The sequence below is a fragment of the Cervus elaphus genome, chromosome 11, assembly GCF_910594005.1.
Source record: "Cervus elaphus chromosome 11, mCerEla1.1, whole genome shotgun sequence".
Classification (NCBI taxonomy): Eukaryota; Metazoa; Chordata; class Mammalia; order Artiodactyla; family Cervidae; genus Cervus; species Cervus elaphus.
This window is the reverse complement of record NC_057825.1, coordinates 4,022,560-4,133,291: the sequence shown is the minus strand read 5'-3', so window position 1 is coordinate 4,133,291 and position 110,732 is coordinate 4,022,560. Positions and strand designations below refer to the sequence as shown.

The window sequence follows — 110,732 nt, the reverse complement described above, 5'->3', positions numbered from 1 at the left end:
AAACCACGCCGCACACAGGGCTCTTCACCTCCGCTCCTTCCCCAGTCAGGCCAGGGTGCAGCTAACAGCCGTCTAAAGGTAGTGTAGACCACCTTCCTCCAAAGGCCTCGTGGGGAGGGCAGGTCGTGGACGCGGGCTGCCCTTTCTCCTCGGCACACTCGCGAGACACATTCGGCAAGGCTCGACAACTTCAGTGTCATTTGGGCTCAACTGTAAGGACTGTATTCAACCCCGTGTGCCAGCCAACCGCTGGGCAGGCAGGCACACACCAAAGCCGGTGCGCTAAAGAGGCCCGCGGTCACTGTTCCCGCACCACCACCACCCTCTGGGGGAGGGCACGAATCTGAGACAGACACGGGTAAAATCTGCGGCTCTGCCGCAACAGAAGGTCTTCCAGGGACTAAAGTCCGATTCCACCCGTCAGCACCCTTCCAGCACCTGGGGTACATAACCAAGCAGTCCAGACCCAGGGCCGGTTCCCACTCAGCCTGGAAGCCCCTCAGAGGCCGGCATGAGCCACTTCAGGTCAACACAGCAGAGTAGTGCAAAACAATAAATTTTTATTTGTTCACAGTTAAACACAAGCAACTGCCTTGACATTTTTGAACATTCTAAGAAGGACAGCAAACCCTTTTGATTCAGATTCCCATTCACTACGATTGTACCATTTTTCTCTTGCAGTTCACATGTTTGGCATCTGATGTGGATTGTCTGACATGCTTTTAAGATCGAGATGGGAAGGTGGAAACCTTTTGACAAAAAATGACTTTCTTAAATTTAGCTAAAAGCAGTCAGCCAAAAAAAAAAAAAAAATCTGTTTTTCACTGATGGAACCCCCTTTAAACTGCAAGGTAGCCACGTGTGGTTGATCCATGATTGAGTTACAAAACTAGATTATGTCTTAGCAAAATCTGTTCCTCCGTAATATATTTATGGTCCATAGAAGTCTTCTGAAAAGTGACCACTGATTCTTCCTAGTGCAAAATGCCTGGCTGCCTCTTCAATAAGCCAAAGCCTGTGCTGCCGAGAACAGCGCCGTACCCTCCTGTACAAACACTGTATGGAGGTGGGGAAACAGGGAGGAGTTGGTCTGGAAAGCGGGCGGGGGGGCGTTTCCTCTAAAAGGTCTATTCCAAGTTCAACTAGTCTACTTATCCCCAAGGGTGGACAGTTTGGTGGCACTGGGATGGGAAGGGGGAGAGAAAGCTCCTCTGCCTTCGTGAACTCGTTTCAAGGCCAAAAGCCATCGCGGGCACAGACGCTCAACTATCCCCAGCAGGCTCCCCTCGTAGCCGCTAGAGCCATTCATTCTCCTCTCAGGTCGGCGCGTACGGACTGCAGGACTGCATGGAGAAGACGGAAACGCGGCTCCTCCCGCCCCCCCCCCCCGGGGAACGAGCTGCGTGGGGGCTGGGTGTCACAGCAGCAGCCTAGGGACCAGGCTAGAGAACAGCTTAATCAAGTGCCACCAAATCCTCTGCTGCCGTCTGGGGGAGGGGGCGGGTGGGGGCACGTGTCAGAGAACTCTGGACGTAAACAGATACACACACACCTTTCCATGCTCACTGCTGGTCAGTTTTAAAGCACGCACGCACCTCCAAGAGGGAAATTGCCCAGAGTGAGACGTGCTGATTCGGGTCATTTCACATGAGACACACACTTCTGGGTGGGCACGGGCTGCTCCCAGGGGCCACAGAGGACAGGGCTGGCCTCTGGGAGAGCACCCGCACAAGGCGGGCCACGCCCCACAGCAGCCCTGGACTGTTTTCAAAGCCCTCCTTAGACCCATCCACACTTTCTACCACGTCTTATTGCTATTGGTCAGAAAAACCGCATCTTCATGTAGTATTTTTTTTCACTTGTTCCTCAGTTATTTCTTTCTGGCTTCAAGTGGTATATTCTAGCATTTGGTGAGAATTCACACTGGCTCGTCACAGCACTTTTATCATGTTCTTTACACAGAAACACTTAGTTTTTTTTAATTAACTGTTGAGTGTGAACCTCTGTGGTCTCCAGAGACCCCCTCTCATCCTCATGATCATTTATCCTCTTCTGCAAAACTACTAAGAGTTTTATCTTTCTCAACCAAAACACTGGAAACTACACGCCACATGCTGTTGCAAATAGGGATGGCGCAGCTCTGGACTTCTGTTTCCCACTGTCCTGGTTTTGCCCTGCGGGGGTGCCGACCTCTGTAACTGTCATTGGCTTCTGGGACCTCTTTTAACAGTTTTATCTTTCAAGAATAAGAGTCTGGACTATCTCCCTCGAAATACAGTACACATATTCTGGCTCACAAAGTAGCTTATCTGTCTGTTCCTCTCCACTCAGAAGAGCCTAGGAAGAACCTTCCGCAGCAGCGTATTCCTAAAAGTTAGGCAGTTTCCCCTCCTGAAAAGCCGCTGACAAACCTAGGGAGGTCATGTCTTCCTACCCACCTCATACAGAGTCCCTGCGCTCATCTCCAAGGAAACCTCTGTCCCAAGAAATGATCTCCATCTCCTAACTTCGGATTTCAGTTACTTTTTTGGTATTTCTTCCAACTCCACAGTAACAAATCTCACAGACTTGTGGCATAATCTTGCCACAAGGTTATTTTTGTTTTAATTCATGAAAGTTCTGTCTGATAGAGACCCATGTGCTTCTTTACCTGTAATAGGTTCAGGAGCTCCGTTTCTCTACAGAGACCATGCTATCACGTTCCTCCCTCTCCCCACTCCCTCACCCTCCCACCCCCGTGATTCTGTAGTGCTCTGTTCTAAAACGTTTCATGCTCCCAAGAAGCAGACCCCAGTCTTCTCAGGGTCTATGCTGACCCTGGTTAGCACCAGGTGGACATCAGGTTACAGACGCCGGCCAAACAACTCTGAGGCAGGCAGGCAGGCCTGCTCCGGGCCACTGCGGTCGAGGTTAACCCTGATGCCTGTGAACACCTCACTGCTTCATCAGTCTCGGGACAGGCTCAGCCTGGCAGCCAGTTCCCCGGCCTTTGCCCGGGCAGGCCCTGGGCCTAATTCTCTCTTGGGAGTTCCACTACCACTGGCCCCTTCCACCCTCACACACACTCACTGCAGCCTAATCGACCAACCTGCTGACTCTCAGCAGGTCTATGATTTTGAAAATCAAACTTTCTTGTAGTCTCAGGTCTTTTGGAAGATGAAAGCCTACGTTTTCAGGCTGGGTAACTTCCTCATGACCCCAGGCCTCCGTCCCCAACCTTGGCTGCATACAACCCACGGCCTCTGAGAGCCCAGAGGAAGTCAAGTGCAGCTGCTCAGTGTCAGCCATTCTTGGAAAGCCGAGCACAGAGACACCCCGGCTGGAGGAGTGGGCCAAGGGCCTCCTGTCTGGGCCCCGGTCCACTGCACCACACAGCCTCCTCCTTCCCTGTATTTTTATAATCTGCCCACTAAAAAAAAAAAAAAAAAAATTTTCTTTTCTTTACACTGGCCTCCTTCATTTTGCCAGTGAGGATAAAGGCTGCAAGCGCCTGGTGTCTTTGTTCTGTGGCAGGGATCCCCTGGGCTTGGGGAGGGGATGAGCGTTTAGAACCAGGTTTAACAGTTAATCTTGTAACATTTTTTTCTTTCCTGAATTTGTTCACACCTTTCTTTCCTAAATAAAGCGGGACTAGGAAACCAGGACGCGTGCGTTTCTAAGCTCTCCTCTGCAAACAGCTGAGTTAAGACGCGAGGCATAGTTAGTAATCCAGTCGGCATCCGGCAGCAGCTGCGGCCCCAGCTGGGCCGGGCTGAGCGCGCTCGGGCACGTCAGTCAGTCAAGACCAAAAACTCCATCCCGAGGTCTGCTGCCTGCACAGCCACGGGGACAAGGAGGCTGGCTCTCCAGCTCCCTTTGGTTAGGATGCTAAGAACACTTTTGCCATGCTTTAAAAAAAGAGATCGTCACCCTCATGTGCCGGAAGCGTCCACACGCACTGAAGTTCCGTACCATTACAGCGTGGTTTCCCTCTTCATGGATGAACCGTTCTACACTTTGAACTGAAAGAAGAGAGAGACGCCACGGTTGTTGGCTCTTTCCTACTAGCCTCTCCCTGCCCAGGTCTCAGCTGGAACCACAGGCAACAATCCTTATTAGGCTTCTATCGTTTATTTCAGGAGCACTTGCTGGGTTCAGCTTCTCTGCCAGCCCCCGTTATGCTGACTGCTATCACCTCTCCCAAGCACGTGCACCCAGGCCCTGTGGGTCCAGGACGTCAGCCTTTGTCAACCCTCTCCAGGACTCTGCTTTAATGCTCTGCCGTGACCAACTCATGCGGGGGGTGGGGGAGCAGCAACCAGCTCCCTGCAGGGTCAGCCCCTGAAGGTAGGAACTGGAGTGAAAAGCTGTCACCTGTAGAAATCTACTACAGTGAGGCAACGTTCACAGCCTGAGAAATGATGGTCAGAAAACTCGGGAGAAACTCTTTGGACCTTCAGAGGCTTCCTGCGGCAGGAGGCCAGCACCGCTCCACCTGCAGGGGCGTGTCCACACGCACAGCACTTTCCTGTTTAGGGAGCTGCGTAAGTTACTGCCCTCTCTCTTGCAGAGCTCAGGTCTGACCGCCCCCACCCCAGCCTGTGCGCAGAACAGTACCAGCTTTCAAGCAAACGCCACGTAAACAAGAGGTAGTGGGGCAGGGGGACAGTGTGCCCCCACGGGGAGCACAGTCTCCACAGGGCCAGCTCCAGACTGTTCGAACAGACCTTTGTTCACACAGAACTTTCTAGGAAGCTTATCAGAACCGCCAAAAGAACTTGAGAGAATGAACCATTGTTTTTTGAGCTCTGTGGCTTTAGATGCTGGACTTTAAAACCAAAAGCAGTGACAACATCTCATGTAAAAGCTCTCACGTCAAGATGCTCAGCTTTGCACGCCATGTCCTCCTGGAAAGGGACAGGACCGGACTTACCTGTGACACCACCAGTGACCTAGGCTCACAGGGAGCCTGCCCAGTGAACTGAGCTTCAGGAAAGGAGTGGGTGGTGTGTCAGACTCCAGGGTTCAATTTGGCCTCATATTGCACAGGTTCAAAGGACGCAACCATTTGGGGGGGGCGGGTGGGAAAGGAAGGAAATAAAGCTAGTGAGGAACGCACCCTGGCCCTCGGGTTAGTACACACTGCCAGGTAAATGGAAGAGAAGGTTTGGGGTGGCCGAAGGGAAAGTGAAGAGGCACTGCAATGCCAGATCCGAAAACCGTTCTGCATTCAGTCAACTGTCGAAGGACCCCATCCCATCTCCTCTGCGGGAGCTCGCCCCCAAGCCCTGGCAACAGGAAAGCTCTGAATCGGGCACTCACACCTCCTGTCTAGGCCAGCGACACGCAAGTTAACACTGACGGCCAGCGTCCCTAGCTGTGCTCAAGTTGGGCCTCGTTGTAGTCCATGATGCGGAGCTGGCCCACGCTGTCCGGCTTTGGGGCAGGCGGCAGCGGGCCATCGAGGGTCGGGGGAGGCCTGGCTTCCACACCCGAGTCTTTGCCCAGCTCTGTCTTTAGGGCCTCGGAAAGGCTGCCGACAGTCAGGCCGTCCTCGTCGCACTGGCTCTCGCTCTTGTTACGAAACAGCTCTCGCGCCTTCATGCCCAGAAAGCTCTCTGAACTGGGAAGCGAGCCCACGGTCGCGGGGGTGCCGGAAGCGGGCTCGCCCACCGCCGTCTCCCACCGACTGCTGAACGGGCCCGCCCTGGGGTTGGGGGGTTTCTCTGGGGTAGAGAGCTCACTGCTGCTGCTGCCGCCGCCTCTGCCACCACCACCGCCCCGGGCGCCGCTGGGCCTGGGGGGCTTGGTCTCACCGTTATGGCCAGGGGCCTCTTCGTTGTGCCCTGTCATCGAATCCGAGCAGCCGTCCTGACAGCAGTCAAGCCTGTGAGAAATCGAGGGGGAGGAAGAGGGTTGGTGGCTGCGGCGTCCAACCACTCCAACCCCACCAGGGAGGCGCGGGGTTACACTGCCACGTGCTCACGCCGACGGGGAGCTCCGCCGGCCGGCTCTGTGTCCTAGGACAGAGGACGCAAGCACGAGAGCGCGTGCACATCAGACGGCGATCTTAAATAGAAATGCTCCCTGGGACCATCACTGAGTGACTCGGGGCCCAGGCAAGGAGCAGAGGACAGCCAGGCCCTCAGGGACGCAGCTCAGAGCTCGTAGGCTGGGACCTCCCGACACGGCCACGGCTGCCGACTCGGTTCCTACCTTTCCTCCGCTGCTTCCGCTGCTTCCGGTTTCTGTTCTTCAAGTTTTCTCAGGAGGCCATCCTTCTCCAACTTGCCGTATAAATCTAAGATCTCCAATTCGAACACCTGGGTGATCCTCTTCTGGGCCTCATACCTGCTCTCTGCAGCCTGCAGCTGTCCTCTGAAAGACAAGGACCGCCCCTCAGAGTGTAGGAGGTTCTACTCAGTATATCACAGCAAAAACCTCTCCCCGCCAAAGTTACCTTGCCTGGAGTTTGACATCCTCTAGATACTTTTTCTGTTCTAAAAGAAGGTGGTCTTTCTTAGCCAGATGAGATTCCAGTTCCAAAATCCGTTTCTGACAGGTATCAAGCCTCTGATTCTGCTGGAGGACGTGGCTTCTGTTTTTTTCTAGCTCTTTCCGATATGCAGCCTTCATCATTTCTACTTCCTTAAAAAAAAAGGGAACTGGAGTTAGTACTTTTAGAAAACGAACAAGCCATATCTACTTTGAAAAATCTATGTAACAAGCACTGAGAACATTGGTATACTGCTAGTGGAAACAGAAACTAGTACAACTTTCTGGAAAGTAAGTGGGCAGGAAGTATTAACCAACTAATCCTTCCCTGAAATCTAACCCTACGGAGATTATCTGAAACAGGAATAGATATTTTGGCACAAAAATAACCATCACAGGATATTTAGAAGAAAAAAAGACTAGAAACACTGTGAAGTCTAATGGTAAGGAAACAGTTACGTAAATTAAAATACATCTTCAACAAATTTTTTAAATGATATATATCAATAAAAGACTATAAAAGCCATGTGTATGGTATGGTCAATTATATAAATATACACATTCTGACAACACACCAATATTCAGTTACGATCTCAACATGGTGGTGGTACTGAGAGAGTCAATTCCTAGGCAGATTGATAAGAAGTCCAGGGTCCCCGAGGAGAAGAAAGGGGTCTGGGGTTCTTGAGGAGAGAGGGGTCTGGAATTCTCAAAGAGGAGGAAAGGACAAACTTTTTTTTTCCTCTACATTCCTTAGTCTTAGTCCATAAAACGTTTTTTTCTTTAAGCCTCAAACTGATGATTACACAACAAACAACTCAGTTGAAACACTGTACTAGGGATTAAATAACAACAATGTATCCTGCTTGAGGACAGTTTCTCCTTCCTGAAAACCTTCTGACTAATCCTGGTATTTTAGAATGTATATTATGAGAGTACATCTGGTAGGATCTTTCTGTTTTTAAATTCTAATCCTGTTATTCTAAAATGTAAAATGTGGGAGTGGGTCTGGTAAAATGTTTACAACCTTGAGACATTCCTTTGATTTAATTTTAATAACCAAATAAAAAAGTATGTAACTCGCTTGCTAAGACTAGCGAGGGGTGTGCTCTCCATCCCGCTTCTGATGTCTATGTCAGAGGCTTTCTTAGTCCCTCTTCATACTTTAATAAAACTCTGCTACACAAAAGCTCTTGAGTGATCAAGCCTGGTCCCTGGTCCCAAAGCTAACGGAGATCATGAATCCAACACCGATCACCGTAAGCTATCACCATGCTGTGGGTTGTTCTTTCCTGCTCCCCGCTCTCTCCTAACACCGGCTGAGATCAAGCTAGCGACGCAAGGTGAATGACCAGATTTGCTCGGGCAAGGCAGCATCTGCAGACCAAACACGCACGTGAGGCCTGTCAATCGTGCCAGGAAGAGAGCCTGCCTACTGACTGATGGCAATAGCAAGGGTACACTGGCACGCGGAAAAAGAGGTGGAAAGGACACTTCTCTAACAAGCATGTGCTGCATTTATGTGGTGTGTTGTTTTTTTTAAATTGTGGTAAGATAAGCTTAACATGAAATTTACATTGGTTTTTTTTTAAAGGAGCAAGGAGATGAGCATCCGAGAAGGCACTTTTGCCTTGAAGATGACCAGCAAGTTTAACGCCTCCTCGGTCAGAAGGGGATGGAGTTAAGCTCAGGACTGGGACTGGATACTGTGGCCATTCCAGTTACGGTCAAACGGCTCCAGACTTCAGCGCAGGGTAGTGAGCAAACTAGCTCAGCAGTAAAGAACCTGCCTGCCTATGCAGGAGACGCAGGTTTGATCCCTCAATGGGTGGGGAAGATCCCCTGGAGAAGGAAATGGCAACCCACTCCAGTATTCTTGCCTGGGAAATTTCATGGACAGAGGAGCCTGGCAGGCTACAGTCCATGGGGTCACAAAGAGTTGGACACGACTGGGCAACTAAACAGCAAGTGAACAAACTGAACCTGTCAAAAAAGACAGCAGTTACTTATGGAACCTCAGAGGAGTGAACTTGAAACACCCATGCATCAGCACTAACCCTCACAGCCATGTAAGAGGGGCTACAACCAATACTTACCAGCATTCCCCACCTGAGGCTAGATACCCACTCCTCCTCCTCAACTTGACTAAACAAAGGAGGCCCATCTCCAGGCCAAGAGGTGAGTTCAAGGCAGTAGCTGACTAGGGATGCACGCACAACATCCAGTTCAGTTCAGTCGCTCAGTCATGTCTGACTCTGTGACCCCATGGACTGCAGCACGCCAGGCCTCCCTGTCCATCACCAACTCCCGGAGTTTACCCAGACTCATGTCCATCAGGTCAGTGATGCCATCCAACCTTCTCATCCTCTGTCATCCCCTTCTCCTCCTGCCTTCAGTCTTTCCCAGCATCAGGGTCTTTTTCAATGAGTCAGTTCTTCACATCAGGTGACCAAAGTATTGGAACTTCAGCTCCAGCATCAGCCCTTCCAATGAACATTAAGGACTGATTTCCTTTAGGACTGACCTGTTTAATCTCCTTGCTGTCTAAGGGACTCTCAAGAATCTTCTCCAACACCGCAGTTCAAAAGCATCAACTCTTCATCACTCAGCTTTATGGTCCAACTCTCACATCCATATGTGAGTACTGGAAAATCCATAGCTTTGACTACACGGACCTTTGTCAGCCAAGTAATGTCTCTGCTTTTTAATATGCCATGTTTGTCATAGCTTTTCTTCCAGGGAGCAAGTGTCTTTTAATTTCATGGCTGCAGTCATCATCTGCAGTGATTTAGAGCCCAAGAAATAAAGTCTGTCACTGTTTCTCCATCTATTTGCCATGAAGTGATGGGATGGGATGCGATGATCTTAAGTTTTTTGAATGTAAATTTTAAGCCAGCTTTTTCACTCTCCTCTTTCACCTTCATCAAGAGGCTCTTTAATTCCTCTTCGCTTTCAGCCAGAAGGGTGGAGTCATCTGCATATCTGAGGTTACTGATATCTCTCCCTGTTATCTTGATTCCAGCTTGTGCTTCATCCAGTCCGCTATTCTGCCTGACACACTCAGCCTTGACGTACTCCCTTTCTCAATTTGGAACCAGTCCGTTGTTCCATGTCTGGTTCTAACTGTTGCTTCTTGACCTGCATACAGATTTCTCAGGAGGCAGCTAAGGTAGTCTGGTATTCCCATCTAAGAATTTTGCAGTTTGTTGTGATCCACACAGTCAAAGGCTTCAGCGTAGTCAATGTAGCAGATGTCTTTTGGAATTCTCTTGCTTTTTTTATGATCCAACAAATGTTGGCAATTTGATCTCTGGATTTTCTGCCATTTCTAAATCCAGCTTGAACATCTGGAAGTTTTCAGTTCACATACTATTGAAGCCCGGCTTGGTGAATTTTGAGCATTACTGGACACAGAACATGACCTTGGCCAGTAAGAAGGGTGGGAGGTTGGGTGGGACCGGTTTCCTGGATGAGAGACCTGCAGGCAGTGATGTTCTCCTCTTCCTTGGGACATCATGACATCTACCTGTGACAGTATTAACTGGGGCACACACCTTGCAACCAGGAGCACAGGTCGACAGGATAAGGTTGCGTGGTGCAAAAGAGCAGAAAGAACCGGGCTCCTTGATGCTGTCCCTCAACAACTGACCCTATCAACCTGGAACTCACCTGCTTCGGACTTCTTGTCAAGCTAAACAATGACACTCTTTACAGTTAAGCCAGTGAAGTCTTTTTTGTTACAACTCAGTGTCACCATGCCCCTTTTATGAACTGAGGTCAGGGGGCCTACTCGAGGTCCCAAGAGTTTAAGTGTTCCAATTGGAAGACAGCACCGCAGAGGCCAACCCAGCCACACTTCCCTCAGGAGATATTAGTGCATTTAAGTCAGCTTTATCAGATGTCCTCTAGTCCCTCAGGCCTGTTTCCCCTTCTTTCTTCCTCCAAGGCCCTTATACTTTCAAAATAAGTGAGAGCTGGTTTCTAGAGACACTTACACATTTAACATTTAAGCGAGTCTGAATCTGAGTTGAGAGAAGCTGAGAAATAAGGAGTAACTCCTACGAAAATTACATCTCTCTGGTTTCTAAGACTACTCCCTTTATTTGGCAAAAAAAAAAAAAAGTTTACAAAGCACAAGCCCAAGAAACCCCAGAGAATGCCTCTGTGTGATGGAGAAGTTACTGACAGAAAGCATCTAAGCATTCAATCCTGAAATTCCATCCCAACTCACTCACTGATGTTACTCTAGGCTACCTATAAAGTGACATCAAACTTCTGCCTCGACACCACTTGGTGAGGCCCGAATTAATGGGAGATCATCCCGATGCTGGCCTGGTTGCCAGGACTGAACCACCATCTGCTGAAATTAAATTCAGCATCATGAAGGAGAGAAAAGTAAGTATAGCAGTATAAACCCACATCCCTGAGAGCGCTACACTAAACAGAATTGGCTTCCCCAAGCTATTTCATTGTCTGTTTCAAGAGAGCACAGGTAAAAGAAGGAACATAGTTTCATCACCTACTCTGTCCCAATTATCATCAGGTGCTTTTACCTGTGCCTGACTGAATTTTGAAGCAGCCCACTAGGGGAAACAAGCTCATGTGACAGCTGAAAGGAGCCTGTGTTGCCAGGCCAGGGAGAGGTGGAACCAACCCTAGGGCTGCCAGACACTTTGTAGGAAATTGCTCATAAGCCGTTCTCTAGCCTGCACCACAGACACATGGCCTGGGTGGTAAGAGCATCCCAGGCAGGGTGTGGCTCCCGAACCCACTTACCTTGGTGGTGTCTGAATGCTTGTTCTGCAGCTGTTCCAAATACAGCTCGTTGACTTCCCCAAGAACCAACAGTTGCCTGTTCAAGAACTCCATCTGCTGTTGGACCGACTCACTATTTGAGAGCTAACCAAAACAAAGAAACAAGCAAAGGGAAAGAGCTGAGGACACAAAGTCAGCAAAGGGGCAGGAAGCAGGGAAGCAGCTGGCTATTCAGGGCTGGCGCACTGTATACAGCACAGTGGCCAGTGGGGATGGCCAAGGGCAACAAAGATGGACAGAAATGCACTTCAAAACTGTCCGTCTGCAAAGGGGAAGAAGTGCAAATGCTCCATGTCAAAACTGGCCACCTACAGGACACCTGCAGGAGATGGGTACGTATACAACCCCACAGCAGGGATGTTAGGCTCAGGGGAATAAAGTCTCAGGGAAAACCCATCAGTTCTTTTTCTAACTTATTTTTATTTTTTGGCCACAATGCCCAGCATTCAGGATCTTAGTTCCCTGACCAGGGGTTGAACCCCTGCCCCCTGCAGTGGAAGCGCAGAGTCTTAACCAGTGGACCGGAAGGAAGTCCCCCCCACTGGTTCCTGAATAAGCAATTTATAGAGAGTGCGATGACTCCCAGAGAGGAAAAGATCGTGGATCAAAAAGCTGAATGAACTCTTCCCGTTTATGTGAACAAGTATTGAGAAGGAGTTCCTGGAGCTCAGGCTGGGCGGCTCCCTGCTGCAGGGCTGTCCGTACACCGTCTGACATTTAGGGGTACCCTGCCTGCCCGCTCCATGTCAGCAGCATCAGAGATGTCAACCACAAATGTCTGCAGACACTGCCTACGCCCTCTGGGGGCGGAGCGACCCTCACCTTCTGGGACACCTGGCTGAGCAGCAGCTCGGTGTGGCACACCCTGCTGTTGGCCTTCTTCAGCTCCACGCGCAGCTCCGCGATCATGTTCCTGCAGTCCTCAAGCTTCGTCTGCCAGAGACACGGGCCAGGGGGTCACGCGGAGCGGTGGCAGGTCGGGCCACGGGGCGCCCGGCCCTCAGCCCACAGTCCTCGGAGAGCTGGGAAAGCCTCAGGCCTTACTGCTCTACTATTCCTGGGCCATCACACTTAAACCTAACTTCTTAGTTTTAAAAGAGGCAGTTACAGTTTCTGAGTGATTAACAAAAGGAAAAAAAACAAAAACAAAACCACCTTAAGTCTGCAGTTCCCAAACTGTGCGCCGAAGAGCCCCAGGGCTACACAGTAGGCTCACAGGGGCGCTGCGGGGCTAGTTGTAAATTTTGAGGGAGACACAGCGACATCTGTTGGTAATGATGTGAACTACTAGCTGGAGGCAGCTCGGGGCCTGAGTGCCAGCTCTTGTGTGTGCTTTTAGGTGGTTGCTGATAAACATCACCGTGAGGAAAGCAACGAGAAACAGGAATGGAGGGCGTCAGTGTCTCATGATTCCAAGGTCTGAGACTCTCCGCAGCGCAGAGAGTACACTCAGCATTCGGAAGTAGCTGTGGTTATTCAAAAACAAAATTGAAAACTGAAAAAAAAATGCATGTGTATTATTTTCAATTTTTTTTTCCTTCAAATTGCTAGGACCCCAAGCCCAAATTGTTTGGATCTCCTTAAGAAGCAGAACTTTCAGGTGTTTGTTTCAGCTGTGGAGCACCAGGAAAAAATTACTGAAATGCTAAAAGAACTGTGACCTCAGAAAGCCAGGGACCCTCTGCCCTTAAAGAGCACCCGACACAAAATCCAGCTGCTGTGACTTCAGAGATGAGCCGGGGCTTTCACGCCCTCTTGGGCCGCCTCTGTAGTTCGTACCTGTAGCTCCTGGCTCTGGTTGTAGAACTCCTCCCGGTCGTGCTGAAGCTGTCTGATCTGGCTATGCAGCTGGGTGACCACCGTGTCTCGCTGCTCCTGAAGCTGACTGTACCTGGCTTGTTCTTTCTGCAGACTAATCTTCCATATCTGGATGTCTTTCTCTTGCAACTTCAACTGGTCTTTCTAGCAGACACCAAAGATGCCATCATTTTAGCCGCCTTCCAGCCGGGGCAGTGATGCTCAAGTTCAACGCACACTGCAGACGTTTCATCTGAACAGTCACGAGCTAACCTGAGGCTGTAACCGCAGACCAGGAACCTGCCAGCTCACTGCTGTCTAACTTGGCTTTTGGTCAAGAGTTTCCAAATTGCACATTAGCAAGTGGATCAGAAGTGGCTTAAAGAACTTTTCTCAGCCATCAGCCTGCTCCCAATACTTTGAGAAGTCCTAACCGCCAGCACTGGACTTCTCAGGTGGCACCAGTACTGAAGAACCCACCTGCCAAAGCAGGAGATGTAAGACGCAGGTTTGATCCCTGGTTTGGGAAGATGCCCTGGAGGAGGGCATGGCAGCCCACTCCTGTGGACAGAGGACCTGCTGGGCTACAGTCCCTAGGGTTGCAAGGAGTCAGACACCACTGAAGCAACTCAGCACACAGCCACCAGTGCTGAGGTGAGCAGCGGTGCTGGCCAAGGTCACTAAGGCGACAGACACTGGATTCCCACCCTGCCCTGCACTGGGCCGGTGTTCTCTGCATCCCCAGTTAAGGCGGAGATGTCGCTATCACTACTCTCATTTTCCCTAATGGGTGACAGGGGCCTCCAGAGGCTCCAGTACTTTCCTAAGGTAACTGGGCGGGGAGCCAAGGTCATGTCCAGCTCTGCCTGGCTTCACAACGCTTCCCCCCACCCCCCACGAGTTTTTGTCATGAGAGTTGCGTCCGGAGAGCTAGTTTTACATCTGAAGAAACAAAATCACCTTTCGCCTATACTATCATTACCGCTGATTACAGACCAACAAACACCAAAAATCACTTGTCCCCACCGGTGCCAAGAGCTGCAAGGGAATGCGGGGATGCAACCCTTCACGGGCTGACCCCCAGACGCCGGTGGGCGGGGCCAGATGGAGAGCCCGCCCCCCGCCCCGCCCCACGGGGCTCACCATGGCAGCGTTGTGCTCCTCCAGAGCCGCGGCCCGGATCACCTTGCGCAGGAGCCGCCTGTTGCGCAGCGCGTGCTGCTGCCGCTTGAAACGCTCGTAGAGTAACTGGTTGTGCAGTAAAAGCAACTGGTTACGGAGGGTGCGGATCTCATCTGAGGGAGGAGAGCCTGATTTTAAAGCAGAGGGAGGATGGCAGAGATGCCTTTTACATGTTGTTCAATCGAGGCCCCGCCCAGAGCTTAACGCAATTCTTGAAGGAAGAAGTCACTCGCTTTGCCAATGACCACCTGGCTCCCAGTCAGTCGCTGGGGGCTGCGGGGGCTGGGGGTGGGCAGTGCTTACTACCTATCTCCCTCTGAAAGGAACACAGAGGGAGGGGCGTGAGGCAGGATGCCTGAGAGCCCTGTGTATCTCCCTACCTATCTGGAATATGATTATATGTGTGTCTACTCAAGACTCTTTTCCATGCTTCACGGGTATATTCCTACTACCCCACCCTTCACCTGGATCTTTTCTAGGGAGAAGCCTGGCGTGAGGACTGCCTTCCTGCGCTTCTGCTCTCAAGCACTGGGCTCCTTGCCACTTTTCAAAAATAGGAAATGCTGACTTTGCAACACGTGAGCTACTATGTAGCCAAGCAGATAACCCAGCTGGAGCCGAGGGGAAGGAGCACCTCCTTCAAGGACAGAAAGGGCCACCAGCAGGCAGGATCCCTGCCCTCTGGATTTGGAGCTGAAGTAACAACTTTACCTCCGAAGTGGGTCCAGTCGACAGACTTGCTGGGTAAAGACAACCTAGGAAGAAAGTTGCCAAGTAACAAAGTTACCGATCTCAGCTGGAAAAACTAGGCAGATCACTTCTCTGTGGTCACAAGCCAGAGGCATGAGACAGTTTCAAACTTGAAGTCCACCCGAGACAGAGGGGGTCAGAGCCTCAATAAGCATGACCACATCTCCAGAATGGAAAGACCCCTAACTCAGAGTGTTCCTCACACTGCACCCTGTGTATGCTGGGCGGCTCTTCACGGTAATGAGAGATCAAACACACTGGGTGCTGTTTTCAACCCTCCCTGCTGCCATACACAGGCTCTCTGCTGAGAAGCTACTGTCCTCCAGGTTAAGGACACAGCAGATGATTTACCTGAGTCTACTACACTAGACTTCATTCAAGCAAGACCTTAAACAGGACAGTTATCTGTCAAATTCCACTTGGGTTAATCAGCAGAAGAAAAATGAAAGCCCTCACCCCCTAAGAGCCTGTTTAGGAACGACATTACTGTGGATAGTGACTCTCTTATCCTTTCCTAGGTCACCTTTGAAAACCATAGTAAAAGAAGGGCTGAAAACAGCTGTTCAGAAGGGTTCTTAACCCATGTGTGTGAGCAGGAAGTGGGGACAGGCCACTTTGACCTTGCACTGAAATGTTGATTTTATTTTCCATCTAATGGGCTACGGTACCAAAACAGAACAACAAATCTGTAGCTGGAGAAGGTGACTTTGTGACCAGTATTTCTGTATTATTTGAATATCATAGGCTTATCCTCAAATGTCGGAGAGCAGACATGAAAGCATTTACGCTTGCTCACAGCACAGGAGGGTCTATGCAGGGAAGACTCATTTCTCACTGGCCCGTTATCTAAACGAATAACCTGAGGGTAACATGCACAGAGGACACGCACATTCGTAGGTATAAAAAGGCAACAAGCTAGAAGGACGCCCGACAAAACGGAGAACCAGCTGCCTCTGGTGAGCACACGAAGAGGAACTCCTGCCTCCAACCACCCGCTTCCTGCAGTTCCTAACCGAGTGGCAAGTGCAAAGACCAAGCCCGCGCCCGGGCCTCACCTGCTGAGCTCCTTGCTGTGCACGTCGGCCCCCTGCTGTACCAGCCTGTCCAGCACCTCCACGGGGGAGGCGGAGGGCGGGACGTCCTCTTCTGCGCCTCCCTTTGCCTTCTTCAGCAGCTCCTCCGTCTTCTTGCTGACAAAATGATGGGCAGTCTTTGGCAATGCCACCTCAAAAAGATGATCGTACGGGGGAGGCTGCCCACTGCCAAACCCCACTCCCCTCTGAGGTGGAATTTTACAGGGGCTGGGGGTGAGGATGCTGGCCTCCAGGGAGGCCTGGCGCTCCCTGTTCCCGGCAGGGCTCTCCCCGGTGCCTCCGCAGGGCAGGTCTATGGGCGTGAAGGCTTGCTTTGGTGTGTCAGGCCCCGGCTTGTCCAGGGAGGAGTTTAAAGGCTCAGGGTTTGCACTGGTGCCCTGAGTGCTGGAGGAGGCTGAGAGGGTCTTCCGCGGGCAGCCTGGCAGACTGTCCCGGTAGAAGGGCGAGTCGAAGCCTCCTCGAGGAACCAGGGGCTCGGCATCGGCCGTCGTGATCTCAGACAGCTCTTTAGATATGGCCGCTGCAAGGAGGGAGGAGGGAAGAGACGGCGCATCCGGGTCAGGCCGGGCAGTGTGGGGCTGTGTGCTGCCCTGTGCCACCCAGAGGGCCCAGGCCAGGGCTCAGAACAAAACTCCCATCTCCCTCCCCCAAAGGAAGAAAAAGCAGGCACTCTTGTGCATGTTGACACTAAGTCCCAGTTTTCAGGCAGAATGAGGGTTTTATCAACGTGCAGCATCTCACACAAGCCCAGAACCCTGCACACATTACCTTCTTCTTTATCCTTCTCAATACTGTCTTCTTCAGAAGCCAGGTCTCCTAAAAACCCTGGAAGGTCACTGAGAGTGACAGATCCCTTGCCTCCGTGCAGCTCGTCTAAAGAGAAAACAGGACAGTCAAACAGGCTGGAGACCCCCCGCCGTGAGAACTGCGCACACCGTGCCAGAGCAGGCCCACCCTGACTCTCCCGCTGAAGACGGCGGCGAGACGGCTCTCTTCTGGAGCTCCCAGAGCCAGAAGGTTACAGTGACCCAACTCAAAGTACCACAGGAGACAAAACTCTCCGTTCTTTCTTAACATTGCAGAGAACAGCTAAAGCCATGGTTTGATCAGCTCAAGACACAAATACTTAGCAGCTTTTACGGGATGCTATTATGAGGTTGGCTTTTAGAATTAATTACATGTTTCATTATCTCTGTGTTTCGTGGTGCTCTGGAATTTCCCTGTTTCCACACTATAACCCAACCCATCAAGAGTCAAGCAAGGTCCAGAGGCCTTACCTAATCCTCTGTCATTCGGAAGATGGGGTTGTCTGTGTAGACAGGGCCTTACAGAGTCTGTTCTCTCTTCCTGAAAAGACAGGTCCCATTTATTTATCACAAGGCAGAAAATTGTGTGCATGGTCTCTAATGCTAGAGAAATATCCTAAACTCCTCAAATTTTAGTATATTATAAAGGAGTTTAAAGTTTAGCCCAGTAGTTCTCAAACTGGTGTCAGGACACCCTTCTGTTCTTAAAAATGACTAAGAATCTCAAGGATTTTGTTTATGTGGCTAAATCTATTGAAAATTACCACGCTAGAAACTAAAACAGAATTTTAAAAACATTAATTCACTTAACAAACCCAGCATTCCCTGGGGGTTCATCGTGAGGACTCTGTGCTTTCACTGCTGAGGAGATGGGTTCAATCCCTGGTCGGGGAACTAGGATCCCACAAGCTGTGCAGCATAGCCAGAAAAATACCCAACCCAACACATGTAAACATAAATGACATATTTTTACGAAAACATAACCATATTTCCCAAAACAAAGATAAGTTCAGTGAGAAGGGTCTAGTGGTTTCACATTTCTGCAATCTCTTTCATATCTAGCTTAATGGAAGGAGGCTGGGTTCTTATGGCTGCCTCTGCCCTGCTGCGTTACATGTTATTCTGGCTAAAGCGTAGGAAGAAAACTCTAGGCCCCCACAGATAAGCAGTTATAAAAAACAGAAAGATATTTTAGATAATTGCAGAAAACCATCTTTGATATTACTCCAAAACTTGACAACAGTATTTCGTCTTCAAGGTTAGTCATGGAGCAGAACCTGAAGCCATGGCAATTCACTCTTCACACTGTGTTAAGTAAGATTCACTGGTCTCCCTTGGCCCCCAAAGGTTATTACCTACATGTGGGTCTTTAACATCGCACACAAGGCAGGCAGAACCCTGGCTCACCAAGCTGTGCATATCTTCTAAGTGTTGAAACATTTCATTACATGATATCAAAAACTCAAAACTATCAACCAAGTTTCCCAAGACTTTTCAATCTCGTCATGAAAGACTCAGGGGCACTATCAAGCACTTGGTGGCAGATACCAGTTTTTTAATATTCTAATTGCACCTTTTTATCATGGGCAACAAAGACCGTCAGATGTTTATCTTCAAGTGACAGACCCCGTTTGTCATCTAAGAAGCTAACTGCCTGCCAAATACTCAAGTCTGAGTAACCGTGGTTTGTCGCCAGATATTCTTTCAAATAAGACTGCTGCTCCATAAGAGAGCAACTAGTTCAGCTCTCAACTCCAATAATGTCACAAGCGCTCATGGAAACCACCGCATGTTGGTATGCACTCAAACTGCTTTTTGTCGACTTCCTGTTTTATCACAAACAATATTAAACACGTGGGTTCTTTCTACAGAATACTCAATGTTGGCACTTTTTTTTTGGGAGGGGGTTGTTGCTTCTTTTCTTCTGCTAAACTGAAAGAACACATCAAGGAAGAAGAATGCAATGCCACTAGAAGAGTTCAATTTTGTGCCAAGCGGCCAGCCATCTTACCCATCACTGTTTCTATGCCATGAGTATAAATGCCAATGCAGAAAAAAGGGGCGAATAACCACATGAGTAACTGTGAAAGTAGATTTGCCCTGGCAGAGTCTCTTAGAAGGTCTGGGGACCCTCAGGGTCAGCAGACCACATTCTATGAGAGCTGCTGATTGGTCTATTTTCAGTTGATCTGATTCAAACCCATTACATTTTAGGTCAGACTTCTAACTGGCATAAAAGGTTTCCCAAAGTGAGGCTAGAAGTCAGTCTGTGTGCGTGGGCGAGGGGACAGCAGACGAGCCCAGCAAACCTTCTTGGGGGCCGTGGCCTGCGGGAGTGAAAGGTGCACGTAGTCGTCCGAATGGCAGGGTGGGGCTGGAGGAGGAGAGGTTGCAGGGGTTCCCAGAGGAGTTCCTTTCCCACCTGCCCCAAGACAAGAGCAGAACACACACACAAACACACTGTCAGTTTAAAGACTAGGAAAACTGCCACTTTTTTTCTTTCCCAGTCTAACTAGTACTGCAAAGAAAGCTGCTACACTTCACTTTCTGGAGAATCTATATCAGTCTTTTTTTTTTTCCTTAGGCTCACTTTTAACTTCTGAAACTTCCAGGCATTTGTATTAAGCACCAAAACTAGGTTTCCTACTGCAAGAGGCTCTCAAACTCTTAGACCTTAGAGGAGACTGTTCCTTATCATAACAGGCAGGCCCAAACCAATCAGCCAAACCTCACCTAAGCCATACATGCCAGCTGTACCAAAGACTCTGCTGTAGGGGTGTGACAGATCAGGCGGGACGTTTCCAGGAGAGGTTGGAGGAGTGCTCATCCCACAGACCGCAGATGGGCTCCAAAGAGTAGCCTAGGAAGTTAACAGGCAGGTCAGCAACGAGGAACCACCACCACCGCCTCCCGAGGTACAGGCCCGTGACCGACGATCATTTTAAATTTAGCCTTTCAACTGGGAAAAGGAATCTTACTAAAGCTTTATCAAGAGACATGTTGCATTTTCTAAGTCTAGACGCCAAAAGAAACCCAAGTGGCAACAGTTAACTTTCTCTGCAAACATGAGGCATCCTTAAAACTAACTCCTGAAACAAGCAGTGAGGGATTTTCCCAACCGCAGGCTGAGCCCTGACCCCGGAGGCCAGCTTCAGCAGCGAGCAGAGAAGAAAGCAGGCACACTAGATGCAGCGTACTTGAGGCGGCTCAGCTAACAGCCGTGTCGACGGGGAACTCAGAGTCTGAGGTAGCTGCCCTGGCGCGTTTAACGTCAGCCGAGAAGTAGAGTAGGGAGTGGAAGTAGCATTCCCTACAAGGGAAGGGAAAGAACACACGGGGTCAGTGTGGGGCTCCAGTCATTCTGACACAGAACTATGGTCCTCGAGACCATTTGATAGCATTTAGTTCCCTGCATTTAAAAAGGCTGAGGGGACTCCTAATGCCCAAGGGTATAAAGTAGCATTTAAAAGGCTCTTTATAAGACCCTTTTGGAGAAGGAAATGGCAACCCACTCCAGTATTCTTGCATGGAAAATCCCAAGGACAGAGGAGCTTGGCAGGCTATAGTCCATGGGGTCGCAAAGAGTCAGACATGACTGAGTGACTAACACTTTATAATACTCTTTAGCAATAAAGTTCACTAAGGTTTGATGTCTCATTAAGCTTCAGAATAGCTTGAAAAAGCATAACTTGTATGACAATTTCAGCCGATGCTACCTGTGGATAAGCCTAGACTTTTATTGACTCCAATTGTCCAGATTCATTCAAAACCATGTCAGTGTGACAGCCCAGGGGGCCTCACTGAAGGCATCTGAAAAAGGAGACACTTTCTTTATAAGCAGGAGCCTACAAGTCATACCCTTCCAACCATTTTCTTTGCTAAGTGTTGAGGACACATCTCAAGTCTGCTGACATACTATCAAGGTGAGATCAAGGTCCTAAGATTGTGAATTAAACTTAGGGGAGAACTTAATCAGGAGAAAACGGAGACAAATCCAAATTTTAAGTATTTGGGAAAACAGTTCCTAGGAGCTCAACTAAGCCTTATTGTAGGAAAAGAAACTAAAGTTAACAATGAACAATGCTTTCCAGAGACAAAGTTGTAAAGAGATAAGTACCAAAGTCACTTTTTACCATAGCTATTCTGTGTGTCAACATAAGAGCTGGCGGAGACATCGGCTGAACGATGAGGAAAACGGGCTGAGATTTGGTGAGACACAGAATAGCCATCTTCATATGAGGCTTCTGTAGGGTCCAGAGAGATTTTGGCACATTCTATGACAACATCATGTGTTTCTAATCTCTTCCACCTGTAGAAGACAATCAAATCAAGAAATGCAAGTTATAATCCATTTAATCAAACCATCAAATACTTCAGAGTGCAGACTCAATGCCAGTCACTGAACTATGACCAGCAAAGAACAAGGCAGAACCACCCCAGCCCCAGTACAAATTAGCACTACGATAAAAGGAATTAGCCATTCATTTTACAAACCTATAGTGGTGGTGATTTAGTCACTAAGTTATGTCCAGGTCTTGTGACCCCTTGGACTATAACCCACCAAGCTCCTCTGTCCATGCGACTTCTCAGGCAAGACTGGAGTGGGCTGCCATTTCCTTCTCTAGAGAATCTTTCCAACCCAGAGACTGAACCCCAGTCTCCTGCATTGCAGGAGGTCTCCAGTACTGCAGGTGGAGTGAGCCACCAGGGAAGCCTTACAAACCTATACCCTATTTAAAATGATTACATCAAATTATCAGAAAGTAAACTGAGACCAAAGTTTCAGCAACAAAAGACCAGGCATAGCCTCAAAACAGAACACAGACTATGCAGAGCAGTCAGCAGGGGACTCTCCTTTGGAACAAAAATCATCACAGAACAGGGGGGGCCTGGAAACTGCCAGGCAGCTGAGGCTGACTTAAGGTCTCCCATCAAAGCCTCAGGATTCTAATCCATCCCCAGACCAGAAATACAGATCAGCAAGTCTCAAACCCAGAGAAAGCCCATGAGGATATTTAAAGAACTGTCTCAAAGTCCTGCTGTCTGATCCAGAGTTCCTTGTCTAAAGAATCAGCCTGTGGAAACAGACACATATCAAGATGGACAATAACAGTCTGCACAGCTTGTCACAGAAGAAGAAAAGAAACAACCTAAGGTCCAACCATAGAGTCTACAGAAAATTACCCCACCATGAAAAAGCATGCTTTCGGCAGATCCATGATTGCCAGGAGTGGGAGAAGACACTGACCACCGAGAGTATGAAGGAACTTTCTGGGCTTTAGCTTCCAGCTAAACTGTAACCCTACCTCCATACTTCTAGACATCAAATTTCTGATGTCTGAATTTCTAGACATCAACTATTAACGTCCTTATGGTAAGTGAGCTTTTAGGTCACTTCCACAGATCCCTTTCCCTCCTCCCCAGTGCTCTCAAAATAACAGATCGCTGTTTTGTTGTTTCTAAACTGATTTTGAACAATTCATTATAATGACTAGATCAGTACCACTCACAGCTGAGCCAAACAGTATTCTGTAATATTTCCCTTTCTGTTCAATTCAGTTTCTCCTAGAGTTAAAATTTTTCTGTTTCTTTGCCTCAGTCTTCCATGTATCTAATACTAATCCTTCCTAAACTTGCTGTAACAGCTGGGGGAAAACGCTTAATATAATTTTTACGTAACAAAATGCAAACCGTCTACTGAGACTGTTCACCTTCTCCTAAAGAGCTGCCTGCCAGAGCCCTCCCTCTCCTACTGGTTGTTCTCAGCACCACTACAGAAGTTATACCAAGACTTCCCTTGCCGAAGACCCTAAGTCAGATCCCCCATTTCCTGGACTCTGTCTTCCTTGATTTTACTCTCATTTTGGTGAAGGACACGCTTCAATGGTTCACTAAAGAAGGGTACATAGGAGGTGAATTTGAGTCTCTGCATATCTGAAACTGTCTCATACTTGACAGGCAATCGGGCTGGGAATAAAATTCTAAGTTGAAAACCTTTTTCCTCTCCATTTTGAAGGTGTTTCAGAAACTAACCTCATTTTGATTTCTGATCCTTACTGTTTTTTCCCCTAAAATTTCACAATATTGAGGCTGGTAACATTCTTTTCCACTGACTGTGCTGGGAACTACATAAACCTCTTCAACCTGGAAACTGACGTCTTTCAATTCTATTGTTATATTTTCTTGTATCATCTGTACTTGTATTGGAAATTTTCTTCTATTATTTCTTTCACAATTTCTTCCCCCACCAAAGTTTTCTCCTCCCCTTTTTATTGGATGTTAGACTTTCTGGACTGATTAAATTTCTTTCATCTAACTCATCTCTATCCTTTGATTCTGCTCTCCAAGATATCCTCAAATATACCCCCCAATTCTCTTATCAAAATGTTTATTTTAGCTATAGTTTTAAATTTCCAACACTGCTTTCTTTAGTCTCTTGTGTAGCATCCCAAACTTTATATATGCACTAACATCTCGTCTCTATTGCAGATGTTCTCTTTTGCTCTCTGCATCATCATTGTTTCTTTCTAGCTCCTCTATCTCCTCTTTACACTGGTCTCTTGTCTCTGGCGCTAGAACCTTTCTTCAAAGGCCAGATGACCTGCCTATACAAGGTGAGTGAGGCTCTGTAAGTTGAACCAGGAGATTTCCTAATTAACGCAACAGACTGGACGTGTGCATCCAACTGCACAATACCCGCACACCCCACCAACATAAACCTACAAGAAAGACAAGGATGAGAAAACAGAGAACAGCACCACATGTGTTTGGAACCAGAAAGCCAAAAGCCAAGTAGTGACTGAGTGAGTGAATCCCAGAAAGCAGAATCCTAAGCTGCCAATGTTTCAAAGCCAAAATCAACCGGACTTATACTGGAGAATCCTTGAAAGGCAAAAGAACTTGTTTACGTCAAGTATTCCTGAAACTGGAGATGAATGACAGGTCAACGAGGGCAGCTAAAATCAGAAAGACGGGGTAAATGCTGCCTGAGCCCTGAGATCCCACTTGGCTCTCCGAAATCTGGACTCATTTCTGAAGAGGTTCAACAGAGTCTAGGGACTGAGGCACTCCAAAGAGAGGAGGGCCTCTTTGAGGGCATGAGGGCTATCCAAACAAGAGGAGTTAAGTGAGCATGTACATTCTGAAGGCCAAGACCACTCCTCTCTTCCACCAAGCAGTCTCTACTCTCCAGAAGTAGCCCAACTCTTGTAGACCAGAGATCAGAAGACCCTTTTCTGAAAAAGTCTGACCAACTCAAAAGGAAACCAATATTGCTATCAGTATCTCCTACAGATGCTCAGAACAATCTACGAGAAACCAGAGAGTCAACAAGCCCCATCCTTGTGAACAGAGTTTTTTAGTCTCCTCATCCAAATACAAGTAGATCACCAAACACAAGTAGATCCAAATACAAGCAGAAAGCCTCAAAATTTTAAAAAGAACAACAGCAGAGCAGTTTAGAGAAAACAGACTATATAGGAAAAAGAAAACCTTAAAAAAAAAAAAACTCCCACTAATCCCATCAAAAACGTGAGACTGCATCCATGTATGGCAAAAACCACTACAATACTGTAAAGTAATTAGCCTCCAACTAATATAAATAAATGAAAAAAAAAAAAAAAAAAAGGCTACAATTTTTAAAAATGGGAGCATCCAGAGAACTAAAAAGAGCTCTTCAGTACTGGAAATGTGGCAGAAATGAATACAGAGGATTAGGAGCTAAAGACAATGAAATCTTTAGGAAGTAGGACACGAGAGCAGAGAGAAAAAACAGGAGAGCAAAAACAAGCAGAGAACCACTCCAGGAAGTCTCAATCAGAACATTAAGAGTTCTAGAAAGAAAGACGGAGATAGCTGAGGAAAAGAAATCAAGCACAATATAACTGCAGAAAATTTCCTAGCATTTAAAGATAAAAGCTTCCAGACTGAAAAATGAGAACAGATTCACGGCAAGAGACATCACTAGGAAGTTTCAGAGTATTCTGAGAGCAAAGAGAAGACAGTAAACACGGATGATCAGAAATGAGAATGTCTCTGGGTTTCAACAGCAGCATTGGCGGCAAAGGGGCAATGAAATGATGCCTTCAAACTGCTGAATGACTCCCAACCCAGACATCTATACCCACACAGAAAACATCATCCTTTCTCTAAAATCCCATGAAAACAGGAGTGAACCCAAAAAGAAGGCATGAGACAGAGGAAATGGGAGAACGTGCACAGGTGAGAGGCACAGAGAAGCCATGAGAGAGTCACATGGCGGCCATGCATGAGGCACAGAAGATGACTGCTGAGATCAGAACGCACGCAGAGAGACAGGCGTGTGCAGGCCTCACTGAGGTTTCTGCTGCCACCGAACCACCTTTCCAACAGAGGGACAGAGCGTCTAGGTGACCCTGGCCTAGGTCACTTGTTGGTACTTAGCTTGTCGTGAATGAGTACACTAATGAAGTCCCTGCTCTCCCTGGATTAGCCGAGGACACTCATCTCATCCCACAGGACTCTGCTCTGAGCGGCACTGGGAAGCTGCCACAGGTGCACTCGCAGCAGTCTCCTCCCTCTGCCGTATTTCAGCAGCACGTTCAGTACCTGGCCCTCGCTACTGGTCAAACCAGACGCCCTGACTAGGGTAAGCCGTGTGTTCTTCTCTGTTGGTTCTTCCTCTTACCTCCTGGGAACCTTCATCTCATGGTGACAAGACTGCCTTTTCCAAGGCCAGACTTTGCCTCCTTTCAAAATGAAACAACACATGTGGTCAAACCATAAAAGAGAGGACTTCCCTGGTGGTACAGTGGTTAAGAATTCGCCTGCCAATGCAGGGGACATGGGTTCAATCTCTGATCTGGGAAGATTCCACATGCCATGGAGCAACTAAGCCTACGAGCCACAACTACTGAGCCCTTGTGCCCTAGAGCCCGTGCTCTACAACAAGAGAAGCCTCCACAATGAGAAGCCCACGCACCACAACAAAGAGTAGCCCCACTCGCTGCAACTAGAGAACGCCTGTGCACAGCAACAAAGACCCACTGCAACCAAAAAATAAAGTAAGTAAAAAGAATTCTTTTTTTTAATGTAAGAGAATAATTAAAATGAAAGCAAGAACAGCAGTTGTCTCTGAGGTGAGACAGGGAACAGGGACAAAGATGACTGCAACTGGAGAGGGCACTGTCCCATTTTTTTTAAAGAGGTGTCTACACAAGCATCCACACATTACTACAAGCTTTTCTTACACATTTTCTAAGCTCCTCTACCTGTATCTCACAGCAAGTTGCTCACATAAAAGGTCTGCGAGCAGAGGGAGGGCTTGTGGAGATCTGAGATTTGCTGAGGAGATCAGGCAGTGAGTCATCTTTCTCAGGGGGAGATCCTCAAACATCAATATCCAAGGACCACTTTTCCTCCAAAAGGCATCAACTCCCTGCCTGGGGAGCAGCCAGAGAGCAGCAGGGGAAAAGCTGAGCCTCTCACAGCTTGGGGTGTAGGGTTTCACCTCACTCCCTTCTTTCCTGTCATGATTCAGCTCCACCTTCCACCATGCTTGACATTCTCAACCGAGGAGGCTGGCAGGTTCCACTTCTCCAGAGGTAAAACTGGGCACTTCCACCAGGCCCCATGGAGGACAGCAGCCACCTGGCTAAGCAGGATGGAGAAAGCGACCAGGGGAATCCGACCACTCAACATCCAGGCTGCCTGCTTCCAACCACACCCATCACCGCCCGCCTTGCACGACCACAGACCACTGAGCCCCCAGCCCTCTGGGGTTCTCCGGGACAGGCACCTGCAATGCAACCTCTTCCTCTGTCAGTGAGGGGTATGTCTTAGACTCATGCACGCAAAATGCTTCACCGTGCAAGTCCTTTAAAATAAAATAAACAGGAAAACCTGTCTTCTCCAATAACACCTCAAAAGGGACATCTCTGAGATCACATGTTCAATTTCTCAAATGAGTCTACGAAATTCTGTCACTAGTTCAGTTTCTATACCTTCGAGGGTCCAGTTCATGGTCCTTGGATCCAGTCACTAATTCCGGGTGAATTCGCACATGCTCCATCATTGGCTAAAAGAGTTTGGGTTGACAAGTTATAAAAGGCTTAAATTCTGTTGTATTTCTACACAATAAAATGTTATCTGACAATACAAAGGAATGAAGTACTGACACAGACCACAACATGGATGAATCTTAAAACATTACATTAAGTGAAAGAAGCCATTAACAAAAAACCACATATTATATGACTCCATAAGCATGAAATATTCAGGACAGGCAAGTCCTATAAAGGCAAAAAATAGATTTGTAGTTACCAGGGCTGAGGGCAGTGGGCAAGACGGGGAGAAGGCTGAATTTCTTTTTTTTTTTTTTTTTTTGAATTTCTTTTCAAAATGTCCCTAACGTTTAATACAAAACTTACAAAGAGTAAGTCGATCTCCATAGTACACTAAGCGGCAAATAAATGGGTGCTCCTTTACCTTGACCACGTCTTCAAAGGTCTCCAGGTTTTCCTTCATACTGTAGTGAGAACGCAGAAAGGAGACAAAGTTGCAAGGGTACATCCCATACAGGCGATGGAAGAGAGCGTAAACGCTGGCGTGGAGGTGGACGAGATAGACTTCTGTCACGTGGCCTAAAAAAGAGATCCATTGAGGGGGCTCCTAGGTGGACATGGGACATGTGTGTGCAAACAGACAGGAGCACAGGCTGCCAATGGGACTTTGTGCACATGTGTGCTCCCGCCTTGCTCCAAAGACAGTAAGTAAAGAGCAGTTTTCCAAAACCCAAATCTGAACACACCGGACACCAGTCTGAAATCCATGGGTGGCTCCTGTGGCCTCTGAATAAACTCCCATCTACTTGGAGTGACCCACAGAGGCTTGCACTGATCCAATCCTTGCCCTCCTTTCTAGGAACCCCTTAACAAGGACCTCAGGACTGTAATACTGAAGCACCTTTACAGGAATATCCCCGGCAAGCTGTCCACATGTTGTCTCCACAGCCTGATTCAGTACACACCTCAAGAACAGCACCAGCTCACTCACCTCTGCACCTTGAGTGCTCTCACTGGGCTTGCTGCATAACAGGCATTCATATATTTGTGGAATGAACGTGTGAGAACCTTTTAAAATCAGTTCGTAGTCTTAGCTATGCAGATTTGTAACTACAGAGTGAAAAGCTACTACCTGAAATTAGCTTAAAGAGCTAAGAGTGGGAGAAATGGAAAATTTAATTCATCTAGCCTTACCCAGACCCTATGGAAAATCCCAATGGTATGCATAAAGCTCCTCTAATACAAAGGACAGGCCACTCCTTCCTCCCCAAGAAGAGCCTACTAGACAAGCCGGCATCATCCAGGCCTCAGGCTTGTTACTCAATGCGGTAGGAGAAGCCACAGTGTTCCACTTCCCAGGGCTTACACATTTCATTCTTTTGATGTGAACATCTCATGCTGGGAGGTCCAAAAGATCCCAAAGTTCACATGTTTACAGCTTCTGAATCATTCTGATAGAGCTGTACTACCTGCTGATGTAGAAACAAAATCCCCCTGTACTAAAAACTAGAACACTAATCAGGACCAGCCGTGTCTTCTCTCCTCCTTTCACACTTACGACGGACGAGTTCTCTGAACCAGAAGCTTGTGCTCTGTCACTACAGACCAAGAGGAGGACAAGCATGTCCCACAAGCATAGTCCCATACTGCTGCAACACAGATTTAAGCTGTTTTTCAGTTTACGGAAAATCAGGAAGTTGTACCCACCACTCAGTTTCTCTGACAACTAATCCTCTTAAGCCAACAAAGTAAGAATAGTATCTCAACAGTCATGCTTTTTTTTTTTTAATTTCTTGGCATGTGAGATCTAAGTTTCATGACCAGGGATTGAACCCACACCCCTGGTGCTGGAAGCTTGGAGTCTTAGCCACTGAAGCACCAGGGAAGTCTCTGTCTTGCTTCTTATTTGTGCCCCTGGTGGAAAATACCTGAGGTATTCCCTCCCTGGCTGGTGAGAACCAACCATTTCAGCTACAGGACTCTACACGCCCTTCTCTTCCAGCACATGGCCTGTCCATCACTCACACAAGCACTCACCTGGTGCAGCATGACAGGTGTAAGGGGGGATCGTTACCTGGTTTCTTCAGGCACCACGACGAAAGACGGCCAAAAATGTCAAAGAAGTCGTGCAGGTGCTGCTTCCCCGACTGAGGAATCATCGGGAGCATGGTTATCAGCACCAGGACCCCCGTAGTGAGGACGACGACATCGGTGTCCATCTGCCGGAGGTGGGGGTGCAGGCAGGAAGAGAGGGCTGTCAGGCGTGAGGCAGGAGGTCCGCACTCGGAGGCTCTCAAGCGAGAACCCCGGCACGGGCGTACCCTCCCCTCGGGTGCTGGGGGCACGGCACCAAAGCACACTCAGCCGCCAGCCGCCAAGGACCAGCTCGACCAGGCCGCGTCTGGGGGCCGCACTCAGGCACCACACGCATCCCGGGCAGGGCGGGAACGCGGCTGAGGAGACCCCAGGCCCAGACACTGCCGACGCGCTATAAACAGCCCTTGGCGGGAAGCACAAACTGCTTTTGAAAAGAACAAAGGAATGTTGCTATTCTTGTTCATTCAACCAAATTATGAAGTACTTACTCTTTAAAAGTCAGCTAAAAAGACCCATATACATGGACAAGTCATTCTCTATTTCTAAAGGATCATAACAGAAGTATAACTTAACAAGAAATTAGTATAGCACTAACAAACCTTCTTAATGGCTCACCTTCACAGCAGTATTTAGAGACCAGAAAATAAAAGATACGGTGACCTCTGACCACGTCTACAGTTTAAACATCAAGTCATATAAATTTAGATTAACTGAACTTAATAACCAACGAATAATAAATCACCTCGGACTAGCTATAGCGGCTCACCTGACCCATAATTGAATTATGAATGTCTGCCAAGTAACTGGAATTCAGATTGAAGCAACAAGACATTAAACAAAAGACTTCCATGCACGTTAGAACATTCATTATTCCTCAAAAAAAGGACCTTTGAGTCTGGAAATAAACTTTGGTTGTTTTTTTTTTTTTAATAAATATGAATTTATTCATTTGGTAGTACCGGGTCTCAATTGCAGCATGTGCAGTCTTTAGCTGCAGCATGCAGGGTTTTTAGCTGTGGCATGAGAACTCTTAGCTGTGGCATGTGGGATCTAGTCCCCCAACCAGGGTCTGGACCTGGGCCCCCCGCATTGGGAGCATGGAGTCCCAGCCAGTGGACCACCAGCAAAGAACCTGGAAATAAAGTTTTAAATAGATTTAGTTTTTACATCAAGCACCAAGCCATATGTTATGGCAGATATCTAATAGGAAAGACATAAAATACTGATAGGAGAATCAAGAATCTGTAATGAATTCTGACTTAAAAAAAAAAAAAAAAAACACTAACAAAACATCCTAACTGAAAGTTTGGGTTAACAGCTTGTAAGTAATTTTCAAGGCTTATTCTTTTGGAAAAGGTTAAGTATTCTTTAATCTGAACTAAACAGTGTGCCTCAAAATCAGATTATATTCTCATCAATCCATTCATTTAAAAAAATTAAGCTGCTGAAGTGGCTCCTGCTTTTCCTTAACATTAAACGCACATCTTCATGACACCCTGCCACCGTGACTCCCTGAGATCCACCTCTGGGGAGGATAAACAGCTGGCACAGACAAAAATCAACTTGCACGGTGCTGTGTCAGATGCCTCCAAAGGCGTGGCCATCCTGGAACAAACACTACTGGACATCCTCATGTCTCTGGGAGGTACGTGCAGCTCACATTACCCACCTTTCCCTATTTTATAGGTAGTAAACAAGTCCAGGAACTATAACAGGTTAAACAAACGCCCTAAGTATTTCAATAAGCCATGGTCAAAACTAAAACCATAGGGTTCTACTTAGGTTTTGACTCTGCAGAAAAGTGCACTAAGCTGAGTGTGAAAAAGCAGAACACAATCTGGTAGGCTTCTACCAAAAAAACCTCAGTTATAGCTGCAACCAGAACCTGCTCCTAAATAGTTACAAGTCTTAGCCATTTTGCTTTTAGCCAAAAGAGAACGCAGAAATACAGATTCCCTCAAGACAAACCAGTACATTTCTAACTGAGGAAAGGCTAGACAATGATGAAATCAGAGAGGGCTGGGACAGCATACTGTTGAACCAATCTGACCAAAAAGTGACCGTATTTGCCTGGACCACATGTAACTGCACTAGACACAGTGATGCACCGAGAGTTTACTAAGTACCAAGTTTGAACTGTGTTCCATTACAAGAAGAACCAAATGCCTAGAAGTTTTTAAACTCTCAAAGTTAAAATCTAGCTGGCTTGTTTTAAGGTACTTAGAATTTCAGACATTATATGATGAAGCTATTTCTCGCAAACCCTTACAAACATCATACCTTGAGACATTTTAGTAGAGAAGGCAAAAGAGGTGCTTGAGAGAGCTTATGCTTCCACGACGGCTGCAGCCTCACGACGTGGCCCAGTAGCAAGAGGGCGGATAACCGAGAGGCGGCCTTGCCCACGTATTCATTCATTTTGTCCAAGAGGTGCTGAATATGCACAAGAACAAGAGAACTGATCTCAGTAAAGCTGGGGAAAGTCAAGGGACCCCAAGGAAACACTCATGTAAGTACATGAAGTGCACACGAGGAGAGGCAACAGTGACCAACTCCAGTCTCTCGAGTCGTCACTTGGATGTAAAAAAGGGTCATTCAGGTAAAGAGATCAAACTCAAGGTTTTTTTAAAGCCACGCAAACAAACATACTGTTGTGTTGCATGAGTCCTAAGAGAGGGCAGACAGTCTGCAACTCCTGAAAAAAAGTCCCCACAATACAGGTCTGTAAGTGGGAAGGAGACTCCTCTGTAGGCCCTCTTTCTGAAATACAAATAGGCCACTTCTTAGAATAACCACTGTTCTAATAAGTGGAGGCTGCTGAAGTTTCAGGGGATCCTGCTGGAAGCAGCTACTTATTGCTACCAGGGCCCTGCCTTCATGGTTTGGCCCCAGATATAACTCAGGTAGCAGGAGAAGTTAAAATTCAGCCCAGAGTGGAAACAAAACAAAACAAACAAAAAAAAACCCCACCCAAGATGTACTGTAAAAGGCAGACAGTGGCAAGGCCTTCAAATCCCAGTTAAGTAAATCACCAGTACACACAAACTCAAGACAAATCAAAATGTGCAATTGCAATGCTTTGTTAGCTATTTACCATCAACAAAAATAAAAGCAAAAACAAAACATAAAGGAGCCTTCCAAGTACCTGGTGCTTGGAAAGAGCACTAGGCAATTAGCCCCATGAGGTACCACACTTACAGCTTTCGCCATATGGATTAAAAGTCTAAAAACCCTACTCAGAGCACGTGTTTAAAGACGGGTACCTTATGGATCATCGTCACTGTACAATTATAGCTTAGGATCACAGGATTTCTTCTGAGAGCAAGATCTTTGAAGGCCTCTGAAATATGTTGTATTTTGAAACCTTTTCAGGAAACAAAAGTCCTGACGACTATTTGTATGTGTAGTTACAATCTGGGAGCAGCAGCATCAGTGGCACAAGGAAGTGGAAGGAGTGAGCTCCAAAGAGGCCGGGCATTGGGGCTACACAGATGCGGTCACGGCCCCCGGAGAAAGGGGGCCACTCAGCACCCAGCAGGTACCTTATCATGGGGCTCTTGCAAGGTAGTCAGGATGTGCAATACAGGCTGAGAGTTGGTTTCCAGGTAATAATCCACCAAGGTGTTCACAAGCATCGGACCACGGTCTAAAGAAAGAAAAGGACTGTTTATAATAGTTATTTCCTCTAACATTCTAAACTTACCTCAAATATTAATAGTTGCCAGTAACAAAATCCAGAGAATGTTTCTTTGTACACTACCCACAGTTACATGAAGTGTTGTATTTCTGCTTTCTAAAATGAATTTAGGTTTAACAACAGGATAATATCAAGTTTATATGCCTAAGTAGCCATAGTTCAGTTCAGTTGCTCAGTCATGTCTGACTCTTTGCAACCCCATGGACTGCAGCACAGCAGGCTTCCCTGTCCATCACCAACTCCCGCAGCTTACTCAGACTCATGTCCATTGAGTTGGTGATGCCATCCAACCATTTCATCCTCTGTCGTCCCCTTCTCCTCCAGCCTTCAATCTTTCTCAGCACCAGGGTCTTTTCCAATTCTTCACATTAAGTGGATGAAGTATTGAGCTTCAGCTTCAGCATCAGTCCTTCCAATGAATATTCAGGGACTGATTTTCTTTAGGACTGACTGGTTTAATCACCTTGAAGTCCAAGGGACTCTCAAGAGTCTCCTCCAGCACCACAGCTCAAAGCATCAATTCTTTGGCGCTTTCTTTTCTTTATGGTCCAACTCTCACATCCATACACGACCACTGGAAAAATCATAGCTTTGACTAGAAACACACCTTTGTGTAAAGTAATGTCTCTGCTTTTCAATATGCTGTGTAGGTTTGTCATAGCTTTTCCTCCAAGGAGCAAGCGTCTTTTAATTTCATGGTTGCAGTCACCATCTGCAGTGATTTTGGAGCCCAAGAAAATAAAATCTGTTGTTGTTTCCAATGTTTCCCCACCTATTTGCCATGAAGTGATGGGAATCAGTGAACTATGAACTGGAATGGGCGAATTTAATTCAAATGACCATTATATCTACTACTGTGGGCAAGAATCCCTTAGAAGAAATGGAGTAACCATCATAGTCAACAAAAGAGTACAAAATGCAGTACTTGGATGCAGTTTCAAAAATGACAGAATGATCTCTGTTTGTTTCCAAGGCAAACCACTCAACATCACAGAAATCCAAGTCTACGTCCCAACCACTAATGCCAAAGAAGCTGAAGTTGAATGGTTCTATAAAGATCTACAAGACCTTCTAGAACTAACACCCAAAAAAGATGTCCTTTTCATGATAGGGGAAGTGAAGTGAAGTGAAGTGAAGTCGCTCAGTCCTGTCCAACTCCTTGCGACCCCATGGACTGTAGCCTACCAGGATCCTCAGTCCATGAGATTTCCCAGGCAAGAATACTGGAGTGGGTTGCCATTTCCTTCTCCAGGGGATCTTCCTGACCCAGGGATCGAACCCGGGTCTCCCGCATTGTAGGCAGACGCTTTACCGTATGCAAAAGCAGGAAGTCAAGAGATACCTGGAGTAACAGGCATGTTTGGCCTTGGAATACAAAATGAAGCAGAGCAAGGGTGAACAGAGTTTTGACAAGAGAACACACTGGTCACAGCAAACACCCTCTTCCAACAACACAAGAGACAACTCTACACATGGACATCACCAGGTGGCCAATACCGAAATCAGACTGATTATATTCTTTGCAGCCGAAGATGAAGAAGCTCTATACAGTGCGCAAAAACAAGACTGGGAGCTGACTGTGGCTCAGATCATGACCTCCTTACTGCAAAATTCAGACTTAAATGGAAGAAAGTAGGGAAAACCACTAGACCATTCAGTATGACCTAAATCAAATCCCTTACGATTATACAGTGGAAATGACAAATAGATTCAAGGGATTAGATCTGATAGAGTGCCTGAAGAACTATGGACGGAGGTTCGTGACACTGTACAGGAGGCGGTGATCAAAACCAACCCCAAGAAGAAGAAATGCAAAATGACTATCTGACAAGGTCTTACAAATAGTTGTGGAAAGAAGAGAAGTGAAAGGCAAGGGAGAAAAGGAAAGATATACCCATCTGAATGCAGAGTTCCAAAGAATAGCAAGGAGGGATAAGAAAGCCTTCCTCAGTGATCAATGCAAAAAAAATAAAGGAAAACAACAGAATGGGAAAGGCTAGAGATCTCTTCAAGAAAATCAAGAGATACCAAGGGAACATTTCAGGCAAAGATGGGCACAATGAAGGACAGAAACAGTATGGACCTAACAGAAGCAGAAGATATTAAGAAGAGGTGGCAAGAATACACAGAAGAACTATACAGAAAAGATTTTAATGACCCCAATAACCACAATGGTGCGATCACTCACTTAGAACCAGACATCCTGGAGTGAGAAGTCAAGTGGGCCTTAGGAAGCATCACTACAAAGCTAGTGGAGGTGATGAACTCCAGCTGAGCTATTTCAAATCCTAAAAGATGCTGCTGTGAAACTGCTGCACTCAATATGCCAGCAAATTTGGAAAACTCGGCAGTGGCCACAGGACTGGAAAAGGTCAGTTTTCATTCCAATCCCAAAGAAAGGCAATGCCAAAGGATGTTCAAACTACCACGCTATTGCACTCATCTCACACGTTAGTAATGCTCAAAAGTCTCCAAGCTAGGCTTCAACAGTACGTGAACCAAGAACTCCCAGATGTTCAAGCTGGATTTAGAAAAGGCAGAGGAACCAGAGATCAAATTGCCAATATCCACTGGATCATAAAAAACAACAACAGAATTCCAGAAAAATATCTATTTCTGCTTCACTGACTACACTAAAGCCTTTGACTTTGTGGATCACAACAAACTGTGAAAAGTAGCCTTAAGAGCACATGAAATACTGTCTCCTTTTTTAAACTGTTCTAGTGACAAAAATAATTCATGCCTATTGTTAACAACTCAGATGATGTGAAAGTGAATAAAACACAAGTGACTGTTTCCCTCACCGCTGGCCTCACGAGCCACTGCAGAGACAAACTCTCCTGGGTTTGGTTCCTGTCCTTTCAAAGCTTCTCACTCTGGCAGGATCACGCACACACAGCCCCACGTCCAGACATCCTCCGTCTGTGTATGTGTCTCTGCCACTCAACAAGGTGCTGCGGAAGGTGTCTCCCTCCTTCCTGCCATCACGACCCCTTCCACAGCAGCACCGATGACCTGCTCCCTTCTCTGCGCCGAGCTCCTCGCTCTCCTCATGGCTCCACTGTTAGTTCAGTCACGCACCTACTGAAGGGTACTTTGGTTTTTCCAAGTTTTTGTTACATTTCATTCAAGTGAATGAAATATGGAATCTTATAAGCGGACCAAATGGCATGTGCTTTTAATTAATGACAGATACTCCAAAAGGGGTAAACGCCCATGTATTCATTCTCCTGCTAACAGTGCCCATTTCTATGACCAATATTTGATTTCTGCCAATCTGGTAGGCAAAAAAAGGGTACTGTTTAAACTTCTATTTCTGTGATTAAAAAGAGGTTCCGGGTGGCTCAGTGGTAAAGAAGCTGCCTGCCAATGCAGGAGACACAGGAAATGCAGGTTCAATCCCTGGGTCAGGAAGATCCCCTGGAGGAGGAAATGACAACCCACTCCAGTATTCTTGCCTGGGAGACCCCATGGACAGAGGAGTTCTGGCTCCAGTCCATGGGGCTGCAGAGAGCTGGACACAGCTGAGCACCTGAGCATGTGTATGGTGCGGCCTGTGAACAGCTCCGCAGCCAAACACTAGCACACACAGAACGAATCCACCCACGCATGCTTCTCTTGGTGGTTTTAAGGACTCTCTTCAGAAGATGAAGCAGCTAAGCAGGGCAGGATCTGGCTTACCAGAATTGAGATTCTCTTTAAAGACCGCTGTCACGTCGTCACGCACACCCAGCAGCGGGGAGTCCAGCATGGAGAGGAGCTCCCCAATGTTGGCTTGCTGGGCCATTATCTGACACGAGTGTGCTCTGCTGCTTCAGGATGTGCAGTAAAGACTTGGAAGGGTCTTCATCGCTGCCACTACCAGACTGAAAAAAAGAAGAGGAATGCTGTTATAAAATGGCCCCATTTCCCCCCACAAAAACCTACTTGCCAGACAAACCGAGCATGTATTCAAAGCAGTGAAGTTTGTCCAGAACACTGTTGATAAAAGAAGCTAAGGAGTGTAAAAACGGGGTTCTTGACAAATTTATGAAGAGGAGTTCTAGGCAATGCAACAGAGAGAAACCTAATTATTAAAAGAAAAAAAAAAAAGACACCCGTTGCAATCATCCCAGAAACTTAGTAACAGGACTAAATCGAAGTTTTATTAATTACTGCTGATTCTACCTTGGGTTTAGGCTTCAAATCACTGATCCAAAGAGTAGATAAACCATTTTCAGAAGAACTGAAAGAATGCTATCTTCTTGATAACCCCATCAGTGTCTAGAAGGCAGTATGGCCCGTTAGGTCACAAGTGTATGCGTTTGAAACCTGACTTCAACCAGGGATGGTTCCTCTGTTTTCAGTTTATGCCCCTCATTTCAGACACCGATCCCACACTCCAATGTTGCCAGTTACAGCGAAGTGGGTGTGAGTGAACAGGGGCATCAGGGCAAAGCCTGCACCTTCAAATACTCCGTCCTTTATGGCAGTGAAGCAGTCACTTTATATAAAAAAGCAGCTCACTTTCCACATGTCACTAGACACACTTATAATCATTCATTCCTCCCCACTATGGTTTTTAAAGCTGTGTTTGTAAAAACAGCTACCATTTCTTAGACAGGCACTGCACACCCTTCACAAACATCATCAAATATACTCCATATATAACTACAGTATGATTGGTTCTTTTATCCCCCATTTTACAGGGAGAGGAACAGAGATCAAGCTACTTGCTTAGTGTCACAAAGCTAGCAGGAGGCAAAACCGGGGAGAACTGAAATTTGACCCCAAATGTACTTCACTCAAACCCTAAGTCCATAAACATTACATTAAACTAACTCGTGGTTTTGATCATCACAGTGACTGTAAGGCAGGCAAATATTATCTTTATTTTACAAACCACAGTATGGATATTCAAAAAGGATAAGTAATTCTGCCAAGGTCCCACAGTAAAGCAGAACTTAGATGGCTCAGCTCTTAGACCAACAACTGTATATGTCACTTGCAGCCATTAAAATATGCTCTTAATTTGTTTTTGCTTGTCTTTGAGTAAGCTCAAGTAACAGTTCTGGGACTGGCGGTCCAGTGACTAAGACTCTGTGCTCCCAATGCAGGGGCCCAGGTTTAATCACTGGTCAGGGAACTAGACACCACATGCCACAACTAAAGATCCTGCATGGCCAATTAAATATTAATAAATAAATAAAAATACATACTTAAAAAAAGGAACAGTTCTCAGGCTTCAGTATGTATTAAAATCACCTGAGATCTAACTTTCTGGGCCCATTTCGGAACTGAATTGTGGACTCAGGAATTTTCATTTTAATAAGCACTCCAGAATAATTCTTTCAAGGGTAGATAAGCCCCATTTGAGAAATACCACTCTAAGGCATAACTGTGCTAACGAAGAGTTAAGCTCCTCCTACTAGAATGCCAAATTTAAAGGAGCAATGACCCCTGAAACTGGTGAGTATTAACTTATTATTATCTATGCTCTTGTTTAATTACAACCTGGTGATATTCACTGATTTTTCTCTTGGTGAATCAGAAATTCATTAGCCAGAAAGATCAATTAAAACATACAAATGAATTTTTGATAGCAAATCTCGATATAGAAAGCATACCATATGATACAAGTATAATACAAATTTATATTTACATAAGTATAAATCCGACAGGTAAATCATAAAGGAAGTCATTTCAAAGGACTCAGAAATATGAGACCATAACCACTAAGGTTTCACTGTAAAAGTTCAAAGCTGAAAACAGAAACAAATTTCACCTGATCGTAAGTTGGATTAAATTAAATTTACAAGTGAAGATAATACCAGCCTGTCCGGGTTTATTGTCCATCGAGAGGATTAAATGAGGTAACCTCTATCACACAGTTAAGCACCGTACCTGGCACAAATAAACACTCACTGAGTGGTACTCACATATCATCATTATGAATGCTGGTGACAATCTTTGGGTCACCACTTTCAAAATGACTTTAGCAGCACATTTGTCTAGCTGATCCCCACATTCATTTCCACTTCGGGTAACTCACAGAGGATTCTTAGACTTAAAGGTATTTGGCCCCAAGTTTGGTTCCGTGCCAGTAAAGCAGATGCCTACCTTGTCTCAGGCTCGGGAGGCTCCTGAGTCTGTCTTCTGTGTGCTCAGAAGACAGTCTTGTCAGAGCTGCTCCTCCAAATGCAGGCAGCCCGGAGCAGAGTGACTAAACAAAGATGGCGCCCGTCCAGTCAACTTGGCGGTACTCAGGGCTGACCGTCACGGACCACCTCACTTGTTTTTCAGATTGTAATTTAGGTATAAAGTCTGATTTCTGGAGCCTACTCTTTCCAAGTGCTTTACAGAAAGCGAAAATAACATTTTAGTCTAAAATACACTCGTACATTTTTTTGGCAACAAGCTTTTGTTGCTCGTCTCCTCAGTTCTAAAATTCTACCTTTCAATCATATTTTTCTAATCCCCAGGAAAAATATAAATCATGGGCTTTTTGTGGGATTTTTCACTTAAGTGCCTCAAGTTCAAGGATTTTTGACATTCTAAAAAGCCCTCTCGGGAGTTCAATCATAAGCCTTTGGAATTAGTTCCATGACTGTAATATCTCTCATATTTAAACTTATTCAAATATTTCCTGAGGGGTTAAGTGCAGGGTGCTAAGTAGGGAAGAAAGTCTTAGCATGTGCCATGAAGAACCAGACACACATGAGCAGGAAATGGACACGGTTCAATGAGTACAGAAAGGAGGGAAGCGACCAGCTCCAGCTGGATGTGGTGGGAGTGCGTGAGTTGCACACGTGTTAAACACACTTTACAGCCTAGAGGAGACAAGGGAAAAGTCACTGAGAGGTTAGCACCACAGGCTCATCAGGCATCGCTTTCGCCATGAAAGTCTTGCTTTCATTTTGGAAGTAACCAAGCATAGGAAACAGAAGACGGGAGAAGCCGAGAGTTCAGTATCCAAGTCCATACATTTCTGTATCCTACACACCAAAGCAACATTTTGTTTAGTTTACTATTACCGTTGGGGGTCACACAGCACAGTGCAGTGCTATCAATGATGCTGTTTATATTAGGGAGTGATGACTTTCAACACCCACTCCCCACCCCAAAACCTGTCCCTCTGCCAGTTTCCTGGACCTCAGTAACAGGCACAACCATCAGTCTACAGCCGACGTCTAGGTGACATCCTTGACTCTTGCACCACTCTGACGCTCACATCTAACCCGCTGGCAAGCCCACTGACTTCCCCTTCTGTCTCCCCCCAGTCCGAGCCCCAGTCGTGTCCCTTTAACGACAAGGGACCAGCAGTCTCCATCACTCCCCTCCCCTACACCACCACCAAGACGCTGAAACAGGGAAATCAGATTCCACTGCTCCCATGTAAAATCATCCAGCGGCTCCCCACAGAGCTCACAAGAGTCAGCTCCCCTGTGGCTGCCAGGCACACCTGACCAAGCGGCTGTGAAGTCCCACTGCCCCCGGCCTGCTTCACCGCACCCTGCCATCCCCTGCTCGAGTCCAAGGTTTCTGAAGCTCAGGGAAACTGCGCCCTGCTCAGGCCTCTGCACCTGCTGTTGCCTCCGTCCTCGGGGTGCTTTTCTCCCAGATCCTCGTGTTGCTGTCAGTTTCAAGCCTCTGCTCAAAACGTCACCGTCTTGGAGAGGCCTCCCAGATCACCCAATCTAAAGCAACAGGGGGGTTCTAAGTCACTACTTCTGAATAAACCAGACTGAACCTCTACACTGGTAACCAGGTTTGATCAAACAGAACACTCAGCATGGTCTCAACAAGCATGGAAAAGAGGGATTTAACAAAGTTTGATTTTAGCTTCTATTTTTGGCCCAAATCTGGCTGTGGCCTTGGTCTGTAGGACTGAAAGGTGAATGGTCAATCACCCACTTTAGCAGCATTTCTGGGACCCCTGACTGTGTATGCGTGACCAGCAAGGATATGTTAATGTTACCATCATACGTAATCCACACAACGTCTGTAATGTGGACAGGCAAGCATTTAGGATTACCGTTAATATCGGAACAAAGGGAAAACATTCTAAATGAAACATCTAAGCTTTGTGTTTTACAAGTTGAAATTCCATCAATACAATATTTATTCATTTATTATTATTAAAAATAAAAGCTTCAGTTAATATGATTTTTATGTTCGAAAATAAGGACTTTCAAACAGTTAAATATATTAATGAATATCAAGAAGGTAGGTTCACTAGATAGCTTTACAAATAACAATAGTTATTCTTTGAGCCAAATGTTTATAAAACTTTTAACAATACTTGGCTACACAACAGAAATTAAAGTATACTTTAATTCTAACTTTTCCAGAATTTTTACATTTATTATAAAAAATAATCATTTAATAACTTCATTTAATTTGTAATCCTAATTTGTAGTCTTTCAAGAAAAAGTCAGATTTGGGAACACCACATGTCTTGTGAAGGTGAATTAAAAATAAAATGCCAGCTTGTTACCTAAATTTTAAAACATGAAAATAAAACCCCAAACCACAGTCAACAATATCCACGATAAATAATCTTCAAGTCAAACATAAAGAATATGAAAAAAACAATGTTAAGAAAAAAATGAAATACTCAAACACACTTTATACTCACTAATCAAAAGTTTCAAAACAGATTTTATAAAACTGTTATTGGAAGACAATTTCTTGTTGTTTTTGTCTTGTATTTTGTGTCTATGGGGGCTAAAAGTTTAAGCAAAAAGCTTTTCAAGATGACTGACATAGGCTGTCAATAATTGTTACGGTGGCTTTAAGATGAAGGATCCTTGAGGCTTGACCAAGCTATGAATCCCAGGTACAGGTTCCTTCTAAAACATAATTTACCAGAAACTCGCCTGAATTCCGTTCTGCCTTGTCCACAAAGGTTAGTGATGGGACTAAAAGTGGCAGCTGAAGAGGAACATCTTCCTGGTATCACACTTGTGCTAACACGGGAGCAATCCAGCAGCTAACGGTGCTGACCAAGTACTTTTCCTACATTAAAATTTCAAACTTTAACTATATGACTACTGAAATGTAAAACAAGTGCAATATTGAAAAATATTTAATATAGTCTGAGATTTCTGATGTGTGACAATCAGCTTGGGCCTCGAGGATATGAACAGGACCATCTGACACTGGGTTCAAATACATATTCAGTGGCCTTCCGGCAATGGACAGGGTGAGGTACACACGAAACGCGTGAAAATGGGACTTCCTTGCACCACTAGTCCAAGGTTAAGAACCCACCTGTCAGTGCAAGGGACCCAGGTTTGACCCCTGGTCCAGAAGATTCCACATGCTGCTGGGCAACTGAACCCATGAGCCACAACTACTGAAGCCCATGCACTCTAGAGTCTGTGCTCCCCAGCAAGAGAAGCCGCCGCAATGAGGAGTCCCGCTTGCCACAACTAGAGAAAGCCCGTTCAGCACTGAAGACTCAGTATAGTCAAAAATAAATAAAAATTTTTAAAAAAATTTGTTTTGAAAATGAAAAGTCAAACTCAGAAAGTCTTCCGTACTTGTAAGGGAACAATGCTTCTTCCACCTTCTTGTGAGTCTAATCTGTATTAAGACCCTGTTTGTGAACAGACAGCAAGCTTTAAGGCAAAAATCCTCACCCTTATTTCGTAATTCTTATGAGGTAAGATGAGGCAGGCAGTGACAATGCAGCAAAGGGCAACCAGGGCGGCATCAGATGAACCCCACTCGCCGTCTGTGTACAAAGACAGCAGACTTCCCATCTTCCCCATGCCCCTCCTGCAGATAGAAAGCTGCTGCCCTGCGCATGCCTGCCTCTAAACGCAAAATCTTGCTCAGGGATCACTCAGGCCACTCAGGCTACACTCCCAGCCACAGACATGACAGAGCCAGGATATGTAGGAAGGATATATTCTAGGACTCTGAGAATCCTCCAACAACTAGAAACCACGATATCATATATCTCATCCCCAAAAAACTGATTAAGACAAGTAATAGATAAAGCCATGTTAAGATGTAAATGCTAACTCATTAGCTCAGGGGTCCTCAGCCTAGTTTGTACACTAGAATAACCTGGAAAGGCTACAAAATCTTGAAGCCCAGGACTCACTCCAGAGCAGGTTAAGGGGCGAGGTCCAGACAGTACATCTGGTTTGTTTTTATAGATCCATGTGGGTTTTTAAGGCACAGCCAGGGTTGAGAACCTCTGTGCTAGTTAAATGGCTTGCTCAAACACTCAGGATTCAATTTTATTTAGTGGTTAAAACCAAATTTTGCTGTTCAACAGAGATGATTTGAGTCGCGGGTACACCAAGTACCAGCTATACAACCTTAGGAAAATTATGCAACATTTTGGAGCCCAATTCCTTATCTGCAAAATGAAGACACACCAAAAGTATGGCTGTGAAGAGGAAAATAAATAACCACAGAAGGCACTTAACACCATGCCTGGCACTGAATAAGCCGTTAATAAATTACCGGTAATTTGACTAATTACATCACGGCACAGAAGGTCCAGTTACTGGCAAAAAGCTAAAACCACCAACATTATATCCTGAATGCAAAGAAACCTCTCTGCACCAGTGCAGCCACAGACAAGATAAATGGTTCTCCCCTACCTTCCCGCCAGCTGCTGCGCTGAGTTTACACCTTACCTGTTCTGGGGACAATTGGTACTTCAGTTTCCTGTGCTGTCAACCTGGTGTCTTTCATGGTCACTGGAAAGAGAAAACACATATCTGTAAATCACCATCTCACGCTGCAGTGAGATTCCAGACGCCGTCAGAGGGGGTCGGGGTTTACCAGCTCCCCGCTCCACCCCACCCCTGACAGGTGGCCATCTGGTTTCCACTGGAATGAACACTCGGAATCACTGGATGCATGGGCCTCTCCCCATCTACATTTCTGAACAGCTGGCTGCGGGAAAATTCTTTATATTGCGCTGAACTTGTAAAGCCTGCCCTTCGTTAACTGTCTTTATTAGAGCTATAAATGAGTGGGCAGTAAATGCACGGGCAGGACAGGCTCTAGAATTAGAGCTCGGAGTAGAAAAACTCAGGCTCCGCCACTGAGCAGCCGTGTAACTCTGGCTGGCTGATCGCACATCTCTAACGTCTAACCTTAAATCCTGTCATCCGTACGGAGAGAAGAGTCGCAGCACCTGCCTCCTGAGGCTGTGTGGTGCCTGCTGCCTTGCAGCCCGCAGCACGGTGCGGGGCAGAGGAACTACCCGAGGTGCCCCAGGAGTAAGAACAGCGCCGGGCATGAAGCACTGGGCCCGCATCAGCCCCCCGCCCCCCGAGACCCTACCCTACGAGCCTCACCTTCTCTCAGCTGACCCATGTGCTCCCCACTTCAGGACCAGGTATGAGCTGTCCCCGTGCCCAAGAGACCCGACCTCTGCCCGCTCCCGAGCTCAGTCTTCACCCTCAAATTCTCCACTTGAACAAGCGCTTCCTCAGAGAACCCTTCACTTCCCTCCACTCACGCCCTGACCAAGTCAGGCCTGGCACATGCTCTCTGTAGCCTGTGTTTCTTGGTGTCACTGACCACGACCCGATTACAGAAGTGCAATGAGTTACTGAGCGTGTCCCCATCACCAGCACAGGAGTTCCAGGCAAGGAAAGACAGGAGCTTCCTCACACTGTATCTCCTGCACTGCCACAGTCTGGGACTTGCTGGCGGAATGACTAGGAGTCAGAATATTTCTTAAATAAATGTACAAAGCTGAACTCAGCCTTCAAAACAGCACCAACTCAACCTAATCCCTCTGCATGACAAACATAAAATATTTGAGAACAGCTAGCATTTTTCTATTTTCTTCTCCTGCTCTCTTTTCTGAATTATATTAAATATCCATGTTTAACATGATATATATACATTCCAGTTTGCTTTTTAAAATGTGGGTCCTTCCAACTACATTTAGGTACAGCCTGATTAGACGGTGAGCTCCACGGGGACTGGACCACCTGTTGGGTCCACTGGTGGACACCCAGGGCCTATTTCAGTGTCCGGCACCCAATGGGCAAATACCCTGTGTGGGTCAACAAAGAGTTCACCAGCTTCTTTGGTAGCCATTCTAGGGTGGGACATAGACATGGCAGCTGAACCTCATACACAATAAAGGCCTAATTACACTCAGCATGGAAGAGCCGAGAAGCAAGCCCTTCAACATATGATCCTGGCCAAAGTTGAACCAATGTGTCGGGCAGCTCTCTCGCAGTTAAAACTTCATGCTCAGATGATGGGGTAATTATCTTTCCTTGTGGAACACATTCTAGGCATTCAATACCAGCGTTCCTCAGCAGCATACTCCAAGTGTGTGTGCAGAGCTGGGCAGAGAATGGCCTTCCGAGGAGGCCAAGCAAACCATTCGGACAGGGAGTGCTTGCCCAGCCACAGTCACTCCACCAGAAGGGCTGCAGTTAAAACCCTGGAGCCTCTAATCTTGAGAGTGTTAAAATCAGCTGTGAGTCCAGGGAGTCATGGAGACTCCTCTTGCAATTAATCACAGCTGGATGTTTTACCTGAAAAGGAACATCTACGGCAAGGGCAAAATTAGGATGTAATACCAGATGCGATCTCGTAGCCTGTCCAGCCAGGATCACTGTCACAGATAAAGAAATTGGCATAGAAAGTCAGAACGGTTTTTGTCCAATGCTCGACATTAAGACTTCACGTCTTTACCACGATGCTAAAAGATGGTAATGGTAGTAAGTGTTGGCGAGTCAAGGGCTACCTGCCATTATTTACATTTGGAAGTGTTTACCTGTTCACTTATATTTAAATCCTGCCCCGTGGAGATACTACTAGAGAAAATCATGCAGCCTGTGAACTTCCTGCTCAAAAGTGAGGAATGGAGAAGACCCTCCTCAAAAATGTGTCCCCCTGAGGGGTTAGGAAGGAAACACCTGTCAGAGTGTAACAGGGCCAATCCATGTTCTTACCTTCAGAAGCCAATTTAAAAAGGAAACATGCCCTCAGACCTAGACCCTTCCTCTTTGATGTCTGACCCCAAAGCAGTATTCTCACCTGCAAGCAACACGGTAATTGCCCTTCTACAAGGGCAATTAAGAAGTCTCTCTGAATAAAAACAAAGGGTAGGTTCCAGGAAGAAGATGAGAGCTCTGTGCTTCAGTGTTTTGAGATGAAGCAGGAGGAGCATAGGCCACCTTGTTTTCACATTTCACCTTCATTTCATTCTGTAGATGTTTACAGAGAGATGGCCTATACACGGGGCCACACACGGGCTCCAGCTAGACCAGTCACGCGGCGGTGTCCTTTAGCAGGACCTGCACACACTTTTTCACACATCTCTGCCCTAGCATATCTCTGCATTACAAGCGGTGAGAGAGCTAAGAGCTGTATACACCTTCATGAAACACTTGTGGCAGGTACCCAAATGCCTTTAGAAAGTATTTTATCTGAAAATATCAGTTGAATATTCGGACTTTTGGAAAAAGTATTGTGTGTGGCCTTCTCACCCCTGGGACTCTTCAGAACCACAAACCACATAAAATATGTAACTATGTATCACATCGCCTAAGATAATTTCGTACAACTTGTCTATGATGTAAAAACAACTACAGGTATAATAAAGGCAGGCAGAGGCCTTTTCACTGTAACTTGTTTTCTATACTGAGGTTTTTATCTAAGAAAGTTCAAAGACAATTCAGATAGAGGTTGCAGCACAGATGGACTATGTCATGATCAAGTCCAGCACAAATAGAAGAGAAACATTACACCAGTAACACAGACAGTAATAAAACGTCAATGATATACTTTATACAGTCAGGCCTGGCTCTGGCTCCGTAACGCTCAGGTGATTTCTTACAGGAATATTCTATCAAGTGAATACAGTTGTCTTCAGCACAAATGCATCTAAAAAAGGTAAGATATGAGCTTCAATTCCCCTTCCTACTCCTGCACGGAAGGAAATATCACTCAAGTGTGTGAAAGTGAAACAGCTGAGAGCAAAACCTGGCAACATGTACCGTCATGTGTGATGTCAATGGTCTCAGCAGTTGTGGTCCCTCTCAAGGTTGTACAGACAGAGGAGGAGCTCCAGGTTCTCCATGCAGAACGTTAGCCGTCAGGGACCCGAGGGGACAATCTGCTGGAGTGTACAGCCTACTTCATAGGTGGATCCTCTAGTATCTTGTCTGCAGGGAGAGACACTGATTTTGGTTAGGTGTACGTCTTCTATAATATAAGGCACTTCCCTGGTGGCTCAGTGGTAAAGAATCTGCCTGCAATGCAGGAGAAGCAAGAGACACAGGTTCAATTCCTGGGTCAGGAAGATCCCCTGGAGAAGGAAATGGCAACCCACTCCAGTATTCTTGCCTGCGAAATCCCATGGACAGAAGGAGCACTGCAGGCTACAGCCCATGGGGTTCCAAACAGTTGGTCTTGAGTCAGTGACTAAAACAACAGCAACCACCACATCATCTATAAACAATGTTTCTTATGTTTTAACTTTCTATTAGCATGAACAAAATTATTTACCAAGAAAATAAACCAAGTGCCATGTTTCAAAATATAGAGCTTCTCTTAAAATAAATCTGAGCAAACTGTAAGTTTTCTTTAGGTTTCAAGTTCAAGGACTAAAATAGAAAACTCCTAGGGAATAAGGGCACAAGCTTTGATGGTCTAGGACTGACACCTGTGGGTCTCAAAGGTGGTCCTCACATCAGCAACACCCATCACTTAGGGATTTAAGCCTGGTCTGATACCCCTGAATCTGGAAGTGGGGTCTTCCAGGTGATTCTGAACCACTAGTCTAGGAAGAAGGGGGAAGGCAAGAAATATTAAATATATATATATTTAATATATAGATATACTTTTGAGGCTCAAAAGGAAAAAAAAATAGATAGTGGATAAACCTTGGAAAAAAGCCCAATGGAATTCTGCCAGGTGCTAAAGGTACACAGGGACTGAATGCTAAGCCTGACAAGCATTTAGCAAGTTACACACCTGAGTTCTCCACTTAAAACTTCTTTTAACGTGACACCTAAGGTTGATTTCCCAGTGAAGTGTAAAGAATCTTTCAATATAGAAGTTTTAACAAAAAGATTTATAGTACAAGCAGTACATAGTCCATCTTTAAAAGACAGGCCTTTCCTGTCTGTGGGTTGCTTTTGTTTCTGAAAGTCCGAGTCCATTTTTAAGAGCAATAAACTATTTGGAATGATCAACCGGTCTTCAGGCTGGGTCTGTAAAGTTCCTATTCAAATTTTCTTATCTGTGTGAATTTTGTTGGAGCTGATGCGATAGAAAAGGGTATTTGGTCCACAGCTTCCCACAAACTCTCAGAGGGGAACTGAGGCCCCCAAAATCTTAAGAACCACTGACCTTTCAACTAGTTTATGAGCTCAGCAGTTCAGACCATTTATCAAGTGAAAGATTAAATGTGTGGGTTCTGGAGTCAACCAACAGAGTTCAAATCCTAGCTCAACTCACTGAATAAGTTACTGAAGCCTCCACTTTCTCATCTCCCTATCCTGCCCCTGAAAGGTTTCGGGAAGAGCTAACAGGATCATGAATGTCAAAGACTTTAGCACACTGGCATTGTGCCAATAAATACAAACAAACTTTATTATAACAATATTACTACTACGCAAAATGTACTGCTAGGTACATAAGGCTTACAAGTCAACACTTAATAACTTATATCTGAAACACTGATAAAGTCATTCTGTAGTTTAAAATGGATACACTTGATGTTTCTCGCTGTGCCTGTGTGCTCTGTACTCCGAGCAGCTCAGGTCTTAACCACTGAAGACAGTAAGGTCATGACATCTGTTCTTTCTCACCGCGGTCCAGTGTGCCCTCCATCACCAACAGGAGAGTAAAATTATCCCTTGTCACTCAAGACACTTCATGGGCTCTACTGCCATCATCTCTCCTTTAGCAGGTGACCTGTGAATTCTAGGTCAGTAACTACCATGTCTTGTTTTGTATCAAAACTAGGTTTTTAAGGCACTTTACTCATTAGATGACAATCTGAATTCATTCAACCTTTAAAAGCGTTGTTAACCTTTTGCTACTTCCCTGTATAGAACAAAAGTTAGTACTACACAAGAGAAGTACCAAGAAATAAGCAAGGCCCTGGGATTATACATGTTTTATATACACGAAAGTTTTTGTTTTTTTTTCCATTCTCCCCCCTCCCAAAAATAGACACTAGACATTAAATTACTAATGTTTAGGAACTATAGGCTTAAAAAGCGAAGCCGATATATGTATACCTATGGCTGATTCGTTGAAGCTTGACAGAAAACAACAAAATTCTGTAAAGCAATTATCCTTCAATTAAAAAAAATTTTTTTAAAGTAGAAGAGGAATAATCTAAAATTGTTGATGGTAATTTTAGACCAATTTAAATGGGCTGAAACCTTTTTCAGACCAATGGGAAAAAATAGTTTTTTTCATATACAAACTATATGAAACACAGAGGGAAAAATTCAGTGTTTAAGTATATGCCAATTATAAATATTTATTTTTAAGCAAAAAGCTAGAGGAAGAGGTTTAAATGCTATTGAGTACACTTTTCTTTCATGCTTCCAGCTACTTAATTGATAAAACTAATACCAATAAAACTAATCTCTCAAAAAGAGATTTATAATGTGAGGCACTTACAAGGAATATCTTTTTATTTTATTTTTTTTATCTTTTTCTAAAATGTGATAGGAAAGGATAAAAACTCAACAGGTCGAGCTAAAAGTCTCCGGTTTGCTTAGTTATTATAAAGCCATTTAACACCTGATTCGATCAACATAGAATGTTTAACTTAACCCCCAAAGGACTTGAAATCTATGTGACTTTTAGAAAAGCTCGAAATGGTTGATGTATTGCTGTATTTGGCTCATCTGCAGTCAAGAATATCTAATTAATTCCAGGAAAAGTTAATTTTAGTCCACTAAGGCCCTAGAACCTGGAAAAGAATGGTACCTGCACCTTAACAAACTTTAAAAGAAGACACCCGTAAGATCAAGTCAGCTGTACCTCAGAGCCCCAATCTTACCCACCACTATATACACCAGAGGTTAGAAGCTATTTTAAAAAATGCCTCTGCAGTGAATTATAAATTAAAAGAAAAATAGCCAAACTGATAACTTCAGCCACTGGTCCTCAACCTCTGGTGCCATCAGAATCACCTAAAACTTCTTCCAAAATATATATCCAGGGTGTCCTCAGCGACATATGCAAGCTACCTGTACATGAAGGTTTGATAGACACTACTGTTAAGAGATCTCTCATTTCCAGCAATTTCATTATTTTACAGACAGGAATACATTTGATCTGTCCTAGTCAAGACTGTTTAGTTTCACTTCACAAAGGAGAACAGAAGGCACCATGTTACACCCGCAGACTGGGATGTCTTCACCCTTAAGGATCCAATCAGGCTGAGTACAACTGAGTCACAGGATTTGAGACACTCCAATTTAACGGAAAACAAGTAACAATGTGGGTAGCTGCCTAGGAATCTGTCTAACTAGGAATTTAGGAACATACCAAAGTCTTTATGACACCAGGAAATGCATGAAGCAGAGAAAGCTTACATCATTTGCCCTTTCACGCACATGATGTAAGAGTATTTGGCGTAAGATATTAACTTTAGTAAGAGGATATTTCCCATTTACATCTTCTATAAACACACCTTAAGTTTACACCCGGTGGTTAGAGGAAGATTCTGCAGCTCCCCAGGGCAATAGCAAAAGATGTTTCACTGTTTCTGAGGCGCCTCATTTGCTTGATGCACAACCGTTAAAGTTTGCATTTCCCCACACGACCTTAAATCAGTTTCCACATTTGCATATTCCAGGTTTACTCGGGAATGTTCATCTTAAGAATCACAGGTGGTTGCTCAGTAAATCAAGGGCTCCCACAAGGTTGGGTTTTATAATGCTTCTCGAAATTTACAGCCCCATTTTGTCAACAAGTGCAAATTCAGATGACTCCAAGTTGATCCCCAAATTATAAATCCAAGTATCTCAGAAGAATATTATTCTATTTTAGTACTTTTACCAGCTTAGGCTGTGTCAAGTGAAGTGCTATTTCTATGCTTTCTATAAAAAATCCGGCAAGGATTTTAGCACAGCTTCTTTCTGCAATAAACGCATTGGTTTTATGAAAACATCAAATACTTTCCAGCCTAATTTAGACTACCGTGTTTATAGTCACAACACTGCCATCCCAAACAAAAGCTAAGGTATGTGGGCAAGTGGGCCCCTCTTCAAAATTAAGCACGCACACACAGGCACTTATGCACAAACCCTGGCCAACTGATTAACTCTAATCACCTGATCAGAAAGAATGACAAGTTAGATCTGATCAAATAACAGATAAACGAGAATCGTGTTAAGTACAAACAAAGACAGGAGCGCAGTCTTGGAATCAGTCAGACTCCAGTTCCAATCCCGGCTCACAGAATCCTAGAGGCGTGACCTTGGGGCACGGTACCCTAATCTCTGAGCCTCAGTTTCTTCATCTGAGAAATGGGAGGGACTCCTGGTGGCTGCCTCTCCCCTTTGTCGCGAGGGCTAAAGGAGGTGACGACTGCGGAGCCCTTCCACAGTGCTTGCTCGATCAACAAGCTGCTGGTGTCAGGAGGACCGCGCCCCCTCCAAAGCCCCCACCCCCACCCCTCCAAACCTAGAACGCCCGAAGCAAAACTCGTACCAGGAAACACAAAGAAACAGCTTTAATTCTCAGAAGGCTCTCTGACTGCCGGTTCTTCATCCTCCAGTTCCTCAAATGAATGAATGAGCGTCTAGGAGTGGCTCTGCAAATAGCTGTCTCTTAAGAATCACCTCTGCCGGCTGGAAGGTAACTGTCTTTCACCACCAATTAAACACCCAGAAGCACACCTGGAGCGAGGCACACACGCTCATGCAAATTTCAGCGGAGACACCGAGTCCGGGCAGGTCCCCGAGGCCCACAGGCTGACTCCATTCATTCCCCGCCCACCCCCCCCCCCGACCCCTCTCATCAAGCTCTGGCACCAACCCCGACCCCTCAATCCGGACCTGCCTCTCCCGCGGAGGATCTCTCCTCGGCTCTCCACACCCTGCGGGAACCTGTCACCCCACCGAGCAAGGGGCTGGCAAAGCGGCCCACCTCACCCCCTGTCCTCGGCACCGCGGCCCGGGGGAGTGCAGCGGTCCCCTCCGCCGCCGAGGAGGAGCCAAGTGCCGACCAGGGCCTCCTCTCTTCCCCCAGAAACCCGCCAACCCCCGTCAGGCCCCGTCGGAAATAGCGAGTAATAAGAGGGAGGGGAAAGCTCCCCGAACCCCCCCTTCCCGGGGTCCCTTCCCCGGCAAGTGAGTGCCTTGCCCCAACCCCACAGGGCTTCCCAGACTGGGGTCATGGTGCCGGGACTGCCCCGAGAAGACCCCCGCGAAAAGGAAAGGGCGACACCCCCGTACTCACCCACCGTCTCCTCCCCCTCAGCTGTTTACCTCACAGTTCCTCCAGCCTACAGGGCGCCGCCATCTTGGACGTACAGCACCTCCCCCCCGTCGTGAAATGTCCACGGCCGCTGCAGCCTCCGCCACGAAAAAGAGTCCCCAGCCGCGCCTCGCCTCGCCCTCGAACCCGACGACCGTTGACCGTGGTCGCCTGCCCCTTTGGAAAGAAGGGGCCGTTTTGCTCATTACTGGTGGTGCTAACCGGTCGTGAAAGAGCCAAGAAGAGTTGTAAGGTAGGGGGTGTGGGGGGGTGGGGAGGCGGGGACGGGCGGAAGGATTCCGAAAGGGAGCTGCTGAGAGATCTTGTGACTCCGAAGGAGGCAAAAAGAAGGGCCGGCGCGGCGGGGAGGAGCCACGCGAGAGAGCGAGGGGCGGGGAGGTGGTCACGTGACCCGGGCCGGGAGGGAGGGGCCGTGCAAGAGGCGTAAACAAGTTGTCTGGGCTGGGTGTGGTTGGGGCGCCTCCTGCATTCCCGAGGCTCGCACACCCGGGTTCTCCACGACCGAGGGTCTCCCTTGTGCCTGACCGCAGATCTTCCATCTTGTTTCCCAAGGAGCCAGTGGGACCCCCGTGGGAGAAGGGCCTGCGGAGAATCACACTGCCTTCTGCCCCTCAGATTGCTAGCGTTTCAGACACCCGGTCACGACATCTGGGGAAAACCACCCTAATCAGAGCGGGCCGCTTTCAAAGCCCAGCCCCTTCATTCAATCCCTGCCCTGCTCCCTTCCTAGCTGTGTAAACCTGGGCAAGTTTTGAAGTCCTTTGAGCCTTAGTTTCTTTCTTTGTGAAATGGGCGTAATAACACGAGTGGAGTGAGGATTCAGGGACATAAAGTATGGAGGGTGTTTAAGCACAGTGACCCGTGCAGGGTAAATGCTCACAAGATGATGGTCCCCGAAGGCAGGTTGTGGTCAGCGCTGTGACTGATCCAGAGCAGGGTGAGAGAGGCCGCAGTCTAACTGAGGCATCTGAAAGGCTTTCTGAAGGAGTGCGCATCAAGCTAGGCCTTAAAAGAAAGGTAGGTTTTAGGAAATAGAAGTGGGAGAGGCAGTTGAGAAGGAAAGAACTAAAAGAAGCTAGTAGCGCCTGGGGATAACTCTGGGTGAATTATGGAAACCATTTGGGTCACAAGGCAAGGCAGTGTATGGCTTAAGGGGCCTACTGTGAGAGTGGCCAGGGTTCCAGGAAGCCCAGCGTGGTCCCAGGTAGGACTGCTGTTAGCCTTTTAGGGTTGGAGAGGCCCCAAGAGAATTAGAAAAAGGCCTTTTCTCTGGGCCCATAGCCCATGTGAGCAGAGCCCAGGCTGTATCTGGGCCCTTAGCCGCCCATACCCACTTCTCCTGGGGGCCCTTGAGCAGTGCACAGCCTTTATCACCGTCCTGGCTTACGGGGCAGGTGGGCATTGACCTGGCAAATCCGCCAGCCTATCACTGCCTGGAGGCAGCTGGGGAAGCCAAGAGGGGGTTGTTCCAACAGACCAGAGTGTGAACACAGGTTTCTGCTATTGTGCTAATGAACTGAGCCTTGGTTTCTTCCTCTGCAACATAGGAGTTTTAATATTAATCATGATGCCTACCGAATGGGGGTTTGGGGTGGATTTAACGAGACCTTAAGATGTAGCCAGCATAGAACCTATTTCAATAAATGTTAGTTTTGTTAGCATTTGTCAATGCTCTCACAACCGGCATCCAATCACTGCCTGGAGTCAGTCCACCTGATGCTAACTTCTGTGTAGTCACCCAGCATAGCTAGCCTGGGCCCAGAGATGGAAGGACTGGAGGAGAAAAGGGGAATGCCTAGGTTCCCCTAGTCCACAAACCATTTCACTGGAACAGATTCCTGCCTTGGCATTAGCCTGTGGCAAGGATTCGGGCACAGTCTGAATCCCCCAGTGATCAGGAGGGATGGAGTCGGGGGATGGGCATGACTCCAGAGCTCCAGCCCAGGAATCCCCTTTCCCCACCCCCCTCTTTCTTGGCTCAGTGACCTCATCCTGCTGGAATGCTATCCTCCATGGAAGGGAGCAGTGATACACGAGCCTCATCAGCTCCTGATCCTCAAGGGGGCCATAACTGCGCTGTTACTGTTTATACAATATCTGGGAGAAGAATGGTAATAGTTCTCTCAATATGGACCGCTAGGGGCTTGTGAGAAGAGGCTAGGAGGAAAGGCAGAGGCAGCCCTGCCCCTGCTCAGGGGCTGGCTCCATGTTTTCTGCTTTTCTGGGATTGATTTTGTCGTTGACTTGTTGTTCAGTCGCTAAGTCATGTCCGACTCTTTGTGACCCCTTGGACTGCAGCACACAAGGCTTCCCTGTCCTTCACTATCACCTGGAGTTTGCTAAAACTCATGTCCATCAAGTCGGTGATGCCATCCAACCATCTTATCCTCTGTCATCCCCTTCTCCTCCTGCCTTCAGTCTTTCCCAGCATCAGGGTCTTTTCCAGTGAGTCAGTTCTTCGCATCAGGTGGCCAAAGCATTGGAGCTTCAGCATCAGTCCTTCCAGTGAATATTCAGGACTGATTTTCTTTAGGATGGATTGGTTTGATCTCCTTGGTGTCCAAGGGACTCTCAAGAGTCTTCTCCAACACCACAGTTCAGAAGCATCAATTCTTCGGCGCTCAGACAGCTGTTAATCAGACCGCCATCTTCTATATACCTTCCTGGAGCTTCTCCATGGCATGAGCTTCCGGCCAGGCTTTCTCCAACCATCATGTCCGCACTCGGTGACAAGACAGAAGGGATGAGCCCTAGGAGGCAGGTGGCACTGACTTGATGTGTGTGAGGCACACCTGTGCATTTGCCTGGGCAGCATCTCCCCCTCCCCCTCCTGGGACCACAGCATCAACCTCAGGCATCTGGACCCATCTGGCCAATCTCAGATCCCAAGCATCCAGCTGAAGGGATTGGCACAGTTGGACATGTGACCCAAGTTGGGCCAATCAGGGTGCTTCCTTGAGTGTTTATACATGGATGATGAAAGAGATGTTATCTTTCCTCTGGGGTCATTGAACCAGGATAAAGCTGTGGCCCTCCCCTTCTCCCTCTCCTACCTCAGGCTCCATGAACGCGCTAGCCAAAAGATGGAAAAGATACAGAGAAAGAGAGAGATGAAAAGAGAAATGTTGGTTGCTCTCCCCTCAATTTATGAAGTCCCTGAGGCCAGCTTCACCCTGGGCTTCTATGTTCCTTGAAGCGAAAACTGTTTTGGCTGATGCTAGTTTCAGCTGGGTTTCTGTCCTTCCCAAAAGGCCTTCCAGATGGAATAAGATTTGAAGGCCTTTGGAAGGATCCCACTAGTCAAAGTTACATCCTTTTCAATGTCACAGGGTCATCCATTTGAGGGGTCCTGTTGCTTCAGCTTTCTGCATGCAGCCCCCTGCTTTCAGGGGTCAGCCATCTCCTGGAGGATGGCATCCAACTTTCTGAGAGTAGCCCTGAGGGCCCCTCACAGCCCTGGCCTCTTCAGCCTTGTCATTGTCCTCTTGCTGCCTAGTGCTGTCAGAATGGACACATATATGTGTACAAAGGTATGCAGATATTTTTAGCTCATGTAAATGGATTATGTCATAGATGGCAATCTGCTTCTTACTTTTTGCCCCCCTCAGCATTGTTTTGAAGCCCATGCGTGTTGCTCTAAATAAATCCAGCCAGTAGCTTCTGTTGACAATTATTCAGTGGTATGGATCTACCCCAATCTACTCTCGTGTCCCATGGAATGACACCCAAAGCCCACCAGGAAAAAACCTGTGATAAACCTCAGTGTACCTGTTCCCTTGAGGCTTCCCAGGTCGAGCTAGTGGTAAAGAACCTGCCTGCCAGTGCTGGAGACCTAAGAGGTGTGGGTTCGATCCCTGGGTTGGGAAGATCCCCTGGAGGAGGACATGGATCAGCCCACTCCAGTATTCTTGCCTGGAGAATCTCAGGGACAGAGGAGCCTGGCGACCTATGGTCCATAGGGTCTCAAACAGTTGGACATGACTGAAGTGACTTAGCACACATGCACGCACCTGTTCCCTTATGGGTCCAGCTGAGAACTTCTTTGGGATACATAACTAGGAGTAAAACTGGTGGGTCATAGAGTATGCATGGACTTACTCTTTTTTGCTGTTTTTAGAGAAAAAATTAGCTTTACAGAGGTATAGTGAACATACAAATGATTAATGTTATATCTTGATGACTTCTCACATGGCATACACCTCTGGTACCATCACCAGAGCCAAGGTGCTAACTGTACCCATCACCCCCAGATATTTTACAGACTTAAGATAACACTGCCCGACTGTTCTCTAGGACAGCTGCCCCAGTTTACAGTCTCACTGTAAGTCTACAGAAATGCCCACATCCCTGCCAACAGTCTTCAACTGTGAAGTATAATAGGCCTATCATGGTGATACGTTCTCTTTTTAACTTACCTCTATTAATGAGATGGAGCATTTCTTTATGTTCTTGTTAGTTTTGTAGGTTTCATGCTCTACAAGTGGCCAATTCTTATCTTTTAACTATTTTTCCTCTAGTAGAGTTACTCTGTTTTCCTTGTTGATTTGCAGGATTGCAACACACAGAAATGTGTCCTTCATTGATTGTAGATATTTCCAGTGTCTTCCCCCATCTATTATCTTCCTATTAACTATTACTGTATTGTACTTTGTTGAAAAAGAGACGTTAATTTTGGTGTTGTCGACCCCTCCTCCTCCTCATCGTCCTCTTTCTTTTCTGACCTATGATCTGGGTTTTTGGGGTTTTGTTCACGGATGCCTTTTCCAACACTTACTCATCAAGGACAGGCAGCGTGGTGGCCACGGGTGTGCAATGCATGCACCGGGCCACCTAGGGGGACAGAGGGGGATGGGCAGAGCTGAGACCCCGGCTCTGCAACCCTGCTGTGTGGCCTGGGTGAGTCCCCAAGCTTCCTTTTCTATACTTAGACAATAGGGATGCCACCAATGCCTTAAATACCCACCTCAGAGGGTCGCTAGGACTGTCCAGTGAGAGACTTGTGTAAATGCTCATCAGAGCACGTGCCAAAGTGTGGGCACCAGTGAATGTTACCATTCCCGCCACTTGCACGTGCTCCACTGTCTGCAGCTGCCGTGACAAAGTACCACAGACAGGCTGGCTTTAAATAACAGAAGCGTAAGGAATTCCCTGGTGGTCCAGTGGTTAGGACTGGGTGTTCTCACTGCTGGGGCCCCAGGTTCGATCCCCGATCAGGGAACTAAGATCCCACAAGCCGTGTGGCATGGCCAAACAGCAGCAGTGTATTCTTCCTCTGTTCTGGAGGCCGGAAATCTGAAACCAAAGCGTCAGCCGGGCTGACTTCTCCTGAAGGCTCTGATGGGTAGTGTTGCGTACCTCTCTCCTGCCTGCTGGGGGCTGCCCGCCGTGTTTGATGACGTCCCTTGGCTCGGAGCTGTATCCCTTCACTCTCTACCTCCATCCTCACCGCCCTCTCTCCCCCTGCGTTTTCACAAGGCGCAGATTCAGTCACTGGGTTAAAGAGGTGATGCGCTCCTCGTGTGTGTCCTTTTCTCTTGTTTTTTTTTAAAGTTTATTTATTCATATATTTTATATTTGGCTGCACTGGGTCCTCGTTACAGTGGCTTCTCTCATGGCACGAGTTCTCAACAAACGAGCTTCAGAAGTTGTGACACGCAGGATTAGCTTCCCTGTGGTATGTGGGGTCTTAGTTCCCTAACCGGGGATCGAACCTGTGTCCCCTGCCTTGGCAGGCGGATTCTTAACCACTGGACCCCCAAGGACTCCCCCCCCTCCTCTTTTTATAAGAACACCAGTCATTGGCTTTGGGGTCCACATTAATTCAATATGACATCATCTGAACTGAATTACATCTATAAAGACTCTACTTCCAAATAAGGTCGGATGCTGAGTTCTGGGTGGACGTGAATTGGGGGAGGGCACTAGTCAGTCCCCTACACTTGCTTTTAAGGTGCTTGGAGCCCAGCAGATGAGACGGAAGGGGGCCCATGGTGCTGTGACTCAGAGTCAGGTCCACCCTACAGAGTGGTTGCCCTCGGAGCGGTGAGGGCAACCTGTGGGTGGGGTTGGGACTTGGACTTTGCTTCCAGTTTAATCAGGAATCTGACTGATGGTGTTGAGGCAGGTAGGCTTTACAGGAGGAAGACCCAGTTTCCAAGAGGGCATCGAGGTAAGACCACCTAAGGCTCGTTGGCTGATCAATGGTCAGATTTAAGATATATGTGGAATGGGAGATGAGAAAGGCAGGACTTGAAGGGCGCTGAGCTTAAAACAACAAGAAAAGAAGCCTGAACTGTGTGTGGAGGCATAGAGGGTCCTCTGAAGGTTTGAGAGTTGAGGAAAGGAGAGAAGAAAGTTGTCTGCTGAATATTGGAAAAGGTTCCATCTTGACTTTCATGCCTGCGGATGGAAATTTTGAAATCCTGGGCTCCCTCTCTCCTGGGCAGGCCACCTCCTCACCCAGACCCCCGACCAGGTCTCTGTATCCCCCTTGCAGGACGATGTGGAGGACCACACTACACGGCGTTCTCCGTGTCCAGCAGGAGTTTAAGTCACCATGAAACCCTCCCTTATCCCTGTCCCCCAGAGGAGAAGCGTCCACAGCTAGAAGTTTTCTCTCAGCGGGGCCTCTCCTGAAGACTATGCCAGGACTCCTTGGAAAAGATAAATCTGGGTCCCTGCTTCCTACCCTACACCAGAAAAAACTCCAAAGGGGTCAAAGCGCGTGTGTGTCAAAAGTGAAGACATAAAAGTGCTAGAAGAAGACAACACAGGTGAATTTTCTGTTGTGGAAAGTGGAAAAAACCTTTCTGAAAGTGGCTAGAAAGAAGCAAGAGAAGAAAAGCCTGATAAATCAGCCAGCGTCCAAAACAAAGAGAAAACAAAACAAAACCTTGGGTACAGCAGAAAAGGAAACCGGCAGAGACAGAAAACAAGCTGAAAGTATTTGCAACTTATTTCACAAACAAGCCTCCCGATACAGACGTATCTCTTTAAAATCTTTTTCTAACCCACTTATTTCATGGAAAAAGAGGGCAAAAGACATGAAAAGAAAGCTCACTCGAAAAGAAAAGCAATTGATTTCAGATTTCTGACCTCCAAAACAGAGAGAATATAGTTTTGCTGTTTCAGCCGCCCAGTTGTGGTCATTTGCTAAAGCAGCACTCAGAAGCTAACACGCGGACCATAAAAAGGAGCTTCTAGATTGTGGTGTAAAACGTTTAAAAAACACAAACCCACGCGTTCATAGTGATAACTCAAATTTAAGGGGAAAAAAGGAGAGAAGATCTAAAAGATCCAGTTATGCCAACACCTTACTATGGTTCAGTTCAGTCGCTCAGTCTTTACAACCCCATGAACCTCAGCATGCCTTCTTCTCCCACCTTCAATCTTTCCCAGTCTGAGGGTCTTTTCAAATGAGTCAGCCCTTCGCATCAGTTGGCCAAAGTATTGGAGTTTCAGCTTCAGCATCAGTCCTTCCAATGAATAGTCAGGACTGATTTCCTTTAGAATGGACTGATTGCATCTCCTTGCAGTCCAAGGGACTCTCAAGAGTCTTCTCCATCACCACAGTTCAAAAGCATCAATTCTTTGGCGCTCAGCTTTCTTTATAGTCCAACTCTCACTTCCACACATGACCACTGGAAAAACCATAGCCTTGACTAGACGGACCTTTGTTGGCAAAATAATGTCTCTGCTTTTTAGTATGCTGTCTAGGTGGATCATAACTTTCCTTCCAAGGAGTGAGCATCTTTTAATTTCATGGTTGCAGTCACCATCTGCAGTGATTTTGGAGCCCAGAAAAATAAAGTCAGCCACTGTTTCCACTGTTTCCCCATCTATTTGCCATGAAGTGACGGGACCAGATGCCATGATCTCACTTTTCTGAATGTTGAGCTTTAAGCCAACTTTTTCACTCTCCTCTTTCACTTTCATCAAGAGGTTCTTTAGTTCTTCACTTTCTGCCATAAAGGTGATGTCGTCTGCATACCTGAGGTTATTGATATTTCTCCCGGCAATCTTGATTCCAGCTTGTGCTTCTTCCAGCCCAGCATTTCTCATGATGTATTCTGCATGTAAGTTAAATAAGCAGGGTGACAATATACAGCCTTGACGTACTCCTTTTCCTATTTGGAACCAGTCTGTTGTTCCATGTCCAGTTCTAACTGTTGCTTCCTGACCTGCATACAGATTTCTCAAGAGGCAGGTCTGGTGGTCTGTAATTCCCATCTCTTTCAGAATTGTCCACAGTTTATTGTGATCCACACAGTCAAAGGCTTTGGCATAGTCAGTAAGGCAGAAATAGATGTTTTTCTGGAACTGTCTTGCTGTTTCAATGATCCAGCAGAGGTTGGCAATTCGATCTCTGGTTCCTCTGCTTTTTCTAAAACCAGCTTGAACATCTGGAAGTTCATGGTTCACGTATTGCTGAAGCCTGGCTTGGAGAATTTTGAGCATTACTTTACTAGCATGTGAGATGAGTGCAATTGTGTGGTAGTTTGAGCATTCTTTGGCATTACCGTTAGTATGGTAATCAGCAATTAAAAAGAAAAGACATCATTTACACTCTCATATTTGGAATAACTCTGGCTCATCCAGCGTTAATGAGGGAAAGCTCTTCTTTACAGGGGGGAAAAAAAGCCAGATAATAAATGCAGAAGGAATGATAGAAGGATCACTATTTCCAACCAACAATGAAACTGTTGATTCAAGCAAGAACGGTCGGTGGAGACTGAACCCATTAGGAGAAAGCTGTGGGGAGCAGGATTTTTGCATGATGAGAAAGTCTTACTCTTTTGATCCCTGGGTCGGGAAGACCCCCTGGAGGAGGGCACAGCAACCCACTCTAGTATTCCTGCCTGGAGAATCCCATGGATGGAGGAGCATGGTGGCCTACAGTCCTCAGGGTCGCAAAGAGTTGGACACAACTGGAGTGACTTAGCACACATGCAGATTGCTTCTCAACTCATCTTTCTGATGGAGAGAGCCGGCTGTCACCTCTTCAACCCAGTGACCAAACAGCATCATGAAAGTGGGACAATCTGACATTAGGTACCTCCAATGCCGTGGAGCCCACAACATTACTTGAGAAGTATCCTTGCCTTCAACGTCTCACCTGAGTCAAATCAAATCTTGGCGTTAACTTCCAGTATATATGGGAGGGAGGAACAGGTTAAACGGCACCTGTAGGAAACAGACAAATCTAGAAAGCAGGCCCTTCTACCAAGTTGGCCTGAGTTCTTTTAGGGGGAAAAAAATCAATGTCAAAGCGATGAGGGCACTGTTCTATTAATACCATAAAGGAGACTAATGTGTGTGTGCATGCATGCTCAGTCATGTCTGACTCTCTGCGACCCCATGGATTGTAGCCCGCCAGGTTCCTCTGTCCATGGGGATTCTCCAGGCAAGAATACTGGAGTGGGTTGCCATTTCCTCCTCCAGGGGATCTTCATGACCCCTGGAGGAAAGACTCAGGGATCGGTCCTGAGTCTTCTTCATCAGCAGGTGGACTCTTTACCACTGAGCCTCCAGGGAAAGGAGACTTTCAAAAGGAGACTGAAGAAGCAGGCAAATGCAGTGCTTGAAACTGATTCTAAAAGAGCAACTCTAGAAGGAAATTGGGGGGAATTGGGGGGAAAAGTGAGTATGAACTGAATATTCAGGGATGCCAGGAAATTATTGACAGTTTTCTTAGGTGTGATCATGACAGTTATGTGATGATGTAAGAATACCTGTTCTTAGGAGATATGTGCTCAAGTATTAATGGGCGAAGTGTCATGTTGTCTGCAATATAACTTAAAAATGTTTTATCAAAACAAAACACATTTATATACACTTACAAATGCATATAGAAAGATAAAGCACAGTTTGAAAATGATTATTGTGGAATAACAGAGGGGGGTATATAGGTGTTCATTAGACATATTTCATTCACTTTCCTGTTGGAAATGTTTCATAATAAACTAATCTTGCAAAAATACTGGAAGATCAAAAAATAATTGGACTTTGTGGTAAAGGGAAATCAGAGATCCTCATCACGAGATGGTGGGATTCTCTGGGCTTCACCTTCACTCTCTGTGTCTGTGAAAAATAAGGGTTTGGGCAGGATGGTTTGAACTGTGTTGCTGGAGAAAACTCGTGAGAGTTCCCTGGACAGCAAGGAGATCAAACCAGTCAATCCTAAAGGAAATCAACCCTGAGTATTCATTGGGAGGACTGATGCTGAAGCTCCAATACTCTGACCATCTAATGCAAAGAGCCGACTCATTGGAAAAGACCCTGATGCTAGGAAGGAATGAGGCAGGAAGAGAAGGTGACAACAGAGGATGAGATGGTTGGATGGCATCACCACCTCAATGGACATGAGTTTGAAGAAACTCAGGGAGATGGTGAAGAACAGGGAAGCCTAGTGTGCTGCAGTCCTTGGGATTGCAAAGAGTCAGACACGACAGAGTGACAACAACAACAAAAACTACACATAACGTAAAATTTACATTTTAACCATTTTCAAGTGTATATAGTTCAATGGCGTTAAGCACGTTCACGTTGTTCTGCAACCAGCCATCACCATCCGTCTTTAGGACTTTCTCCTCTTGTAAAATAGAGACTCTGTACCTATTTAATAGCTCATCTCCTCACCCCAGCCCCTAGCAGGCAGTATTCTGCTTTCTGTCTCTGTGATTTTGACTTCTTCAGATACCTTGTGTAAGTGGAATTAAGTGTTTGTCCTGTGATTGGTTTATTAAGCTTAACAGGGTGCCTTCAAGGCTCGTATGTGTTGTGTTATAGCACGTGTCAGAATTCTCTTCCTTTATTTATTTGTTGTGGCATGCAGGATCTTTCAATGCGGTGCATGGATTCTCTAGTTGTGAAGCACGGGCTCCAGAGTGCATGGGCTTCAGTAGTTGTGGGTTGCGGGCTTAGTTGCTCTGAGGTATGTGGAATCTTAATTCCCCGAGCAGGGATCGAACCTGCGTCCCCTGCATTGCAAGTTGGATTCTTTACCACTGAACCACCAGAGGAGTCCCCAGAATTCTCTTCTTTTTTAAGGCTAAATAATATTCCATTGTACACATATACTGTGTTTTGTTTACTTATTCATTTGTTCATAGACACTGGGCAGCCTCCTCTGCTTGGCTGTTATGAATACGACTGTTGGAAAGATGGGCTTACAGGTGTCTCTTTGAATCCCTGCCTTGATGCTTCAGGTACATGTCTGGGAGTGGAATGGCTGGATCTGGGCGGGGTGGCTTATAATGGATTCTTTCCTACTTTCCAAATGAGCTTACCACACGTGTCCTTTTAAACTGCAAACCAGTCATCTTGCAGAAATGTGTACACAGACCACCTTTCAAGCATGTACCAACTGTAGTCACAAGACCTCAAGAGGGTCCTCACCCTCTTCCCAGCTTCTACATCCTTTTCTTCAGAGGAGGAGACCTCCCTACATGCTCTTAGGATGACAAGAAGCATCAGGAATGAAAAAACGCTCACCCTTCAGGGGACAGTGATACAACGTAATTGGAAAACCTCTGAAGGTACATGCAAAACAGATGTAAATTTAGTGCACATCCTCGTGGCTGGAAGACAGCGCCCCCTGCAGGACACTCCTGGTGCCGATCAGCATTGAGACAGAATGCTGTTGCCCAGATGGGGTTGCATGTCCAGTTCTCTGCAGAGATGCATGCATCGTCCTGAATGTCTGTCCTTGGCTCTCACTTCTTTGTGGGTTCCTCTGAGGCTTTGTTTCCTTGGTCTAGAGGCTGAAGCTATGCCCCAGGCCCAGAGACCCCTGACCCACGTAGGATGTGGGGAAAGACAGAGTCTCTCCCGTCTCAGCAGCCACAGAAAACTCTGTTTGCTGATCCAGGCTCCAAGGCCACTGCCTGCGATGGGGGGGCCTGACCAGGGAGGTGAGGATCTGTGGGGCGATTTTCACCCTCCTCAGGCCAGCTCATGACCCCACACACACAAGTTCACACACACACATATTCAGACACATACACACTGCTTGGTGGGAATAATACAAACTTGCATCAGATAACACACACGAGCTTCTGATGCCGTTGTGTGCTTGTCGTGGAGCTGGACTGAGGAATAGGAGGTGGGGTCCTTGCCCGGGTGGGGTCTGGCAGATGCCCCCCCACACACACATCACCATGCGGACTTGACTTCGATGCCAGCTGCCCCTGGGCTTGCCCTTCCCATCATTTGGTCAGTAATTCCTAGGGACCAACTGCTCCCCGAGATTGAAAGACACAAGGCTTGCGAAGGCCCTGCAGCCTCTCTGGCCTGGGTAAACGTCCCTGGGACTTTTATTCCTTCCTCCACGCCCACGGCCTCCTGTGCGTGTCCAGAGAACACAAACGCGGAAGTCACCGAGGGCGCAGTAACCAGATGTCATGGGTCTCATTAATAATCAACCTACGGTGTAAATGAGCACAGCCCACCTGCTGGGAGTCAGGCCGACACGCCTCGTTTGCTCGTTTGCCCCCAGCAGCTCAGGCTTCTGGACTGTCCGGTGAGAGGGAGAAAGGGCAGAGTTCTAGAGTCTGCTGTTGAGGATTTCTGCTGAGATGTGCTACCCCACCCATTTAAAGCACTGTAGCATATGTAAGGAGAAGGCAATGGCGACCCACTCCAGTACTGTTCCCTGGAGAATCCCATGGACAGAGGAGCCTGGTAGGCTGCAGTCCATGGGGTCGATAAGAGTCGGACATGACTGAGTGACTTCACTTTCACTTTTCACTTTCATGCACTGGAGAAGGAAATGGCAACCCACTCCAGTGTTCTTGCCTGGAGAATCCCAGGGATGGGGGAGCCTGGTGGGCTGCCGTCTATGGGGTCGCACAGAGTCGGACACGACTGAAGTGACTTAGCAGCAGCAGCATGTGTAAAAGGTTTTGCATGTATTATTTTCGTTTGCTACCTGCAGCTCCAAGGGAAGCTTTATATTAGCTCCATTTTAGAAACAGCAGTTCTGAGGCTCGGGGAGGCCAGTGCCTGCCTATGGTCTGCAGCTGGTGAGTGTCAAGGCCAGGTGCAACCCAGGTCTGAGGATCACAGTGGTGCCCGCATTGCACCCAACTGGCTGGAGAATCAGATGTTATCTGCTCTATTAGTTGTCACTGGGGTCTCACACTTTATAAAAACCTATACAAGTTACGGGGGACTTCCCTGGCAGTCCAGTGGCCAAGTCCGAGCTCCCCATGTGGGGGCCGCAGGCCCAATCCCTGGCGGGGAAACTAGATCCCACATGTTGCAACTAAGGGTTGGCATGCGGCAGTGAAGATTTTCAGGAGCCACGACCGGAAAGATCCTGCATGCTGCAACCAAGGCCTGGCACAGCCAAATAAATAAAATATTAAAAATAATAAACATACGTGAGTTTTCTAGGTGGGAGGCAATCCAACAAGGGTTTCCATTAGGAAGGGCTGTGGCAAAGAGTTAGGAGTCCTGCCTCTGCTTCTCGGGAACTGTGTGACCTCGGCAAGTCTCTCTCCAGGCCTCGGTTTCCCCTGCTGAAACCTCAGGTGGTTGAATTGGGGATGTGCAGTCACTGTCCCTCTCCAGTCCTCCCCAGCCTCCTGCCAGAGGGCTCCATGGAGTCACTGTGGAGGAGAAGGAGCCAAGAAGAATCGAGAAGCTGCTTGAGCGTCGGGTTATTTCCTAAACCTATAAACGGGGTCCCCTGTTTCACGCTCCTGCCGGCGATGCTGGGAGGCGTCAGGCAGGAGCGTTGGTCCTTGCAGGCTCTTCCCTTGTAGCCTCAGCTTCCCCACCCGAGTCTCAACACCCCTCTTTCCTATCACAGGCCTCTAGGCAAACCAGCTATCTTGTGACGTGAAGACACCCCAGAACCTCATCCACTGGTCCTCCTCCAGGATGCTGCCCATTCCCATCGAGAGAGTCGTGGCGGCGAGAGGATGGGAGGGTTGAGCTCACGGACTGAGGGGGAGACTGCCTGTGTGGTGCCCAAGAGCAAAGGACCAATAAAGACCTGTTTGAATTGAAAAACATTATATCCATGTATGTTTTTAATGGGCTTCCCAGGTGGCGCTGGTGGTAAAGAAAAAGTGAAAGTTGCTCAGTCATGTCCGACTCTCTGTGACCCCATGGACTATGTAGCCTGCCAGGCTCCTCTGTCCATTGAATTCTCCAAGCCAGAATACTGGAATGGGTTGTAGTTCCCTTCTCCAGGGGATCTTCCCAACCCAGGGATCGAACCCAGGTCTCCCACATTGCAGGCAGATTCTTTACTGTCTGAGCCACCAGGGAAGCGCCTGCCTGCATTTCAGTGCAGATGTAAGAGACCTGGGTTCGATCCCTGGGTCGGGAAGATCCCCTGGGGGAGGACACGGCAACCCACTCCGGTATTCTTGCCTGGAGAAGCCCCATGGGCAGAGGAGCCTGGCGGGCTACAGTCCCTAGGGTTGTGAAGAGTTGGACATGACTGAAGCAGCTTAGGACACATGCACACCTGTGTTTGATGTATATGGGGAGAGGGAGACTGGAGGAGGGAGGAAGACGCAGGGAGGGACGGAAAGAGGGAAAGAGTGGGGAGGGAGGGAGGGAGGGAGAGTGAGCATACATTAGGATGGAGGTGCATGTTTTATTTCCCTCTTCCTACTCTGATCTTATTTTGTTTTTGTGTTTTAAGCTATAATTAGGTAGATGGATAGGTAAGTGGATAGCTAGGTAAATAGGTAGTGGTGGTTTAGTCGATAAGTCGTATCCGACTCTTGCGACCCCATGGACTGTAGCCCACCAGGCTCCTCTATCCATGGGATTTCCCAGTCAAGAATACTGGAGTGGGTTGCCATTTCCTTCTCCAGGGGATCTTCCCAATCCAGGGATTGAACCTGCATCTCCTGCACTGCATGCAGACTCTTTACCAATTGAGCCACCAGTCAAGCCCAGGTCAGTTCCGTTCAGTCGCTCAGTCGTGTCCAACTTTTTGTGACCCCGTGGACTGCAGCACGCCAGGCTTCCCTGTCATCACCAACTCTCGGAGTTTACTCAAACTCATAGCCATCGAGTCGGTGATGCCATCCAACCATCTCATCCTCTGTGGTCCCCCTTTCCTCCCGCCTTCTATCTTTCCTAGCATCACTGTTTCCAATGAGTCAGTTCTTCGCATCAGGTGGCCACAGTATTGGAGTTTCAGCTTCAGCATCAGTCCTTCCAATGAATAGTCGGGACTGATTTCCTTTAGGATTGACTGGTTGAATTTCCTTGCAGTCCAGGTAGATAAATGAATAGTAATAAATAGCCAGTTTTCAAGTTGAGTTTTTTTAGCTGTAAAGGGGGCAGGAGCGCCACCGTGTGGCGACTCTGTGCACTGCTGCCTCCCGTGGCCCCTGGCTGGCGGCTGTGGGCGCGCACCCCTGCCGTGCCCGAGTGGCAGGCAGGGTGGGGCTGCCAGCACCCCAGCTGCCTGCAGTTCCTGTGCTTGGACAGGGCCCCCCAATCTCCCTGAATGACTGAGTCGCCACAGAACTGCGATGGGTGCTTTTCCAGCACCAGGAGGCAGGTCGAGGAGGATGGGGATGGGGAGATAGCCTCTGGGCGCCCCCCTACACACCCGCGTGGCTGAGACCACCTGGTCCATCCTCAGGTTGCAGGAGCAGGTGGGCTCAGCTCCTGTTTGCTGCATTCTGTGGCCGTCGTAACCTGAGGCCATGAAGGTACCAAGGTCACGCAACTGATGCCAGCCGGTGCCAGGACCACAGCCTGAACGCTGCCGCCCCCCGGGCAGAGCCCAGGGCAGACTTGCCAAGGTCAGTGTGTGCCTCTTGTCTGCTAAGACAGGAGTCCGCTGGGTCCCTACCCTCACATCACTGCTGGTCTCATTAAGAAGCAGCTGAGGGGCTTCCCTGGTGGCTCAGTGGTAAAGAATCTGCCTGCCAGTGCAGGAGACACGAGTTTGATCCCTGATCCGGAAAGATCCCACGTGTCCCGGAGCAACTAAGCCTGTGTGTGACCACTACTGAGCCTGCGGAGCCCAGGAACCGCAGCTATTGAAGCCCACCCGCCCTAGAGCCCGAGCTCCTCAACAAGAGAAGCCCCCGCAACGGGAACCCTGCGTACCCCAACTAGAGAACAGCCCCCCTCTCAAGGCGACTAGGGAAAAGCCTGTGAAGCGATGAAGATTCAGCACAACCAAAAATAAATAAGAATCTGCTGAGTGCCCTCGACCATGGACAGAGACAAGAATCCAAGGGTTGTCATGCTGGGCCAAATCCTTTATACCGCAGGTGACCCCAGAGATTGTGGGGAGTCCGGTAGGCTTCCTGAAGGAGCAGACTGAAGAGAAAGGACAGTCCAGATAGGGGAACAGAAAGGCAGGAGTTGGAATCTGGTCCAGTGGGCAGAGAATGCCGCCTGCCGCATCAGTAAACAGCTGTCGCCCGAGGGCGCCCCCTAGGGGATTCAGGATGGAGAAAAACAGGATACTGGCCCTAGAGAGTTGGGATGCATATCAAAGGAATAATTTCATTAAACCCAGACTCTTGCTTCTTCCCATACGTAGAAAAGCATTAAATTCATTAACTTGAGATGTCTGGACTTTCTTTAGTTAGCAGTCATCTTGTGACGTCCAACTGCCTGACTGTTTTTGTTTGTTTTTACAAAAACTCTTATGTATCCTGGTACCTCTTTGACACAGTCCCTCAGAGCTGAGAGGCTGTCTCCCAGGCTTGCATCTTCCAAATAAAACATAATTCTCAACTTTTAGATTGTGAGTTGTTTTGTTGTTGTTGTTTTTCACTCAACAATCTCCAGCAGAAAGGGATACAACATATTCAGGTGACAAGGATGGTTAGAAAATGGAGGCTTCGCCGAACACCTTGCTGGCCTTATTCTGTTGTGGTTGTTCAGTCACTGGGTTGTTTGTGACGCTTTGCGATCCCATGGCCCGCAGCATGCCAGGCTCCCCTGTCCTCCACTATCTAGCCGAGTTTGCTCAGATTCATGTCCATTGTGATGGACATGTGATGGACACTGTGATGGACATGTGATGCTATCTAGCCGTGTCATCCTCTGCTGCCCCCTTCTCCTTTTTGCCTTCAATCTCTGTGTCCTTATTCAATCTATATGGTCTTCTTCTGTGTCCTTGCCAAAGCCCTGTTCCCACTCTCGAGTGGTTTTAGCAGAAAGTTGGCCAACCCTGGCCAATGAGAGGCCCGTATCCCTCCTTCTGCCACAGTGAATGGCGCAGAGATGGGCCAATTAGAGTCAGCCCCTGGCCTCTTACAGAAACTGTTGAGAAAGCATCTATCTTTTCCACTGGAGTGTCTAAGCTTATAGACTACAGCTAGTAATGTTGGGGATCTCAGCCCCAGGATAGAGCAAAACTGAGAGATGGCAAGTAAGGTATTCATGCATTGATTGATCCATCCATTCATTCTATAAATACGCCATCAGTGTCTACATACACTGGTCTAAGCACTGGAGATTCAGCTGTGAGCCAGGCAGATGCAACCTCTGCTCTTGTAATGCTCACATTCCTTGTGGGCAGTCAGGCCCCAAAATAAATAAAAAGGAAAGAAATCCGCAAGATATTTTCAGAAAATTATGAATGTCAAGAAGAGCAAGGCTGATGAAGCAGAAAGTGCCTGGGATGGGAAGGTCCTGCTTTAGTTGGTGTCCAAGGAGATCTGGCCACAGAGGTGACATTTCAGCCACGACCTGGATGACAAGGAGTCAGCCATGGGAAGATCTGGGGTTAAGCCATCCAGCAGAGGGGATAACAAATGCAAATGTCCTGAGGCTCAATACAGACAGTATCACTTGAGCATCTGGATCCAACCATACCTGAAGCAGACACTTTTCACTGACATGAAAGAAATTGTTTTGTTTTTCTTAAACCAGTTTAAATCAGGTTTCTGCAACTTGCATCTGAAAAACTTCTGCCATTTGAAAGAGTTCTGAGGCTGTGAATACAGTGAACACTAACTTCTGAAGCTGAGGCTTTTTTGTCCTGTTAGGTAAAGGGAAATCATTGAAGGTTTTTAAATCAGGGAGGAATCTTCCTCATAGTGTTCCTTCTTTCCTCACTAGGCTCGTCTCTCTCTCTTCTTCTTTTTTTTAAATTTTGGCTGCACTGGGTCTTTGTTGCAGGGAGGGTTCAGACCTCCTCTGGTTGCGGGCACATGGCCTTAGTTGCCCCACAGCAACTGGGATCTGGAATCTTAGTTCCCTGACCAAGAATTGAACACATGTCCCCGGTATTGGAAGGCAGACTCTTTTTTTAATTCTTGTTTAGGAAAGCTATGACACACCTAGACAGCATATTAAAAAGCAAAGATACCACTTTGCTGACAAATGTCTGTATAGTCAAAGCTATGTTTTTTCCAGTAGTTGTGAATGGATATGAGAGTTGGACCATAAAGAAGGCTGAGTGCTGAAGAATTGATGCTTTTCAACTGTGGTGTTGGAGAAGACTCTTGAGAGTCCCTTGGACTGCAAGGAGATCAAACCAGTCCATCCTATAGGAAATCAGTCCTGAATATTCATTGGAAGGACTGATGCTGAAGCTGCAGCTCTAATACTTTGGCCACCTGATGCAAAGAGTCAACTCATTGGAAAAGACCTTGATGCAGGGAAAGATTGAAGGCAGGAGGAGAAGGGGGCAACAGAGGATGAGATGGTTGAATAGTATCACCACGTCCATGACTCAATGGACATGAGTTTGAGCAAACTATGTGAGATAAAGAAGGACAGTGAAGCCTGGCATGTTGCAGTCCTTGGAGTTGCAAAGAGTTGGACACAACTGAGCGACTGAATGACAACAACTTACGTATTTTTTTGGTTTCAAGGGGTCTTAGTTGCCGCACGTGAGATCTTCAGTCTTTGCTGCAGCAGGTGGGATCTTTAGTTGTATTATGTGGAATCTAGTTCCCTGACTAGGGACTGAACCTGGGTCCCTTGCATTGGGAGCTCAGGGTCTTAGCCCCTGGACCACCAGGGAAGTCCCTCTAGGCTCATCTCCCAAATGTCCTATCCTTCTGTCCCCTTCCTCCAGTTGTCTCCTCCACTTACAGTGGACTTGGCCGCTGTCATTTGTCTGAAGGTCCTGGCTTCCAACTCTTGTACATCCTTCCCGACCCAACTAACTCAGTCTGGTGTCAATTTCAGATGTCACTTCTTTCATTAACTCTCCCATGTCTGGGTCTATTTCCCCATGTCCCAAGCTCCTTGCTTACATGCAAACCATGTTTATATCACAGCACTTATTACCCCAAATTGTAAATTTGGGTGTATTCTGTCCCACCTGCTGGACAAAGGAGAAGCTCACTGGGGCTCCTGTCTGGTTCTTGTTTGAAACCCTAGCGTGTGGTACCTGATATGTATTCAATAAACATGTATTAGCTAAAGGATGTAATGGACTGAGTGTCCGTGTCGATGAATGAATGTGATGGTGTTTGGATGTGGGGACTTTGGAAGGTAAATGGGTTTATGAGTAAGGTAAATGAGGTCATGAGGTTGGGACCCCCAGGATGGGATTACAGTCCTCAAAAGAAGAGGAAGAGGGGCCAGAGCTCGCCCCCACTCTGCCACGTGAGGACTCAGTGAGAAGGTGGCCGTCTACAAGCCAGGAAGCCTGTCCTCAGCAGAGACTGGATCTGCTGGCACTTTGACCTTGGACTCCCCAGCCTCTGTGAGAAATAAATGTTATTTAAGTCACCCAGTCTGTGGGCTTTTGTTCTGGAAGCTTTAGCTGGCGGGAGGGGAGAAGAGAAGGAGGCACCTGCTATGTGAAAGGTACCAACAGAACTGGAATGAACAAATGAGTGGGCACAAGGCTATTGGTGTGACTGGCCCTTGGGAGAGGCTCAGTGAGGGCATTTCATCTCCAGGGCTGCCTACTGAAGCGAGTGGTGTTGACTCTGTGGGCAGTCCTGGATGAGATCCAGAGGCCAGGGCCTCAGCTGCAGGAGCCTATGTGAGGAGGCTGCCGGGGGTCTCCCAGCTTCAGCTGATGTGCCCGGGCTCTGGGGTCCTGAACGCTTGCTATCCCCTAGAGGGGGCTGCAGGTGGCTCTGGGCTTCCCAGGTGGTGCAGTGCTAAAGATTCCACCTGTAAGTATTCTCTTAGACCTAATGACCAAATTTTGGCTGAAGAGAAACATAAGGAACTCAGGACGGTGATTGCAGCCATGAGATTAAAAGATGCTTGCTCCTTGGAAGGAAAGCTATGACAAACCTAGACAGCATATTAAAAAGCAGAGACATCACTTTGCCGACAAAAAGTCTGTCTAGTCAAAGGTTGGAGAAGGAAATGGCAACCCACTCCAGTATTTTTGCCTGGAGAGTCCCATGGACGGAGGAGCCAGGTGGGCTGCCGTCCATGGGGTCACAAAGAGTCGGACACGACTGAGCATAAACACACACACACACACACACACACACAGAGGTGGCTCTCGAGAAGGCTTGCCTTTGCTTGCAGGCTGGGATCCTGGTCTAAGAAGGGATTCCCTGAGTTGGTTACTCAAGGGAGAGGAGAAGGACCCCAAGTGGGATTACATCTCAGAACAAGAGCTAGCTGCACATGCCTGATACAATGGCTTTACATTAGAAAATACCCCATGCAACTAAATGGCCCAAATGGAGGAAGCGGTGAGTAAGGTAAGCCATGAAAAACTGTGAGATCATGAAACATGTTAATAAAAGCCACAAGAGAATTTGGGCGGTATTTAAACAAAATAACATTCAGTGGGGGAAGGAAAAAGACCAACTAATTAACAGTGGCAAAATGTGAGCTTGTGTGTATAGTGAAATGAATTAAGGGACAAGTCCTCGAATTATTTATAATTTTTTATTTCTAATGTGATCATTTTTCTAAAAAAAATTTGGGGAGGGTACACTGTACTGCTTGTGAGATCTAGTTCCCAGGACCCTTGGCCATGAAAGCAGTCCTGACCACTACACTCCCAGGGCATTCCCTATCTTTTGCTTTTCTTCATGTCCTTGAACTATTTGTCAAATTTTCTGCATAACAACAAATATCTCCAGGTGACTGTGGGCGAAACACGGGATGCAGAGAAAATTCCAGGCATTGCCACTACTCTCTCTCCACCAAGAAGACAGACTGGTGGCCTGTGGACCCTCTGACCTGGGAGCCAGGCCCTGACCGGGCAGAGGGCTGACGCTCGCTGCCGGCTGGCCCTTGGCACTGAGACCTCTGGTCCGAACCCCGCCCCTCGTTCTCTCCAGCTCGGACCTTGGCCTCCAGTTGGGTCGGGGCTTCCTGTCGCCAAACTTGTTTTCTTTAGGAGGGAAACACAATCTGTCCAGCGCGGCTGGCTGGCAGAGCATGCAAATTAGCCTAACAGTGCCCTATTCTGTGAGTTCTCCCTGTATGCAAAACCTCCTGAAACAAACCAGCCATCCCGTAAGCCGGAGGAGGAGGAGGTTTGAAGGGCCGGGGAGGAGAGAGGAGGTCAGGGGTGGACCCCTGTGCCAGTGAAGTCGCTCAGTCGTGTCCGACTCTTTGCGACCGCATGGACTGTAGCCCACCAGGCTCCTCCGTCCATGGGATTCTCCAGGCCAGAGTGCTGGAGTGGGTTGCCATTTCCTTCTCCAGGGCATCTTCCCGACCCAGGGATCGAATCCACGTCTCCCACCAGGGAAGCTCAAAAGAACTTCTGTGCCAAAGGGGCTGGAATGTCCCCCACAGGCCCTCCCAGCCTTCCCGCGGGGCCGGGACACCTGCAGGCCGGCCCCGCCCCGTGCCCCCCGCGGCCACCAGGCGGCAGCACTCGCGGGCCCCAGGACCGGAGCGCGCCCGCGCGGCGCGCCCGGCGGCTGAGGGTCCCAGGGCTGCGGGAAGCGCCCACGCTCAGTACCACGCCCGCGGCTCCTCACTCCATCAGGGGTCAAGCCTGGGGAAGCGTGAATTTTGACTTTTTTTTTTTTTTCTTTACGGCGACTTCTGCGAGGACAAGAGGGGGCCCCTCTAAAAGCAGTCTGCAGCAGCTCCAGCCAGGGGCTTCCTAGGCGAGGTCTGGGGAAGCTGAGTCCACGGAGGGGCAGAGGAAGGCAAGAAGAAGAAAGAGAGGGAGGGAGGATGGAAAGAAAGGAAAAGAAAGAGAAGAAGTAAAAAAGGGAAGAAAGCGAAAGAAAGAAGGAAAGAAAAAGAGACTAAATGAGTTCTCTACCCAAGATCAGGTTTTTAAGCAAATGTTGTATTTCAACTTCACTTTTTAAAATTTTAAGGATTTAGCCATCACTGTTAAAATCCACAAGTTGTTAAAAAATTTCCGGAGAGAGAGTGCAGCTCCCAGAGTGAAGGTTTAGAGAAGAGAATGGGGAGTCCTGGAGAGTTTTGATAAGCAAATAGGGCTCCGCGCTCTCGCGCGGTCTCCATTGGCTGTTCCCTCGCCGCCAGATTTTGACACAAATAATCAGATTGAAAATCAGGGAGGGGAACAGAAGAGGAAAACACACACACACATACACACACAGAGGGTGGGAAGAAAAAAAAAAAAAAAAAAAGGAGAAGTATCTATTTGTGCCGAGAGTCACGAATTGACCGGGCGGCGCTGATCCGCAGAGAGACGCAGCCAGGTTCTCCCCGGCGGACCGGCTCCGGACAGGTGAGTACTGAGAACGCTCCCGCCTTTCCTTTTGAAATTTGCATATCTCACTTAGAGATTGTTTCCAAGTAGGTTACCTAGTCCCTTTGGCAGTCCTCAAGACTAAGGTGGGCTGGAAAAAAATCTCTTTTGTGGAATGTGGCTTTCAGCTCTCGAGCCCAGAGAAGAGATGGCAAGGAAGCAGTCTCAGCTGAGATGCTTCCAGTCCGCGTACCTGGTAGGAATTACCTTCCGCCAACTGCGGGTGATCACCGGGGGGTTTTTGTTGTTGTTTGCTTGTTTGGCCCTAAGTTTCCCCGACCAGGGATAGAACCCGAACCCGAACCGGTGGAAGCTCGGAGTCTTAACCGCTGGACCGCCAGGGAAGTCCCATGAGCACCCTTGGAAGATCTGGTTTTAGGCTGACAGAGGTCACCTGCCTGCACAGAGTCACACCCACACCCCAGCTCTCCCAGGGACCCGGACAGGCAAGGCAGGTCACCCGCGGAGGTGCCCCGAGGCGTCCCCCACCTGTGGGCTCCGACTGGGTCTGTCCCCAGGGCACTCTGAGCCTTTCTTGGCTGTGAAATGAGAGAGTGGGGTTGAGGACTCTGAACGGAGTCCAAGCTTCAGCATCCAGAGTCCCAGGCAACTTTCAGCAAATCTTCAGCACCCAGAGTCCCAGGCAACTTTCACCAAAGTTCCTGGGACACTTGGAGAGGGATGCTCTTCTCATCGGAGCCCCTCAGGGGAGGGGGAGGCTGCCATCTCCACCGTACCCCAGCCTCCGGGAACAAGACACGGGGAGAGATGGTGCCTCAGCCTCTTCTACCTAATTTTGATGGAGAAGCCAAGACAGAATCTGCGTGGGGAGAGGCGCTCGCTCTAAACTAGGGCTTGTTAAGGGGGGCTTGTTAAGAATGTCTGTGGCTATGTGCCTGTGTACATTTTTCTGGGAAGAACATCCACGGTGTTCATGAGACACCGTGGTAGGGAGGGGTGCACGGATTAACCTGCAGGTTCCAGGCGCGGGTCTGGTGGAAGCCAGGCGAGTTGCACCTGCCCGTGTGGGCTCACTCCCTACACGTTTCTGAGTGGACAATGGGGAGAAGATTTCAGGGACTGCCCCCGCAGCGGGTAAGACTCCAAGCTCCAGTGCATGGGCGGACTGGTTCAATCCCTGGTCGGGGAACCAAGATCTCACATGCTGTGCGGCGTGGCTCCCATCGCCCCCCAAAGCAACTATACTCCAATAAAATTCCACTTAAGAAAAAAGATTTCAGTCTTAGTGAGGGGGCACATTTCTGGTCCTCAGAGGTGGTTTGGAAAGGATTCTTTGCATAAGAAGATGTGTGAGGTTTCTTCCAACTCAGATTTGGGGGGCAGAGGGGGTTCCCTGGAGGTCCAGTGGTTAGCACTCCATGCATCTATTATAGGGGGCATGGGTTCAATCACATCCCTGGTCGGGGAACTAAGATCTGGCAAGTTGAGCAGCCAAAAGGGAAAAAAAAGCTTTGGGGGTCAGAATATCAGTTTCTCAGCAGAAAGTTCTTGGGGATCACCAGAGAGCTCTACCTGCTTGGGTCTGACTGATGGAGCCACTCAAAACCAGGGCAGAGCATTCCCTCCAGGCTGCCAGGACGGTGGGGTGGGGTAGGGGGTTCACGGAGAGTCTTAGGAGTCAGATCTCCAGCCCCCCCCAACCCGGGAAAGCCAGCCTGATCACATGCAATGCTTCACTGTGATACAACATCTCAACCCTTTTCAGAAACAAGAGAAAACTTTACCCCTCCTCAGTCTTAAAGGGGTTTTTGTTCCTTTGTTTCAAGGAATTCAAATCCATGGGAGCAGCTTAGTCTCTCGTTTAGAGATGCTGGGGAAATGTTTTGTTCACTCCCTTTTGTTTTTATTGAGGTAAATGGCACAGAACATGAAACGGGCCGTTTGAACCATCTTTGAACTGGCCAGCCCCGGGGCGTTTAGTGCATTCACTTTGTGGTGCTACCATCACCACTGTCCACTCACAGAACGTTTTTCATCTTGCAAAAAACTGAAACTCTGTCCCCATTCCACAGTTACTCCCCATTTTCCCTCCCCCAGCCTCTGGCCCCCACCAGGCTACTTTCTGTCTCTGAACTGGACTACTCTAAGTAACTCACAGAAGTAGAATCATACGGCATTTGTCCTTCCGTGTCTGACTTAATTTCAAGTAGTAATGATGACCTCATTGTTCATCTATGCTGTAGCATGGGCCAGTATCTCCTTTCTTTTGGAGACTGAATAATATTCCCTTTCTATGTCTAGACTACATTTTGTTTATCCATTCATCCACCTTTTTTTTCCCACCTTTTTTGGCTATTGTGAATAATGCTGCTATGAACCTGGGGGTACAAATATCTGTTCAAATCCCTGCTTTCAATTCTTTGGGGTATATACCCAGAGGTGGATTCATCCATTCTTTTTTTTTTTTTTTTCCTTTAATTTGGCTGTCTTGGGTCTTAGTTGCAGCATGTGGAATCTATTTCCCTGACCAGGGATCAAACCTGGGCCTCCTGCATTGGGAGCTCAGAGTCTTAGCTACTGGACCACCAGATATCCTTTTGACATTACATTCTCTGAACTTACAAAGAGGCTTTTGAGATTCTTCCAAATTTCACGTAGAACTAATGCCCACTCTCTGCTGGGGCCCCGAGAGGGACCAGGGCTCATGCCCCCTGCCTCCTACATGGAATGAGTGGCTTGTTTGTTTGTATGTGTTTCCCCTTGAGTTGTATCTTCAAACATAAAGGAAGTCCAGGGGTCCCTCCTAGCAGATGCTGAGAAACGGAGGCTTTCTCAACCCTCCCAAAAAGGGAACCTGAGTGATGAGTTTCTTAGTCAAGGTGGGTCAGTCCCGCGCTCAGAGACAACGAACCCCAGCATGGGATTTTAGAGCAAAAGGGAAGTTTAGAAATCTCTTAGTCTAACCGTCCTTTTGAGAGATAGGAAAACCAAGCCCCAGGTTGGCGGCAGACAGGGTCAAGTTCAAGGTCACAGAACCCGATTTGGCAGCTCGGGAGGTGCCGTGTTTCGTGGAAACCCCAGGGCAGCTGCTCTGGCTCCAAGTGGAAGTCGGGGTGCAGGGCTGCCCCCCTTCAGAAGCACTGGCCGAGATTCTGACTCGGGGCCAGGGCAGGGGGGGGACCCTCTATCAGGATTGGGGGTTTCTGAAGAGATATTAACAACGAGGCTCTTTCCGGAGGCCCTGATACCATCAAGGCCTCTGTTTTATGAAGAAATCTTGGGCTTCTTTCACAATCTCTGCTCTTAGTTCTTTCTCATAACAGGTTCGTGTGAATCAAAACAGTGTGGTTGTTAATTAACTATAGTATAGGTGATTGGTTCCTGTTTTTTTTTTTTTTTTTTAAACTCAGCTCACAGGGGCCAGAAGGAAGTTCTCTGGGTGCCTTTGGCCCCCACGGGGAGCTTGATGGCTCAGCTGTAGGCTTGGCTATGCCACTGTCAGTTTGCCAGGCTTAGCGGAGAGAATGTTCTAGGGAGGGAGGGGGAGGGGGTGGGGAGTGGGGGTTATTACTAGAGTAGGCCTCGGGAAACCTTCCTCCATCTGGGGAACCCCAGAAACAGGGACCCCCATGCTCTCTTGTTTAAGTGCCCCCAAATCCCAGAAGTGCCGTTGTGTTATCACCTGAATTCCCATCAGCTGACCTCGAGGGTCTCCTCCGGTTGAGCCCAAGTGGTCCTGGAAGCTTCCTAAAAGGAGTCTGTTCTCTCACCAGCCTCTCCACCCCAAACTCCTCATGAACCCAAGTGGGGCTGGCTGGGTTCCTAAAAAGACCAAAGATAGAGAATCTGTCTTCCTCCCCTCCCCACTCCTGCCCCTCCAGGGAGCCTTCCCCTCCCTGCTCCAGGCAGGCAATCGTCAGTGTTGGAAGGATCGCACGCAGTCCAGCAGAGCGCGGGGCCAGGAATCCAGGCCCTGCAGGGCAGGGGCGATGGGCCCAGCCCCCGTGCAAGGCCCTGGACAAGCCACGTGGCTCTGTCAGCCTCGGGTGTCCCCCTGTGACCCGCGACGACGGTCACTGCCTCCCTCGCCTGGTGGGGGTCAGAGTCGGTGACCCCACACTGTCAGCGTTTCCTCCTCAGCTTGTCAGCCCAGCTCCCTCTGCCCTGAACCAGTGCCCACCCCGTGGTCTGACGGTCAAGAGCACGGAGGCCCGGGAGGCGAACCTCTAAGTCTAGCTCCGCCTTGCTCTGGGACCCTGAGCCAGTCTCTCAGCCTCAACTCTTCCTCTGTAGAATGGGGTCATGGCGACTCAGCTCACACGCCAGGCTTATCCTAGCTGAGCTGCAAGAAGTATTCCCCTGTGTTCTAGCTCAGCGGCTCTAACACCTACCTCTGGTTCTAGTTGATCAACTAATAAAATGCTATGTTTTTTTTTTTAAAAAAATCATGTTTTGATTGAAAGACAGACCACGGTTTTGGAGGCCCCCCAGAACAAAAGGCGAGGAGAACCCAGCCCCCCCGGCCCTCCCCGAGTGTGGAGGTCTCCTCCCACTCTGCCCGGGGTCTGGCCTCCTCTGGGGGCGGGGAGGGGGGCTCCCAAAGCCAAGAGTTAGAAGGGGGAAGGAAGAGGGGGTGTGGGGAGCCCTGGGTGAGGGGAGACGGGGAGGCAGGAGGAAGACTGTCGCTGGGAGATAAGGCGGCCGCGGCTGCCCCACAGTCTGGGGAAGACGGCAGGCCGGCCTGGCCTTTGAGGTCAAAATCTGACGGCTGGACGGGACCCCGGAGGCCTTCAGGTCCCACCCCCTCTTTTCAGAGCCCGGAGGGGAGGGGCTTGGAGTGTGTCCTGTGCCCATCCATGCCCGCTGGCTTCAGCCAAGACACCGGGGATGCCACCTGACCCAGCAGGACCAGGCAGCGCCCGCCCCGACCGAGCCTCTGCTCCGCGGGCCGAGGCCCCCCGGGGCACCACGCCAGGCCCCTTACACGCTTGCAATAATTAAAGGTCTTTCTCAGCCCAGCAGCCCCAGGAGGTTGGTTTGTGATCCCCATTCAGCAGATCTGGACACTGAGGCTTCCATCAAGGTGGGGGCTGGGCCTGAGCCGGGCCCCCAGGGCGGAGCGGCCACGGCCCAGACTCCTGCTGCCCCCAGAGGGGCAGGCGGGCTGGGCAGGGTTGGTGCCTGCCCTGGGTCGTCCCCTTGGGGAAGGGGTGATCGGGGTCGGCTCCCCAGGCAGGGCTCCAGGCACTCTCTAATCTGCCGGCTCCCAGCCCCCCACCCCGGCCACGGCCTTATCACCCAGAGCCTTGCTGTAGTTTGGAGCTCCCCGCGAGCTGTTTCCCGCGCTCTTTTTCCCGCGCTTAGCCCTATCACGCCCGCCCGCAGTCTTGCCCAGCGTGACTCCTCCTCCAGGCCCAAGCAGAGCTGTTGGCGGACAGGCAGTGACTGAGTAATTCCTCCCACTTCTGCCCGCACGGGCCTGGGGGTGGGGCGGACAGAGGACCACCTGATGATGCTCTGTTTCCCGGAGCCCTCAGGAGACCCTCATGGCTGGGATCGGGGAGGTGACACGTTGGGGACAGGGGCCGCAGCTGCTCTGTGCCCCAGAGGGCTCTGCACCCGAAGCCAGGAGGACCGGACGCTCAGGCTGGCCTGGCTCTGCCCTTGCCTGGCCGCTAACCCGCCGGCTGAGTGCTGGGCCTGGGCTGCCCAGGGCTCAGTCCTCGCACTTGGTAGACACTGACCTCCTCCTCCGTGTGCACAAAATGACCTCAGGCCTCCAGCGTTGAGCCTTGAGCCCCGCATACAGCTCCAACCATCCCCTCCACCCACAGGGAGAGAGAAAAGGCCCCTCCTTCCCTGGGGAGCAGGTCCTGGGCTGGGCCGTGGACCAGGGTGGCATCAGCTCTCGACTTACACGATCGATTGTGTGGGGTTTGCAATCGCCGTGGCCTCCCCCGTTGCAGCCCACCTGCCAGGGTCCCCTCTGATAGGCATTGAGCGCATACAGTGGGCTCGCCGGCCTCTGGAACCTGGAGGCCCCACCTTACAGAGAAGATAACAGGCCCAGAGAGGTTAAGCGACGGCCCCAAACTGCACAGCAGGTGAGCTGGGATTCCAGCCTGCGAGCATCTGACTCCCAAACTGAGCTCAGACCGCAAGTTTCCACGGTCTCTGAATGCAGACCCCAGTGGGATGAGGAAGCAGGTTTCTGGGCGCAGGGTCCACAGTGGGTCACAAATGGAGGTACCCCTGGCCTTCGTTCTCTCTTCCCAGCATAACTCAGGGCATGCAGCAGGAGCAGTCTGATCTGGGATCTTCTAGAAGGGAGTGTATTGGTTTCCCAGCAAGAGAGCAGTGAGGGACGTTAGGCTTTGTAGCTGCCATAACGAAACACCAGGACTTCCCTGGTGGTTCAGTGACTTAGACTCAGCACTCCCAATTCAGGGGGGCCTGGGTTCAATCCCTGGTCAGGGAACTGGATCCGGAACGCCACAGCTAAAGATCAAAGATCCCGCGGGCTGCAGCTGAGACCTGGTGCAGGCAACTGAAGGGAAGTGAAGTCGCTCAGTCGTGTCCGACTCTTTGCAACCCTGTGGACTGCAGCCTACCAGGATCCTCTGTCCATGGGATTTTCCAGGCAAGAGTACTGGAGTGGGTTGCCATTTCCTTCTCCAGGGGATCTTCCCGACCCAGGGATTGAACCCGGGTCTCCCACATTGCAGGCAGACGCTGTACTATCTGAGCCACCAGGGAAGTAACTAACTCAATACAAATAAATATTAGAACAAAACTCACAAACCAGGTGGCTTAACCCCCAGGAGCAGATTCTCTCAGGGTTCTGGAGTCTAGAAATCCAAAGTCAGAATGTCGGCAAAGTCAGCTCCTTCTGGAGGTTCTGAGGGATGGTCCATTTCGGACCTCTCTCCTGGCTTCTGGTGGTGGCCAGCTAGCCTTGGCTTGGGGCTACATCCCTCCAGCCCCTGCCTCCGTCTCCATGTGGCCTTCCTGTGTGCACCTGGGTCGTGTGTCCACATTTCCTTCTTCTTAGGACACGAGTCATATTGAATCTAGGGTCTCACTGAACCCGATGTGACCTCAGCTTCACTTGATTGCATCTACAAAGACCCTATTTTCAAGCAAGGTCACAGTCACAGGTTACGGGTGGACGCGAACTTTAAGGGGACACTATTCAACCCAGGAGGGCTTCCCTGCTGGCTCAGTGGTAAAGAGACTGCCTGCCAATGAAGGAGACACGGGTTCCATCCCTGGGTTGGGAAGATTCCCCTGGAGGAGGAAGTGGAAATGAACTCCTGTATTCTTGCCTGGGAAATCCCATGGACAGAGGAGCCTGAGGGGCGACCACGGGGTCACAAAGAGTCGGACACGATTTAGTGGCTGAGCATGCAGGCACACTCATCCAACCCAAGTCAGCGGATTCTGATTTTAGGAGGACGCCCTGAAACATAAAGGAGCATTTTCCTTCTTGTCCCACCTAACCCTTCTCACCCTCTCTCCCGGTAGGTGTGGGGCACCCGCTGACAATGCCACGCTCCTTCCTGGTGAAGAGCAAGAAGGCTCACACCTACCACCAGCCCCGTGCCCAGGAGGATGAGCTGCTCTGGCCACCGGCCCTTGGCCCTGGTGAGTCCGAGGCCGCACCCACCGGCCTTGCTGCCCCACGAGAGGGGGACGCAGGAGCATCCCATCTGGAAGTAGCCGCTCTTTTGAGTCTGGAATCAGGAGGGGCTCAGTAAATGCTGGTTGAATGAATGAATGGATGGATGGCTGCCCCATCTCTTCTCAGCCTGTGGGGGTGATGAGCGCATCCTGATTGGATCTGGCCCTCAGCCGCTGACACGTGATTTGTGATCGGAGGGCTGATCCAGGGCTGAAGTTGGGTGCTTGGAAAAATGGAGCTCTCCAGGGGGTGGGGGTGGGGGGCTCCTCCTGGTCTCCACCCTGCTCCCAGCATCCTGGGTAGAAGCCCCTGAGTGTGACTCTCCAGGAGCAGCCGCAGGGAGTCTCTCTCTGGTGTCCCCCACCCCCAAACTCTTACCAGATCTCTAAGCAGAGCTAAAGTCTGACCGTCTTGTCTCCCCAACAGTGGCCAGGGACCAGGTCCCGAGCACCATCCCTGTCCTCAGCTCCCTGTTCCCAAACCAGCGCCTGGACTGGACGGACCTCAAACGGGAGCCGCAGCTGGAGCTGGAGCAGAGCCCGATGACCCGGATGGCCTCGGGCCCAGGTGCCCAGCCCGGGGCCCCCGCCTCTCCCCAGTGGGCGCAACGGGACTCAGAGGGTGGGCAGGGTCCCTTGGAGCTGTGGAGTCAGGAAGGGTCGACAGTCTGGGCTCTCAGGCTTCTGCTTGGATCCCTCCAGGACGGCGAGCTTATTCCCTGCTGAGAACCCCCGTGTGGTGGGCAGGCTGCGCAGGCCCACGCGGTGGGCGAGATGGGTGCTCTGCAGGGGTTGGGGTGCTTTTCTGAACTGAAAAGTTGAGGAGTCACAGTGAGCACCCAGACCTTCCCCCCGCAGGAAATAATTCGGGCTGCACACCAAAGCCTCAGCGTGGGGTCACGGTGGAGGGTGGCGGGGAGCAGGCGCCTGTTCTTAGCGTCACCACTAGACGAACATCCCACCCTCCACAGAAGGACCTGCTGTGACGTCCCGACCCCAGGATGGGGACTCGCCCTCCTCCGACTCACCCCCGTTCTACAAGCCCAGCTTCTCCTGGGACGCCCTGGCCTCCTCCTATGGCCACAGCTACCGGCAGGCCCCCTCCACCATGCAGTCCGCCTTCCTGGAACGCTCCGTCAGCCTGTATGGCAGCCCTCTGGTGCCCAGCGCCGAGCCACCCTTGGACTTCAGCCTCCACTACTCCCCGGGCATGGACGCGTACCACTGCATCAAATGCAGCAAGGTGGGCTGCCGGGCCTGCTCGTACCCCCTCCCCAGCACCCTGTCAGCCACGAGTGTCCCTAGTTGGGCACCCCCTGTGCTGTGACTCGGGTCCTCTGGTGGGATCAAGAGTTCACAGTGTTCGTCTTCATCATCACTCTGAGCCCTGACCGCGTGTTAGGCCCTGTGCTAAGCACTTGATGTGCATGAGCTCCAGGAGGTAGACGAAGGGCTAAAGTTCAGAGAGGTTGAGTCACTTGCCCCAGAACACACAGCAAGTAGCTGTCAGAACCACCATGCCCACTTGGCTCTGCCCAACTCCCGCATCTTAACCACTAGGCAACTCAGCCTCCAGACAGGGCCAGAAGGGGCCTTCCAGATCTGCCCTCCCTTGCCATTCTATAGCCAGGAAAACCAGACGCAGAGAGGGACAGAGACCTTCCCAGGACACACACACGCGCCAGCAGAGTCAGCAGCCCAGTGATGGCTGGCTTGCGTCCTCCTCTGGACGTCCACCTGCGGCCGAGCTGGGCGCCCCCTCCCCCCTGCAGCCCCCTGGCCTCACGCTCTGCCCTCCCCCGCAGGTGTTCTCCACCCCCCACGGGCTGGAGGTGCACGCCCGCCGCTCTCACAGCGGGACCCGGCCCTTCGCCTGCGACGTCTGCGGGAAAACCTTCGGCCACTCCGTGAGCCTGGAGCAGCACACGCACGTCCACTCCCAGGTGGGCAGCTGGCCGGGCACACGAGCCCCGGGGCTCTCCCCAGGAATCCTAGGGGGCTGGGGGTGGGTCTCTCTCCACGCCCCTAAGAGTGACAGACTGGGGCCCCTTATCGTCTGCCTCCTTGATCTGGGTGTCCATCCGCTGCCCTTAACAGTCCCTGACAGACCAGGCCGGCTCTGCGTACAATTGGAAGAGGCTAGGGGCTCGGGTGGGATGTCAGGTGGGTGTCTGGGATGCTGAGGAGCGCTGAGGAGCGGCCCCGCCTTCTGGGCGCTCAGGGCAGTTTTCTCCCCTTTGAGGCCCTTGACTCTTGGAATCCGGGAGTCAGGTTTAAATGTTCATCTCGTCCACTTAGCCCTGCCTGATGCCAAGATCCCTTCTTCAGGATCCCATTCCAGGGAAAGCACCTGATACTGCCCTGAGGGCTAACACCTGGGTAGATCTGAAAGCTCAGGAGGAGAAACAGGCCGGGATGGTGAGAGCGTCCGTTCGTGATCACGTTCACAGTCACGCCAGCTGCCGGCTCGGTTCTCGACCTCCAATCCTCCCAATGACCCTTTGAGGTCACTACTCACTAGTCCAATGTACAGATGAGGAAACTGAGTCTCAGGGAGGTTGAATGACTTGCCCAAGGTCATGTGGCGAGTAAGAGGCAGCAGCCAGATTCGGGGCCCCCAGAATTCACTCTTAAGCAAACCACAAGGTGCCCCAACAGGACACCGCTCAGCCGCCAGGCTCGGCCCTCCTGGGAGGGGCAGGAATGGGGGTGCCCTGCGTCTTGTTCCTCCAGGCCCTGTCCTTGAGGCCACCCCAACGGAGTGTCCTATTCCTCAGGGGATCCCGGCCGGGTCCAGTCCTCCGCCCAGCTTGGCAGCCCCAGGCCGCGAGGCCCCGCCTGACCCCCCGGGGCCTCGTTTCCTCCGGCAGGAGCGCAGCTTCGAGTGCCGGATGTGCGGCAAGGCCTTCAAGCGCTCGTCCACCCTGTCCACGCACCTGCTCATCCACTCGGACACGCGGCCCTACCCCTGCCAGTTCTGCGGCAAGCGCTTCCACCAGAAGTCCGACATGAAAAAGCACACCTACATCCACACCGGTGAGGCCTGGGCTCCGCTCCACCCCACCGCCCCTCACCCGCCCGGGCACCCCCAGCCCCTCCAAGCACCCCGCAGGGCCCAGGCCGAGCCTCTGAGTGTCCCCGCCGATCACTGTTCGAAGGTCCAGGCTTTAGGACCTGGCTGCGGGGAGGGCAGGGGGGTGTCAGGCTGCCAGGGGAGGCTGCTCCCTTCCAACTGGAGGGCTGGACGCTGTGCTGCTTAAAGGAAAGAAAATGCACAAAAAAAATACCGGAAGGAGAGAGCAAAATGTCAGCACTGTGACCCACGGGCAGAAGTGAGAGTGGCAGGTGAATTCCTCCTGCCGCCATCATTCCTTCCTTCACTCATTCTCCCACTCATTCATTCCCCACTTGTCATTCATTCATCCTCTAGGCATTCATTTATTCATTCCCCAATTCATGCCCACACACATACATTCCCCAGTCTATCATTCATTCATCCCTCCAGATACTCATTCATTCATTCCTCCACTCATGCATCCCCCATTTGTCTTTCTTTCATCCTCTATGCATTCATTTATTCAGTCCCCAATTCACACCCACACTCATTCATTCATCCCTCCACTCATTCATTCCCCATTCTATCGTTCATTTGTCACTCCAGATATTCATTCGTTCATTCCTCCACTCATCCATTCCCCATTTGTCATTCATTCATTCCCCAGTTCACTTCCACATTCATTCTATTCCTCATCCTATCATTCATTCATCCCTCCAACTATGCATTCATTCCTCCACTCATTCATTCCTCCCACAGCCGGTCATCCATTCATTCTATCATCCATTCACCCCTCCAGCCATCTGTTCATTCATATCTCCATTCATTCATTCCCCCAGTCATTCATTCCTCAGCTGCTGACCAGCGCCTCTTTTGTGCAGAGCCCTGGGCCAGGTGCTGGGCTCCATTGGTAAACAAAGTGGACCCAGAACTGGGATACAGTTCCCTGAAAGGGGTGGGTGGTCAGACTTTTTCTTGCCTCCCTTTTCTAATAATTTTCAAAAGCGAATGTGAGATAAAACATAATAAAGTCCCAGAGAACAAATGCAGGGCACCTGGCCCGGGCGACCCTGACCCTGTCTCTGCTGCCGCAGGTGAGAAGCCACACAAGTGCCAGGTGTGCGGGAAGGCCTTCAGCCAGAGCTCCAACCTCATCACCCACAGCCGGAAGCACACGGGCTTCAAGCCTTTCAGCTGTGAGCTGTGCGCCAAGGGCTTCCAGCGCAAAGTGGACCTGCGGCGGCACCGGGAGAGCCAGCACAACCTCAAGTGAGGCTGCCCTGAGCCCGGCTCCCCGCCGGCCTCGAGACCGTGTCACCTGGAGAGAGGCCAGTCTCACACACCCAGATCCCCAGTCTCGTGGAGGCAGCCCTGGACAGGACTCATCCAACTTGGTTTGAGACTCAAATTGCTGTGTGACCTCAAGGAAGTCACCTTCCCTCTCTGGACCAGCATTTCCCCTGCCGCTGCAAAGGGGCAGCTGGGCCTTTTCCAAGCCGATGCTGTCTGCAGGTCCGGGAGCTCAGAGCCTTCCCCTGTCAGAGCCCAGGAGGCCAGAGTAGCCCCAGGTGGGCCCAGAGAAATCCTCCCCTATTTGCTGCCCCCGGGGATCGGGTCAGCTTGGCTTTCAGCAGGCCTCTTTCTGGGAGATGGTCAGAGCCATCTCCCGCCTCAGTGGGAGGCCTAGCACCCCTCTGCTTCAGCCGGCTGATCCCCACTTCTGACGGGCACTCGGGCCACGGGGATTCCAGTTCTGCTGTCAGACCATGGAGAAGCCAGCAGTCACTGCTGTCAAAAGCCTGCTCCTCTCAACAGCTGTAAATAAAAATAAAGACACCCCTTTACTTACATTTGACCAGCATTTGTTCAGTGCCTACTGGGTATGAATTACTGCTTGAGGCTTTGGGGAGGGATGGTACGGAGTCTTAAAAAGCAGAGAAAGCTCTGTAGTCACTCACAGACACGTTGAGAGACCAAACAGGTAAGCGCCGGGGCAGAGCCGTGGAGACCCCTGTGACAGGACGGCAGGCGGGGCCAGGTGGGCGTAGCCGGGGGCACTCTGTTTCCTGTGACCGCTCTAACAAGTCACGCCAGCTTGGCGGCTTCAGCAACACCAAGGGGGACTTCCCTGGTGGTCCGGTGGTTAAGACTCCACGCTTCCAATGCAGGGGGCGCAGGTTCGATCCCTGGCTGGGGAACTAGGATTCTGCATGCTATACAGTCTGCTCAGTCATGTCCAACTCTTTGTGACCCTGTGGACGGCAGCCCGCCAGGCTCCTCTGTCCACAGGGAGTCTCCAGGCAAGAACACTGGAGTGGGTGGCCATGCCCTCCTCCATGGGATCTTCCCCACCCAGGGATCGCAGCGTGGCCAAAAAAATTAAAACAAAAACACAAAGGCATTCTCTTACAGATGTGGAGGTCAGAAATCCAAAGGGCGTCTCACAAGGCTAGAAGTCAAGGTGTCAGGAAGCTGGTTCCTTCTGGAGACTTCGAGGGACACTCTGCTGCCGCTTTTTTTCCAGCCTATATCCCTCAGCTTGTGGCCTCCTCATCTCCAGACTGCATCCCTCTGATCTCCCATCAGCCCACCTCCTTTCTCTGCATTTGACCTGCTGGCTTCCCTCTCGTAAGGACCCTTGTGATCACATCGGGCCCCACATGGATCACCCGGGAGACCCTTCCCGTCGCAAGGTCCTTAATGGAATCACTGTGGTAGGCGGAATAATGGTCCCCAGAGGCCTCCCTAGTGGCTCAGTGGTAAAGAATCTGCCTGCCAATAGAGGAGACACAGGTTCAACCCCTGGGCTGGGAAGATCTCATACGTGTCTCGAAGCAGCTAGGCCAGCGGGCCACAACTACTGAAGCCCGTGTAGTGGGACCAGAGAAAAGCTGCACACGCAAGGAAGACTCAGCATAGCCCATAAATAAATTAATCAATATTTTAAAATAAGTTTAAAAAAAGAATGCCCCCCAAAACAAAATCATGTCCTCATGCCTGAAACTTGTGACAATCATCTCATAGAGCAGAGGAGACTTGGCAGGTGTGATTACATTAAGCCTGGTGTGGCCCCTCACTGCTGCTGCTGCTGCTAAATCACTTCAGTCGTGTCCAACTCTGTGTGACCCCATAGACGGCAGCCCACCAGGCTCCCCCATCCCTGGGATTCTCCAGGCAAGAACACTAGAGTGGGCTGCCATTTCCTTCTCCAGTGCATGAAAGTGAAAAGTGAAAGGGAAGTCACTCAGTCATGTCCGACTCTTATCGACCCCATGGACTGCAGCCTACCAGGCTCCTCCGTCCATGGGATTTTCCAGGCAAGAGTACTGGAGTGGGGTGCCATTGCCTTCTCCGGTAGCCCCTCACTAGCTGCCAGATTCTCCTTTGTAAAATGATGAATGTAGCAGTCCTCCCTGTGGGCTGTGAGAGGATCCCCTGAGGCCATGTCTGTACCGCAGTGAGCCCGGCCCAGCACATGGTAAGTGTTGCTCGGCCATGAACATGCCCTCTTGAAGTCCTGACTGTCCTACAAGGCCTGCTCAAGTGCTGCCTCCTCCAAGAAGGCTCCTTGGTCATTCCAGCCAGAGTTCTCCTGCTTCTAAACACGGAGCTCCTTGGGCTCCTCGCGTGCAGCTCAGAACACACTGAGCCTGCAGTAGTAGTTATCTATGGATAAGCTTCCTCTCTGCTAGAAGGAATTCCCTCTGGGCTCTGGCTTTCAGCACCAAGCCCGTGCCTGGTCCGCTGCAATGAACACTTGTGAATGAATCACTTCCAGGTGCCAGGCTAGGCCCAAGGTTGCTCGACATTGTCTCTGACCCACACGGCCCTCTGCAAAGGAGATGTCGTTATCCCATGTTACAAAGCGGGTGTAAATGAGGCTCAGAGAGGTCACGCATCTTGCCCAAGGTCACCCAGCAGGTAAGTGCAGAGCTGGGATCATTTGATCCATGTCTTCTTTGAGTTTCTGTTTGCCTTTCTTCCCAACGACATCTGCGATGTTTGCTGTCCTCCACGGTGAGTCTAGAGGTTTCTGAGGCCCCTGGGGAATGGTAAATCCCTGGGCTCCCAGGCTCTGGGTTTGGCTGGGCAGGACCCCTTGGCCTACTTCATTGCAGAGGCCCTTCCTGTTTACTTTAGCAAGAATTCCCCTGTACAAACCCGTCAGGTGTGCGGAGGGTGGGGTGGAGGCTTGAGATTTGCATACGAGGGTGGTCTGGTCTCCTCAGCAGGCTTTCAGATCCTGTCCTGCCATTGACCTTGCTCTTGAAGTCCGAGGAAGACAGCCTCTGGCAGCCAATCCAACGGAGGCGCTGGGGCCCTGGAGACCCCTGCTCCCGCCCCTCCTCCCATCCACGGGGACCCTGTGGCCCAGAGAGGGAAGAAAACTTGCCCAAAGCCGCACAGCAGAATCAGGCTCACCTGGAGTGAGCCTGCACCTCCCAGAGACGGGAACACACACATACACACACACACACACACACACACACACACACACACGTGCGCACGGAGGAGATACTTTGCATGCTCCTTGTTTGCTAAACAAAACCACTCTAATATCAGGATTTCAGCCACTTCTGCGGCAGGGCGGGGCTAGGAAGAGGAGCTCTTTCTTCAAGAAAGACAAGGCGTCTTTCTTCCTCCGCTGAGGTTGGGAGAGTGGGATTGCTCACGTCGACCCCTCCGCCCAGTGCCCATGACAGGGTGGTGAGGCGGGGGCTGCAGCCTCGGAGCAGGAGGCCGGAACCCCACCTCCACGCACACTGCGGAGACAGGGGGTCAGCGCACAGGCAGGTATCCGATTGTGAAACCTGCTTCCTGGGAAGAGTCCACGGGGTGTGGGAGGGGCGGGGGAGGGCAGAGCCACCCTGCCGCCCCTTCCCTGCGCCCACCCCTCACCCAGCCTTGGGAACCCCAGGGCGGTCCCAGGGAGGATGGGCTACCCGCGCGGAGCCGCGGCCCTGGAGAAGGCCTGCAGGTCAGCGTCAGCCCACAAGCCAGCAAGCTGTGCTCAGGCCCATGAGAGCATCTCAGCCTTTGGGACAGCAGGGCTTCACTCAGCACGCTGGGGTCGGGGGGGGGGGGGCCCAACCACATGGGTGCAGTGGGCCCTCCAGCTGCTGTGATTGGAGGGAGTCCAGTTGCTCATTCTCTGCGTCCCAGTCCACTACCACTCCCCCTCGTCTGAGATGCCCAGCGTGGAGTCCCCACGTGTGAAGCCCCATCCAGCCCCGAGAAGACTGCCCGGGGCTTCCCTTTCCTGCAGGAGGGAAAGGGCCCGGGGGGCGGAGTTGCTGGCCCCCCCGCCCCGTCACATGGCCTATTGGCTGTGATGTCACACAGAATCCAGATCTTCTGACCCTCCGGTCTAGGGCCTCTCTACCAGAACAGTGAGACTGATTGCACCATGCCAGGGCCAGGGGACCCTGCTTACAGAAAACTCGGCGTCAGTGGCAGCCTCTGAGGCTGTGTGGGAGATGAGGGGTGGCTGGACTGTGGCACTGGCCCGGCTGCTGGGGACTGGAAGGGTGTGGATGGAACAAGTCAGACATGGTGTCGGTAACTCAACTCGGAGGATTGATTTACTCCGGGGTACGTAACAAAACCGATATTTTAATATTAAAATGAACTGGTCAAGTCAGGAAGCAGAATGCAACATTTGAATCAATTTTCGGATGGAATGTCCCACCGGTGGTGGCAGCTTCTGGTGACACCCTCAGGCCCCGGCCAGCCCCGGAGGGACACGCTGGGAGAGGCCAGGCGGCCCTCCGTGGAAATCAGTGGTTGGCATGGAAACGAACCTCCCAGGGGCAGTCCGTCCAGGCATTTGCACAGTGGTTGAGCTGACCCCAGCCTGTTAGGAGGGGACCTCCCCACCCTGCCCAGCCTCAGCAGGGACCCGGGAGGAGCTCGGGGCGGCTGGTGTTGCTGTCACCCCAAGACTGACTGAGAACCTGGCTTAGAACCGCCTCCAGCCCCCAGTTCTCCCGCTGGGCTCCCCAGACCACACCGAGCATGCAAGACAGATTATCTTCCCGAAGCTCAGTTCCCATGTCTCGGGGTCGTCCCCCTGGTCCAAAGCAGTCAATGGCTCCGGTGCCTTGGGAAGACTCCTCTGGGTCTTGGGTCTCTCCTGCTGCCTCCGGTCGGGCAGGGAAGGCCCCTGGGATGGAGACCATCACGGCTGCACCATCCCACTTCCCCAGGATTCTGTACAGGAAGCCGAGTCTTCCCTGTTCTTTCCCAAGAGGCCTTTAGGGAATTCCCGATGCTATTTTCTACCCTCTTGGCCAACAGTGTTCCCTCCCCTAAACCCTTGAAACCTGGTTCAAGTGCACAGATTTTTCTTTTATTTTGGCTGCACAGCATGTGGGATCTTAGTTTTCCAACCAGGGATTGAACTTGCAGCCCCTGAATTGGAAGCACAGCCTTAACCACTGGAACCCCAGGGAAGTCCCACAAGTGCATAGATTTCCCAACACGTGCTCACCCCGGACCCTCAATTCCACTCCCAGGAATTCACATGAAAGAGAGACAGTCACGAAGGGACCACAGTTAGCTACCATGTCATCTTCTGAAGCCAGCTGGAAATGGAAAAAAAAAAAACCAAACTGGAACCACCCTAACCCCCCAGGAGAGATCGGCTAAGCAGCCCGTGGCACACCCAGACAGTGGTCATCCGAGCAGCCGTCACGAAGAGCCAGCGTGCTTTATAAGGCCTGACCCGGAAGGGGCCTGGGTGCTGACGTGGAGTGAAAAATGCTTGCTTTACCATCGCGTGCTGATTCTTTAAAAACAGCACAACATATGTTTGTGGGTGCTTAGAGAAACAAATCCGAGGAAGGCACGTCCAACCATTGATAGTGGTTGTTTCTGGGGCCTGGGAAGGAGGGTTGACTTCACCCTCAATGCTATCTATGAAAGAAACTCGGATTTGTGTTTGTCTGTGTATGTGTGTTTTACTAAAAAAAAAACTGAACAGAAAATAGATTTTGCAGAATAAACGCATTGACGTAGGAAGCTGTTCATGATATCTTAAGTAAAAAAGTGGTTTAAAATCAGTATATACCATATGATTCCATTTTGTTAATTACACACACGGAAGGAAGTTCGCGAGGATAAAGAGCAGCATATCAACAGGGGCTGCGTTGAGGGGGGCTGCAAATTTTCTTCTCCTTCTCTTTCAGCATGTATGTTGTATTTTTCCATCATGGGCATGCATGATAACATTATCAATGGCGTTACAAAACAACTCCTGCTCAAACATCATTTCCCTGCCTTGAGGTTGCCTCTCCACTCCTCCCTCCAAGCTGCTGGTCCTCCACGGCTCCACAGGGCAGGGTCCGCTCTCCTTTACCAGTGCTGGCCGGCTTGTCCCCAACTCCCAACCCCAAGAGTCGCCTCCTAGCAGATGCTGGTCCAGTCCTAATCCTTAGCTTAGCAGCCAGCACCCAGGAGGTCCCAGGGAAGTCCAGGAAGGATGTGCACCCCTGTCAGGGCCCCCGGCTCCTTTGTAGCAGGTCAGGTGGGACCCCTAACGGAGGAGCCCCTGGCTTGGGGATGGTGGGCCGGACCCTAGACCCCCAGATCGTCCTCCTAGCCGGGCGCAGGTTGCCCCCTCCCATCTGCCTGGGGTCTGGCTGAAATTGGTCCCCAGCCAGGAGACGGGCAGGGCCCCAGGTTCCAGCGGCGGGGGTGGGGGGCTGCAGGAAGGCAGGAGGGGGGAAATCTGAGACAGGGGCTGCGCTGAGCGGCCGTGCTCAGGTTTGGCCTGATAAAGTTTATCAAACGGTGCCGGCTGCCAACCGTCGGTGTGGAGCAGGCCTGCGGGCTTTGGCGGGAGGATGCGCCCAGGCCGATAGCGCCTTCCCGGTGTTATCAGGGGGCCTGGTGTCCCAGAGAGCGGGAGAGAGGGAGATGCAAAGAGAGAGAGAGGGAGGCAGGGAGGCAGCCTTCCAACTACTTCACCCAGATGACAAGAGCCAGGGACAAGAGGTCTCAGAGGCCCCTGGGGCCCTTGACATCGCAGCCGTATGAGCAGCTGGGGAGGGGCCCCATGGAGGTGCGGGCCAGGGGCTCTGGCTTCTCCCGGGGCCCAGCCTTCCAGGCCCCAGAACAGGCTTGCTGCCCCTCTGCCGTTCTGCAAGGCTTAAAGAAAAAGTCCCCTTGGGGTTCCCTTGGTGGCTCAGTGGTAAAAACTCTGCCTCCTGGGGCAGGAGACACAGGTTCAATCCCTGATGCAGGAAGATCCCACGTGCAACAGAGCGGCTAAGCCCGTGAGCCACAACTCCTGGGCCCGCGCTCCAGAGCCCGGGAGCCCAAACTGCTGAGCCCGTGTGCTGCAGCTGCCGGAGTCTGCACGCCGCGGAGCTTGTGCTCCGCCACGAGAGAAGCCGCTGCAGTGAGAAACCCGAGCATCTCAGCTACAAAGCGGCTCATACTCTCCCCAGCTAGAGATAGCCCATGCGCCGCAATGAAGACCCAGCACGGCCAAAAATAGATAAAATTTTATAAAAGAGAAAAAGTCCCTTTTTCTGGAAGGTTCCATGCCCTAGAGGAGGGGGCAGGAGGGCGCCTCTCCACACCGCCCCTGTGGTCTCGAGGTGAAGGTCAGGCTCAGTTCACCTTAGGGACCACTCCCGTAAATGTCACTGTCTTGGGAGTCACCCTTCAGGGAGTCATCCCCACCTTACAAATGAGGAAACGGAGTCTCAGAGTGAGTGTCGACGAGGATTGGGAGGAGGAGGACCGCGGAAGCAGACGGCAGAAGGAGGAGGGATGAGAGGCTGAGGCCGGGCACCCCGCCCCTGGCTCGCGCTCCGCAGGGCCAGCCGCTCCAGAGGCGGGGGTGCTGGTCCCAAGCTCAGAGCCACGCGGGGCAGCCCCCTGACCTTGGCCATGGCGGTCAGAGGGAGGGCAGACCCCAAGGTCTGCAGGGTTACCCTGGGTTGGTGGGAGGGGTGGGTGGCATCTTTGTGGGTTTTTATAATTCCCTTTTCTAGACGTTTCCTGCCTTTTCCGTGATTTCTATGGTAACAATGTGGGGGCGTTGGGGCGCCCGCGGGGAGAAGGGTGATATGTTTGCTTTTAGAAGGAGAGATTGCAAGGGCCCCAGGAGCCCCTGGCCAGGCCTTCGAGCCCAGGAGCACCAGCCCGGGGCGCAAACGGAAGCCAGGCCTGCCGGTGTCTGCTGGCGCAGACAGTCGGGTCCCCTAGAGCCCCGGAGAACCCCCGGGCCAGGGGCCTTCCCGAGGCCCCAGGGCCACCCAGTGGGGTGGAAAGCACTCATTGATTGACTCTTATTTACAGAGCAGCTGCCGTAAGCCAGGCTCACTTTCGGGCAGTGAGGATGGGCGGTGGGAGCAGCCAGTGTCCACGCTTATGGCACCGAGGGGGCTGCCCTAAGAGGAGAAACAGGGGAAGCCCGAAGAAATACAGAAAGGGGGGCGGGGTGTTGGCGTGGGGAGCCTGCCTGGTGAGAGGTGGGGAGGAGACGGCCCAGACGGGGGTGGGGGGGTCGGAGGCTGAGATGTCACTCTGGCCCCCTCCTGGCAGGACAACTCACAGGCGCTTCCCTCTGGACCTCAGTTTCTCTCATCCGTACGATGACCCCCGTGGTCTCAGAAATCTCCATTCAGCCCACACCCTCCAGTCCCAAGACTTCCTTTCATTAACTCTTTTTGTGTTTTTGGTAGTGTTTTGCACTTTAACTAATCAATATTGAGATGGAGTTGACAGATCACATTCTATCAGTTTTATGTGTAGTGAGTGATTATTTGATGCTTGTATGTGTGATGAAACGATCACCACGATAAGGGAATATCCATCAGCACACAGGTAAAAACGTTTTTCTGACGATGAGAACTGCTCTTTAAATAGCTTTCTCTTTGACTGGGCTGGGTCTCCCTTGCTGGGCAGCTTTCTCTCTAGTTGTGGAGCGCGGGCTTCTCATGGCGGTGGCTTCTCTATTGCAGAGCACCGGCTCTAGGGCTTTAGGGCTTGAGGGCTTCCGTGGGTGCAGCTCCCGGGGCTCCAGGACGCAGGCTCAGCAGCTGGGGCACACGGGCGCAGTTGCTCCACGGTGTGTGGGATCTTCCCTGATCGGCGACCTCGCCCGTGCCTCCTGCATTGGGAGGTGATTCTTTACCACTGAGCCACCAGGAGGGCCTGATGAGAACTTTAAAGACCTACCCTTCTCTCTCTTTTTTAGTGAAGTATATCTGATTGGCTACCTTGTGTTAGTTTCAGGTGTACAACAAAGTGATTCAATATATATGTGTAGATATATATGCACATATATTTTTTCAGATTCTTTTCTGTTATAGATTAGTACAAGATTCTGAACATAGCTCCCTGTGCTACACAGTAGGTCCTTCTCGTTTATCTATTTTATCTAAGTAGTGTGTATCTGATAATCCCAGACTCCCACTGGGTCCTCCCCCGCCACCCCCTCCTGGACTCTTGAAGGGAGGGTGCAGGTGACAACTGTCGGGGAGAGACCCCGGAGTTTGCACATTCGTGGGCCTTCAGTGCACGTGGGGGCAGGCAGGTGTCCAGATATGGAGCAGGGTTTCAAAGTAGGGAAGACAGAAAAGGGTTCCCGCCACATTTTTGCAGCTTGTCTGCAACACCTGGCAACACCCTGTCTCAGAACCTCTGCCCTCTCCCCACATTCAGTGTGGGAGTCCCTCAGTCGTGTCCGACTCTTTGTGACCCCGTGGACTGTAGCCCGCCAGGCTCCCCTGTCCATGGGATTCTCCAGGCAAGAACACTGGAGTGGGTAGCCGTTCCCTTCTCCAGGAGATCTTTCCGACCTGGGGTTTGAACCCAGGTCTCCTGCACTGCAGGCGATTTCTTGACTGATTGAGCCACCTCATGCAGAAGTAAATGGAGTTGTGGTCATTATCTTCGCCAAAGGCTCTGAGCTTGGAGCCCAGGCCCGGGGCTGGATCCCTGGGCCCCATGCCCTCCAGGCCACCGTGGGCTGCACTGACCCCGGGCCACACTCACGGGCAGTCCCCGCTGACAGCTGGAACCACAGACGCCAGGCTGAAGCCCAGAGCTATTTCTGCAAAGGGTGACTTGGGACTTCCTCCCGGATCTCTTAAAAATAAAGGGGTTATCGTGGTCCTCAGGCTCCTTCCTCCAAGCGAGGAGCCCTGACATGATTTCTGGGGGGGGCCTGGGCCCCCCGAGCCCCTCAGCCCAGCGAGGACTTATCTCTGGGCTCAGCTGGGCAGCAGAAAGGGAGAGACGCGACCACCGCGGCCGCTCTTCCTGCCCCAGAAGCCCCTTTTGGGAGCAGCAGGGGATGTGGCCACTGACTCAGGGGCGTCAATCAGCCTTCTTCCCCGGGGCTGCGGTTGCCCACCGGACTCTGGGGGGGGAATCAGAAATCAGGGGGGCAGAGAGAGATGGGGGGAAGCCTCTGGCACGTCCAGCCCAGCCTCTGCCTCTGGCACGACCCAGTCTGTGTGACCCACGCCCAGTCCTGCAAAGCTGGCGGAACATCAGTCTCCACTACACCCCCAGCCCCTGCAGAGGCTGGGGGACCCGCTCCCGGAGGTCAGGCCACCCTGTAGGGAGAGTGAGAAGGCAGAGGCTCTGGGAAGGCAGGCGGGGCTCAGGGCGGTCCTCCTCCCCCCTGCAGGGGTCCACTTTGCAGCAGAGAGGAGCCCAGGGCCCAGCCCACCCCCTGTGGGGACTCTTCCCCACTTTGCAGTCCCCAGAGTTTTAGTCCCAGTGGAAGGCAACTCCTCTCAGGGTTTTCCAAGAAAGAACCCTAAGGCTCCATTCAACAGCCTGGGCCCTGAGGGGGCAAGATACAGGAGAGGGGACATTTGGTGGACTCTGGGAGGCTGAGAGGCCACCAAACCCACGCTGGGGCAGAGAAGTCTTCCCACAGGAAACGACCATCCGAGGAGAATTTGATCTGTCTGGAGTGGAGAGGGTGGCTCCAAGCCTAGGAGCAGTAGGTGCAAAGGCCCTGGGGAGACCTAAGGCTTCCATCTGTCCCAGCTCCATCCCCAGCCTGCTGGGGGCCTGGGGGCCAGCCAGTGCCCCACTGGGGCCACAGAAGCCAAAGTGTAGAACAAGGATGAGCTCAAGGGCTCACAGGAGCCATCCTGGGGTGCTGGGCACCCGGTCATGTTCACCCTGGCTTGCTGGTGCTGGCTATCATGGGCCCAGCCGGCCAGTCCCACCTGCGGCCAGTCCTCCTCTGGGAGGAAGGTTCAGGCCACCTGACCAGAGTGTGCATCCCCAGGGCGGCTCTGCAGAAGCCAACAATCTTAGCTGGAAACCGTCGCAGGGCAGGTCGGGGCTTCCTCCCTGCCCAGCTCCCCAGCGCCCCTCAGCCCAGCCTCAGACTTATCACTGCCCTCCAGCTGCCTCGGCCCGGGCCCCCTCCAACCACCTCCCCCGGATGATTCAGCAAATCTTCCCTCCCTGGGGGGAAAAACAAGGGTGTAAAAAAAAATCACAATGTCAGATTACAAAGCCCCAACTGTAGGGCAGGCCCCTGGCAGGGAGATAAGGGTCCCACTCTGCCCTCAAAGCCCCTCTGGCAGATAAACCTTCTAAAGCAGGCTGCAGGTGTAGGGTGCGGAGGCCTGGCCTGGGGGAAGTCACTGGGCCGTGCATGCCCTCGGGTGGCGAGCTGGGCAAAGAGGAAGCGACTGGCCACAGTAGCAGAGGAGCTAGTGTTGCCAGCCATCCCCCCCTCCCCGCCTCCGGCCCCTGCCAGAGAGACAGAAAGAGCGGGGCGGAGGCCTGTGCAGAAAGTGCACCGGGAGCGTGCCCACAGATGCCCTCTGCCGCGAGCAGCCCTCTGCAGCTCGGCCTGCAAACCCTCCCGGTGCAGGGCCGGCTGAGTGGGGAAGTGAGGGTGCCCGTCTTCTGGAGGCCCTCGGGTGCAAGGAGCAGCGGGGGCCACTGGAGGGCTGGGCACCTCCTCTGGGCAGGGCTGGGGCAGCCCGGGAGACCTCGCTGGGGGGCGTCCAGGCTTCCAAGTCAGAGTCGGGCCAGTCTGGAGCCCCTTCCACCCCGACTCCCCGACTCTATCTCTGGAACGTGGGAGGAGGCAGGGGCTGCTGAGGCCACAGGCTTCCTGCACCAGCAGGGGCCGGCCAACTGATGATGGGTTTAAGTTAGGGCTGGGGCGGGGCTCTGCCATCCTAGACAAGTCATTTCTCTCCGCTCTGGGCCCATCGGTAAAATGAGAGTGGTCCCAAAACCCACAGCAGGGCTGTCCTGGGGCATGAAGGTGCACCTGCCAGGCAGGAGCCACTCCTGTCTCCGAGGCTGGGGGAGTCAGCGTCTGGTTGGAAAAGCAGTGGTTAGGGGACAAACACCCACCAGATCCTTGGCACACAAAGTCAGGGGGCTGACTATCTGACTGCCTCTCCTTCTCCACCTGGGGCAGCTTTCTGAGCTCATTTCTCTGAAAGAGCGAGGCTGGCCAGACAGAAATAGGTACAAGGGGAGGCTCCAGGCACAGGCTTGGGTGCAAGGGACTTCCGCCTATTTAAATCCTCTGAGCTGACCTGGAGCTGGTCAAGCCTCTGCCGTGACTTCAAGGAACTCCTTGCCTTCCTCCAGGGCCTCCGTTTCCCAGCCTGCAAAAGTGAGAGAGCTGGTCAAGACGGGGAGCGACCACCCCGACGTGCTGCAGGTTTGCAAATACCAACAGCTCCCAGGGGCCGTGTTTGGCCCAAGGCGATGAATCAGAAGCAAGAAACGCCAAGGGGTCACGGCAGCCAAAAGGGGAAACGGCCCAAGGGTCAGCCGAGAGATGGGGGAGAGGCAGAATGTGGTCCGTCCACACCGTGGAATACTCGTCAGCCTGCAAGAGGAAGGCGAGTCCGACCCCGCGGCAGCAGAGATGAGCCCTGAGGACCCCGTGAAACGAGCTGGACACAGAAGGACAAGAACCGTGCGCTCTCACTTCTAGAGAGACCTGGCCTGGTCAGAGAGACAGGAGGGCAGTGGGGGCCAGGGGCTGGCGGGAAGGGACGGGGAGGCAGGGCTTGATGGAGACAGAGGAGCAGTTTTACAAGATGAGAAGAGCTCTAGGAGCGGATGGTGGCACAACAGTGTGAACAGAATTAATACCCCTGAGCCGCACACACAAGCGTGATGAAGATGGCAAACGTGCTGCATATTTTTAAAATATTTATTGATTGATTTGTAGCGTCAGGCCTCAGTCGCTGCACGCGGGACCTCTGTTGGGGCACAGACTCTCTCGAGTTGCGGTGGGCTGGCTTAGCTGTGGGGTGCGGATTTAGTTGCTCCATGGCAAGCGGGATCTTAGGCCCTCAACCAGGGATCAAACACCATGTCCCTCACATTACAAGGCCGATTCTTAACCACTGGACCGCCAGGGAAGTGCCTGGATTATGTATGTTTTAGCATTGCTAAAAAAAGAGAGAGAAGAGAGGAGAAGCAAGCCAGCGGGTCGAGTGTGGCCTTGGTGTTTGCTGAACAAAGGCTCCAGGACCCGAGCCCAGCAGCAAACAGCTCACGGTCAGGGTGGAGAGACGGGCTGGCAGTGTCCACCGCCGAGGCCGAGCAGGCCGGGCCCGTGCTGGAGGGGGCAGGAAGGGACCCAGGGCTGCGGGGAGAGGCCGCGTCCCTCCAGGACCAGGCAGCTGAGCACCCCCCAGGCAGCTGCACCAGAATCCCAGTGTCTTCTCCTCCTCCTCCCAGAGCGGCTCTGCTGGCCTCGGGCCTCCCGCAAAGCTCTTCCCTCTGCCTGGAAGGCGGGCCCTCAATTCTTCAGCAGGCTTCCTCTTTCTCCAGTCTAGTTTCAACCCACAGGCACCCTCCGAGGAGACCTGGCCCCAAGAGATGCCCTCCTCTGACACGGATCATGACTGCCATCAAACAGCTATCTGTGCCACTGTCTAAACGCCCAGTGAAGGTCTCCACCGCCTCCCCTGCACCCAGCAAATAAACGCGAGGATAGATGGGTGGGTGGGTGGGCAAACCAGCTCATGGGGCTGGCCCTCCCCATCCCAAGCGGCTGGTGAACAGTGAGGGCCCGGGCTGGGGTTGGGGGTGGACGGCTGTGACTTGGAGTTCGAAACCCCTGGTCGGTCCTGCCTGAGCTGCGTGATTGTGCAGTTGTGTGAGATCTGCTTCCAGACATCAGCGGATGGCTGCGAGACCCCAGCCCAGAGCTGCAACAGGAAGACAGCACCAGTGCCCACCGGGAGGACCAGCCCTCAGTGTGAGACCTGCCCTCCCACGGAGCGCTTCGGCAGCAAACAGTGACACTTTAACAACCTCGGAAGCTGAGGCAGTCGCTCAGTCGGGTCCGACTCTCTGTGACCCCTTGGACTGTGGCCCACCAGGCTCCTCTGTCCATAGGATTTCCCAGACTAGAATACAGGAGTGGGTAGCCATTTCCTTTTCCCGGGGAATCTTCCCGACCAGGGATTCAACCTGTGTCTCCTACATTGGCAGGCGGATTCTTTACCACTGAGCCACCTGGGAAGCCCTAAACTGAGGTATCCACTTGTCTGAAGCTTGGCTGAATTTTAAGTATTCCTGCCTGGAGAACCCCATGGACAGAGGAGCCCGGCAGGCACGGGGCTACAGTCCACAGGGTCGCAGAGAGTCGGACAAGACTCAGCGACTTTCACATCACGGCCCAAAGGCTCTTTAATGGGCAGGTCAGCCCTGCCCTCAAGGTCTTGGGTTCAGTCCCGGTTCGAGGCCCCTCTCCTGCCCAGAACTCCCCACTCCCCGAGTCCTGGGCACGGAGGAGGCGTCCCTGCGCTGGGCAGAGGGCCGGGGCTCAGTAAGGGGGAGCCCCAGCGTCCAGAACCGCAGCCCCCTTCCTTCCCCGGTCCCCTCCCCGTCGTCCCCTCTCCCCCTCCTTCCTCCCCATCCCCCATCTCCCTCCCCCCTTCCTAGCCTCAGGTGGGGTCGGGGCCCTGGCAAGTGCTGAGCCCAAAACTGCTGAATTATGCGGTGGTTCGGGTCATTCATCCTCTGGGGTCCCGGGCAGGGTCCCTGCCGAGTACGGAGGGGACGGCGCCCCCTGGTGACCGCGCCCGCGGAGGGTGGGGGGCGCGCAGGGCGGAGGGCGGGGGCGCCAAAGGGCGGGGCGGGGGCGCAAGGGACTGACGCCCCTCGCGGGTCTGCGTTCGCTCCCTGACCGTCTCATCCGCCGCCGTAGGCGTCGGTGTGTCTGTCTGCGAGAGGCGCTGGAAAACGGTCCAGAGACCCCGCCACCATCTAGCAGTCAGTGGGGTTGGGGGTTCGGGGTGGGGGGTCAACAGGTGTGCCACGTGCGGAGGCCTCTCCAAAGTGGGTGGCCTCTCCAAAGTGGGGAGCGGACCCCTGTTCTCAGGGATCACCCTGAGAAGATGGGGCGGGGGGGGGGGCGGGGCAAAGGCAGAGGCCCTGGGGTAGGGGCCTGGAGCCTCAGGGTTAAAAACTGGGGCGGGGGGTTCGGGAGCAAACTGGGTGTGATTGGGAGAGTCTGGGGAGCAGGACCCCCGGAATCTCTGTTAAAGGGTTTGGGGTCCCCGCCTCCCGTAACCCCAGCAATGAGCAGCCAAGGCGCCTTGATGGAGGAGCGCCCCCTGGCTTCTGCGGGGAGGATGGCGGACACCAAGCCCTGCGAAGGTGTTGAAACCGGGGATACCCGGAGGTGGGGGTGCCCGAGGGAATCCGGACCGGAGGATGGCCTGAGCCACCCCACCCCGGGGGGGCCCTGAGACCCCAACACAGTCACTGGGGCAGAGGTCATACAGGACTGCGGCCCCAGGGGGGGAACCTTTGGTGACGTCTGAGGAAATCACGGAGTTCCATGCCCTTTGACCCACCAGTATCTTACAGACATCTGCCCATGTGTGAAGAGACACACAACAGTGATTCATTGCGACCTTTATTTGCAAAAGGTTGGAAACAACCTAAGTATCCTTCAAAGAGGGCTGGTTAATCATGGTCCCACCATCCAGTGGAACACTGGGCGTCTGTTCAAAGAATGCGGAAGTGCCATGTGAATTGATATTTCCCAAGATACACTGTCCCATGAAAAAGGCGGATATGGAAGGGAGTGTGTAGTAAACCCATGTGTCATCAATTCATTTAGAGCTGACTACGTTTTGCCCCTGCGACAGGCGGGATCTTAGTTCCCTGACCAGGGATCGAACCTGTGACCCTGTAGAGGAAATAAGGAGTCCTAACTACCAGACCGCCAGGGAAGTCCGTAGAGTTCACTTTAAAAGATCAAGGATTCATGTTACAGCCTCTCGGGAGCCAGCAGGAGCATGTTCAGCTGTCTATGAGAGGGAGAAGAGACGAACAAAACCCCTTTGTGGGTTAGTGGTTTGCTTTTTAAGGGGGGGGGTGAAGAATATACAATTTTACCTTTAACTCTGTACATTATCTCTAGAGAGATAAATAAGAAACTGATAATATTAGTCACCTCCAGAGAAAAGATGAGTCCCGTGTCTGGGAAAGGAGTGGGAAGGAGGTCTTTTTACCAAAAGGCTTTGGTGTCGTTGAGATTTTGAACCACCTGTATTTAGCTACACATCCTCCCGAGAGAAAAATGTAAGTGGACGTGGGACACCTGTTAGGAGGCTGTCACGGTGGTCGCGTTGAGAGGTGAAGTGAGCTGGGCTGATGGATGCACTGCATTTGTTTATCCATTCATCTGTCCCAGGACACTAGGGTTGCTTCTGCCATTTGGCTATTGCGAGTGACGGTGTTATGAACCCCGGTCTACAGATAGGTCTTTGGGGCTCTGTTTTGATTATGTTGGATGTATACCCAGGCGTGGAATTGCTGGACCGTGTGGTCTTTCTGGTTTTAATTTTGAGGAACTGCCGTGCTGTTTTCCAAGGGTACATCACTTATTTTACTTTGTTTATTTATCCTTGGCTGCACTGGGTCTTCACTGCCACACAGGGGCTTTTCTCTAGTTGCGGCGCCGGGCTTCTCACTGCGGGGGCTTCTCCTGTTGCAGGGCAGGGGCTCGAGGCACACAGCCTTTGGTAGTCGCGGCTCCCGGGCTCTGGAGCACAGTTGGTAGCTGTGGCTTAGGGGCTTAGTGGCTTCACGGCGTGGGGGATCTTCCCGGCCGAGGGGTGCAACCCGCGTCCCCTGCAGTGGCAGGCGGATTCTTCACCACTGAGCCACCAGGCAAGCCACTCAGGGCCGCCCCATTTTACCTTCCTCTACTGGGTGGAGGGATTTTCCGCAGACCAGCTTCCGGTTCTTAGTGCTGTATTGCCTCTGGCTCTGGACCTTCATATCACAGCACCAGCAAATTGTCACAGAAGTTGGTAAGACTGCATCTCTGGGAACCATTCCAGATGGCCATCAATAGCTTAGCTATCACAGAAGGGACCACATTCTCAAAAACCTAAAAACAGAAGTACCACAAAAGCCAGCAAGTCCACTCCTGGGTATATATCCGAAAAAACCAGAAACACTAATTCAAAAAGATATATACACCCCAGTGCTCACAGAATCATTATTTATAATTGCCAAGATAATGGAAGCAACCTAAGTGTCCATCAACAGATGCATGGACAAAGAATATGTGATTAATATATTTACACGCACACACGCACTGGAGACCTGGGTTCGATCCCTGGGTTGGGAAGATCCCCTGGAGAAGGGAAAGGCTACCCACTCCAGTATTCTGGCCTGGAGAATTCCATGGGCTATACAGTCCATGGGGTTGCAAAGAGTCGGACACAACTGAGTGACTTTCACGCACACACACGTATATATACACATACACACAATGGAATACTACTCAGCCTTAAAAAGAATTAAATTTTGCCCATTTGCAGCAACGTGGATGGACTTGAAGGGCATTATGCTGAGCGAAATAAATCAGACAGAGAAAGACAAATACTATGTGATATCATTTACATGTGGAATCAAAAAAATACAACAAACTGGTGACTATAACAGAAAAAGGAGCAGACTCACAGACTGGGGGGACAGACTAGTGGTCACCGTGGGGAGAGGGGAGGGGGGCAGTGTTGGGGGAGCACGCTTAAATTCTGTTAGCTTCATTGATATTTGCCTCTGCCTGGCGCATTTTTGAAAATATTTAACTCGGCCATATAAACTCTGTTTGTGATCAGTCTTTGATGTTCAGCCCTGGAGGTGGATGCTTATGAATTGTGGTACTGGAGAAGACTCTTGGGCCAGTCCAGTCCATGGACTCTCCAACCAGTCCATCCTAAAGGAAATCAGTCCTGTCATTCATTGGAAGGACTGATGCTGAAGCTGAAGCTCCAATACTTCGGCCACCTGATGCAAAGCACAAGCTGGAATCAAGACTGCCGGGAGAAATATCAATAACCTCAGATATGCAGATGACACCACCCTTATGGCAGAAAGTGAAGAACTAAAGAACCTCTTGATGAAAGTGGAAGAGGAGAGTGAAAAAGTTGGCTTAAAGCTCAACATTCAGAAAACTAAGATCATGGCATCCGGTCCCATCACCTCATGGCAAATAGATGGGGAAACAGTGGAAGCAGTGCCTGACTTTATTTTTCTGGGCTCCAAAATCACTGCAGATGGTGATTGCAGTCATGAAATTAAAAGACGCTTACTCCTTGGAAGGAAGGTTATGACCAACCTAGACAGCATGTTAAAAAGCACAGACATTACTTTGTCAACAAGGTCTGTCTCGTCAAGGCTATGGTTTTTCCAGTAGTCCTGTATGGATGTGAGAGTTGGACTATAAAGGAAGCTGAGCATCAAAGAATTGATGCTTTTGAACTGTGGTGTTGGAGAAGACTCTTGAGAGTCCCTTGGACAGCAAGGAGATCCAACCAGTCCATCCTAAAGGAGATCAGTCCTGGGTGTTCATTGGAAGGACTGATGTTGAAGCTGAAACTCCAATACTTTGGCCACCTGATGCAAAGAACTGACTCATTTGAAAAGACCTTGATGCTGGGAAATATTGAAGGCAGGAGGAGAAGGGGGCAACAGAGGATGAGATGGTTGGATGGCATCACCGACTCAATGGACATGGGTTTGGGTGGACTCCGCGAGTTTATGATGGACAGGGAGGCCTGGCGTGCTGTGATTCATGGGGTCACAAAGAGTCGGACACAACTGAGCGACTGAACTGAACTGAACTGAACTGATGCAAAGAGCTGACTCATTGGAAAAGACCTTGATGCAGGGAAAGATTGAAGGCAGGAGGAGAAGGGGACGACAGAGGATGAGATGGCTGGATGGCATCACTGACTCAATGGACATGAGTCTGAGTAAACTCTGGGAGATGGTGATGGACAGGGAGGCCTGGTATGCTGCAGTCCATGGGGTCGCAGAGTCGGACACGACTGAGCGCTTGAAGAACAACAACCTGTAGGTACGTAGTTTAATTTTGCTTTGGAACCAGTTAACTAGGCAGACGAACGTCCTCTGGAACAGGGTGTCCCACTTGGAAGAAAAAAGAAAACCACTCCCCACGTCCCCATCATTGACCGTCATTGGTGGCACTGTGTGGGAGTATTCCGGGACCTGTGGCCACGCCTCCCGGGGGTCAGACCTGATGGGGAGGGTCTGACATCGCCCCCGCCCCCCCCTGCCGCCCAGAGCAGGCCTCTTATTAGACTCTGCTCCCGGTGCCCCCAACCAGGCGGCCTTCCTCTGCGGCAACGTCTCCCTTTCTCTTTTAGGGTGTCATGGACGTTGAAGACCACCAGGTGGCGGTGTCTGCTCATGGGGCGCTCTGTCGCCACCTCGTGGCCGAAAGTGAGCATTACGCCTTCTCCCCAGTCCCAAGGGTGCAGTGAGAATCCAGTTCCAGCTGGCAAGGGTTAACCCTTCACTCTGTGTTCTGTGGGCTGACCCAGCGGCCCAGGAGGGAATATTCAGATTCTGGGGCCTAAAGGAAACATTTTTCAAAGGCTTCCTTGCTCTCGGTTGATTGCATTATTCTTGTTGTTGAGTCACTAACTCCGACTCTTTGGGACCCCATGGACTGCCACACGCCAGCCTTCCCTGTCCATCACCATCTCCCGGAGCTTGCTCAAACTCATGTCCATTGAGTGGGTGATGCCATCCAACCATCTCATCTTCTGTCCCCCTGACCTTCTCCCCTTGCCCTCAATCTTTGCCAGCATCAGGGTCTTTTTCCAAAGTGTCATTGTTCAGTTCAGTTCAGTCGCTCAGTCGTGTCCAGCTCTGTCACCCCATGGACTGCAGCACATCAGGCCTCCCTGTCCATCATCAACTCCCGGAGTCCACCCAAACTCATGTCCATTGAGTCGGAGATGCCATCCAACCATCTCATCCTCTGTCGTCCCCTTCTCCTCCCGCCCTCAATCTTTGCCAGCATCAGGGTCTTTTCAAATGAGTCAGTTCTTCGCATCAGGTAGCCAAAGTATTGGAGTTTCAGCTTCAGCATCAGTTCTTCAGGACTGATCTCCTTTAGGATGGACTGGTTGGATCTCCTTGCAGTCTAAGGGACTCTCAAGAGCCTTCTCCAACACCACAGTTCAAAAGCATCAATTCTTTGGCGCTCAAGTTTCTTTATAGTCCAACTCTCACATCCATACCTGACCACTGGAAGAGTCATTGTTACCTGTTCCCAATGCTATGAGGCTTCAGGGAAAGCCCCAGCTGCTTCTTTAAGGTTCCCGAGCCTTCCTGGCCTCTCTCTCGCCTCCCGGCCCTGCCTGCCCGCCCCACCTCTGCCTCTGACCTCTCCACTGTGGATCCCAGGCAGGACCACGGCCTCGTCCTTGGGAAGCTGCTGCTTTGGGGGAGGAGCGATAAACAAGAGGGCTTCCCTGGTGACTCAGTGGTAAAAAATCCGCTTGCCAGTTCAAGAGACGCGAGTTCGATCCTTGATCCGGGAAGATCCCACAAGTCTGTGTGCCACAACTACTGAGCCTGTGCCCCAGAGCCCGGGAGCTGCAGCAGAAGCCCGCACGGTGAGAAGCCCACACAGCGCAACTAGAGAGCAGCCTCCACCGACCGCAGCTAGAGAACAGCCCAATCTGCAAGGAAGACGCAGCCCGGCCCAAAAGAAACAAAATTACATTAAAAAAGAAAAGGAATGAAACAGCACTGCAGGCTCTGTGATGGGATGAGTTTGGGTGTAACAGGTTCAGAGCATGACCCCAAACGCTCCAGGCAAGGTGAACTCTAAGCTGCACCCTGAAGGATGCTGAGGAGTCAGCAGGTGGCTGATGGAGAACGGGTGGGGTTGTCACTGGAGACAGGTGAGGTTTCATTCCAGAGCGATCACTTCTGCTTCCGTGAAAGAACAGATTTGCAGAGACAAAGCCAGAGGGTCACTGGGTGGGAGCTAGGGGGTGGTCAGGGCCTCAGAAGCCTCCCTAAGGTGGTGGGTAGTTCATGTTTTTAATGTTTTGCTTATTTTTGGTTGTGCTGGGGCCGGCATCGCTGCAGGGGCTTTTCTCTAGTTGCTGTGTGTGGGTTTGTCTTGTGGTCATGGGTTCTAGGGCACACGGGCTTCAGTAGTCATGGCACATGGGCTCAGTAGTTGCAGCTCGAAGGCTCTGGAACGAGGGCTCAGAAGTTGTGGCCCACGGGCTTCGCTGCTCAGCGGCCTGTGGTATCTTCCCGGATGAGGGATCAAACCTGTGTCCCCTGCGTCAGCAGGCTGATTCTTCACCACTGAGGCCCCAGGGAAGCCCTGGTTGTGGATAGCTTAGAATCAGCTTTGCAGGTTCAGAAACTCAATTCCTTCAATGTCCAAAGATACGTGTGCCATATTTAGCAAATAAAAATACACCTACATAATTGGAATTTCAGATAAATTATGAAAAAACGGTTATATGAGTATATATAACCATAAGTATGTATAACTTATAAGTATACTTATAAACATAAGTATGTCCCTAATATCATGTGAAATTCTAATTTGATAGTGTATCTAATGTTTTATCCATCAACTCGACTGTCAATGACAGACTTCAGGACTGACTCATGTGTATCAAACTCACAGGGGACTAATAGAAACACACCGATTTATTAATTTACAGTGGTGGAAAGGGCTAAGAATACACACCTCTTATTCAGACTCTCCTTTCTGGCAAATTAAACCAACCGATGCTCACTGCTTGGTGAGCATGGAATGAGAGCAAAGGACGTGAGAAGTTTGAAAGGACATTTCATCTCAAGGTGAAACCGTTAGGTGTCATTTCCAGGGCTCCCAAGAGCTGTGGCACCACACGCCTTTGTTTCAACCCAGAAAGGAATTCAGCGAGAGGCCAAGTGGTAGCTAAGAAGCGACTTATTAGGACACTTGTAAGGTTCACAAGTGGGCAGGCAAGCACTGCACCGTCTCTGATACTCAGGGGGTTACACTTCTATAATCAGAGGAAGAGAGGGGAGGAGGAGAAGACCTTTTTTGTCTTTCTTGAGTAGACATGTCTCTATCATCAATTCCTCCCTCAGATAGGGCAGGGCTGTTTACTCGCCCCTCCCAATACGGGGAGGCCAGGATTGTCATAGCACCTTGGAAAAATATTTTCAGGTCTCAGTACAATGAGGGTCTTTCATTTTGAGGAGTCACCTTCCCATAAATGATTGCTTTTTGCGTGCACAGAGCCTGTCTTGGGGGTCATTAAGTTCGTGACCCCACTGGGCATGTTGTAGGCCTTATTTTTTTTTTATTGTTTTGGGGGGTTACTAACTTACTGAGCTCACGGGGAGGATGTAGGTCTCATGCCACCATTGTTTTTGTTTGTTTGGGGACATGTCTTCTGCTTCTGTTGCATGGTTTTGTTGCTAAGCAAGTTAGCTGGATTTTGTCATTAAGATGGCCAATCTGACTCTGATGCTAAGTGATTTGTTTTGCTTCATGAGTGAAGCAAGCCCATATTGCTTCAGAATTTTCCCATTACTTTCTTGAGTGATCATTAGTCTTACTGTGGTCTCCCAAATCCCCCTGAAGTTCCCTATCTATAATTCCCTAATGGAGAATTCTGTCCTTATCCAAGGCATGGGAAAGTGGAGTATTATCCTGGCCTCACAGCATAGAACCTTCTTTGGTAATAGAAGAGGCAAGTTCCCACGGAACGAGGTAGGTCAGGGGCTGCAGTCCTCACGTCCACCCTCCTCTGGCTCGTCTGCCACGTTCTCTTGGTTGATTCCTGTGTTCTCAGAGGGGCCTTCCTTTCAAAGTCTCAGAGTCTCACTTTTGGATTACACATTTTTCTTTTAAAAACATATTTCCGTGGTATTTATTTGGCCTTCTTAAATCCATCTAGGCTAAAAAGGTAGTCTTTTGACTCAGAAGTCACTTCAGAAACTTGGGGTATCCATATCCAAGGGGCCCTGTGCTCTGATTTTTATCTCCTTTAACATCCTCAAGTCCAGTCCCTTCTTTCCATCCTCACTGCCACTTCCTTGGTCTCAAGCAGCATCCCTTGCCTGGATTATACAGACTCTCTGTTAGTTTGGGCTTCCGTGATAGCTCAGTAGATAAAGAATCCGCTTGCAATGCAGGAGACCTCAGTTCCATTCCTGGGATGGGAAGATCTGCTGGGGAAGGGATAGGCTACCCACTTCAGTATTCTTGGGCTTCCCTTGTGGCTCTGCTGGTAAAGAATCTGCCTGCAATGCGGGAGACCTGAGTTTGATCCCGGGGTCAGGAAGATCCTCTGGAGAAGGGAAAGGCTACCCACACCAGTATTCTGGCCTGGAGAATTCCATGGATGATCACAAAGAGCTGGACACGACTGAGCGACTTTCACTTCGTTAGTTTATCTGAATCCACTTATGCCTTTTCTGGTCTATTCTCTACACAATAGCCGCAGTCTTTTATATGCATAAGCCAGATTCTGGTACTCCCTGCATAAAACCCCTCAAGCGTTCTCCATCGCACTCAGAAAAAGCCAATCTGTTAGGTACATCCTTTTCAGGATCTGTCTGGCCTATGTCTACCTCTAACCCTTCATCTCCCCATCACACACTTTTCTCCCTATAGTTTTTGTCCTCGTAATTCTCTAGAATGGCCCCCGGCCCCTTGGTTCGGGGTCTTCCACACAGCTGCTCACTTAACGCTTCACAACAGGCGTTAAATAACTCTTAAGAAACAAAGGACCAACGCCTGCATTCTGCCCCAGCCGGGGGTGAGTGGGGGGCCACTTCCAGGTTTGCCCTGTGTGGAGGCGGACGAGCACTCAAGGCGCAATTCCCGGGAGTTCCCTGGCGATCCGGTGGCGATCTTAGACTTCTGGGCTTTC

General features: G+C 50.1%; 3 protein-coding genes across 8 annotated transcripts; 2 read left to right on the top strand and 1 right to left on the bottom strand.

The window, feature by feature from the left end:
- Nucleotides 1–540: 540 nt before the first annotated feature.
- On the bottom strand, nt 541–52,330 carry TSC1 (TSC complex subunit 1). Of its 5 annotated transcripts, none has more exons than XM_043916502.1 (24): nt 52,195–52,330; nt 46,729–46,896; nt 43,390–43,452; nt 36,434–36,618; nt 32,598–32,701; nt 31,336–31,488; nt 29,033–29,177; nt 27,383–27,537; nt 26,899–26,972; nt 21,052–21,227; nt 20,116–20,228; nt 19,667–19,778; nt 19,228–19,340; nt 17,390–17,459; nt 16,881–16,985; nt 16,074–16,632; nt 14,980–15,023; nt 14,230–14,396; nt 13,069–13,251; nt 12,112–12,222; nt 11,251–11,373; nt 6,440–6,627; nt 6,196–6,357; nt 541–5,866 (listed from the first exon to the last, which is right to left on the bottom strand). In XM_043916502.1, the coding sequence occupies exons 4-24, from the start codon at nt 36,537–36,539 to the stop codon at nt 5,353–5,355; spliced, it is 3,477 nt and encodes a 1,158-aa protein (XP_043772437.1). In that variant the 5' UTR covers nt 36,540–36,618; nt 43,390–43,452; nt 46,729–46,896; nt 52,195–52,330; the 3' UTR covers nt 541–5,352. The 5 variants fall into 5 exon arrangements, with proteins under 5 accessions (XP_043772437.1, XP_043772436.1, XP_043772435.1 ...); XM_043916501.1 differs by having other exon boundaries at nt 52,166–52,233; XM_043916500.1 differs by lacking the exon at nt 46,729–46,896 and having other exon boundaries at nt 52,195–52,273.
- On the top strand, nt 38,185–66,200 carry LOC122703065 (formin-like protein 14). Its single transcript, XM_043917162.1, has 5 exons — nt 38,185–38,200; nt 43,934–44,099; nt 51,639–51,995; nt 52,187–52,436; nt 66,026–66,200. Exons 1-5 carry the CDS (start codon nt 38,185–38,187, stop codon nt 66,140–66,142), a joined length of 906 nt encoding a protein of 301 aa, XP_043773097.1. The 3' UTR covers nt 66,143–66,200.
- An 8,448-nt stretch (nt 66,201–74,648) lies between these two features.
- GFI1B (growth factor independent 1B transcriptional repressor) lies at nt 74,649–87,366 on the top strand. 2 transcript variants are annotated; one of them, XM_043916343.1, is made up of 7 exons: nt 74,649–74,801; nt 82,308–82,427; nt 82,891–83,031; nt 83,435–83,706; nt 84,269–84,406; nt 85,334–85,499; nt 86,613–87,366. In XM_043916343.1, the coding sequence occupies exons 2-7, from the start codon at nt 82,328–82,330 to the stop codon at nt 86,789–86,791; spliced, it is 996 nt and encodes a 331-aa protein (XP_043772278.1). In that variant the 5' UTR covers nt 74,649–74,801; nt 82,308–82,327; the 3' UTR covers nt 86,792–87,366. The 2 variants fall into 2 exon arrangements, with proteins under 2 accessions (XP_043772278.1, XP_043772277.1); XM_043916342.1 differs by having other exon boundaries at nt 85,241–85,499.
- Nucleotides 87,367–110,732: the final 23,366 nt, after the last annotated feature.

Coding starts and splice junctions, on each gene's coding strand:
- GFI1B (XM_043916342.1), top strand. CDS start 82,328: ATGCCACGCTCCTTCCTGGTGAAGAGCAAGAAGGCTCACACCTACCAC. Junction 83,707..84,268: donor ACTGCATCAAATGCAGCAAG/GTGGGCTGCCGG, acceptor CCTCCCCCGCAG/GTGTTCTCCACCCCCCACGG. Junction 84,407..85,240: donor ACACGCACGTCCACTCCCAG/GTGGGCAGCTGG, acceptor CCTATTCCTCAG/GGGATCCCGGCCGGGTCCAG.
- LOC122703065 (XM_043917162.1), top strand. Junction 44,100..51,638: donor GCTCCCCACTTCAGGACCAG/GTATGAGCTGTC, acceptor TGCAAATTTCAG/CGGAGACACCGAGTCCGGGC. Junction 51,996..52,186: donor GGCCCCGTCGGAAATAGCGA/GTAATAAGAGGG, acceptor CCTCCCCCTCAG/CTGTTTACCTCACAGTTCCT.
- TSC1 (XM_043916502.1), bottom strand. CDS start 36,539: ATGGCCCAGCAAGCCAACATTGGGGAGCTCCTCTCCATGCTGGACTCC. Junction 17,460..19,227: donor AGGCCACGGCCCCCAAGAAG/GTTTGCTGGGCT, acceptor CTGTCTTTTCAG/GAAGAGAGAACAGACTCTGT. Junction 16,633..16,880: donor TGAGAAGGATAAAGAAGAAG/GTAATGTGTGCA, acceptor CCCTCCTTGCAG/CGGCCATATCTAAAGAGCTG.